Below are 140,127 nucleotides of genomic sequence, written 5' to 3' on the forward strand. Positions count from 1 at the left end.
CGCTATCAATTTGCAGATTACTTTGTTATATCCGCGAGCAATGTAAATAGGGGAGGTGCATTACAATAATCTTCTGTATAGTATTCTCAGACACATAAACCGTTTTCTCACATATGTAATCAGCAATAGCGTCTAAATCTTGATATTATGCAGAATTTATATTTTATTTATTGCCTTAAAGGGATGCTGGAGTGACGGTCGACTTGATCGATATGGATATTACAGATTTTTTTAACTTCAAATAAACGGAGTCAATAATAGTGACATCTTTAGTTCATTTCTTATATTATCGCTCTGTCTCGTTCAAACGCATACACCTGTCCTCGTTTAACATATTGCAACGCCATCTCTTGCAAGAGCGAGCAATTACTGCAAGACACAATTACCGCTTTGTTTACCATTCCGAGTCTTTGCTCAGTATTTGTATATACCTATATTTGCAGAAATATAAATTTTTTTTTTTATTGTCGAGCCTTCTCTCAATATTATTAATTTTAATCTTAATTTCATAAATTCAGTATTGCTTGTGCACATAAAACACTGGATGCTGAACCGTACGAACTATAAAACTTTTGTATTAAGAAATCATCTAAGTCGGGTGACAACTCTGCGAGTTGAAAAAAATGTAAGTTTTTAACTTTTTTCCAATTTTAGTATAAAGTCCACTGCAGTACTTTTCAATTTTGCGTCTACCTTAATTCTGTAAAAGAATTTTTGATTCCGTTCAGTAAATTTGAAGAATTTTATCGATCCGCAATTTGGTCACTCCAGCATCCCCTTAACTCGCGACCTCCAGACACGTTTGTATCGCCACTATTCACTATTTACAACGTATGAGTAAACCATTAAGTTCCATGTGTATCGTAAAATATTTGGCAAATTCGTTAATCACGGCGAAAAGTATTTAAGAGAAATTTTGCGAGAATGGGATTTCGGACTGACTTTTTGAATTTGGAATGTCAATACGTCGCGATATACATACACGTTTGTATTGTACATACATAATGAGAATAAATGCGGTGAGAACGGGAACGAGAACGACGCGCGATCGCGTCGAGGCATGCGGAGATGTATAGCAAAGTGTGTTTATAAATGGTTTCGTTTCCTTCCACGCGAGTAAGAAGACGCGACGGACCAACACGTGCCTGATGCGCTGTATATTCAATTGCTCGATACGCTCGACCAGTCGATTCGTTCAAACCACGCGGACAGGCTCGAGTGTGCATTCATCATAAAATTCCTACGAGCGGGAATCGAAATCAATATAATCTCGGTTCAGTTTTTCGATACCGATGTCAGAAGAAGAGGGAAAAATGTCGGATGTTTCGGATATTCCTCCAATTAAATTGATCTCACGGAGATTATATGGGTTTTAATCCCCGGCCACAGACATTAAAGCGAAGAAAACTCGTTTCGAGTTGGCTACTACTCTTATATGCCTTAAAAATCGTCGATTGACCGGCAGTATTAACCGGATTTCAAATCTTTGCTACGTTTGCGAGTACCGTGATTCATCAAATAAAATCCGTCATTTTGGCGCAAAACTAGAGAGAGGGAGAGAGAGAGAGAAAGAAGGCGAAATTACTGCACGGATTTCGTTTGATAATTACGACGAGATAATTTCGACGAGATAACGATAATTCCATTTATGTCGTAATCCCTCTGAATTTTTCGCGAAGCGAAAGGCGTAGAAGCTAAACGGGCGTAGTTGTTTGTAGAGACCTGTATATTACCTCCCGATAAATAGTCAGTGCTAATCAAAGATAGTCTAATGGAAGGTATAGCGTAAGGTAGCGATTAACTGTGTAGTCAGAACTGTGGTAGCGATAATAAACTTGTTCTCTCATGTGATGAATCCTGGTGTGTATAAATCATTCATTCGCATAAATTATCTTGCAACTGTTCCCTCATATATACGCGGCTTCCCTCATATATCGCGCAAGTATTCGAATTTAGTTATCCCGCATTTCGTTCCACCGTCCGATTTTCCCGTCCCAAAAATTCCGATTCCGTAACTTTATTTTACTCGTGGCGGCACGTTACCGTGAGATTGCATATCGCCGGATATCGCCCCGCGATTCGATCTCGGTGCAATAAGTTCTCCATCCTCGTGTCCGCATCAAGGAACGCTCCTTCGATCCCATATAGACAAAATAATTGTGCCATAACTGAGAACAAGCGAGGATCGACTCGCCGAGTAGAACCCGCGGTATAAAAACACAGGAGGAGCTAGTATAGGAGAAATAATGCAAGAGAGAGAGAAGAAGAGAGAAAAGACGCGGTCTCACGCGCGGAAGTAGAATCGCAGTAGAAGAGCGAGAGAAAGTAAAGGGTCGCGAGTCGGCGAAGGCAAGGGCCGAAGGGAGGAGGACGTGGGAGGGGGGGTGGCAGGATCAACCCTCCTCGAGGGTACACGCCGAGTCTTCTCGCGCGGGGTAAAAAGAAAGGAGAGAAAGAGCACGCACGGAGGGGTAGGCGTATAGAAGAAGGTGGAGGATGAGGAAGGACGAGAGAGGGTGGCGGCGCGCGGGAGGGCGAAACGGAGAAGCGAGCGAGGGGGTTGTTCCCGGCTCGACCAACCAGCGGCAAGACGCCATTGATCGGCACGTGGCTCCCGGTTGGTGCAACGAATTTCGTCGGGGGTGGAAGGGAGGCAGAGCTCCTCTGCCTCCGTCGGCAGCGGTGGCGGCGGCGGCGGCGGCTGCGGCGGCGGCGGCGGTGGTGGTGGCGAAGGAGACGGAGGTGGTGGATAGAAAGAGGAAAGCCGGCCCTGGTGGAAGACGGCAGAGAGGAGGACGGGGGTGGGGGTAGAAGGGTGGCGGACGCGCGTGTTCTGCACACTCCGTTACACTTACTGGTAAACCGTATTAATCAACGACATCATGGTTTATCCCCCATTCCTCTCCGCCTCCGCGCATCTACCTTCCTTAACCTCCTCTTCCCACTTCCTCCCGCTCTCCCTTCTCTCGCTTCATCCTCACTTCCACCCCCTTCCTTATCCACCTTCACCACCATCTCCGCGGACTCCATCGCGATCTATAGCCAACGCGCACCGACATAGTCTTACAGCACCCTCTTGCCCAGTGTAGCGGGAGATAGAAAGACGGCGGATGAGAGAGGAAGGGCGAGGGAGGACGAGGGAGAGGGTGAATCAAGGCGCCGGGCCACTTTGGGAGAGGCGATCGACGCTTAACGATGTCTCTCGATACCCATTACGCGGCTAGCCGGGATTCAACGAGTCGGTACCGCGTCGTTCTCGCGTCATTGTGTGCATCAGCGAACGGACTGGCGTTCGCAGAAAAATCCGATTGATCCTTCATATCCTACCCTCGATACGAGTTCCTTCCTCGTAACTCGTCGGAACGGGATGGGCGGATTTTGCGGATACTCTGTCTTTCCATCCCCCGCATCGCCGCTTAGTGGTCCTTTACAATTCAGACAACGCGCGCGGAGTATCTCTTTTACGGCGAACACGATCTTCGCGGCCATGCGAATAAAATAGCTGTTGACACGAGAGACGGTTCCTACAAAGATTCGATGTGATACTTTATCGAGGAAGGAAAGCGAATAAAATTGAATTCTTACGTGTGCAAGGATATATCAACCAAACGGTTATACGTATCATTTAAAAAATATTTGAAAAAAAAAACGGATTTAATACAGAAACAAGAAAGGAGAAAGAGCTTCTATTTACATAAACATCAAAAATTATGAAATTGTTAATTAGGAAGATCGACATCGTAAATAAGATTCCGTTACTTCGCGTAATCTTAAAATTGAATTTGCACACATAATTTCTCAGACCTCAATATAAAATGAGACTATACAGTTAAGCATTCAATGCAACATGTTAAAAATAAGTAAATATTAATATGACTCATAACATGACGAACAAAATGAAATTCTAGATGTTGCAAGATGTCGAATAATTTATTAATATGTCAATTTTTAACTAACAAAGATGGTAAGAGTAACGGAAACAGTAACTCTTTTGTTAATCAAAAATGTTTTATTAATAAATTACTCGAAAGATTGGATTACCTTCTGTTAGGAGAAGTAATCCCTACAGTGGAGGTAATCCAATCTCTTGAGTTAAATAACATTTTCTTATTTCTCATTTTCTTCACTTCATGTGTATCGAAATGAAAATTAATCCATTTCTGTGGTTAGTTTTTCAAAGTAAGCAATGCATTTAATAAATAATACATTAAATTTGAATAAAATTCGATACATTTTCTTAAGTTAAACTGTTTAACTATTGTTTCAGTTAAATTAACGACATATTGAGTAATAACAATGTAACATTTTGAATTTTATTTAATGTCGATCTTATTTTTCCATATTACTTTACACATTACGAGCCATATTAATTACTTACTTTTAATGTTTTCAATATTTTTCTTAATAATAATTGTCATCTTAATAAACAATAACATCTTGAATTGTTGGCTTTATTTCTACATGCAACAAATTGAGATTATTCTTATCCGTTCATTCTTCCTACGATCGATAATTAAGCGTCATTTCGCTGCGCGATCCCGGGATCTCAATTTCAATACAAACTCGTGGGGAAGGGCTCGTTTTAATCGGGCACAAGTAACTGATTTTCGAGCATCACGAGATTCACGCTTAACAGAGAGAAGATGGTTGAGGCTGCCTGACGCCGGTAGACAGTGATTAATACCGCGACGTCGTCTGGCGTCTCTCTCCCATACCATCTCTCTTTCCTCCCCTTCGCCCTCCGATGTATGCGTAGGGTCGTGCGCAAGAGGGCGTGCTCCGTTTCACCTCTCTCTCTCTCTCTCTCTCTCTCGTCCCGTCACCCCCGCGCTACCCCCGAAGCGCGCACTCCGCGGTAAAAGGTTTTACGAAATTCATTGTCAGGCAATTTGCATGTCAAAGCCGCTGAGAAACGCGGCGTTCCAGGACTCGGCAACAACAGCAGTAACAGCAGCAGCAGCAGCAACAGCAGCAGCAGCAGCTTTACTATGCTACCGTCGAGAGTATCTGTCTCGACTCTTCTTGGGCTTCGCTGCCGCCGCGTCGCCACTTTCAGCCTGATAGAATTAGGAAAAAAATAAGGCCACTTTGCGCGCGATGCCGCGAATGAAGGCAATCGTTTGTTACACGGCTCGATCCTCTTCTCGATCACTCTGGACTGTTGCATGCCTGACATTAAAATCCGCGCCTAACGATATTCCTCGATATCTTTAATTATCGAAAAGTGCTCCGTGTAATAACATATATACCGATTGAAATAATAAAATCGTAATAATAATGCGTAATTACGTCGATGGATCTCCCTTACTTCTGTTATACTGAACAGCTTAACCACATACTTCTATTATTTTTTAACAGAAGGAGAAGAATATTAAAAAATTGATGCTCCAATTTTCATCTTAAAAGCTCTCCAGTATCTTTCTTAACTTTTCCGCAGACTCTCTTATTTCCTCTCAAAAGAAAACGTTTTAACGTGATTAAAGCTCCAAAATGAAAAAAAGGGAGAAAACTTTCTTGCACAAGCTTTCAATGGATAACAAATATATTTTCCTTCTATTATTTTATTCATCGATGCTCCGACCTTTTTAGCTTAGCATTCTCTATCCTAATGTATGGTTCTATCATTTATCTTGGTAGGAAGTAAAAAAAATGAAGCGATACAACCACTCTTATCGATAAAATTTGAATGACATAAGTTATAATGAACGTTTACACAATTTGTAACGTATACACACGTTAAGATGAGAGATGCAAAAGCTCCGCCGGACAAAGAGGAGGACGCGGGTGGAAAAAGCCAAAGGAAGGGAGAGACCTTTCTCTCGGGTCCTCCCCCGATATAACGCCTTATAAAGAATAAAGCCACGGGCGGCGAGGGCGAGCGGAGAATTTATTGAGGTTGTCTGGCGAAACTAAGGGGATCAGAAGCCGCAATGATTTTCAATTTTCGAATCCACTTCGCGGTCGTTCCTTCGTTCTCTTTTCGACTCCGGCGGGGAGATCGGATCGACATATCTGGTTCACGTGTAACGTATACAGGATAGACGTAATCCCGCCCGCGGGAAAAACTCGTTCTCTCGCTCTGCCCCTGTTTCATCCCCCGACGCCGGATTGTGTCCGCGTACTTGTTAGGAACGGTATCGATATCGATTCGACTACCATCGATCTCATTTATCCCGTCGGACTAATTTGTTTCCCATAATCTCCTTTTGCATCCCGATTGCGGGAACGAAGAGTTTATTTTCAAACTGTATAAAAAAAAACGTGTCATTGAAAAACTTGACGTATTGCAGCGTGTTACGATGAAGCTTCTGACATCGAGATGGTTTTAGAAATAGTTGCTTCAATTAAAGTCAATTATATAAATACGATCCAAATAATAAATATAAAGAATATCAGAAAATAATTATTTTACGGAAATCAGACTTAATGCAGAGACGTCTTTAATGGAAGGATGAATAAGAAACGAAGTAAAGAAACCATTTAATTGACGTAATCTTTTAAAAAAAATATGATTATAAAAGATAGAAATAAAAAAACATTTGTATCTGTATTAAAATCGATCCTCGTTAAATTTTTGTGTTGAATTTTTAACATATTCAAGTGTTAATTTAACATATGATTGTTATTTAAAAATATTGTATTAAGTTATTTATTATTCAACGTTCCTTTCAGTACTAAAATAACATAATTTTTATAAGCAGAAAAATTATATAAAAATTATATAAAAATTATATAAAAACAATATATTTTAAAACGTAATTCTAAGGTAAATAAGTAAAACCTTAATTTTTTCCATAATATTTGTGTTACTTCCTAATATATTCATCTTATTATAGGCGTTTCGTGTATTATTATTATAACACATATTTGACTATATTAATAATAATAACCTTATATATATATATATATATATTTAGTTCAAACATGAAAATATTGTGTTATAAATCATGATAATTTTATATGTCAATATAATGAAACGTCATAAGATAAATGGTAAACAAAATAGACATGTTTATTCAATAAGAAGTGAAATCGCAATTACAGAACATATAACTGTTTTCTCAAATTCATTTACTATTTATGTAGTAATAATAACTAAAAAATATATTTAAAAAAGATTTGCAAGTAATATATCACTATTAATATTTGCATTAATTAGTTAAAAACAATTCCGAATACAGTGACTACAAATTAGGGGGGTTAAATTACGGTGAACGCTGGCATTTATTCTCTCAGCGAAGGATGGCATCGGAGAAGATCGTCAAGGGTGGGAATTTTCGAATTCCACTTGCGCAGCGATGTCGAAAATAGTGCGAAATGCTAAACGACCGCACCGGCTCGATCGGCGCGGGCGGCGGCACGGCACGTGGCGGTCGGTGCCACGAAAGGCGAAGACGCGAAAATGATCGGGGAGCGGCGCGGTCCCTAATGGAATTATAAATTCAATACCGGCCGGCACAGCGCACCTGAGTCTGTTTCCTGGTATCCGGGTAGATTTTCTCGCTCTGGATGCACCCGGTGTATATATACGGGACGTGTGCGCGCCGTGTGTGTGTGTTACGTGGCCGTGTGCGAAGCGTGGATATAGCTGTATCACGCGTATGTATCGCCGCCGCTACCGTAATTGCCATCCTAATAATTGTCACGGTGTACGGGCGCGTACCGCAGCCGCGCACTCCTGCCGCGCCGCGCGTCCTGCACCGTGTGTTTCCGGGTAAATGATGGCCCGCTATCCAATCTACGTTCATCGGACGAAACCGCGTAACCGGCCGAAGATTAGCCGCGTACGTGTGAGAGCGTTACGCGCGTGTCTGTGTCTACGGTCGCATGAATCACTCGCGTGACGTTTCTAATTGCGGATATTATTACAGCGCGAGAGGTCTATCTCGACGATGAGAATCGATGAGAGACGTAAAGAGATGGTTTCTGGCTTTTGGTGAAACTAATTTCGCTCAGATTTTCACTTTTACGCAGTAAAAAAGCATTTTGTACCTGTTACAATTTTTGGGTTGAATTTTTAATAGATTCATGCGTTAATTTAACATAATGTGGTTGTGGTACTTGAATATTGTTTGTGTTAGGTTAATATTTAACATTTCTTACGATTAAAATATAATACTATTGATACTATTATTTATTTGTGTAATATTATTTATGAGGAAAACTGAAAATAAATAAAGTTGGAGCGTCCCATGAATGTATATTAATTTGAACAGTAATGAAGTTAATCCTAATTGTCATCTTAATTTTGGCTCGTTCAATCTTGACCTTGGAATACCTTTCATTTAATTTTATTTACTGTGCATGTTATACGAGCAAGAAATTGAGATATACATTTTTAAATGTAATACTATTCAAAAAGTATATTCTTAGGTAAATTTAAAAAATATATTATTTTAACATTTTATAATCGTTAATTTTACAGAAGAAATATATGCTTCCACAATTTGCTTACAAATTGATCAAAGTTATACTTTGTGTTAATTTTTACCATATTCAATTTTACATAAATTTTGACATAATATTTTATATAATAATTGTGTTACTTTTTAATGTATTTATCTTGTGTTAAATTAAGTTACATATTTTTCAATTGTATACAAGTAAATAGATACTGTCTTTCTTAGGTTGAAACTTTCGAAAAAATGTGCGTTTCAAGCACGTTGAAAATAAGCGAGAGAAAAGAAGGTTCATTCTAAACTTTTGTTAGGCGAAAAATTCACGTTGATGAGATATTAGATAATTGAATACCTAATTAGATACGTAATTATGTGGCGATGTGAGTAAAGAAGAAAATTAGCGAACTTGTTAATTCACTATTACACTGCATATTCATTACTATTACATATTATTATATAAAATTATGTGAATTATTAGATACTTGATAAACTCGTTGGATGTAACGAATATGGGAATGTGAATATTATTAGAGTTAGTAGAGCAAATAACCGTCGCGGTGTGCGTGCGCGCGCGCGCGCGCGCGGTAAACCCCTAAAATAATCGAGTCTCATTATGTCAATTAAAAATGTAAGAAAAATTGAGCGTAATTCCATGTACGTGATAAAGTTTGTAAACTTAACCAAGCAATGAAGGATCACTTTTAAAAGCTTTATAAAATCTATCTTCTCCTATTTAGGGCTCGCTATTTTACAATCCTTAACAATGTTATTGAATGATTGTCATTAGTATAGAATTTTTCTTATTCTATAACAAAAAAAGAGCGATAAAATTAGAAACAATTAGAAACATTGTTATTAAGTTACAATTTTGTTACCGTGTTGTTAAATAAATAACGTCATCATTTATAGGTAAGTATTTATTAATGACAATGACACTGATATCGTTTGATACTAATATCGTCAAGGATTACAGAATAGTGCAAAAATCTTATAATCGTGCGAACGATAGAATTAATCCAAGATTATACATATCCGTTTCGATTATACGATACACTTTATCGTATTCATCGAGCCAAATTCGAGTGTATTGGCTTCCTTGAAAATTGATAATCGCTATCTTGTTGCTCGCGGCAAATCAATCTCGAATGATACACCCCTATCTTCAAGTATCTCGCACGCGTCGGGTTGTATCCTTCACTACGGTCGTATTATCGAGATTGAGCTCACCTCCTTCTGCCCCCCAGGCATCATCCTCTTTCTCTCTGTCTCTCTCTCTCCCCCCCCCTTCCTCTCTACGGTTCTGTAGCCCCAATCACACCGGCAGCCGCTAAGTGCGATCCATTACGCGTAATGGAATGCGCCAATTATAACATTTGCTGAATAATTGGCGGACGCTCGGCTGCGCCTGCCGATGGTGCAGGCCGGCACATAGAGTATATACGCAGAGGTGGCTGAAAGGGATAGCCGGGGGTGAGAGAGGATGGCTGATGTATGGGTGGTTGTGTGGCACCCGCTCGATACGCGCGCGCACATACACACGCGCGCACACATGTGCGTAACACGCGCGCGACATGGCAAACATCAAATAAATCATTTAATAAATTTTGCGGAAGTGTGGTGGTGGTGGTGATGGTGGCGGCGGTGATGGTAGTGGTAAACTCTAAAAGGCTAGTCCGCGTTATTTTGCAGTGACGTTCACGAACGCCGCCAACGACGGCTAGTATATTTCTCGTCGTTCTTACGCCTTTCTTAAACTGGTCGACATACATATGCCACGTATAGAAAAGTAAAATGGTATCAATTAAATATATTGATATCTTCGTTCATATTAAAAGCGATCCGAGAGCGAAACATTCCGATTCTACTCCTACACTTTTCGAGAGAGAGAGAGAGAGAGAGAGAGAGAGAGAGAGAGAGAGAGAGAGAGAGGGAGTACGTATTGGCACGTTGCGGGAGGCAGAAAAGAAAAAGGAGCAAGAGTAACGAAACTTGAAGTAGAACAAGGAAATTTCGAGATGAGATCAATATCGCGACATCAACACCGTTAAGATAATTTAATGGAAAATGTAATATAGTGCGACACGACGGAAAAAGTGTGAGCAATGTGTTGTTAAGTAAAACAAAGAATAATATAAAGATAAAATGAAGATGCGACGAAAAGAGAGAAAGAGAGAGATTAAGGCTGAGTTTTGTTCCATCCTTCGGTAAACTTCAGCTCACTGTCTTACTCTGTTACTCTTTTATGCTCTTGTTCTTTCACTCTTGTGTTTATCCAGCAGGTAAATATAACCACACAGGTTTATCCGAAGATGAAACAATTTGCCTTATTAAAAGGGATGCTGTTACATTCATATATAATAATATCAATCAATTATTCCCAATTCGAGTTTATTTTTAATTATTCCTTCAGAGTCGCTACTACTCCTACTCAATATGTCACTAATTAAAAATAATAGAATTAAACAATTTAACTCAAGAAACTCACATAAAATTTAACTCAAATGTATAATAATACGTTGTTCACTTTTTTTAAGTTTGTACATTAATATGAACATTGTTTACTCTTTGAAGCTAAACAATTCAACCAAAGAAAAGGATTGATTTTAACACTCATAGAAGTAATAATATAATATTATTTAATTCAAGGATTATTATTGCCTCTTTGATATCTAACAGTTTACTAATGATAAAAATTGTCGCGAAACTCGTAAACTATGCATTGAAGATTGTGAAGTTCAAATTGCGAAGTTAAAATTCAATTAAACACGTAATTTTTATTTTAAACGGTCGAATTTTAATCTCCAATTTACAATCCTTAATTTTCAGTGCGTAATCTGATACAGGCTTAGTAGTTTTTTCAAATTGCGAACAACTTATTACTTAAAAAATGTCCATAAAATATGCCAGTATACAGCATAGAGAGAGGAAAGATAAGCGAAAAGTGATAGCCGATATTACGTTTCATTAAAAAAAAAAAAAAAAATGGAAACTTGAAAATCTATGTTGAAACTACGATATTTCTGCCATATTTTCTGCAATATTGAATTAAAAATATATTTTTTATACACGAGACGGGGTCCTATAATAAATACTTTTATAGAATGCGCGTATCGTTCAATTTCCCGCTGACTCTGAAAATATTACGCGTGTTTTAAAACATATACGCTCCACTAGTAACGCAATTTTTCAATTATATCAATTAACTCTTCAAACATTTACATCGCTCGAGACTCGAACTTCCGCACGCTTTTTTCGTTCCCCTTCCTCCCCCCTCCTTCCCTACTGGTATCCAGGGTTTCCACGGATTTCACATCGACAGCGCGCAGATAAATTTGACGCGGAGCTGTATAAATATATATATATATATATATACGTATGTATAAACTGTGAATAAAGAGAGAAGATCAGATCGTTGTAACAAATCCGGCCTCAAAAGCGTCAAAGAGCGTCGGCGGTGGCCGATTAAGATCCTCATGCGAAATTGATGCTAATTGATTTAATCCGGCCGGTATTTACGGCGGGCAAATGAAACGAGTGTTTTTAGCGTGACGTCAGATACCGGTAACGGTATAATATTCGTGTCCCCTTTCCGCCCCCCCCCCCCCCCCCACGCCGCACACCGACACCGTCGTCGGGGATGCGTAAAAACGCCGTTCGCGTACACACGTCGACGTGTGTGCAGTCTATAATCGAGTTAAGCACGCCGCATTTTTCCATCAGCTCTCTGCCTCCTCTCTCTCCCGTCGATCAAAGAGCGCGCGGCCGCCCGCGTGCGGGGCGGCCGGGGGTAGCGGAGGGTGCACATAAAACGTTAGTAATGCATTCCGGGTATATAAAATGCCGCTCGTTCGCGCAATGCGCGATATACACACATCAAACGGTTTATAAATCAAAACTTATAAAAAATTTTTGCGTATACGATATTACCGCCGCCGGCCGCGTTTTCCCAGCCCGTTACTATGCCGGGAGCGCATTAACGCTCCCGATAACCCCCTTCCCGTTTTGCCCAATCCCCAATTCGCGTTACCCCCTCCTCCCCCCTTCGGCTCTTCCGCCCCACGAAACGTTTTCCGATGGAAAGTAATCGGGCAGATCACTCGCTTCATTTGGTCGCTCAGCCACGCACGATAAAATGCCGAAAGTTGTGACGAAAGTGTCATAATGAGTACATCGTTACGCGCATTTCCGGGTTATCGCGGGAAAACGCCGGAGAGATTCCGACGTGATCGAGGAATTAATTGATTCGATCGACTTTCGATTTCGCCCGATCGATTCTGCGAAATGCGGAGTGGCGCACAGAAAATGTTTGTTCCCCAGGAAACCGTTATTATTACACGATTGAAGAAGCTGATTGAAAATTCGATCTTAATTATCAGCTATCGGCGCGCGTTTAATTAAATCTTACTTGGATTGCGAGGAAACTCTATTCCTCTACTTTCCTTGTACCTTTCACCCAAATAGCGTACAATATTTATAAGATTTATTTTAAATATTTGGTACATATTTTTGTGATCTTATAGATTGCACAGATCATAAATATTTGTTATAAATATTATGAAATATTTGTTGTAAATATTGTAGTGAACGTTATAAAAATACTTAATAAACCATTATAATCCAAGTAGAAAATTCTTCTTAAAAATCTATATTTTTTAATATTTCAAGTAAAGCTTTATATGTATTATATAAAATTTGTATAATATAAAATATTTATATAACAAGATCAAACCTTATAGAACCGTGAATATTTAAACCAATAAAGAACCGATGAGAACAGGCCTGTTCAAAGGCTGTGAAGCTATCGCCCGCACTGCGGTTTTCTGAGGATATCTGGATCAGCATCAGAAATCATAGTTATTAATGAATGAATGGATTAGGATGACTCATCATGACAAAGAAACAATTGTAAGTAGATGACAAATGTCCCAAGTAGCCCTTTTTTAATACTAAATAAATTATTAAAATAAATTAATAAATGCTGGATTTGTTACTGATTACAATAATATAGATTATTAACGCTAAGCTATGTTTAAAGGTGGACTGTCAAAACGTTTATTATTTGTCCCATATTGATTTTATTCTAGGTGGTATATCAAATTACATGTATTTCTAAAAAAAAGAAATACGAATTTTATATACATAATTATAAAATTTTAAATCTAAGTTTTTAAACAACGAAACATGTAGACATTTTCGCAAAAATAAAATCAGAACACCTTTTACTTATCTACTTTTTATTAAAAAATAATCGGAATATTAGACAATAGTTTAAAATCACGACTACAATTGAGGGTCGCTCACTTTTATCTCAACGATGGATTTGCTGCATCGTTCCTGAAATAAAACCGTCGTCAAACCGTATTCTGATACTTCCATAACGCAGGATATAAACATGTAGATATGTAATATATACATACACTACCATGTCTTCAGATACAGTGTGAACTTAAAATTTCTTCGGTTCATATCTTAACGTTTTGCGTGAAAAGTGAATATGTCACTTTCTTTTGTGCGTTACAATTGGTAATGCATCTTCCATGGTAAAACGTTGGGACACGAACCGATTTACGTGTTGAGTATTAAGGCTGTTGTTAGTCACGGTCATTTAACTGACTGAATAGAAAAGAAAAAGAGGCAATCGACGAGGCGTGTACGTTCGGCAACAGCACTCCCTTTTTGACTTATCATCGGCTTATAAAAATTGGAGACGTAAATAAAACTTTAACGTGATTGTGATGTATAATAGTATTATATATAGATTTTGTTGTTGTTCATGTTATTTTGCATAAAAGGTGCTAAAAGAGTATGTGCTAAAAATAAAAAAACTTACCTATTTAAAAAAGGTAGAAGAGGCACCAAGAGTATGTAAAAAACTATATACGATTAAAAAATGCAAGTAGTACTATTTTTATTATTTACTTAATTTTAATAATACATTTTATTTGTATAAAAAGATTTGATTTCAACAGCTGACGCTAAGTTAAATTCTAAAAACCTATGTAGGGTACAATCTTTATCAATAAATTCTACCAAATTAAAAAGTAAAAGTGGTATACTATCTTTATCTTCATATACAATGAAAACTTAAGTATAATATGTCTTTGTATTCCCCTATTGAAGAGTCTTCCAATTCAAATGGTTTAATTCTTTAAAAAAAAAAAATTATTATATCACAATTAATTCAAACAAATTTATTCTTTCAATCAAAGTCGTAGAATTAGTTATATAATCTTCCTTCGAAATATTATTATATTGCAAAATTGCATTACTTTATTCAATTCATGTGTTATCACAAAAAATTAAAGAAGTAACGGTACGAAATAAAAAAAATTAATTTAAATAGAAAAATGTTTTATGTGAAAACACTTGACACTGCTAGATCGAGTAAGAAAAATTATGAAAACTATCTAAAAGTTATAATAATTAATAAAAATAGATGTAAAGGTAATATATAATAGTATAATTTTTATACGATTTTTTTCGATACTTTGATTTTTAGAAGATTCACTATAATATTTTAATTCTCAAGTTTCGGGAAACTGTATTTGTAGATATTATATACAATAAGAGTTATATAAAATAAAAGTTTTCCGAAATTTGTGTATTAAAATATTATAGCAAGTATGTTCTCTAAAAATTTTGTGTGAGTGTATACAATTATTCATAAATTTTTATTTTAACTTTTCAAACATCATGTCAATTACAGATTACATTAAAATGATCACTTGTAACTGTGCTGAAGTGAGCGCTCACTAATATTTATTAACATATACCACGTGTGAAATGGTTGGTCATTTAAACGTAATCTGTAATTGTTCATACTTAAACTTTTACATCTCAAAAATTACTACTTGAAGTAAAAATTTACAAATTTTTTAAATTAAATACTTTTTTACTTAATTTATTTTTTTTACTATGATATTTTGATCTGTGAATTTCGGAATACCCTGTATAGGTATGTTGATTAAGTTATATACTTCATTATATTACAGGAGTTACATATTGTATAAATATTAAAAATATATATTAGGTGTACAAATTAATTCTCGGTCCCTGTCTTTCAGCGACCTTAGAACCCGTTTAAGTTGAACTCTCACCTCTGTCATTTTGAAGTGCCATCTTTTAGCTTTAAAATGAGATACAATACTTGATCCTCCTGACCATAAACTGAAAAATCAGCAATAAACACGATGTCGTTCGAAAAGCAACATTTGAGGCACTGCCTTCTTTTCGCGTTTCAACTTAAAAAAAAAATAGTTTAGGCAAAAAAAATGATTTGTTCAGTTTTGCTGTATCGTATAGTACGTGTAAAAAATGGTCCCAACAGTTTCGAGAAGGAAATTTCAATCTTGAAGATCGTGAACGCCCTGGTCAATCAAAAAAAAGTGAAAGACGTGGAGTTGGAGAAAATTTTGAACGAGAATTCTTGCCAAACGCAATTAGAACTTGCAAATACGCTTGAAGTAATCCAGCAAGACGTTTCCTATCGCCTAAAACAGCTGGGAAGGATTAATAAATGTCAAAATTGGTTAAAAAGGCTGAAAATTAATTTGTACACCTAATATATGATGAATCGATGGACAAAATAAATAATAGAGCTCGTAGTCTCTTCTGTGTGCGTTACGAAAACATATAAAACTATTATCATACAAAAATATAAAACTGTTATCATTAAAATTACATTACGCAAACTTTAGATCTAATTATTGTAAAATGCTATGTGAAAAGTGCATAAATTACATCTATGAGTACATGTTAATTTAATATACATATGTTAATTTAATATATATACTAAATCGATAATATTGTAATTCACATTACTGCAGGTTCTTGTAGATCATTTAAGGAATTTAAGGAAAGCCGCAATTTATTTCTAATTTCCTGTATTTCCTCCTTGATTTCCTTTTCAAATACAGAAACCGAACTATATTCTTCATGATCTGATTCTTCTTCTTCAATTTTGTTAGTCATCTCGCTCTATACCAAATTATTACATAAGACATAATTTATACATTGATATTAATGATGTAATTATACCAAAGAGAAACTCAAGCAACCAATAAAACAAAATTAGTCTTATACATTTACATATTACTTTCCTTTCACATATTTTTAAATTACAGACATTTGATGTGTTCAGCAAAAAAAAACAGCTTTGCTATTGATTCTTTCATATATAATCGGTTTATACATTTATATAACAGATTCATCAAGGAACCAAGAGCAAGGCTAATCACATCAAAGAATTTTACGATAGTTATAAAGCTACTTTTTCTGTTGAACACACTCATTGATTGCTCGTGTTCCAAGAAAACTGTCTTAGATTGGTATTCATAGTCCATTCTATGTACAAAACCATCTTAAGTAATGTTATGGTTTTCGGTAAATATTTAGAATGTGGGAGTCGGCTCCGATGATCTTGACCTTAACATACGTTATCAACGTCATGATCCTGAGTCAACAGATTATAGCTGTTACTCGTTATTTATTAAAAATTTATTAACTAGACAATTTTTATAACCCTAACATATGTCTAACCCTAAAATGTATATAAAAAATTTAGACATTCTATGGTAACTCGATTTACTGAAATTTGCTACATAATGCTTTAAATAAAAAATAATTTTGTCCAACTATCCCTTAGAGATGGCCCAGATTAAATGCACATTGAACTCATAACAAAAGATAACTAAATGGTCAATGACCATTCTGGAAAGATATTTATTGCATGAACTTGCATATAAATTTAACCTCGAAGAGTAAACATAATTTCGTCTTGTTTTTATTCGATCAAAATGCAGCTTAATTTACTATCGCATATATTTCAACTTAAGAGTTATATTAAATTGTCTACATAAAGAAGGCGTCAATAACACTGTACTGTAATAATTATACAATAATATTGATCGTCTAAGAACCACTTAATACTAATTGTGTCTGCTGCTTCCACAAAAAAATCAAAATATTATATATTTAATATTATCTAACATATTTGATGTCTTTTATTTACGAATTATATATTTGCATACCTCGCCTTCTTTTATACCCAGCATAGCCATCTTCAGTTGCTTAATTTCAGGTATTAGCTTGCTAATCTGTAAGAACAATGTGCATTTGTGAAAATACGTTCATATTTATAATTGTACTCTTAATGTACTCTAATAATAACTAAAATATGACAAGTACTTTATTATTGTATAATAGTTGTTCTAATCGCTTTTTACAAATATTATGAAAGACATTTTTGTTACGCACTTGCAGCTCCAACGCCTGAATCTTTCTATTCTTCGATATCATTTCCATTCGCAACTTCGATATCTCTTTTTTTAATGCCGAGCAAATACATTCGTTATCGTAAGACTTTCCAGAGCAATCAGGAGACGATGTAGTCGCCTTCTGTACAGACAAATGATTTTGATTTCTATTGAGAACTTCGATGGCTCGTAACTCGTTAACTTCGACGCAATACAAGGGGAACAGATGTTCAAGCTCCGCTTGAAACTTAGCGTTATGTTCACGAATAATGTATGCCAATTCGTCCATTGCTTGAGCGAGCTTCACGATTGTTTCCATCGATACTTTTATTTCGCTGATATAAACGTCCCTGTTCTTTTGATCCAACTGAACTTTCGTCAGAGCACCACAAACAACTCGCCGAGCTTTAGTTCGGCGATTCGCTGTACGAACAATAGCGCGATGACCTTACGTAAATAAACATCACGTGCTACGTCAAACACCGCAAGCAACGTGCGGCGTAGTTAATTTTCTACGAATAAGACCTTTTTTATAAAAGTTTTCCTTATAATTAATACTTTTTGCACTGTACATATATTTCATATGTGCTAAATATTTCGTAAAGATTGTCGAAACAATCTTTAAATTAGTAAAAAGTTTTATATATGTATATCACGGAATTGTCAAGTCGTTCAATCTGTCGATTCGTGCTCTCTTATCAAGAAATGAGATCTTAATTCTCTTCTTTCGAATCAATTAAATTTTCCTGATTTATGTAAGTGACATTGCTTTCAATATATTTATTTTCTATTTCTTTGGAAATGTGTGTGTGTGTGTGTGTGTGTGTGTGTGTGTATAAAGTATTAGAAAAATAGAAATGTAAAAAAACTTTTTTAAATAATAAATGCAATATATCTACTATATTACATATTTTCCGGTTCAAAATAAAGAAATCCTTTAACCAAATAATTATTAAATTCAATGATTTTGGAAAGAGAAAGTTAATTAATTATTTTCATTAAACATAAATAATTCATGTGTCAGTAAAACCTATTAATTAACGTTATTAATTAATTTATTATTAATCAGTTAATTATTATCTCAGTTATGTTAGGCTCATAAATATAATTCATTAAGTATACAATCATATATTTTTTTATAATTTTTGGTGTGTATATGGCATAAATGCCTAAATATGTAGTGGTTTTTTGCAAATAACGCAGTCGCGCGCGTTATCTCGAGAAAGTGAATCGGATAAAAAGAGCTGCGGTATCGTCGGCTCAAAGAATAACAAGGTTTCCCTCGGTTGGTTAATCCGCCGCGGATTGGATCGCGCGAAAACACGTGCACTAACGCGATTTTCGGCGGGCTCTCGCCCTCCGCCCTCTCGGCCTCACGCTGCCGGAAGTAGTGGAACCGTGGCAGCGTCGGTGACACTCCGCATCGTGCATCGTTTCACTTTCGATAGAAAAAACGCGAACCGCGTAGAGCTGTTGCAACCAACATTTTGGGACTGTGAATCCGATGCCATCCGGAATTCACGGTTCTGTTCAACTCAGTTTAGGTGTCCAGCTGTACAATATATTGCAATATTCAATTCAGAGCCTTTTATAGAATTAATGATAGTTGACGTATATTAATCCTATGAAGCCGATACTAAAATCTGTAACACAATTAGGTACTAACATTCTGATTATCCATCTATGAGATCCATTTAACATATACAGTAAGTGCATTAGATATTCATACGAAATTTTAGAAAATGTGTTCTAAAAAACCTTATTTTTAGAAAATTAAAAATCTAGCAATTTATTACCGAAGCAATTTATTAAAAAGAATAAAACAGATTGTGATTTCTCAAAATCTAAAAAGTTTTATCTAAAATAAAAAGAGAGAGATGTGTAAAATAATTAAAAGATATTATCTTAAAAATGAGATAAAGTGAAAAATTCTAGATGTTATTTGAACACGTAAAAATTTTCTCGTCGAGAAAACTTTTAGCTTAAATATAATAAAACACGTGAAACTGTACATGTAATTGATTGAAAGGCATTAATTAATCTTAAGAAACAAAATGACATAACTCGTACGAAGAAAATAAATACTAAATTTATTTTAATAAGAATTCTTTAAAGCAGATATTACTTGCATAAAGAAAATTGTAATGAATTGTCTGACGTTTTTGTGTAAAACGACAATGGTTATGACAATAGCTGCAAGAATTAAGATAATAATAAATGATTAATAACAAATTCACATATAATAATATATTTTTTTGCTACATTAATTTACAAAAAAGATTATTTTTACCTATGAAAATCTTTATTATCTCACAATGATTCTATATAATGAGTCCAAAAAACCCCTACGTCAGTTTCGAAAAGTTTAAATTTTAATGTATATAAATTAAAATTTGTATTATTTAATGAAATAATCTATTATTTATTGTACATTATAATATACAGTTTGCGTGATTCATAATGAATAGATTATCTGTTTTATAGTGTTATAATGGCGTATATAGCTCTTGTATGCAAATGAGATAGGACGATTGTACGCTTAGTATTGCATTACGAGTGCGACGGATCGTCAACGGCAATCGGAAATATTTACAGGACACCCTTCAAGGATGGGCACTGCCCTATCATTATCGGCCTCTTTGCCTGATTTATCGAAAGCGATCCGGCACGTGCCAAGTGATCATTACGCCCCGATCATTAAGGGCCAGCACAGACTCGTGTTTACCATATATCGTAACGCATTTCCGCATCACTTTCGTAACTTTGAGGGGTAATATCTAGAATTTTTATTTTTGTCGTGTTGAGTACAAATTTCAAAACCAAGTTTCTCTTAAACTGCATTTTTGAGGCTTCGTCAGTATACTATTGCAACATAAAAATTAAATCTTTTTTTCGTAAAAACCACACAAAGTCTAAAAGGTTAAATTTTTAGGTTACAAAAAACTTTTCATCTTTAAATCGTTTATTGTATAAATATGATAATTTTTTTCCGACATATAAAGTATAAAACAAATGTTTTGGGGTTTAATTAATATTTTAAAAAACCATTTAAATATTATAAAAGAAATCTCTGAAAATGTTTTGTTCTTGTAAAAATTTTATACATATATTTACTATCTACTTATCCTGCAATATTTTATATTTACTTTTTTAATAATACTAATAATAAAAATGAAGGAGTTTACTATTGTCTATTTAATTACTATTTAAAGAAAGCAATAATTTTTCACTTTTTATTCACAAAATTTTACAAATTCTTCTTAATAAAAACATTCTTTGCAAATATCAAACTCTATATTTTCTAATTGTAACACTTGTCGGATCAAAATTGATCTATTGGATTAGCGAGTACCGAAAGATCATTCAGTGTGCTATGAAGACTTAAAAATTATTTAAGAAATACCAAGGCACGAAAAAGAATATCCGATTTAGCTTTATTATCGATTGAGAAAGATGATCTTAACTGATTTAAATTCGAACGATATTGTTAAGAAATTTATAACAATTAAGCATTGAAAAGATGTTCGGTGGAGAGTTACTAAAAAAGTAACTCGTAACTGTAACTTCGTTACAAATAACGGGTTACTTCTAATCCTAGATTTTTTGTCCGCTGGAATAAGTGATTTTGATTTTAGATAGATCTGTCCGAGACTCAGCACGAGCAACCCAAAATTCTTCTATCGACAGGCGGGGGTCCACGTATATGTACCGACGAATGGCCTGTGCCAGCTGATGAGGCGGAAGGCACGTAAAGAGATAAAGCAGCGAAACGGAGGGACGAGACACAGAAGAATGCTTGTGATGGGAAGAGTGAAGCGAGCAGGAGGACGGTAAGAAACGCGCGGGTGGTAGAAGGGACGTAAACGGGACGGGGAAAGAGAGAAATCAACTTTTATTTGCCCGGAACGTCGTTAGGGGTAAGTGGAGGGCCGAAGGGTGGCCGGACGTAATGGCATCCCTCAACCCAACCTCGGCTCTTGCCTTCCGGTATCCAAAGCGTATCTATCGTGCCTCTTCATCCCGCGCTCCCCGTCATCCCACTTTCCCCCTTTTTATCTCTCGATCTGAGAAGCTCTCCCGCGTGTCTCTGTTCGCCTATTGGCGAGTGTTCGCCCGTTATCAAATTGGCGATGTCTCGACTGGGAGTTTCGCCGGAAGTGAAGTATCACCGGACTTCGACATGGATGAAATTGTAGGATCACTAAAGATTTGATAAATTTTGAATATCTTGCCAAATAGTACAGTGTTAAGTATTACCAGATTGAATTTAAATGAATTCTTTCTGAGTTAAATAACATTTTGTTATTTTTAACTATCAAGTGTGTCAAAAACTATTATTTTAATACGAAACATAAGGATAACCATGTTTAATTTATTTCTGTGGTTAAATTGCTCAATTTCAACAGAAACAGTTGTTATATTAACGTATTCACTTAATAAATAATAAAATTAATCAGAGTTAAATTTAATTTATTTCTTGGGTTGAATTGTTTAATTTGTTTTAATTAAATTAACGACATATATTGACAAGTAGGAGCAGTGATGACTTATATAGGAATGATTAAAAATAATCCAAATTGATATAATTTTTCAGTATAAGACATCAACTAACAATAACGTTAATGTTGTTATTAATATTATAATTTCTTATTTAACAATGTAACTGTTACATACATACAAAATATATATGTTATATTACATTTATATTGTTAAGTGGAAAATTATAATATTAGTATTGAGTAACATTAACAGTAACTAGTTACTTTACAAAAAGTAGATAATGTTAACGCTTTATTTTTATAAAGTAACGTTTCCAATCCTAGTGTTTACTGATATTATAAAACCGATATCGAACGACGTCTTTTCATACGAGGAATGCGCATAATTCAGTCTGACCTCTTATCTGCTTAAAGTAATTAAAAGTATCTTTATTTTTAAATGAACCATCAATTTCGTTTACATATCGGCGACGTTCATTGCTACTAAGTGTATCCTAATGTAAGTCTCACCGAAGAAGTGACGGCGCGCGCCTGCGGTCGCAATTTAATAGACCGTGGAAGAAGCGATTAATTCTCGAATGACATAGAGCTCCGACCCTGATTCCCGACCAGACATATTACCATCACAATGGCGCACGTCGAGTGGCACGAAAAGAAGGGTGGGCGGGACGACGAGATTGCGACGTCCGGCGTCCCGACGCCCTGAAATGCCACCACTCTCTTCCGCTTCTCTCGTCCGCGACGCCCAGTCGATTACGCGTACCCCATATATACATTTGACTTAACCGTATCTATTGGTGAAATAGATTTCGTACGTTTGTTTGAGGCGTCATATAATTCATCAAAATTCACGAAAATAACTTAATTTTCTTAAATCTGTGGATTAATAAGCTTATATGACAATTTAATCTCTTTAGTAATAAAAAAAGGAATAAATTAATCTAAACTGCTTATATAAATAATACAAATAAATAGAGAAACGCCAAATACGATCGAGGTTGACTCTTAATAATATTTCTATATATGAATTATTAAATACGTTTTCTCCTCAGTTCCTAAAACTGCGCGCTGAATATAACTGGTTTTGAAGTATAGTCCCAAACTAGAATAGAGCTAGAATATTAATTTTAGAAATTAAATATAATAGATTGATAACAACGTTAATAATCCTAAATTTTTAAACATTGCAGAAAGAAAAATTTATCATTACTTTTAGCTTTATTCAAATACTACTCTTCATTATCACATTTCAAAAAAATCACACGATGGTTACTCTGATTAAAATAACCCGAACCATTTTTGAAATATTATCGAATTATGATAGTATTAGTTCCAATGACTTCAAAAGGATTATATAGTAATATAATTTCATCCTTTAAGGAAATAGAATAACGGTGTTGTAGTGAAAAAATTTAATTTTAACACTAAAAAAAAAGAACAGCAAACGTATTACTTTTGGAAAATAAATTTTTTACTTAAAAAATTATAGTTTTGTAAATTTTAGTTTTAGCCTAATACTCTTGAGATGATTTACGTCATCTCTCGCAGGTATGCTCGGGTCAGTTTAGCCCCCCCATGTGAGGAGTTAAATACTTAAACTAATATTTTTAAAGAAAGAATTTTGTTTATATATATTATTGTAAAATAAAATTGGCGAACAAGTACACTTTTATTCAAGTTTTTTTTAGATAGTTTCGTGATGTTTCTTTTGCGAGCAATAATGGATTAATTGTGACCCCTCTCCTCGATGTCCTCTACAATCTTACAATCCGTAAGCTTAACACGGTAAATTTAGCGCATTAGACACACTCGGTAAAAGCTACCGGGGTGACCAAGCAGCGACTTCTACCCGTCATACGTATGGTCACGTGCCGTCTGCTTCGCGTGCGTATATATATACACATTTAATAGCTGTCGGAGCATTATGTCGAAAACCCTCCAACGCCGGCGCTACGTCGGGGGCGCCTTTGTGTATAAAATAAGACATTCTCCCATCCGCGGCGAATAAGTGTGGGAGGAGCGCGGAGGGGTGGCAGAGAGGAGGAAGACGGAACTCGCGTTCGGGGGACGAGAGAGGGATAGCTCGGCAGATATTACGACAAGTAGTTCCAACCCCAGACTTCCGTCGTGATAAATTAACAGGAGCTTACGACGCTTCTATCTCTTTCTCCTTCTCTCGTCTCTTTGTCGAAGAGCGAGGCGTCGCGGTCGCGGAGACGAGACGTTCAATCGGCACTGATAATAATCAACTATTGTCCTTTTTCCCCCCAAGTGATTTACATCGCGGATCCTCTTTAGTGGAGAGTTCGTAGAAATTAATTATGCCGTTATATAATATTTCCCAATTAATCCTAGTTTTCCTTTCTTTTTCTTTTAAATCTGTTTTTGTCAATGTATCGATTAACTTCAATCCTGGTTTAACTTACTCCTAACTTTCTTCTAGTTCTGAAAATTAAAAAAGGATAAGGATTAAAGTCAATCTGTACAGGTAGAAATAAGTATTTAGTTTTCACTTCCAGCCTTAGCTTATTATATTTATATACAAGAAGTACACATTAAGAAAAAAGTTACAATTACCATAATTCAAATATAATTTGTAATCTTCGGTATCAATTATACATTTCTTTGATAAAACTATAAATATAATTAGATATTATATAAAAATAGAATTATTAGAATTATATAATTAATAATATCATAATCCTAATATAATTATTTTACCATGCAATTATAATCACAAATATTTTCCCTTATTTGAGATCTAAGTAAGTAGACTATGCAAAAAATATATGTAGAAATTTTAAAAGTATTATAGAGTAACGAGAGGTATTTCGAAAGTATTACAGAAAGTTTCTATACACAGCTAAAAATACACTTAGAAGGAATTGTATATAAAAATATTTTCTATAACGTACAATCGTTCCTTTCTTTTTTAGCCGAAGGGATTAGTCTCTCCGGACGGTCTGACCGCACGGAAGCGGCGCAAAGTAAACGAGATTTCACCCGAGGGATGCGAAAAACACAGTGAGTCGAGTCCCGTAGCGAGTAGCGTAAGTAAGCGGCGTGTAGAGCTTCAGTATGTAACAAGCGATTACTTATTTAACGTGGGGTAAGACGCGGGGCCCGTACGCGCCGCGTGTGTGTGATACGAAATTTCAATAAACCACACGTGAGAATTCGCGGTAATATAACCTCATCAGAAAATGTAACGGGGGCGAAGCAGCCGCGCGAATAGATAATAATAAACGAGCGTTAATAATAAACGGGGTTAGGGGAACGAGGGACCCAGCCCGAATATATACGTGCTTGAACGTACGTGGCACCCCCTCGTTCCCTCCCTCTTATTAACAAGATTCTAATTCTAGCCATTATCAAGGACATCGAATTTCTCGATTCGGGTCTTATTACAAAAGTTTTGATCGACATTTATATCTCCAACGAGTTAATGGATGTTTCTTACGGAACTTTTACACTGAGAGAAAGAATGTATGTATAGATATATCATACTTCTCAAAAAAAAATTTTCTTTTGCAATATCTTTTATAAAAATAAATCCTCTGTAACTGAAGAGAAAAAATAAAAAGAGTATGATAAAATAATTTTTTCAATTTATATAAATATTAATTCTATATAAAAAAATTACTTTCCTTAAAACAGGCAGTATCTTTCTATGTATCATATCTTTACTTTTTCTTAATGGCACGTAATATCTGTATTTACTCGCGCATATATAATAATCCGTTTCAAAAGAGAAGGGCATAAACGATTACATTGTGCTACTTCTGTAAGAGCATCTACTACCGTACTGTCAACGATCAGCGGTATATGGCCGCGTGTCGTATACAGTAGCAGTAGCGGCAGCAGCAACGAGGGTAACAAGAGAGACGGAGGGGAGGGGACGAAATAGCGCAACCCCGGAGGTCGGGCTATCATAATATAGATTAGCTCATATGGCTCCTCCCTTGTGTTAGCTCGGATCTGGCTCATAGCCTCGAGTGCTCCGGGATTCACTATTCATACACGCGACAATTAGATAGGCATTACTCCGTACACACAACTCCCCCGATGCGCGCGTACGCGCCGTACGTGTGTGGGGTGGCAACTGCCGGAGCCCCCGGAGTTGGCTGAAACCAAGGACCGACTGGCGGACGGGGCGTGCGCGGGGGACCGCGGGGGTGCGCGCGGCCTGAGTCAACCCCTAAGCCAGTGTAAACACGTTTTAATAGAGATTCGCTCGAGCGGTTATAATAGCTTCGCGGATGTAGCGGCCCGGCCGCCTCTTTCATTCCCCCTCCCCCAGCTATTCCCTATCCCTATGAGGTGTCCCTCTCTGAATCCCGTCGTCCTGGCTCTTTTCCTCGAGCGCTCAGCGTCTCGTGATTGTGCTTCCTTAGCCGTGTAGCGTTCTATCGGTTATGCGGCTTGGCTCCCTCTTCGATTACGCACTTTCCGTTTCAAGGGTAGGAGGGACGTTTCCTGTCGGATTCTGAAACGGGGCAATCTCACATTAAATAGATACTTATGCTTGGAAAACAATTGGGAATTATATGTTTGAAAATTGCATAATTATAATAATTGAAGAAGATACACTCCATAATAGCGTACAACTATAATAGATAATAAAGATTATTGCAAAATAAAATTAGAAACTTTGAGCAACAATCATTTCCATTTCGACCTTGATAATTTTTTTACTTAAATATGTATTTTCTTCGATTTGAATGAATTCAATTTTTGCGTTCATTTAAAAGGTTCAAAGATAGCCATAAGCAATGGCAGCGTTTAGCAGAAAAAGCAGCTTTACAACTGTTGTAAAATTCTTTGATGTGATTGACCTTTTCCTTTCGTTTCGTAAATACGATAAAATTATAATTAAAAAATTCGGAGGCCGAGAAAGCGTAAGGAAAGATTGGGAATCTCCAGGAGATTCGCCAACTCGTTTTACATACGCCTTCTTATATAGACGTCGCCTGGATATTTTCTTCTTACGAGAAGCGCATCCATCTCATGGCGGATTTACCTCTTAAATTGTAATGTTTCAGCAATATATTATAATGTGTCCTACAAAGTATTAAAATTACAATATTTTACAATATTGATGTGCAATATATTTCCGCGATAATATTTAAATTTCAATATTGTAGCAATATTGTTGCAATTTTTGTAATATTGCGCACTATTAAAATATTGCTGCAATATTTCGTGCTGTAAGGGATGTAAAATGAATTTTTTTTTTCTTAATCAATCGAAAATGCCGATCTATCATGTCGTACCATTTCCATCTGGTTGTACGGTGTATGCGAAAATCTTGAAAGTGAGTGGTTGGCGGAATTTTATCGACTTAGAAAGTTTCTAGGAGACGCCACGCCGCAACGGTAAATGTAAAGATAAGCCATCAGGCCGTGTAAAGGAACACAATAAAAGCTGCTGTCGTCCTCTCAGGGCGGCTTCTGCAAGGACGTGAAAAAAAAAAAGAAAGGATGAGCCACAGCGATATCACAGTGCAATTATCTCGGTGAGGAAATGAGCTTTGCGCATAGAGACGCCATGAATGCGGATGTCGTCGCGGGAAGGAGGTCGGCCGGTAAAAGCTTGTATTTAGACGTTTCGCTGAGGACCGAAACGACATCCCGGGGGCGTTCAAGCGGATGTAATATACGCTCCACTTTTGAAAACAACTCAGAAGTAGTTAATCACGAAAGTTTAGCCGGGTGCTATAAAATTCTTAAGAAATTGGCCGACAGCGCTCTCGCCGGCAGCCGTTAGTCCGTTACTCGGAAGTGGCTCTTAAACGGGTGGTTGCCACCGGAATTTCAGCTCCAGGCCGCGTCCTGATTCGCACGATCGCGCAAATCAGTTATTAATACCGTTATTATTAATCTGGGAACAATCACCTAGTTTTTTTTTGCGCAAATGATTACCTGAAATGATTTTCAATTAAAAGTCACTGTTATTAAGTACATACTGTATATTACTGTTTTGTTCTACAATTTATTAGTATTGGTGATTGTGTTGGACGGGAAGATTTTGTGTTAAAGTATTTAAAAATTTAGCTGGATATAAATTTGAAAATAAATTTTGTTGGACCATTAAAATATAATAATTACGTACGAATCTCAAACATAATGAGTAATACTGTAAAAAGTTTTGACGTTCTAGCAACCATGTATGTATAAGCTCAGTTTGAGCGTTATACATATAATTATACTGATAATATATCATAATATCTACATAAATATCATTTTAATAGTTCTACATAAATATCATTTTAATGGTCCGACAAAATTATTTTCAGATCTCTATCTAGTTAAATTTTTAAGTGCTTCAGCAAAATCGTTATTTTCGTATATAGATTTATTCAATATTTTCTAAAATACATAGGATGAAATTTAAAAAAAATATAGGATTTTCGATCAATAATAAAGAAAACTGTATATTGTTACCTGAATTTATAATTTATACGTGTCTCGAAAAATAATCTCTCTCTTTTATTTGAGAAAGTCTCACACAATTATAAAAAGAAATTCTAAAATTAAGGTTTAAATACCTACTAACTATAATATAAGAATTGATACATACGTGATCTCCAGTGTCCATTAAGCTGATTTAGCTGCTTAGACCGAAATATAATACCTTGACGGTATTTATATGATTATTAACGCTTATTAATGCACTTCACAGAGAAATTCCATCACGTTATTTTGATATCATATTTTCATTTGATTGCGTTTAATGTTTTGCCACCGAACCGCGCCGACCGGTACAAACGTACGAAATATTCGCCATTAAAAACGATATTTGTACATTTCAGCGTATAACGGGTAAATTTAAATGGAATGAAGGAGTGTGAGAGCCGCGTAAAAGTTATGCATATGAATATTATGCCACCAGATCGGTAACACTACGCGCGTTTGAGAGTTAAAAATATATTCTGATAGATTTCGCGCGCGAATTCATGTACATGTTAATTGTAATTGAAGCGCCGCCTTCCATGAAAAATTCAATATTATGACAACGAGACAGGGAGAATAAATTTGAAGAGACTCAGATTTTCAATAGTTACAAAAATATATTTTTTAATCTTGCAATATATTATATTTAACATTGCAATTATTATCTTTATATCGTTTATTTGCTATTACAGTAACACAACTAAAAAAGCAACGAAATTTTCTAGAAAATTAATTTCAATGCTTTGAATCATTAACATTTTTTAATATTATTTTTGAAATGCAATTTTGATGTTATAAAACTGATTATAGAGGAATAAAAACATTTACTTATTTTTCTATAAGTTTTCGTCCTTTTTACTAAATACAAAAAAATGACAATTTTTGTAAATAATAATTGTAAGTAAATAAATAATCTGTTATCATGCATTATTATAATAATTTTTATCACAATTAAATGGTATCATCTGTCTTAATTATTGTATTTACATAACGACCCACATAGCACATAATATTACAGTAATATCGTAATAATATCGCAATATACTAGAAATATTATGTAAAAATAATTTTACAAGTGATATTTTGTTCATTATAACTTTTTAAATTTGCTAAATTATAATATTATATAATAGTTATTGTATTGACAATCAGGATCATTTTTTAATTAATATCAGATAGAATAATTTTTAAAATAACACTAAAAATATCAAAAATTCAATAAATTTTTTAAAAAATTCTTCAAAATAATTTAATTTTTCCCAATAAATGTTACATAAATATAAACATTACATAAATATTAAAAATATTACAACGTTTTTGTGACATATCTCAATAACATTCCTGTGATTCATTTTGAATCAACCCTGTAATATTACTGTGACATCTTAGTAATATTTTAACGATATTTCCATTAGATTCTATTATAATTTGCGATAAAAACATAATATTACTATAATATAAAAAAATATTACGTGTTATGTGAGGGAATGCACTATTTAGGCGCCGCTTAGGTTCGAATTTGATTTTCTACGGGCGCAGCGATCGTTTTCAAGTTTGTCGCTAACCAGAAGAAGAGGCTCATTAATGGTCGCGTGTGTATGTACAGAAATGAAGGATTTTTAAGAATCGCGAGCACAAGTGAGCCCCATACGAGGGTCGCGATGGGCGCTCACCTCGGCGAGGAGGAAGGGAATCGACGTTAGGGGTAACCGGGAAAAGACGGGAAAGGCGAGTCTCTATCTGAATAATTCAAGCTCTCATTAGGGCGACAAAAGCAGCCTGATGGATAGCTGCTCGACTCCGCTGACTGTTGCGAGTCCGCATGGACTTCTCACTCTTTCTCTTTTCGCATACAACGCGCGCTCCAGTCCGCCGAAACGCGCGGATGCCTCCCAGAATCGTGCCCCATCCTCGTGTTCTTTCGACCGCGCAAATGTTCCGATTTAGGAGAACACGCGGATTATTTTTTAAGCATTAGAAAGAAGATCGACAGTTATTTAATATTGCAAGTTAATTCCAAAGGGAATTGTACGCTGGAGTTTTATCTCTGCGCGCGAGAAAGATCTTCCTTCCTCCCTTTGTAATTCTTGAAATAACAAACGGCTTAGTTCACCCTCTCGTAGTAGCAAAGATTTTGTAATGATTATTTTAATTTGCGCGAAAAAAAGGATTAAGAATATAAAAATAAAATTTTCTGTAAATTAGGAGCTAATTTTACATGGCTCAAAATAAACGAATAATTAACTCTTATTTAATTTGCAATATAACTAATGTGAAGTTCAGTCGGATTTGTGTTTCAAGTCTGAAAAATTAATTCAATACACAATTTCAATGACTTATACAGTCTTAATAAATTCTTTGTTCCAATATGTATATAATTTTATTTTCAAATTAAATTCACAAGTAGTATTATTTAAGAATGTCGGTAGACATTCTTATTGAAATTTAAAATATTAAATGACCAACATTCTACCTATTACATTGAAAATTTTTAATAGAATTTCTGATTAAAACGTTTTGATGGTACCAAGTCGCCCTGTACAAACACTCGCAGTTGTCACGAGGAACCCTCTCCTTTTCATTCTTCCTCCTCCACTCCCTTTTCGGTCCGTTTTCTTCTACTCTCACACTCTCCTCCTGGCCTTCTTCACCGCTACCGACTTGTCCACCCCTCGCCCTCCCCCTCGTTTTCACGGCGCCCTGTTTTATTTCGAATGTTCTTTCATTTCTTAAAAGGTTCTCTCGCTGATAATTAGCACAATGCGCGGCCGCATTAATTATTACTCGTGCTAATTACCCGAGGATAAATCGCTCGGCAAGAGGTGGCCAGCGAGGCGCGCGCGAGAGAGAGAGAGAGGGGGGGGGGAAGAGAGAGAGAGAGAGAGGCGACCAGGTCGGGGCAGAGGTGGAGACGCCAGGAGGGAGTGCGAGAAGCCGGAGGCGGGGGAGGCCCATTACCGTTATTGCTGCAACAAACCGTCCAACAACAGCGATAAATACGAGCGAGAGGCTGGCGTTACAAATGTCTCTCTGAGTTATGATTATTTAGCTTGCTCGCGCTCGCTCATTCGCCCGTTCGTTGGTTCATTCGTTCGTTGTGGCTTCCGAACGGTTACTTCCGCAGGTTTGTACGGGATGTTTAGGAAGGGGGACACGCAATCATGCGGTAGAAATAATATAGATGTTTAAGTCTGACATGACGAAGTGAAAAGTGATCTATTATGTTTTCAGTTTTAGTAGAGTCGATTGAGATCATGGTTGCCACCTTTCAACTAATGTCCTACCGAGCTCAGATTCCACTGTCCTGCCAGAAATCAACAGCCAGAAGTCTAGAGCCGAATTCTTGAAAAGCGTAAGTGTATCAAATACGAAAAATTAGGAAAATCTATAATATACGTAATGTATACTGTGATATAATATTTTCGTACGCAATACATTTTTGTATGCAATGTTTTTCAAGAATCCAGGCCTAGGGGCTGTATTCTCTAAATAATATCGCGTGCAAAGTGTATCAGAATACTGTCTATAGTGTACTTGAAAAAAATATTGGACATGTATCTTATTAACCATTGTTTAAAGTTTTAGTTCAAAATTTTATTTCTGGCATTTACTGTAGATTATCCTTTTAAGGAACTTTTATATGCATAAAGTAAGTAACAATCCAGGTAAAAGTATTTTAAATAAATTTAAAAAATATACTTAATATGATGTGTCTAATATTTTTGGGCTATATATTATAACAGTATATTGTACGTTAAATGTGTGTATATATTATAGAATTCCCTAATGTTTTTATATACAATATTTTTTGGAAATCGCAACTTTAATATTGTTGGCAATTTTTTTTTTTAATTGAAGAGTTATTAGATATTTGTCCTTTAGACGGGAGACTATCATCATTCTACCGGAAATCGATTGTAATATTATCGGATGTTTTACTTTCCTGCCGTAGATTTCGTTTCGGAACAGGAAAAAGGTAGACGCCGTTTTTTTTTGTCATCAAAATTTAGAACAATTATCCAAACATTTTGTTTCCTACCGAATTGAGAGATGGACAATGTTTCTTGATAAATCAAAAACACTGATAGCTTTTTTCCTAATTTCTCGACAGTTTATTAAGCTATCTGTATTACCGACTAATGTCTATTACACAGTGGATGTGATGAGCGATATCTATTGAGAGCTGTGCTTTGCATCGTCATTTGAGAAAAAAGAAAGTTTTTGTTGGATATCGCTCATCGCTTAATGCTTGTCACATCCAGTAACTCTAATCACGTCTAGTGTGCAATAGGCATAAACCATTCTTTATCGAATATTTTTTTCATATTTGACTGTGATTGATCAATTCTTACAACAACAATCACTTATAATTACGCTTATATAGATACAATTGTATATATAATATGCTATAATAACACAATTGTAGAATGGGCGTTATTAATTATAAAATAAGTTTTAAAAGGGAAAATTGATCATCGATGAATTGAAAGAAACATTAAGAAGATGAGACGATTAATCGTATAACAATGTCGGTAGGACTTATGCGTCATCTATAATAAATACACGAAGTAAGAAGTAAGGATAAGAAATTGACCAATCGCAGTCAAATATGAGAATAATTTTTGATTGTGATTGATCGATTCGTATAGCTACAATCATTTACACTAAGCTTACACAATTGTAAAATGGGTTTAACATCATCAAACTGTCACTCACATGTACATTGCTTACAGCAAAGTTTGCGCCATACCCGCGTGTTTTCTATGGTGTTCCTGCTAGATTATTTGTCTTTTAATAAGTTACTAGGAATTTTGTGTTTTGTGTAGTGCAATTTTAGTAATTTATTAAAACACAAGCAATCAGAGGGTCAATCGTGTAACTTTTTCTCTAATTTGTATGTGTGTGTACATGTAGAGTCAGGAACTAAAAGGTTCAACACTTTTTTTTCGATAGGTTTTGGAATACAGCTTACTCACTGAGTGATTGGTTCTTATTTATAGATCCATGAGATAGAACAACCAATTTCTCGGTGAATATAGGTAGATTCTGAATTTGATTTCTATCGAAAAAAAAGTATTCCTTTTAGTTCTTGACTGTACATACCTACGCACATATATCTACATCGAAATTTTCACTTTTTACGTTTTCGCTCTAAACATCTCAAGAGGAAAAGCGCTTGAAGTGCCATTGGCTTTAAAGTTTTTTCCACTAAATTAAGTAATTAAAAAAATCTCATTGGTTCAACGGCCTAATGTTATGTTCCTTTTATACAATTTATATTAGTTTATCTTTGATAGGCTTAAAATCAGTACTTAAGTAATGTTAACGTTTCATGATCTGCCTTAGTGAACTGGAAATCTATAAAGGGGAAAAAAGAAGAACTAACGTTACACGATGGATGTTCTTGTGGGGTATTCACATAAAACAAAAATAATAAAAGGATTAATCAAATCTTCAACGGCTTTTTCTCCATATAGTCGATATCTTTTTTAAGGGAAGAGAGAGATATTAAATTTTTAAGTATCTCTTCGCCTCAAAGATATACGTTTAAAAAACTGGTATCTTATAGTTGTTTCTTAAATAATTATGTTGATAAGTTTGACTAACACTTCGATTGTCACACAAATTTTTATAATCGAGTTCCTGTGACACTCTTATTTCTAACTTTTCTAACAAAAAAGTATAAATTAATAAAATTAATTAAAATTTTATGTGTTTTAAAAATATTTATAAAATATATGTATTCAAATTTTTTTTTGATACATGTGGCGCCTTAGATCTATGTAAAATATATATTTAATTGAATACGAATGACAGGCAGTATTAAATAAAATGACTGCGTTTAGCAGAAAAAACAGCTTTACAATTGTTGTAAAATTCTGTAATATGATTGGTCCTATCCTTAGTTTCTCACTAGATCTAAATATACAAACCAATCATATTCAAAAATTTTACAACAATTGCAAAGTTGCTTATTCTGCTAAACATATAGCCAATGTTAGGTATTAATCACAAATTGCTTTTATAGCAATTATAATAAAGATTTTATTTTTGCCCATATCTGTGGTTGCCTTATCTGTTTTCTATACATCTTCTTCCTAATGATATTTTCGTAATTACATCACTCTTAAGATATCGACCATTCTCTTCTGAAATCGCTTGTATAAAAACGCAGATATTTTCCAAGATTTCACTTTTCTTTTCAATCTTTCACTTTCATTTACCTGCAAGAATATCATTCGCTGGTTCGAAGAATAACGCATGAAAAGAGCAGATTATCCGATGTTATCGATATTTCCGCTCTTTCCGATCGTTTATGTATATTTAAGTAGCTAATTAATACATTCATTTATTTATATGCGTATTATAACATGCAATAACAAATAGAATAATAGCATACATTGGATTCGCAAAATTACTTATGACAAAATTGCAATGTATAATGGAAATGTAAAGCTTCGTGTATTTCCGATGGAATCATGTAAATGATAATTACAAATAGATGCGGCTTGAAAAGCATGATTATATGATATCAAATTTTAGTGGAATTTACATAGTTGTAGTTTTAAAAGTTATAATTGTGTTTTTGATCAAATTTTTATGTTAACAACAGTTTCTGTAACTTTTATTTTAATCAGCACTTATTAAATGAAACGATGAAAGTTATCTATTAATTTACAATTTTATTGAAATTTTCACGAAATGATTAATAAAATTGATAATAATTATAATTAGTAATAACTATAGAAATCAGTATTAAATGGCTCAAATTATTAAAATAAAAAATTATCGGTGGAATTCATCGAATGCGTTAACATCGCTTAATTTTAAGTATATATATATTTCAAATTTATGTTTATCATTGCAAATGACTCGATCGAAGTCGAAACGTCTGATCGATGTTGTATTGTTTATTTTGTACTAGAGATTTCTTTATTATACTTTGACCGAAACTACAAAAATATTTAAGTCGATTATTGGCAAAGAAATTTTAAACAAACAATATAATTACTTTCTATTATAATTAATTTTAGATTTTAGTTATACTATTATTGTTGTAACATATGTTTTAAATTTTTTGTAATTGTGAAAGTGACTTAAACACGATGGATAACTGCAGTTGCCGACGAATGTTACTTTATCGATTCAAAGAGGTAGCTCGCAATTTTAACACTAGTTAGCGTCTTCTTCCAGCGTCATTCACACAATGTATCTGTAATCTTTAAACATAAAATATTATTTTTGTAAAATTTTTCAAGAAGATTAAATCAATTTTCGGGCTTGATTATAAAAAAACATATTTTTGTCGAAATAAAGTATTATACTTTGATAGATAATTCAGTTTATTGGCCAGTAATAGTTATATGAACAGCCTTTTACATTCATTCACAGCCTTATTGGTAGATGGCGTACTAACTAGAGAAGTATGAGGAGTAAATCTACAACCTGAGAAGTTTATGACGCGCATAATAAATTTAAAATCATACAGATACCTTGGCTCACCGAAATGATTTTGTACATAACTAAAATTGCACATTGCGTCGTATACCAAAAGTTAAAAATAACATAGTAAAATTCGGAACAAATATATAAATATGAACATATAGTAATAAACATGAAAGGTTCAAAATACCGCGATATTATACGTCTATCTTACACTTACATATAAATTCAGTTATTATCTCTATTTCAGCCTCTTTCAATTGCTTTAAAATTTCCCTGATGTTGATAGGAGTTTTAGTTTTTAACTTGTGGAGTTTTAATATCTGATTAATAAATAGTATGTAATTAATAAATACAGTATTTGAGATATATAAGTTAAACAATAAAACTAAGAAATTAACAAATCGTTTTTAATTACTTTACGTCAATCTTTTTCCCATTTGTGCAAGAAATTAATGAAAGATTAGACGAGTTTTTACATTACAGCGATTAAATTTTACATTAAAAAATCTGCGTTTATTCATTTAATTAATTGCACGCTTTGTAGACTTAACAGTTATTTAATTTGCATACATAAACGAAATTGTCATGTTAACAGCTGTATAATCGCTTCATGAGCGAAACAGCGAGGAACTGGGTATCAGAATTGAAGGATCAACAGAACAACGGGGTCAAAGAGGTCGTCTAAAGTTCAAAGGCCATGGCTAATTGATAAACACACTTTCAAGAGCATTCGTAATTCGCTTCAAACAGAATGGCGACGTTTCGTTTGATATCATTTTTGACCTGGCAGACAGTCGCCTCGTAGATCTATAACACGTATTATCTCGTTTTCTCGTGCGTGCCGTTTCATCCAACAATTGCGCGAGGTTTCTAGTTTGCTCCAATCAGCACGTCTCCTCCGATCCGATTGGTCCGCGTGTTAATAAAATATTATTAGTTGTATCTTTGCTTAGCCTTTGAGTAAAGATGCGGGGACTCGTTGCGAGTTCCATCACATTGTCGTTCTGATGTGTGTTCTGTGATCTTAATGAGCCTCTACGTTTGTCAATCTGGAGAGAATTTTTCACCAAACTAACTAATCTTGGAAATAGAACGTATTAAAATCGAGATTAAAATACTGTTAAGATCCACGACTGTACACGGAAAGAACAGTTTTGCTCACAAGTATTTAAAAATTTTACTTTCATAGATTGTACTCTTACGAGGATTAATTAAAGTCGGCGTTTTATTTTAAATCATTTACGAACCATTAACTGCATTTTGACTGCATACGACTCTATTCTTGGTTGTTAATTGTTACTTTAATTTCTTCCAAAATTTAACTAATTATAGATCTGAACATTTTAATTTGGACTATTATATTTCACTTTCCTACATAATTATTTTAATATCCAACTAAACTATTGTATTTTCAGATTCATACCTAAATTTTTGAATACCTTTAGAGTATTTGTAATTTTGAATACCTTTAGTACAGTAAAATCGTATCTGTCTGCGTATTTTTAAGTAAGTAAATTTCGCTTTCTATTTTTATTCTTTCGTGTCATAGATAAGACGTAATATTTAAAAACAGTGCATGCCAATGAAAAGGTCAACATATCCGATAAATTGAAGTATTTAAAAATTATACTATACATATATATATATATATCATATATATACAGTTCTAAAACCATTTTTATTCAATATCCAATAAAGCCGCAAATATTTATGCAGGACGCTGAAGCTAATTATTAGAATATTGAAACTTTTTGGATTGTTTATTATGCTCTCGCGCTTCCTAGAAAATTATTTTAACGATTCAACAAAATTATTTTCAGATTTCTGTATCTAACTGAATTTGTAAATAGAACAAAACCGTTCTTTTCTTATAAAACGCCAGGGACTCGGTACACTCGGTATAGCGCGCACTCGTCAGTCCGGATCGGACAAATTGGCCGGCTTCCGCAATCGTAATGGCCCTTTTCTCCACGCACATCTCGTATCTTTGCAACGACGACGACGCGGCGGTCATCGTGCTGCAATGTATTATCACGATATTACACGTTCCACGCGCAGCGCATGTTGTGATTTACAACCCACAGTGACGCAGACTAGAGTCCGAGTCCGGTGTATATCGGAGCACCGAATACTAGTTTTCTTCCGCGACTGTTAACGGATGCGTGCGTATACATGTGTGTTGCGTGCGTGCGTGCGAGGAGGGGACCACAAGGAAAGGACTCTGTCAGTCCCCCCCCCCAGGAGTAGGCTCTCGCTGGAAAGGGGGATGGCAGGGGGGTTCTGAACCGGGGAACTACGATAACGCAGGCCTGCCCCGTCTAATTATTTTTGTGTTTACTCGCAGAGGTTGCGAAGAAGAAGCGCGCGGTCAGAAGCGGAGCGGAGCGGAACGGAGCGGACGTCACGTCGGGGCAGCGCAGGACGACATCGGGAGCGAGGGAAGGATGGTTGGTCGTCTTCAGGGCACGGCCAGGATGCTCGCCGTTTGCCTGGTCTACCTTTGGACGCTCCTTGGTGAGTTACCGCCGGTTCCCTACGCGATTGTCTCTCCCTCCGCCTTTCCTGTCCGCGCTCCCACCCTGTGAGCTGCCCCTCTTTTTCTGATCCCGGACTTGACCGTTCCTCCTGGTGACTCCTCGTTCCCCGATCTCCCCAAAGTCATTCATTGAAAAATGCGCCGTACGAGCCGGCCGGAGCATGGCGGTCCATTGATATACGCCGTTGCTGCTCTGGTCAATTTTAGTAAAAACGACGCCACCGAATTCCTTCATGGGGAGATAAGATAAAAAATACTCAGAAGAAAAAAAAATTTCCACTTGAAAATGATCGAACCAAAAAATTCTGATCATATAAACAAATTTCTCGGTTATCATATAATTCGACATCTGTGGTTACAGTTCTGATCAATGTAACCAAAATCTTCGTCCATTTTCTATCTTTTCTCAATTTAGAATTTTATATTTGTTTAACTTAAAAATCTATATAAAAATAAAGCGCGTCTATTTGACTGTACATTAAATCCACTTTGAATACAATTCTTTGTTAAAAAATAGAATCTCGTGCATAAAAATGTATATTTATGAAAAACTACACTGTGTACTTCAAGAGAGAGATACGATAAGTAAAACTAACAACAATTATCAGTAATCTTATGTAAAGGACTTGTAAAGCTATACCTAGATATATGTCTCGATAGACACAAATGGCCTATAAATAATCTCTCGAAGAAACATTGTTCACACTAACTAAAAAGTTCACACTGCAAAATATATTTTATATTTTTTCTCTCGTTTCTCTTTTATTTTGTCTTTATATCATTTGTTCTTTCCTTCCTCGCGAGAGATTATTATCCCTAACACTATATTTTATTGAACACCCTATATAACAATCTACAATACGTTTCTGAACACCCTATACACTAATCTACATTTCTCGATGGGAGATGCAAGATGGATTATGTTTTTGTTCTTTTTTTTTTTTACAGGTTCGTACTGTCAAATGGCACCAGGTAATTATTCTCATCGTCGAATTGATAACAGTTTATAGTTTGTATAAAAAAAGAGTACGCGTGCATAAGCCAGTGAAGATTCGTTCAATTGTTTTACGCAGCAATCGGTCGAAATGTTGTATGAAGAAAAAAAAATAAATAAAAAGTAAAAAAAAAAAGAGAACACATGCGACGCCCATTCTCGTCGTGTAACAGGGACTCCGCACAAATTAACGGTACTCCGTTTAACATATACGCGCGTACGAACACACACTCACACGTACATACACATACACATTTACATACACGTACGATACGTATCGTGTGTCTCCTCTCGGATCGTCTCGAGAGAGGAGCGATCCTCGTCGTCTAGCGTTACCGTAGTCAGTCGACGCGCGACTCGCGACAGTCGGTGACGTCGTCGAGCATTCAGTCCATATGCACACATTTGCACGTGCACGCATATAACGTACCTACCTCAAAAAGCCCACGATGAATTTTCACGCGACAACGAGTAATTACTGGAAATTATGCGTCATACTTGCAGCCGTGGCTGGTGGCACCAAGGGCTGGCAAGTAGGGAACGGTCAGAGATACAAACTGACGAACACGCTGATCTTTAGAGAGACCGAATCGAAATCGACGGGAGACGTCGGCTTCAGACTGACCGGCGAGATGGACATCACTGCCCTATGGCAGGATTTTAACGATCACAATATCTTTTTACTTAAATTCGAGGTACGATATATTTCATCATTATTTAGTTATTTGCAAATATCGCGAATCTCTTATTCCATGATGTTACTTCGGTTACTTGTCACAGATACGGAGGAAATGTTACGTAAATTGAATCATGATTTAAATCGTTCTTTGTTTATTTCAATTTTGATTTTAAAGACGGATAAAAAAAATTAATCTATCCTTTCCTGTACTACTCCACAAAATTTAATTATAAATCATTTTTTAGAATGATTCAAATATTATTTTTTTAGAAGTAGATGTAATATAACTTATTAAATCGTGTTTAAATGTTTCAACTTATGCATCAAACTGTGTTATTAAAGAAATTTGTCTTTTAATTACTAAACTTATGTTATTGTATGTAATTTTATTTAATGAGATACTTATATCTGTATTTAATTTTAGACCTGAAGTAAAAAAACAACTTTCTGTAAAAAATGTAAATGTAAAAATGGCTAATATATTTTATTAAAATTATATAATTTAATTACATAGGCAGATTTATTTTCAAAATTTTATTAATTGTAAAATTATCCTAATTTTATCAAGATATATTACATTTATTTTAACCAGCTTGATATGTTGATAAATAACAAAATTTTGCGATACTATAATAATATATTATCAAATCAATTTTTTATTAAGTTATTTGTATCAAAGAGATTTACAAAGGAATTATTTAAAATAATATATACACTCGTATAGATATACCTGTATTATATTACACCCATATGAACATATTTTTTCTTTATTCTGCACGTGTTTTAATTGGAATTTCATAATCAATTAATAAAGGAATTCAAAACCAGTGATTAACGATTCAGCATACATATTCATTTTTAAGAAATAAAACATCTTTATAACTTCCGACAAAATTTTGATGCCGTAAAAAACACGCTCATTGATATTGAGAAAGGTCGTGAGTTTACATTGAATGTTGATAATTCTTTATCCGAGAGAGATAAAATATTTCTTCGACTTACAACATCTTGAAGATAAAAGTATTAAAAATACGAATAATTTATAATAATATGTGTAAAATATTGCACATATAATATTATTTATAATATTTATATAATATAATATAATATTATTTATAATATTATATGATATTATATAAATTAAATATTAATATTTAATTAATTAAATAAATCAGTGATAAACTTTCAGCTAATATACAACATTCCAAAGAACTTAGAAAAACTAAAGCTTATTTACCGATAATATTATTAGATCAAAAAACTTTTTCTTGGCAAATTAAACAAAATAAAAAATAATAATATATACGTAGATATATAACTATAATCAATCCAAAATAAAAGTTAAATGATTTTTATGATTAATTTTATAAAATTTTCAAATGCAACCAGACTCTATTTTGAATAAAATTTAACAAATAACAAATCAAGAGCTAATAAACCGAGCTAGACGCAATTTTCGCCAATAATATTTGATCTTCAATATAAAGTTTAAAATAAAAAAAGGAACTTTTATAATAAAATAGGTCATCCTCTGTCATTAATTTAAAAATTAAGTAGAAAGCGTAACGCATAACTACAATTATAAATTAAAACTTTTTAACCTATTTATGCGTATGCAATAGATCGAAAACTTTTGCTTTTCATTGTTATCTTCGTGATTTTGATGGCAGTCGCATTCGCATAAATTGATATAATAATTAACTTCACATACGTTCTTAGATTGTTATATTTTAAAATTAAATAGTCTTAAGTAGAGGAGGAACGCAACGATTTTTTTTTAAAAAAACTTCATATTCTCTAGTAATATTAATAATCGGTTGAATGAAATCATAATGTCATCGTAACTAAATGTGTCGAGATCATCGGTTGTATGTATCGGTTTTATTTAATAAATAAAAGAAAGGCAATACTATGTATCAACTTCATTAAATCTGGTAATTTGATGGACTGATGCGTAACAAAGGAGATAAATCAGACGGCTTTTACACATGACACTTAGACATCGACATACACAGCAATACAAGACACGCGCTTTTTATAAGAATCGTTTACATTATTATTTAATACACATTGATTAATTTTCATTATACTGAAGAGGACTCAAAACAGAGGTCGGAATGTTTCTCGAACTTAAAAAAAAAGAAAAAATTGGACACCAATAATCTGTGTTGGCTTGTAAAAGAAAGACCGATTATTGGTATCGATTAATAGTTGTATTAATAAAAAAAACAAGAATTGTATTGTTGCGCGCGTATCTGTTATAATCAATTACTTATCCAATAACACTCCATTGTAACAATCCGTTTTAAATAAGTATAAAAATATCCCGTTCTGCAAACATAGTGTATCGAAATGCTTTGCCGTTAGTTATAGCAATTATTGTATTCGCGATAGTAAAAATCCCGCCTGACTAATATAATATGCAGAAATTGAATCAGGTCGCTAACAGGTACTTAATCCCTAGTATGATATTTTCTCTTGCAGTTACTGTCACCGCAGTTATGGATCAAGTCTCGGCGAGCTCCCGAGCCGGAGGGCTTCGTGGAACACTCGTCCAAGGTAGATCAGGTCGCCGAGAAGCCCTTTTTCGCACTCTGGCGACACGGTGACGTCGAGGCCGTGTATATGGACCCGACTGAGAGCGCGTCGTCCGCGAATCTGAAGCGCGGCCTAGTGAGTCTCTTCCAGTACCGAACGCTTGACGACGAAGTGCGTCAACGAGACGCTTCCGGCCTCTGCGACGTGATCTACCTCACCTCCGGAGATAACGTTATCGAGAAACGAAAGACTGCCTGCACGCATGGCACCCTGCCACCACTGAAGCAACACCCGAATCCGATATTTGCCGTTAGACTCGAGAGTTCTCGCAATTCCAAGTACGTGCTAACGCAGTCGCTGTTGCCAAAACGCGTGACTGATTACGAGGGTCACAAAATGATTTTGGCATCTAAACCTGACGTCGGTACGAGTGTCGTATCGGAGAGGACGCTGGAACAGACAGTCGAGGCTATCAGTGCAACGGCGATTCAGGCGAATTCTGCGAAGCAGGCGGTGATGCTGCTCAAGCCTGGATACAAAGAGACCGACATCGAGCTTCAACCGATGCCCGCCATATGTCCTGATGCCGGATGTCCCACAGTAAATCTTTCTGCCTCTTCTATTTTATCGTCTATTCTCATTATTCTGGAACAACGGGAATAGATAATGAACTAGTAAACTTGTGGAGAACGCTTTGATGCATAAAGTTGCCAGGGCTGGACATGTATTTGAAATATTTTTATTTGAAAAACATTCATGAGACAATTATATTTTGTATTTCAACAGGACGCATGAAAATATTTTGTATTTTATATTTCATGGGAATATATAAAAGTATCTTGCATTTTGAATACTAAAATTGACAAACTTATTATTTGAATTACAAAAACTTTTAATCTTCCAATTTTAGGTACAGAATATGTGATATCTTTATGCGCTCCGCTAAAATACAAAATATAAAATATACTTGTATCACAAATATGTATTTCAAATACATGTCTTTGAAAGTTGCAAAAGTATAGATAAATAAAAAACAATGCAGGCGATCTTGCAGCGTTGTCTTCTATTTGTATCAAACACAAAAATTTCAAAATTACTGTTGTTGAGATTAAAATAATTAGAGAAATCGAATGTTCTTTTATGAATGCTGTCTACAGTTTTAATATAAATTAAAAATAAGTAACTATAATATATAACATTCGCGATTAATACAATTAGTTTATATTAATTTTTATGATCATGATAAACAATTTCAAGAATCGAACGTTTTTTGTAAATATCCTGTAAAGCTTGAATATAAATTAAGAATAATTGACAGGCTACACGACATTCGCACTTAATGTATTAGTTTTCACGTTGATACTGATGAATGTTAACGACTCTAGATAAAAATATGACACAATGAAAACCGCACTGCGTTCAGTCTTTTAAATAAATGTATATAAATGAATATATGAATACTTTTAATAATATATGTAAATAACACAATAATATATAAACAATATTTTAGTACCTATATTTCGTATTAAAATCTTAAATCTATCTCTCATTGCAGATTGATCAGGCGATCGAAGAATATTCCAAAACGCTCGTCGCTTCCGAGCTGGGCACGGCGAAATCCGCGTCGGCTTTCCTCAAGCTTTTACCTCTAGTCAGGAACGCCTCGCCCGAGGATCTGCACAAGGTCCTGAAGACGCCGCGCAATCAACGGATAAAGATGCAGCTGCTGGATGTATTCGGCGCCGCGTCTACGTTATCCGCTCATCAGGCTGCCATGAAGATACTCCGGCATGATGAGACCGGCGACGAGACCGAGAGGTATCTGTGGGCACTATCACTCTCACTGACGCCACACGTCGACGTCGCGAGAGATATTCTGCGACGCTCCGAGGAAACGATGCAGAACGACAAAGTGTCGGAGACTTATGCGCTCACGGCGGGCGCGATGGCGCAACATTACGGATCCGCCGCGGTGATAGAGAAGGCGCGAGTCAGTCTGGAGCTAGGCTTGGAGACTTGCACCGGCGAGGAGTGCAGGCTCAAGTTCTTGCGAGCTCTGCGAAACCTGAGGTGCCCGGCGGCGATACCTACGTTGCTGGTGCACGCGTTAAGCGACAGCAAGCCCATCAGCGTCGCCGCTTGGCGCGCTTTGAAGGCCCTTCCACGTGAAGCTGTGACCGACGAGTTGAAGAGCGCGGCACACAGGGTTTTCTATCAGATCGGCGGGCCGCGAAGGGACAGTAGCGTGCGAACGATCGCGCTGGACGTTATCCTAGAGAACGAGCCTTCCGAAGAGGCTCTACACGACTTCGTGAAATATTTGAGCAGCAATGACCCGGCCTACGAAGTCCGCAAGTATCTGAGTCAACGTCTGAAGCTGCTCGCCGAGAGGGACGCGCGATTCGCCGAATATCTGAGGAATATATACGTCAATGGCAACGTGACGCTCAACAATTATCACGTGCAAGCGCAGCGGGGTCTCAGCACCGCTTTTGCGAGGCACTTCCTGCGCTCACCTGACAGTAACGGTTCATTGGTCACCGTTCAGGAAGTGAATTCCGGTCTTTTAAAACGCGGCATCGTGGACGTCGTATTGGAGAGCAACGAGCAACGACAGGCGATGTTCTCGCTAGGATTATTCGCCGGCGGTCTTGGCAGTTTCGTGTCGAATCAGGATGAAGTGACGGAAGCCGACGACACCGAGATAGCCACCGCTGGAATGGAGATCGATATCCTCGACGTCGGGATACGACCGTTCGTCTTTTTCACCGGACAGGGTGAACTGATGGGCCACGTCTGGTCGGGCACTGCGGACACGAGGACCCCCGCCTTTCAAGCTATCGCTTCACTCTACAGTCATAGTGAATATGTGCCATTGGGATCCGGTTTCGTCGCCGAGCTCGACGTTCAAGGCGCCGTGAGCTTCGAACTGGCTGGTGAGATCCAGCTTAGTCTGTGGTCGAGAAATGCAAACTCCCTCGTGGAGATGAACGCCGGCGTGACGGTACACGGCGGCACCAGAGTCCACACGAGTTTCGTACAGAGCAAGACGGAATTCACGATGGCGATGGAGCCGAAGCTCCAACTGTCTACCACCGTGGATTTCAGTGGACCTTCGGCGTTGTGCATGAGACTGAGCCAGCCGATTACTACAGTGAAGTATCAGATCTACAAAATCGAGAGGATACCCGGCAGCCGGCATAGACTAAGAAAAACGCGCCGGATTAAAGTTCACTCACCCGGTAGGTCCTATAGGCTTAATCAAAAAAACAATGAGATGTGCGCGAAGTTCACGAATTTAAATTAACGCATACCGAAGATTACTCACAATCAGTAATTCTTTTGATAATCGATAAAGGACTACGAAACTGTTGTTTTTATTATTGTGACTTTAAGAGTGAAATTTATGATAACATGATAGCGTCTGTGTTCAAATTGATGGATAGTGCTATATTTCAATTTCGATATGACAGTGCATTTATTACTCCAATTTATTTTAGATTAATATTGTTTTAGCATTTTAGACAAAGAAGGTAAAGTCCGAAATTTAAATCTTGACATCTTTTTATATTTTTGCTTAATTATTCTAAAAATGAATTGCAATTTCAATTGGCTGATTTTGTTAATAATTCTAAAAACACGATTGAAAGGTTTTTCACAAAAATAAGTTTAAAAAGTTAAATTCTCAGGAAATGAAAATCTGTACTGCGCACCATTCATTTAAAAATTAATGATGCCACATGTAATCTTCTAACTCAACTTAAATGATATGTATTCTCTATTTTTAAAAGTACATGAAAATAAGAGTATTTAATTGAAATAAAAAATTTTTAATATAAAAAAATTATATATTAATTTATATATTTAATTAATTTAATCTATCAATTAATTAATTATATATATTTAAGAATATATTAATAATATATTTACTAATATTTATATATTTTTTTTATAATAAAGAGAATACATCTCATTAAAGCTGATTTAGAAGTAACCTTACAGAAATACAGAATAGAATATAAAGTTCAGCATTATAAAATTTGCCTCTGTGTTTTAATGAAATCATTTAATGAACATTTTAAGAAGTAATTTAAGAAAATAAAAACCTCTTGGACTTGTTTTTTACAAAAATTTTATGTTTACTACTTATTTATTTCACATAACATATTGCATTTTTATCTGCTTTTATAACATTAATAGTGACATGTTGAAGAAAAAAATATTATTTAAAGTATAATAAGTATAACAACTTTTTCATTTTTTATTTACAAAATGCTCTATGTCTTTTACAAATGTTAAATATTAAGTTTATTTTTCTAAAAATAAGTTTTTGAATCTTGATTCCTGTGGAAAACCTTTCAGTTAATTTCGAATTTGTTTCTCGTTTTATATTATACTTCCATTTTACTTTTGATATTATATATTATGCGATAATGATACAATGCATCTTTTTCTTCTTCGAAGATCGTTACGCATCCGGATTCAAATGTATTATATTTATATTCTGTATTTTGTACACTCGTTTTTACACAATATCACGTTAATTCTGTTAATAAAAAAGCGAAAGAAACATATATTCTTTATTCAGTATTCACGACATTTAATTACAAATTAATCCCTCTATTACTTCAAAAGTGATACAAGAAATTAACCTTTTACTGGCAATTGAAGTCTTTAAAAGTACCATCGATATTCTGATCATGAATTTTGATAGATAAATTTAAATCTGTAAAAAATAAGTATAATCTGACTTCTCTAATGATGGTAAAAAATCGTTGACTTTTATTGTATATGATCTGAAATAATAAAAGCTGTATTTCTCAAAGATCGATTATTGCTGACCGAAAAATTAAAATTCATGCCGGCGGAGGATGAAATTTTCTAAAAAAGGAAAAACTATTTTCAATTTCACAGTAAATTATCGACTAATCAACTAAATAAATAATATCAAACAATTAAAAAAAAATATTTTTAACATAATAAAAAAGTGAATTTTATTATTTTTGTCTCACACAATACTTTACAAATCATAAAAAAACCTTTTGGAATTTAAGGATTTTATCTATTCTTTCTTAAAATCTGCCTTTTTAGTTGCACCTTTTAGATTAGGGATGGGCGATACATTAAAAGATATCGATATTCTGTATCGTTATGTATCATAAATAAAAATATCGATATATCAAAAATATCAGACGAATTGTATCGATTATTATTATACCAAAAATATCACGAAACTCCTGGTGAAAATTTATCAGAATTTTTATATGAAACGCTTTTAAAAGTATTGAGAAAAGAATACATTTTTTCTTAGAATTTTTTATTATATGTGAATTCGTATAAACATTCGTATAAACAAATCTAGATTTTAAATTCTTTATTAAAAATTTTGAAAAAATCATATGAAAAATTTTCACCAAGAGCACTGACAATTTCATCGAGTAATACTATTGTACAATTCCACCTTATTTATTTATGTATAATATTTATTTATGCTGAAACAATAGAGGATAATAATAAGGGCAACTCTGAGAGTCAACGAAACATTACAATTTAAATTTTCCTGTATATAAAAAATTTTGAATTTAATCAAATTTCGTATGCATACATGACATGTTTCGGCTCCTTGATTGAGCCTTCTTCGAATGTAATGATGTTCCTAGTATCGCTGTTACAAAAAATTACTTCGCTTTCTTGTAGTGTGTTTTTCGATGAGTAACTCTCCGAGAGAACGAATATGCTGACAATGGATTGACGGATCGAGTGTTTGCAGATTCGATATTCATGAACATTCCGTCATTTGAGATCTCAGTCGAGATCGAAGCAGCGATTCACACAACATCGAACAATCGGTAATAATAGTTAGTAACAGATTCTAAAATCACCTTCCTTTATATAAATTTTTTCACAATTTATATAATGGAAGATGATTTCTTTTTTATTTTTTGAAATTATTCGTGATACGTATTAGAATAAATTATTTGAATTTAGCGGCGAGAAATCACGTTTCTAAAGTCAATCTTATTAGAAAATACTGTGGCTGCGTTCCGTTTCACGCATATGCGCGCATTGCCTTAGTATACGTGACGCTCATTATATAAAATGCGTGCATATGCCTGAAACGGAACGCAGCCTGTAATTCAATACTATATGTAGAAGTACTAAGCAAATGCATTTTGAATTTGCCGCTTAATGTGACGTAAACTGATTGTGAATGACATTTCTGATTGGTTGTCTGAAACTATCATGCGCGTGAGCATACCCTTGTCTTTATACCATGGACGACACGTCTGAAGTTGGTTACTGACAGTCCAATCGAAAGTTCAATATGCCTATTAAACTGTCGATACATGTTAATCGAAAGATAAAAAATCGATACAAAATATCGAAAATCAAACTTAAAAGTATCGATATTTTAAGATATCGATACTGTATCGCCCATCCCTATTTTAGATAAGTTTTTAATAAAGTTAGTTCACTTTTGGTGATAGACAGAGCACAATGTTTACCTACAATTTATGATAATAACTAAAAGACTAAAAACTAAAAAAAAACTCGCCCTGATGAAGTGAAGGGTTGACATTAACAATGAAAACACGGCGATAATCCACAAACCTTTTGGTCTTCGAACTCAAGAATCACGTGTTGTGTCACTTTTGAAGCAATGGGAGTGATTTATCAACTAGCGACAACCGCACTCGGTGACGACCATGTCCTCGTAGCCGTATTCGTAGGTCAAAGTTCCTCTGGCGTCCAGGTAGAGCAGACTCGTAGGCGCTAATCTGGTGGGTACGCAGCAGGCTCTACTGACAAACTTGTTGCCACGGAGATCTTCGCTGGCCTGAACTGCGCCATGCATCAACGTCTGCACTATCGCGTGCTTGGTCGGACTGAGATGATCGCCCATCGGAAAGAAGCACTTACCGGTGCATTGATAAGCTTCGTACCCTGGCGGTGCGACCACCCAGTCGTCGTACGCGATCAGGGCGAAGTCCACGTACATAGGACGCCGGCGGCAACTGTTCCGGCGTCTTCTTCGTGGCGGTTCGTCCTCCCAACGATCCTGATCCTCTTGATCCTCCGCGGATCGCCGATGGCGCCGGACGCCTCTGACCTTCTTGTAATTCAGCAGAAGAATCGGCCCGTCACCGTAAGGATGGTAGGTCAGCCTACCGTGAACGTAAAGCTTCACCGTGTCGCCATTCCTGCCGGCGACGATAGACGTGACGTCGAAGGCCCGCCACGTGTCGTCCTTCCTGAGCTTTCGGACCTCCTCGCTCCCGTTCTTCATCTTAGACAGATGGTTCAATGATTGTACTCTGATTATCGCGCCGGCTATCCCGACCAATTCTGCAGACTCCAGCGTCTCATCAACGCCGGCGGATGGGATCGCGTATTCCAGAATCCTGCCGCCGTCGCTGAGCAAGCCGGAGGTGTGCACTGATTGAATCGCGCGGATAACATCGGCGTTCGGGCGCCGATGGTACAGCTGCAGCATATACTTGGACAGAGTACCGCGACGTTTTCTGCGCACGGCGTCGCGCGAGAGTCTCAATGCGCTAGTCCTATCAAGGGGAGGTTCACGTGACATCGATAATGACGATGACGATGACGACGGGATTGACAGGTCGAAGTGAATTAACCCCTTAGCGTGCATGCTGGAGTCCCATCGATTGATCGATCCGATCTTCCATAAACAGCAGACAAAGTACGCACCCGCGACCAACAGCAGCAAATATCCTGAAGCTCGTATGGCAAATCCTCGTGTCTTAAACGAAGACAAAAGGGATACAGATTTTATCAGGGAAATCCCCATAATATTGTATAATATTTTGCTTTTCAACTGGGAATTGTAAAATTCACGCAAGAATATTATTAAACCACAAGATCTGTTTTGAATATGGTCCTCTTTGCTTATCTGTGTTGAACATTCTTTAGTCAATTTTTCACTTATTATTGTATAAACATTTTATGTTTCTGGTATTGGATTTTAGATGGTAGATTGATCGCGATATATTTTTCTCTCATTAAACTTGAATAAAATCTCTGAAAATCGCGCTCCTTTTAAAGATCTATTTTGCTACGCTCGTTTATTCACTTCGTATTTATCTGTTATCTTTTATCTTCTTTTTGTAATAAAATACAAGGCGTTTTTTACGTATCTTTTTCTTCAATTAATTTCTAACACGTGCGTGATTCCCGGAGAATGAACGATGTCGATGCCCGTCTACTTTGGACTGTGAACGTCATATCCTTCGAAGATGAGAGCTCTGGTTGAAGATTCGCTCTCTCCAAATAGCCGCCAATCGAGGCGTCCATAGTTACCGCCTGGAATATTCTTATCAACCGCAGACCACCACTCGACTAAGCGACCCTACATGCCTACGAATGCCTATGGCCTACCCAGCCGGTTAAGGTGCTCATCGGTATCTTTAGCTGAAGAATGCTGCTTTGAATAGTAAAAATTGATGGTATTTCTTTTTATGTCAGTAACAGTTAATTTTCCTTACTTTTATTGCATGCAAGCAAGATAAAAAAATTGATAAAAAAATTACAATTATACAAAGTTCAACGTAACGATAAATTGTTAAACACTTCCGATAGTTAAAAAGGAAGATTGAAAAATAAATATTCAACCGTTTTATGTGGGCTACGACATGCAATAAAAAAATTAAAACAATTTTTAAGTAAAAAAAGTAAAGGTTATTTTAAATTTTTTAGCACATGTTGTAGCCTACATGAAACAGATGAATATTTACCTTTCAATCTTTCTTTTTAACTATTGGAAGTGTTTAAAAATCATGCAAACCGTTACGCTGAACATCTTGTATAAATATAATAATAATTTTTCAGTTACATATTAAACAAGGATAAATGATAGGTACTTACAATGCTTTAGCTGTGAGCGCCAAAATAAACGCACTTTTAATATTTCATAAAGGCAGTGGCTTGTTCTTTTTATAAAACTAGAAATGGAATGGCTCTTAGAAACTAGCTATCTATATTTCTTATATTTGAGTCTTAATCATTTTCGTTCTACATCTAATACATCTAATACAATATTTTAAAAGAATATATATGAATATATTCTGAACGCTTAAATTCATATTGTAATTTCAAAACCCTGTTTTCGCAGTTAAATTCACTTTTTAAACCTACGCTCTTTTATTCCAGCACAAAACTGGAGTAATCAAAGTACTTCCCAATTCAACGCGAAGAAAAAATTGCATCTATGAGGTGCAAATAGAATCGAACCAGAAAATCCGGAGTCAATCGCGCAAAGCGTAGAACCAGTCGACACCCCAGTGGCTTGTTTAAATGGGTATTGTAAGCAACTGTCATCTGTCGGCAGCAAAGAGATACTAACATCATCTAATTTCCCAGTACATGGCAGTGTCCGATACTAAGCGCACTTCCCCTAAACGCCTTTCACATACAAAGAAGATTATACGTATTATTGATATTATTTAGTTTATAAAAGACCTCTCTCTTCTATCTGAAAGCTTCGTTCATTACTGTTGTCATTTTCAGTTGTAAAAAAATTTATTTTATTTATTGTTTGTTTTATTTGGTTATAGCTTTTTAATAAACAATGAGCAGTCCTAAAATGTTTTAAAATGCAACTTAAAACTGAAAATTATATAAATATATAACATTATAATAATTTCTTATACTTAATATAAAATTGAATTAATTATATTAGAATTACTAAAACAAAAAAGTATAGTTAAAATTACAAAAGAAATGTTTTTTATTCTTTTTTAAGATATTTCTTTGTATTTTTTTTTTTACTTTTATTTGTATTATACTTCAACTGCATCGATCGAGAAACAAGTGCTTTAGTATTTGTGTGGCTTTAACAGCACAACAAACTAATGATTAAAAACTCCATTTTTAATGATTACTGTTGTAATTAATTAATAATTTAATAATAATCAGTTCTATATAAAAAAAAAAATATTATTTGTATCATATACAGCTGACTCCAAAAACAACTGTATTTTCTTATTATAAATATATAGAACGCTAAATATTATAATATCGTTTCTAATCTATAACAAATAACAACTCTAAAAATGGAACTCCTAATCATAATTACTTTACAACGTGATTACACGCAGTCACAAATACCAAACACACATTTTTCAATAATGTGTCACGAATTGTCGTGCCTTATAGTACTCAGCATATCCAACGAACGGCAATATCTTTTCAACCGTCGTCGGTCTTTGTCGGAGCAATATACCGTTATACGTATGACAACTTTATAGGTATATCTCGTACGTACGCTCTATTCGCGGACTGTCCTCATTTTTCAAGGTATCGAACAAAAGGTAGCGATAATGTCAATATGGTAATACAGTTGGGGTCTCGCAAATTTCATCGGCCGGCATTCCGCCACGGCGGCGCGGCGGCGGGCGGCGGCGCGCCGCGGTGGATCGCGCATGCGCCGCACGCCGGTGGTGAATTATATCGCTTTCATCGGGGTGGCCACCGTCGCGGTGACGACGATAAAGGGTGGCCGTCGTCGCAGCGCCCGTCCGGCCGCCCGGCCCGGCATCGATTCGCGCCGTCCTCGCCGTGCGCCGCGGTGCGCGAGGTGACGTCATGGCGCCGCGTTTACGGCAGTGAGGGCGAACCGCATTCCGCGTCGCATCCGTGCGTGCGAGCGATCCACGGTGGTGAAAAGGAAAAGGCAGCTGTCATGCCGTGGCCCTGACCTAAGCCACCACTTCCGGCCATCCCCTTTGGTGCGTGCCATATCCTTCGCGCGGAATCCGCGCCGCCCCGCCGTCGTAATACATCCTCTACGGGACACGCTCGGCCGACGAGGAGCGAGGATCCCGCCGCGCGCCGCGCCGTCTCCTCGCGTGGAAAATCTCAGCGGGCCTGATTCTGCCTCTCCCCACGCCAGTGAGTACTGAGTACACGCTCTATCGCTTATCGACTCTTCGCTCTGAGCGAGCACGCGGCCGTGCGCGCCGCGCCGCCGGTATCTCCCCACGCTCGCCCATTTATCTCACGCGTGCTCTGTCTCTCTCTCTCTCTCTCCCTCTCTCTCTCTCTCTCTCTCTCGCTTCCTGTATATCGTGTGTATACGAGATTATACTTAATATTTTCGTCGTTATTACGAAAGATACGGCCGGAGCAACTCCGTCGCTGCAGGTCCGCCTTATGCCGCGCGGCGCATTCGAGAACGCTCCCGCGAGACCGTGCGGCCTGCATCAGTTGGTTGCAGTTAGCGTGATAACGGGGCCTACTGTAAGATAGTGGAACGGAGAGAGACCCGCGCGGATAATCAGGACCATGGGGACTGAACTTTGGATACAGTCAAGTCACTTCGTTATGAGCCCGCGCTCGAGTCGCTCGTGGTGAGCGGAATCTCGTCGAACGCTCGGGCGGCTTGGGGGCAAAGTCGTCGGACGACTCGCGTGCAGTAGAGCGCATCCCGTACCTGTGTGTAGATACCCGCCGTTATGCAGGTAGTACCCGTCGCGTTCTCACGCGGTTATACGTAAGTCTGGCAGTTCATCTCGAACGGTTCAAACGATTTTAAACGAAGTGTTACAGTCCCAGTTCGAGGACTACCTGCCGTATCTGGGTGGCGCGGCAGGTGCTCTCTTCGTCACCGGGGTGGCTTACTGGGCTTCCAGACCGACGGCCGAGAAACCGCTCTTTCCGCTCGACGCTCAGGCGTTGCTGCTACCGGTAAGGAACATATATAAACATCATCGCACCGCGTTCCTCCAATGTCGAAAATTATTTCTTACACTGTGCGTTGCCAGGTTGAGGGATTTTCCTCCAAATTTCTCAAACGACACTAAGTCTAAAATTGTGACATAAGACGTCGATAAAGTCTTTTAGATGCAAAACATGTCTCATGACACGATTTTGGACAACACTTTGTTTTTTGAAGACTTTTTTTTTCTATCCAGAGACTTTCTGGAGGTACAAAGAGTTCGGAAGAATTTTTGGGAGGAAAATACAAAGAAATGTCCAATTACGATTAAAATATTGGGAAAATTGCTATATACAGGGATAAGTAATTTTGAACAGACCCCTGGCAACACTAGATAGAAACCCTCTAATTGTAGGGACTCTTTCATCAACTCCCATTAACGTTAATCGATGGTTAACTCAATTATCACGATTGCCAATGTGAGAACTAAATAGTTTGTCTCAAAAGAGGGAGAGAGAGGAGACGCTTCTACATTATGTGATCGTCGATTAATTTGGTGAAAGTTGGTGAAAGAGATTCATAGTCTGACCGTGACAGCATCCTATGATTGGATCGACATTTTTCATCAATTTCTCTTTAGTCAAAGCGAGATAGTATATATTTTCGAATGTATCATATCTTTATCTCGCATCATCGCAGAACGAAATAAGATATATCCTATTCTTTTTGGCATCGCTGTAGAGTGAGATAAAATATCTTTGCTCATCTTAACGCAATTTTGAAGAAAAATATTGGATCTTCTGTTATGATCAGACTTTAGTCTCTAAGTCGAAAGCTGAAATATCGATACACTAATAGAGGATAGATCCTTCCCTTTACATTACTTGTTAGAGACGAATTTACATTTCGATACATATAAATTAAAGTATAACAAAATGTTATTTAATTCACAAAATATTAATTAATTCAAAAGAGCAATATAAGAAAGTTCTATAAGATTATAGCGGGGTCCTTTCTTGAATTAAATAATATTTTTAAGAAAACAATACAAAAAACGAAAACGAACAAAAACAGGCAATAAAGAATTATCTTTGTAATCGGTGCGTAATAAAATGAAGTTGTTATTAATAATTAAATTTCTGATAAGATGATTTAACTCATCGTATACAAATTTTCCGAACGTTTCGATAATATATTTGAATCATTCTTAGAACATTCATAAACACAGTGATGTCTTTCTTAATGGGCATTCTTTCTGTGATTGAATTATTTAATTTCAAAAAGAGAGTAAACAACGTCTATATTAACGTGCACTTAATAAATAATTAATTAAATTTAGATGAAATTTAATAAATTTCTTAAAAGTTAAATTGTTTAATTCCATTGTTTTAATAAAATAAGTTAAACCTCGAAATATTATAGTTAATCTATTATACATTGGTAGAAATAAACGTTAATCGACTAAATATTTGACGTGATCACAAAACGCGATTTTACCAGAAACTTATAAAAATTGCTTTATCCGTAGTTAGCGACTTCTGATGAAACTTAGTCTCAAAATCGATCTCTCTCATCAGTTATTCTTCGTGCAGTAACTACCGTCTTTCTTTTTTGTCTTTTCTACCTACGACGTTCGAACATATTGTTTCGAACATGAAGCTTACTATAACGAAATTAAAAAGAATAGATGAAGTTTTGTGTCCCATTTAAGAGATTTAAAATCGTGTTGAATGTGTGCTATCGATTGATGCGTTAGTTTGTAGCCGATTTTTCAGAAAGTCTCAATATCTAAACAAGAGATTTTTATTGAAACAAAAAATATTTTTACTAACAACGAGAATATTTTGATTCAAGCGATGTGGCCTTCAGAAGTTCAATAGAGTGGTATCGATTTGTGTGTTATGTATTTAGCGAGAGGTATCATTTATAGGAATCACAGAATGACGATACACGCGATATTCATTATATGTTAATATTAAACCTTTGGACAATTTATAATTCTCATCAAATTGCGAGACAAAATTCTTGATTATATACTTTATAAGTATGTAACTTCTATAATTCTTTCACTAATATTTCTCGCTGCGCTAAGATTATGAATAGAATGTAACACATCATGTTGATTTATGACAAATAGATAATCTGGAATGGACTTTGATGTGGTTACAAAGTATAGTAATAAAAACTTACGAATGAGAATCCATGCTGTATAAACAACTTGCGCAGATAGATGGAAAAGAGTTAGAAAAACAACTTGATTAATTTAATTCTTTGATTCTGTATCACTGCAGCGCATTTCATATTATTCTCTTCTGGCTGATGGAAAATTACGAATGGACTTTTCATTGATTGCATCATTTAAATTGTACAACAATATAGATAATTTAACAACAACACGGACAAATCAGGATTGGAAAGTAATACGTTAACGTAACGTCATTATTGTTGCTTTTTCAATAACGATCATTACTTTTTTTTCTATTTGAAACAGTAACGTCGTAACATTTTAATAATAACCATTTTAATGATAACGAATTCAGTCGTTGCTTTTATAGTTATTTTAGTAGTCTATTGTTTTTATATTTATTCAATAAGTCGCGTTATATTTAATCGAATAAAAATATTTTATTTAAAGAAGTTTAAACGTTGAAACATATTTTGTATCTTATATTTTATTGTATAGTAAATTCGATTGGACGCACTCAATACACACTGATACAGATTAAAGCCGTCGTACACAAATTGACGTATAAAGATCTGTATATTTAATATAAATATAGAATCCAGTTCAATAAAATCATCAATATTTATTATACTTACTGTTAGGTATATCTCACTTTTATCTCTGAAATTTTATAATAGTATAACGTAAACTATAACATGTTAGGACGCTAACATTGTTGTAAACGCGTTCTGAATATTGGCCATTGCCTTTTTATTCTGTACTAAAAAAAAAGAAATGGTTGTAGTTATCATAATTTGTAGTAATTTTCAGTATTAATTCTGTATTTAGATCTTATATATGCATGCATATGTACATTATATACACACGATTATCACGTAGAACGATATTCAAGCAACTATATATCGTGAAAATAATTATTTCTTATTTTTTTACATTATTGGATAATTTTTTAGTTGCGTTATATTTTATAAACATGAGTATTAAATGCAAATGAAGTATTATATGCAAATGAAAAAATACATTCGCTATAATCGCACTTATTACATAAAAATGTTTATTATCTTGCTTGTTTGAACTTCATGTTAATTTACCTGGTCAAATAATGACAATACGCCGTTATCACGAAGAAACACGTGATCATCTGTCGTGTGCTAAATAAGCAAATATCGTCGAATTTTTCCCGAAGTACGTAATAAATATAAATGGATTTTAAAACCTAACCGAACAGAGAATATAAGAAATAAGTATATTAAAATAAGATATAATCATAATTTAGTAAAATTTTTCATTGTTTATAAAATTATAAATATATAAGATTATTTATATAGGATGTTTCATAATTTAACGGACAAAATGTGGGAATATTCTACAAGCGAAAATAAAAAAAGATGTTACATGAAGTTTGACTAGAAATGCTTTATTACAAAGTTATAAACAAATATTGAAACAAAACATGAAATAGAAAACAACGGATTTTGCATCGCGCGAAAAGTAAAAGTGTACATTTCGTGTACGGAAAGATCGAACGTGTTTATTTCATATGTGTATTCATATCATATTTACTAGCTTACCGAAATATTGACTAATTGAATATCTTCTTTATCCGTTTAAATAGAAATTCTACTGTTATTAAAATATTATCGATGATGGCATAAAAGTTATTTATAAATCACGTTGTACAACTCGTAAACATTAAGTAAATTAATTCTTTTACTTTTTGTTATCTATTTAGTCGTAAATTAGCCACGGTTATCTTTTTCCGAAAGCAGTAAACATTAATTTAAATACATGATTATTCATCATATATAGACGATGATACAAGGGTTACTGTTATTATCACACAGTGAGAAGCTATCGCAAGTATTATAAAAAAGCAAGTAACTAGTATCGATACATTGCATTATATACTACCACTAAACTAGTTGAGAGCACTTAACTTGGTATCCCCTCTGAACAATTTCTATTGATTAAATATTTACAGCGGTTAACAATGTCTTCTTCACGTGTTTAACGCAATATATCGCGGAGTCTCGAGTGGAGCTGATACTAAAGTTAGATGAGACATCGCACATAAACTAATTGAAATCTTAAAAATAAAACACATGATATTTTCTCCAGTCATAGACATAAAAAAAGACATTGATTTATCTACAATATTATCTACTAATTTCTTATCTTTTATATTAAATTCTTTCTGTTCATGTAAAACTAATTTTTATTCGTATATTTTTTATATAAAATATTTTATAAATGATAGCCTTTATTCGTTTTTTAAAACTGCTTCCTTTAATTTTTTTTATTTATTACGCTGTACATTTTTTTAACTTTGTCTTTCTTCTGATCCAAAGACTGCTTGTTTTATATGTTTCTTAAATATTTTATGCGATAATAAATTAGTACAAGAAATTTTGCGAGGAGAATATAACCACTATCTGAAATATTGTCTCACAGATTACATGATTTCATTTAATTTTATATAATTTTATTTGATAACAAATAATTTTTCCTCACTATAATGCGGTCATTTGGTAAGATAAACGATTTTGTCTAATATTACACAATTATTTCTTGTAATTGTCGGATTATATATCAAAATTTTATATAAATTTTATAATGATTTTAGGAAACACGTCCGTCCCACGATTACATTGAATGATTACCCCCTCGAAATTTTGTATTTAAAATTGAGAACGAAATATTGCAGCTTTAAAGGTACTTTTGTTAATCTGAAAATATCCACTATTTACCGTTGACTGTTTTTCTGTTTTGACAGAAATTGTCGGGTATCCATTTTTTAAAAAGTCCCGGATTTTTTTTTTATTTGAAAGCGGCAGGAAACCTTTCGCAGCAATCTGCTCGATTGAAGTAGCGCGTACGGACAAGATGTAAAAATACATACGCGCATATTCCGAAGCCGTACAATTTGTCAAAAGGTAAAGCGATACCTAGTTTGTCAGATGCTTTTTTTTCTTTTCTTTCACGTGCTCATTGAATTAGTCCATAACGTGTTGCGTCCACGAGCCATTCATTGGGAGAAGAATGGGTGGGTACACAAACGCGTGCTACACAACAGCAATACGGCGTAAAGGAATCTCTGACAACATATCGTACGTCAAAAATGTCTTACCCAAAGTTATGGTATTTTCGAAGCCAGACTACAGATATAACGAGCTTTGCAGATTAACTTTACCAATCGGCTCGCAACTAACCTCGTCTCGACTATCAGTTTACATAACCTTCCCTCTAGGCGCTCGTTGAGTGATATTGATTCCAGCGAACTCAATATGACCTTTTTTTTTCCAATCAATAGGGATGTTGATATTTACGAGCCTTTTAGACAATGACTCTTTAATTGTATAAATTATAAAATTTGTGGTATAAAGTTCAAAAAGTTATGCAATTTTACTATAATAATCGTGATAAGTTTGATTGATTTCTTGTTTTAACAGCGATCCTATTATTTCTTTAGAATAAAAAAATAATTCCTTTTTTATTTAAAAATAATCACATATCTTAAAGAAAGTATTTTCCAGTACCGAACATATAAAAAAATAGTATATATTTCTATAAAAACGTATAAAATATATAAATGTGTAAAACCATATACAAAAAAATCACTCGTGAGATTATTTTTCTTACCATAAGATTTGTTTTTAATTTATCTGACTAGACCTACAAACAAAAACTAAATACTAATATAAAAATTTTGAATATTAAGGTTTTTCCTTTGCGTCCGGTACTGGGAAAATTGCTATTGTCGAGTGCCGAGCAAGTCACATTTCATCATAATGTACAAAGTCAGTCTATCATCCCATGCTTTTTAATGTTTTATTTTATTATTGTAAATGTGTATATTTATCGAGTATATCACTCGATAAATGACAGTAAAACAAAAAGTAAAACAAATAAATATTAAATAACTCACCAGGCAGAACACCAGATAAGGTAGAAAGATATCAAGAGCACTGGACCAACAGTCAGTGTACCTTCACTCATAGCTTTTAATTGGCTGAACAAAGAAGCGAGAGAACTTGTTATGTTTTACAAAGACAATAGCTTGTTTAAATGAGCATTATAAACAACTGCCATCTATTAGCAGTAAAGAGACATTAACATGGTTCGATATTGAGCGTACTTCTCCTATCGTTCCAACAACATTGCAACGTTACAAAAATATTGCTGCGAGTTTTTGTCCTGTATAAGTAATATAATCAACATCTCTTCTTCTTTAATCATTTAAGAACAGCGATATAACATGATTTCAGTAATCATCTTTTATCTAAAAATTCATCGATAATCGAGCTAAAATTTGAATTAGTTACTATTTAAAAAATATTTCTCCTATCTTAAAAAATATATTATTTCAACAATCTATGAAATTAAACTAGCAATTTTTAATTATTAATCAAGTTGTTTTAAAATACTTGCCTAACAATAGTATCTATACATATATATCTACTTAAGAATTTACTACCCGCTCTATACTCCTGCGGCAAAATTTTTGTTTCACGTTACGTCGACATTAATTAGTGACCTACAAAGCACTTGATAAGAATCTTAGATGCGACCCATATATCGCCGTGTCTCGTAAAACTTGCCGTAATAACAGACGATCGCGAAGTTTCTAGAGTTCTAGACTGTTCTAGATGATACCTGCTCACGACGAGAATTGATAAAACGATAAGAATACGTGAAAAGAAAAGTGGCTCTACGCGAACGAGCGTAGATGCGTGGCGTCGACCGACTATCCGCGTTGGCGAACATCCAAAACTCTTGGACGATGAGAACCGAGGGCGACGACGCTCGGCTGGCGCACTATATTTAAGTTGAAGATCTTCCCACAAAGCATGGCCGCCGATCTCGTGTTAATACTGTCAATATAAACTAGACACACCGGCGTGATTTACGCAGTTCTATTTTAATTATAAATCTTTTGAGTAAAAGCATATACGACAGAGAATTTGTCGGATTGCATTTGATCAATCTCAATTTTTAAAAGAGATAAATAAATATTTATAATCTTTCGAAAACAAACACGTACATTTATGCTGTTTACAGTCAAAATCATATACAGTTTGATTTATAGGCAAAATTTGAATTCAGATATACGAAATATAAGTAGTATATGCAAACGAAAATGTGAGAAATGGGGTTATTTTTGTACGATTTATGCCACAGAATCTCTTTGCAAAATTACATGTACCTCGAAAGATGTAATTTTTATTTATAAAAAATTTTTTCGATTTTATTATAATAGTAGAGAAATATTACAGAATAGTAAAACAAAGCAGTAGATTAAAATGGTTTTAATAGATGCAAAATGTTGATACTTTAGGTACGAGCTTCCTTGTAGAAATTTGAAAGATCTATCAGAGCAATATTTAGCTTCCATTATACTTAATAAAAAAAATAGTGATAAAAAAAATTAAAATTTATTCCATCTAACAATATAATATATTCAAAAATGAAGAAAATTGATATTTTATGTTGATATTTTAGATATGAGCCTCTTAGAGCAATATTTAGTTTCTATTATAATAAAAAATACACTGTTACAAGAAAACTCTATTCAATTTAACAATTATATTTAGAAACGAAGAAAATTTTCAGTAATATAAAATAAATTGAGCTCTCAAGATTTAAAATAATTATTTAGAAACGAAAGAAAATTTTCTGTATAAGTATGATGAAAATATTACCTGAATGTTTGAATTTAATTTACACTGTTAAACTAATTGACACTGTCAAATTGAAACCACTACTTTAAGTTAAGTATACCATATATTATTATTTTTAACTTTCAAGTGTGTCAGTGTATTATTTTAACACAAAATGTATGTTTAAGAACAACCACATTTAATCAACCCATTTTTCTGATAGAATTGCTTAATTTCACAGTAAACAGCGTTCGCACATACACATTGACGCATTTAGTAAAGAGTAAACTAAATTTGAGTCAAATTTAATACATTCCTTGATTTAAATTGTTCAGGTCCACTCTGTTTTACGTAAATTAATAACATACCGAGTAAAAACAGTGGCGATCTATAGGACTGATTAAAAATAACTCAAATTAGGTATGTGTGTGTGTGTGTGTGTGTGTGTGTGTGTGTGTGTAATTTGGTATCATGAATTTAACAGTATACGCATCAGAAATTTTCAACAATTACCCATGCAGGTTAGCAGTAATTTCCAGAGTTGAATTATTACCCCTACATTATCCAGATAGATGCTCGAGGTGGTCGGTGATACTGACAGTATACGACGGCATGCATCTCTTGCACGCGGCGAGCAGCATCATCCGCGTAACATTCGCGCTGCGGGCCAAAAGCTCGGTCACAAGCTCGATTTGAATTCAGTGGCCGCGGGAACGTTGGTCCGGTTGGTCCGATCTATTTTGTATCCCGTGTAAGAGCAGTCGATCTCGAGAGTAGCCCGCGTGACTCGGCGGCGGGTGCGCGCCCGTTAAAAGTGCGTGTTACGTGCTGCACGTGCCAGGATGTCGTCGAGCTGTTTTCTTCACGAGCCGATCCACCCGCCGATAGACCTCGGCAATCAGTCCGATATGTTCAAGGTGGAGTGGCCTCCTTGGAAAGGGAGCTTTCTCGCAGTCGCGTAATTACGTGCGGCGGTTTGTCCTCTTATTTATTTAGAGGTCGATTGTGTATCGTCATCTATGAAACAAAGTAAAAACTGTAGAAATGAGTACATTAGATATTGACCAGTAAAATTGTATACTGAAAAAACGATTTTGCTGAAGTATATAAACTTTAACGTAACTTAATATACAAATTTGAAAATAAAAATTTTGTTGGACTATTAAAATAATTATAGGACGTCCAAATTGGTTCCTAGAATGTTCAAATATTTTGCAGCATTGTTTATCATGCTTAAATTTTTTACGTAATTATTTTGATAATCCAACAAAATTATCGTCAGATGTGTATTTAGCTAAATTTTCTGTTACTTCGACAAAATTATGTTTTTTCCATATAAATATTCTAATGAATTTGCTCATTTTTGTAATTTTCATCAAGTTGGATGATACATAATCGAATCTTTGATGTAAAAACTCAATAGAACACTGTGTTTTTCGCAAATTATAAATTTCTTCGTAAAATAAAGGAATCTCCACGGAGATTTTCGTTTATCTCTTGAAGTTCGCGGAAATTGCATTTCGATATTTGGTAACAGCGACTATTTCTCTCGTGAAATTATAAGTGGGTCGTCCAAGTGCGTTTCGTGACAAGAATTGCAGAAACCAAATCAGCAATGCGCTATGATTGGACGCATTTTATTGTTTTTTGAAGGAGACAAACGATCGTTGTTAAGCTCCGTTTTTTACATATTACACCCGTTTATCATTTCAATCCCAATGCGTACTCATAAGAAACGATTTTACGTCACTTAAAGAAATCTATTCCTAGTTTAAATATAAATATATATATATACGAGGGTGGATCGAATATAAACGAGAATTTCGCTCTGGAGTCTAGAGCAGATAAAGTAGCACGATACAACGTTAAGGATGTGATGGGGATGTTAGGAGGAGATTTTTAGCCTGAGAGCGTTCTCGGATCGGTACGGCAATCCGTAAAAAGTTGAGCGGGAAAGAGGTTCATCCGTCCGTTACGCAACGGATCATAATTAAATTTCTAATGAAAGAGGGGATTCGGTCTGCTAAAATTCACCGTAGATTACGCTAATAATTCAGAGAATCAACCCTCTCACAGCCCGTGTGTTCTTTTGGCCCAAGACTTTCTCTGGAGGACGAGAGAGAGTCGGAAATCAGAGTCACGATCGCAGTCCCAGGAATCTAACGGAAGACAATGTTCATGCGATTCGTGACCTTCTGGAGACCGACCGACGCATTACAATTGCTGAAATTGTTGCTCATCTTGAACATAATTATGGCAGTATCCAAAGAATCATCTCTGATGAGCTGGGATACAGAAAAGTGTTATTGGCTCCCGCGTCTTTTCACAGAGCAGCAGAAAAATATTTGTCTTGACAACTGCCTACGGCTTCTGAATCGATACAAGATAGAAGGGGACTCTTTTTTGGACCGCATACTTGAGTCCATGTGACTTTCACATGTTTGGACCCCCGAAAGAGGCGTTGGGAGGGAAGCGTTTTGCAGACGACGCAGGAGTGGAGGCCTTCGTGCGCAATTGGCTCACAACACGTTCACCTTCTTTTTATAATGACAGCATAAAAAGGCTTTCAGTCAGACGGGGAAAATTCGTTTCCAAATCAGGAGATTATGTAGAAAAATAAAAAAAATGTTTTGTATTTTTTATTTCATATGAAAAAAACTTTTTAAAGAAATTCTCGTTTATATTTGATTCACTCTTGTATATTAAACAATTAATTAAATATAATTGAACGCAATTTTGTTCGGAAGTATAATTTACAATGATCAATATAAGAATTAGATGCAATTTACAGTAGAGGAATGCAAATTATTCGTATCATTTAAAGTCTTAATGTTCGTATCATTTAATGTTTTAGTGTAAATATAGTTTAACTTATGATATATTTTTTTTTTAGATAATTTACAATATTAAATTTAACACACAGTATATAAAATGTTACGTTTCATATCGCACTTAATACTAACTGCTATTTAAATAGATAATAAATGACTACGGAGCTCGTTTACAATTATATGTATACTAGTTATGCCATAATTATTGAATGTGACGTAAGAATACAGTCATTAAGAACATTTGATAATGAAAGTGTAAAATGTAGCACATCACAATATACAGACATTACACTTTATGCAATAATTATATATACATATACATATATGTGTGTGTATTATATATGTACATATATATATAATAAAGATAATATTTATTTATTTACATATATTACATATAATATATTCCGCTTATTTTTTGTTAAATATTTTATATCACGAATAAATCAGAAGCTGAACCATTAAAAAACATAAATTTCAATCCTGCATTTGCATAACACACAAACAAGATATTATATTCATTAAATTGAGAAAAATAAGGTGCTTGTTATTTCTAATCTGTCGTTCGAAAATATGATTTTAAATAGCAATTTGTCGAAAATATTTTCTCGCAATAACGTTGCTTTCTTTAAAATCCAAATACTCGCATTTCGTGAATCTAGTTCCTACTCTTTAAAATCCTGGAATAGAATCTAACTCTAAAGAGTGAAATCAATCTTACTCTTAAAATTGACAATTGAGCTTTAATTGATCATTCACAATTGAGCTTTAAATTATCATTCTTTATCACTCTTCAGAATTAGATTTCACTCCAAAAATTTTATAGAGAGTAAGAAGTGATCCACTTCTCGTCACTTCTGACTGAAGAAATGGATATTTCAACGCAAAGAGAAGCTGCGATAAACGCTGCAAGGATACATGCGCTACTCGTAATTCTATGACTCCTTGTATACGGGACGTTTCGCGAACGGTGTGTGCGTCGGGAATGTGGGTGGTTCGACGTCGTCGTTGCAGAAGCACGTCGATGAAACCCACGTCCGCGTCGGTCGGTGGCGGAGAGATCGATATATAGGAAACATGCATATGTATAACGCCGCGGCCGTCCCTTTACCTGCGCCCTTTCATCCCGCCGCGTGATCAGCTGCTCCGCACGCGACACATCGATATACGCGTGTGCGTGTGCCCGATTTAAATTTAGTCCCGCACTTGCCGCACATTCGGGATTACGTAACAAGCGTGCGCCGGATGTGTTTTCACGCGACTTTTCGTCTCTTCGCAGGGCAATGAGCACATCCGGATGTCCAAATTCTGCAAGGAGGGCAAGTTCGTCACGTTTCTTTACGAGGATGTCCGTACCCTGTACGAAGGCTTTCGTCGCGGTGCCAAGGAGTCCAGTAAGTTCTTATCTTTCAGAGCTGGAAAAAAACCCATCAGGTTTTTTCTTTTTAAAAGCCCAGCCTAATGGATATTTTGGGAGTTTTATTGAATTTTATTGAAATTTTTTTAAATAAAGTTGATTATTTGATATTTTTTATTTAATATATTTAGTTTACGTTGTATTTACTATTATTTAATTGTATACTTAAATAAAATTAATTATACGTGTATATTTTATAAAAATATTAATAATGAGTTTTTTAGATATAAGAAATTTATATAAGAGGCAAAGAAAGAAATGATGACATTATATGCTATGAATTATATGTTAATATTTATTTGGATATTAAACAGAAAAATATTCAAATAGTTCGGTATACATATATATTTATTAAATATTTATAAATACTTTTTTGTTTTCGATAAAAAAAAATTAATTTTTCTATAATTCCAATAAAATCCAATAAATCTCAAAAAACCCACATTTTGGATTTTTTAAATGAGCAAAACTCTCGAAAAACTTAAAAGATTTTTTAGGTTAGGTAAAATCATGACAGCCTTATTATCTTCAGATCTTATACCAAAAGGACAATTGTTGAAGTATCTGAAAATTTAGCTATTATGTAAATACAGATTTGAAAATAATTTTATTGCTCAAAATAATTATACTATAGGATGCTCAAACTAATTCCTAGGATATCAAACTTTTAACAGTATTACTTATTATACGCTTGAAATTTTTGCTTAATTATAATATTTTAATAGACCAACAAAATTTATTTTCAGATCTGTACATATCTAAATTTTTAGATATTTTCGCAAAAACGTTCTTTCCATATATGGTGAATAAAATTCTGATATTATCTCTTGTAATATTCTTTTTAATTTGTAAAATTTTTCGAATTTTGTAAGTTTCCTTTAAAAATTATATAGAAATGAGAAATATTAGAAATGTTGTAGTATTCATCATTTATTCAAATGAGAGTCTAATTAATATTTCACACGCCTATTCAATGTGTTAAGGTATTTAATGTTGATCGAAAAAACTAATATTCAATACGTGGCTGCAGGGAACATCTTGCAAATCCGCCAGTCGCGCGTAAAGTCCTGTGTCCACAATGCTAGACCTCGGTCCGATTTTTTGGACCCAGGAATGTGTAGCCAATTAACATGTAATTTTTACAGAAAAGATCTGCGGAAGCAATCTTGGCGTTGACGCGAATGTCCGTACACCCGCGACATTCGCAATTGCGTGTGTCGATTTAGCGGCTAGTTTGGCAAGCGACGCGGCACGGTTGCGCTATAAAGCGAAATAAACAAGCGCGCGCGTGTATAGCTTTCTAACGAGCGCACCAACTTACGGTGCGAATTATCGACGCGGAATATAGCGGCGATTTACCTTTTCGTCTCCGTTGGCGATTCGACGACCTTTCCGACGAAGGTTGACAGTCTCTATTTTAGTCCCGTGTGTATCTCTTATTTTTGCCACGCTGCGTAACTCACGCCCGCGTAACCGACACCTGTCGTTGCAAGCTCTCTACGGGATCTATAACGACGGCGGCGATAACGAATAATAACGATAGATGTGTCCGAAGATTGATAATTTTACTGAAAATGGACCGCTTACCTGGTGGTCACGAGGAAATTTTGTGGATATTTGTCCGGTATACGCGCTATTGCTAATTCTTCACTGTCCTAGATCAACTTGGACGCGTCTTTGGTTGTTCCGAGAATAGCGGAAGTGACACGGGACGCATTATAAAAATTGTTATATTATTTGATGAAAGACATTTTCTTACAGTTTGTATTTATGTTTTTAAAGTTTTATTGTCAGCTTGTTTTAAAGAAATATTATTCTAAAGTGAAATGATACCTTGGTGACCTTTTTCTGTAAAAAAATTTTACAATTCTAGCAACTAAATGAAAATGTGAAAAGGTGGCTCAATGATAAATAAACATAAATAAAAATGAGCATACAGTATGTATGTATAAACTGTATGCTCATTTTTATTTATGTTTATTTTTCTAGCGACTAATTTAAACATTCTAATTTGATGGACTAACAAATTTGTTTAGGAGGTTCATACATTTTGACTCCGTTTTGAGTCTTCATCAGTGAATGAGTATTTACAAATTAATTAAGAAATAAAAACTCTTCTCCAATATATAAGAAATAAGACCACTCAAGAATTGATAGATGTAAAGATATCCTTCAATAGATTATGAATTTAAATTTTTGAAATTTTTAAAACGTAGATGTGAGTTTAGAAACTGAGCAGGTTGATCAGTATCAAATTTTTTAAGTGTAAACCGAAAGACGTGGTTTACCGTGAGGGAGGGAAGAGCATTTTACAAATAATGAAAAAAACTTAGTCATGAGAATTTGATGTATAAGAAATTGAATCACACCTATGTGATTCGTTCGACACTTTTCTTATTGTTAATTAATGCAGTCTAAAGTAATTATTCTTCTTGATGAATATATAAACATTCTTCTAATTCGCAGATAACGGTCCCTGTCTGGGGTGGAAAGACGGGCCGAACAAACCATACCAATGGCTTCATTACAACGAGACGTTGCTCAGGGCGAAGAATTTTGGTTCCGGCCTAGTGTCCCTGGGGCTGACCCCTGGTCAGCAAACCTTAGTAGGCCTGTACAGTCAGAACTGTCCCGAGTGGATTCTCACCGAGCAGGCATGCTATTCGTACTCGCTCGTAGTGGTGCCATTGTACGATACCTTGGGTCCCGACGCTTGCGCGTTCATCATAAATCAGGCTGACATTAATCTGGTGGTATGTGAAGATGACCAAAAGTGCAATTTGCTCCTCGACAAAGCGCCGAGGTACGTGGTGACGTTAATCTCCTTGGAAACACATGGAGAAAACGTCTTTTGACCACTACATCAAATTAATTGCTTTATTATTCTTAATAATCATTAATATCGTTGATAATAATCATTAATATATCATTCATAATTCTTAATATCATTCATGATCATTAATTTAAAAGTATCCTGCGCTTATCGCTACGAGATACTCTCTTTCTCTCTCTCTCTCTTAGCTTAGCTCCTTAAAATCACAAAAATTATCGAACGCACTTTAAACATTATAGAACATAAAAACACCGAAAAAAAAAATTTGCAAGCGACATACAAATATTCTTTATTTTATCTGATCTATCTTACGTTATCGATTATTGACGAAGTCACGCGCTTAAGAATTAAATACCGCTTAATTTAGCATGTCGATAAAAAGGACTTGTAATGTAGTGCATAATTTAATATGCCAAAATATTGATTTTACGATAACGTCGAATAATTTATGTGTAAAACACACATGTTCTAAATTAATACATAAGGTTCTCTCTTAAGTGATTAGAAAATCATTACAAAGAACTATTATAATCTAACATTCGTGTGTGTAATATCCGTAAAAGAAAACTTATATGTCGCAAATTCATTTATTTAAAAAAAATACATATATTTCTGTCATTACCAAATTAACAATGACATTTTAAATATTATAAGAGGGAAGAAAACCATATATTCGGTCAAAATGGATCTTGATGATTAGTATAACATTCATATATGTGAATATACAAATACAATTATCACTTCTATAGATTGTGTGTCGATTTAATTTATCAGACTTAAAACACAATCATAAATTAAAATATCACAATCTCACAATTAAATTAATTAATCGTCGATTTAATAATAATACGCTACTATAATACTTTAAACTTTAATGGAATCCTAAATATTGGTTATATTAGAAATAGCGCTTACACAGACGATTACATTCATTGACACATCACTACATCAATATGTCACTCACGCACGCTACACAGACATAAATCTTTTTGTCGTAATTACGCTTCAATTAGACATCTGAATCCAATTTTAAGAACTCCACGCTATTTCTTCACGCAAACTACTTGCTTGTGGACTACTATTTCATAAGTACAGATCGCATAATTTTTATATGAAGTAAATGTTGTCACGATGTGCAACGACTCTGGAGTCCCATATTGGACTAAGAAATGGTAAAGGAGAACTCAATTTCGACATTTTTTGTCGTCTTCAGTATATAGATTCTACTTCACAGGCACGTAATAATGCGACTTTAATCCTGGAAAAGGATTTTCGAATCTGTGATTGACAAGAAAGTATTTGCGATACAAAAATGATATGATTTAGTCGGTAATACAGACGACTTTAGGATTAAAAACCTGTAAATATATAACTTATTGCAAAAAACATTACTTCAGTCGGGATTCGCGAATCAGTCTCTCAATTTCTGTACGGGCGTTCTTCCAATTCGACCGTCGAAGCATGTGCGATGATATTAATCACAATAACCAGTATATAGAAATGAGGAAGGTCTTTTTTAGGCAATGTGCGATAAACAATATTAAGTGAAATAGAATTGAGAACTGAATACATTACATGTTTTTGACAAATATATAGGCTCCGTTGTTTTTTAACAATTTTTTTCACACGACGCAATGCGGAAGCCATATATACATATGTAGCCCACACGTTCCGAGCGTCGATTTCCTCGAAGAGAAAACCACTCTCAAGGCCGCCCTCGAAAAAAGCTTTAAAAAAGCGCGTGATGTTGAAAGTATCAATCTGTAATACTGCCAAGAATTTAAGCGATATGAAGCGGAGCGTTTCCGGCTGAGGAATCACGAGCGGCGTTCTCTCTTTCTCACCGTCTGAAAGATTCTTCAATCCCGACAGATGTTTGCGGAAGCTGGTGGTGGTGAAGGAGACGCGGCCGGCGACGAATCAACGGGCGAAAAACCGCGGCATCGAGCTGTACAAGTTCGACGACATTGAACGCCTCGGCGCGCAGAGGAACCATCCGGAGCTGCCGCCGAAGCCGTCCGATCTCTGCACGATATGCTACACTTCCGGCACCACTGGCAACCCGAAGGGCGTAATGCTGTCACACCAGAACGTCATGGCGTCTAATTGCGCGGTGATAATGCAGCTGGGTGACCACGGGATCACGTCCAAGGACATAATGATCAGCTTCCTCCCGTTGGCGCACATGCTGGAACGTTGCTGCGAGAACAGCATGTACATGATGGGTGGTTCCGTCGGATTCTACAGCGGTGACATTAAGAAGCTGCCCGACGACATGAAAGCCCTCCGGCCTACCGTCATGCCGGCTGTGCCCAGGCTGCTGAATCGTATATACGACAAGGTGAGTCATGGAGATTCTTATCGGCAGCACCTCAGTAAACACTAACAGTAACATAACATCAATGTTATAATACTATACAACAATGTAATTCTTACTTAAAAAAAAATCACGTAACACAGATTGTTTCAAGTCAGTACGTGTTTTTTTTTTTTTAAACAACGTAATTTGAAATGTTCAAATAACATTATATTAAGATTCGGATACCTTAAAAATGGAACGCAAACATTTTAATACGCAAACGGTTTTTAATATACAAATAGAAAACGTTTTTCATTATATTTCATTTATTTACGCGTTAACTTTTAAACTCTCTTACTACTCACAAATAAAAAGAAACCAAAAAACGCGAAAAAAAAAACGGTCTTCCGCAAAAATCAAGAAAAATACGGATGAATAAATAATGTTTCAATGACTTTTTACGAAAAGAACATCCGTTTGTCGTGAAGTACGTATAATATTTTCCGCGTCTGTCGATTAAATCCGGAAATCGCCTCGTATTTGAATCGTACAATTGCGTTGCTGTTTATCATCGCGGTTTATTTCAAGTGGTTTATTGCTGTTGTCCGCGTGCGTTTTGTGTCGATCTGTAATATTTTATTTTTAGTTTACACTTGCTCGACTGGATTACGTGATGAATGTGTTCACAGTCCATCTCGCACTATAACATCTTAAAAATGTTAACGAGTCCATCTGTCGTTGCTTAAATCGCGGTAATAGGATTCCTTAAAATGTTATTTACATAATGTAACATTATGTAAGTTTTCACCTCATATAAGCGGTAAATGTCGTAAGTTACATTCTAAATTCATCGTATATATTGATTTTCCCGATTAGATAATCCATCGCGCTTTCGATGACTGCGTATTTCGCCTATTTTTAAAACCGGAGAATTGTCGTAGGGTGTTATTACGTCAATCGTACTAAGTCGTCAATCGTTTTTTCTCGACTTAAAATGGCTGCGAGCAATTGTTCTCTTATATTACATGGCTTATATTCATAGACGATATTGTAAGCGTTATCTTTTTCCAAGTATTTGTCTGTGAGCATCGGAGTGATTTATTAAAATCGTAAATGATTTCGAATAGTTCGTATACTTTTTTCTGTTTACATAATTGAAATTATTTCTACGTAATGTAAATTGATATCAAGACTTATAACGAATAAATTATAACGGTTCAATTATAAATCAATTCGTTTTAATACATTAATTGAATTTCGGACATTTCGACTTACAAAGTCTTTATCAGTGATTAATATATATCTCCTACTATATATATAATCTTTAAAACAGTCTATTCCAAATTCTTTGCAACTAATAATCATTTCACAAATGGAGAAGCAATCATGATTATTCTGTATAAATTAACAATACAATAGTTGGGTGAAGAAATAATCTAATTGATTATTGATTTTTACGACATCTTAACAAAGCTTGATTCTCGACAACAATCGAAGAATTTAATTAAACATAATTTTATATCTGAGCTTCTATCAATTTAGACTGGATATATAATTCCATCTATTGTAATTCAACACGCCAACATGTATGTAAAATTAGTTTATAGCGACAATTTTTGTAGCATTTATTACATGTACGTTTACAGGATATTGAATTGTTATATTATTTATAAATATGTACGTTTTAAATGTATATAAATTTGAAAATAATTTTGCTTGGACCATTAAAATAATTATCTAGGATGTTCAAATTAATTGCTAAAATGTTAAAACTTTTTGCAGCATTTTCATCAACGCTAAATGTTATTTAATTCATAATGTCAAATTATCTTCAATTTGAGTTATTTTTAATTATTCTTATAGATCGTCACTGCTAAATTGTATGTGGTTCATTTAATTTTAGAAGTTAAATAATTTAACTCAAAAGTTAATTTAACTCAAGTATCTATAATTTATTATTTATTAAATACATTAATATAGTTGGCGTTTTTACTTTAAAATTAAATATAATAATTCAACCATAAAAATAAGTTGACGTGATTGTCTTTAATCATATGTTTTGTATTAAAATAACACACTTGGAAATTAAAAATAACAAAAGTTATTTAACTTAAGAAGTTAAATTCGATTCTTTAATATTTAACAGTGCATAATTATGTTGTCCAACAAAATTATTTTTAAAACTATATGTATATAGCTAAATTTTTAGATATTTCTTAAAGCTTTTTTAAAACTGTTTTTCCGTACATGAGAAATAGTTTTGAGAAAACGTAATGTAGTGATTTTTTCTTAACTTCAACTTTTTTTAATTTGCATTATTAATTTTTGTGAAAAATAGGGGTATGTTAAGTTAGCACCCCAACTATAGTACTCAGGAGTTCTGATTAGAGTTCCCACTTCCTTTTGACGAGACGAAGAGTTCCCTATAGTTAATAACAAGAGTTCCGCTCAATAAACTTTTTTTTTACATTTTTTAAAAATGGGGTGCTAACTTTTTATCGAATTTCGAGGTGGAATAGTTCTGAGCGGCTTAATAGCTTCAATTTGCGATTGCCTAGAGTTCCTGATATGTAAAAAAAATTTTCGAATAATAAAAAAAAAATTAAAAATTTTTGAAAAATTAATTTTTAGATACAATAGTTCTGATGATAATTTCTGCTTCTTTTTGACGATACGAAGAGTTCTCTATGATTTTTAATGACATATGCGCTTAATAATCATTTTTTAATAATTTTTTTAGAATGGGGTGATAATTTTTTAACGAAATTCAAGGTCGCATAGTTCTGATCAGCTTAACAGAAGTATTTTGCGAATACCTAGAGTTCTTGATACATAAAAAACATTTTTGAAGAATAATAAAGTTTAAAAAAAATAGTAGAAATCTTTGAAAATTTTTTTGAGAGTACCGAGTAGTTCTGAGTTACGTTTCTTATAGTACTCGACGAGTTCTATCGAAAACTGTAAGGTGGAAAAGCGATTGGACCAACGGTTTGCAAGATACAGCGACATTTGTCAGAAGATCAACAATTTTTAGAGTATATCTCGGAAACCATTGGTCCAATCGCTTTGAGCCCTGATACTTTTCGACAGAACTCACCGAGATCTGTCCAGAACTTCGAACAGAACTACTCGGTACTCCCAAAAAATTTTTGACCAAAAATTTTTTTTAAGTTCCACGTCGGAAAATTTTTTGGGAGTACCGAGTAATTCTGTTCTAACTCTAGACAATCGCAAATTGAAACTATTAAGTCGCTCAGAACTATTCCACCTCGAAATTCGATAAAAAGTTAGCACCCCATTTTTAAAAAATGTAAAAAAAATGTTTATTGAGCGGAACTCTTGTTATTAACTATAGGGAACTCTTCGTCTCGTCAAAAGGAAGTGGGAACTCTAATCAGAACTCCTGAGTACTATAGTTGGGATGCTAACTTAACATACCCGAAAAATAGAAAGATTTTGTATCTTTTTTTCCCGAGAATTCAAATACTACGGAATACGGATGTTCGCTGAGAGTTAGGCATTGTATTCATCACGAAAACGGAGGAAATAGATTTGAAATTGATTCCGAACAATGTAAAACTCTCTCTGTTTGAATGAAGCACGCGCTCCATCACGCGCGAAAAGTCGCAAACGTGGTATTGAATTATGTTTTCGTGTCGCGCAATACAGCTCTCTCGTTAAATTCTAAGCTTTAAAAAGCGTCTGAAATTTGGGGACGAAGCCAAGAAGCGCGGTCACACGTTTTCGGCGCGCACGTGCGCGATGACGCGCGTAACAGGTGCGGCGGATAAGCACCGGTCGCTTATATGCTGACTTTGCATAAAATTTGATAGACAAGTCACGTAGAGAGTAGAGACCCGTCATCGTGTTTCACTTTGACAAAAGACAACGGAAGGATGGATAATTCGTCCCATTTGACTCTCTTTCTTTCTGCTGACTTTGAAAATCTGTGACGTAAATCTATTTATCGTCACTCGCCGGTAATTTGTTGACAGGATCCATTGATATCAAACTGGATCATTACTGTTCAGACTTTTCTTTGCCTTATAATAACCCGCTTATATTAAGAAAAATATTTAATGAGACCCGTCTAAATATAATATCAAAAGATGCTGCAACGATTTTAACACGGAAGAAGTCATTACGCTCGTTAATGTGAAGGAATATATCAAACATCACTTAGCACATTTCATATATTTAAATTTAGATTTTAATGAAGTAGTAGTGTGACAGTAGCTAGAAGCTACTAATATAATAATAAGATATCTAATAGAAATCATATAAAATATGATTTCTAGTATTATGCATATATGTTGTTAGTTTTATATTTACTCATAGATTATATTATTTTAATTTGATAAAAAATTTCGCTAAAATTTAAATTATTCCACGTTTCGGAACACTTTTCCACGAAATTTCCGTATTTTAGAAAAAAATTCAGTTTTATTTCAACGATTTTTAGTTGAAAACTTTTTTTTCAGCAAAATTTTAACAAAATTTCAAAGAAATTTTTGTTCAATTTCAGCAATTTCACTGAAATGTTCCGAAATGTGAAATAATTTCAGCGAAACTTTTTTTTACCAGGGTATGTTATTTTCTTTGTTATTTCTTATTATAACATATTTGAAAATATTTCATATTATATTTTATATTACATATTTTATATTACACATATTTTATATGTAGCATTGCATATTTTAAATATTATTTTATAACATGGATCTTGCATAGCGTCACTTAACGGTGAGTTTCATCCTCGTTCACTCGACGTTTGCAGGTGCAAGCTGAACTGCAAAACTCGTTTCTGAAGAGGATGATCTTCAATATGGGTATGCGAGCAAAGGAGACGGAGATTAAGAAGAGCATTGTGAGAATGAACAGCATATGGGACAAGATTGTATTCAAGAAGATCCAGGAATCGATGGGTGGCAGGCTGAGGCTAATGCTTGTAGGTTCCGCGCCGCTGGCGGGAAACGTCCTCACGTTCACCAGGTGCGCCCTTGGCTGCGTCGTAGTCGAAGGCTACGGTCAGACAGAGTGCACCGCGCCAATAACGCTTACCATACAGGTTTGTATATTACTATATTAGTAATCAATCTTTAATCCTCGGAACTGCTCGCATTTTTAATCCCTAAAATTATTGAAGTGGAATCTGATTTTAAAGAATGTTAAAGAGTGACAATTGAACTAGTGTTGAAAAAGAGTGATTTAATAGTCAATCTTTAAGAGTGAGATTTCACCTTTTCAAGTTGGAGTTCACTCCAAAGATTTTAGAAAGTACATAAATATTAATTTCCACGTATTAACGTTTGCGAAGTCTACAATAGAAGTCGTATAACTGTAGCGTCTTGTAGAAAATTAACCAATCACAGTTGAATATAAAAAGAATAATCGACTATGACTGGTCAATATTCTACGACCTAAACTTGTACGACCATCACGACTTCTGTAGACCCCGTACTATGTCACTTGCGCAAGCATTACTTTCTGAAAGCTTGACAGACGCTGTTGTGTTATACGAAATTTATAGAATGAAATATGTAAATACAAAGAGACGAGCGCGAGAAATACACAAAACATTCATGTAAGATGAAAAGGCAAGATATATAAAGATCTAAAGTACACAAAGATTCATGTTGCAATACGGAACCTCGTACTGTTCAATTAATCGATTGAAAAGCTTCGTGGAATCGAGCATTAGAACCCACGTAGCACAGCCTGTAAAGCGCTCAGAAGCGTTTATGGCATAGCTTTGCAGCTGTGTTACGTGGGTTTCATTACTCGATTTTGCACTCTAAAAACTATCGATGTCGATTTAACACCATGCAATGTTTGCACACAATTCTCACTGCATTAATATTACCTATCTCTTTGCAAACGCATATTAGCAAGTAGCCGCTCTGTGCCTAGTGTGCCCGATAAATACACATAATATTCAAATAAATGAATAAAAATAAATGTAAATATCTATTCGAATACACTTCTTTTTTATTCATCAAGAAACAAATAAATACCTTTTCATTCCATTTAATTTTTTATAATTACAATATTTTTTAAATATAATTACGAATATTTTTGTTTCCTTCTACTCTGTATTGTTTGTACATAGCTTGCAAACCTGTAAGAGAACAGAAATCTATAATAGCATTAAAAGCGACAGAGTGATCCTTCATTAGTGATGCCAGCTGGCAGATTAATGACATGACACGGTATATAGCTAAACAAATTGAAGATAAAAGTAATACGTTATTTCAAATAAAAAAAACTATATGTTATCTCAAATCTTTATTTGAGACTTATGTAAAATTATATGTCATATCAATTAGATACTTATAAATAAAAAATGTATTGCTTTCAAAAATATTTTTCAAAATTTCTAAGTTTTTCTCTCTCATCAAATCTGAATATTACAACAACAATAAATAAAATTCATTTATTTTTACTTAAAATCATCAAAGTTCCGATTATAGTTAAAGGATAATAATTGCTTATCGGAGCTTTCTTTATTAGTTTATATTTTGCTTGAATATTTTGAATAAATATGAATAATCGTTAAATAATCATAGTTTGTTGTGAATAAATATTTTTGGAAACTTAAAATTTTGAATAAATATATGATTATATTTTTTTAACGTGAACATTTTGAATAAATATACAATTTGTAACCTAGTTACAAATTTTTTTATTCATCGGACATACTATCCAAGCCAATTGACCGCCAGACGACTTCATCTACAGAGAGTTAACATCAACATGATGTGGATTTAACATCATGAATTTTAAATTGATATCATATAGTGATGTTGATATAACATAATCAGAAATTATAAACCACGTCATATTGATTTTAATATTAATGTAGACACCACACAGTGTTAAATCTACACTGATATTTTTTAGAGTGCACAAAACTTTCAAGTCAATTAATTGGATAGTCTGGAATCGTGAGATCGCAACGCAAGCTTTGTGTACTTTAGACCTTATATATCCTATTCTTTCGTCATCTTACATAAGTGTCCTATATTCTTCTTTCCTACATTCTACTTTTCTCTCCGTTTTACATATACAGGATGTCCCAGATTTCGCGTGACATCCGTTAATATCAAATTCCTGAGATTATTTTAAGATGAAAATCCTAATACCAAAAATATTATATAAAACTTATTAAATAAGTAAAGTTTAAAATTAGCCTTTAAACACTAATTTAAAATTACACACGTTCAAGCATATAGCATAATAGTGAAGGTGTTTTTGGTCATCAATTCAATTTTTTGTTCTATTCTTCTAAACACCTCCACTACTATACATATAATATGCCATGCCTGAACGTGCGATTTCGAACAGTTTAATTGGTTAATTTTTAAACTTTTTTATTCAAAAACTATTACATTGTATGTTGTAATAGCCTCAAATTTTGATATTAGAATCTTTGTCTTGAAATTATTTCAGGAATCTATTATTACGAATGTCAAGCAAAGTCTGGAATACTTTGTGTATATATTTTCTTTTATAAATCTGTTTATTATAATTGGTACGTCGTCTTTCAAACAAACTACATTTTCTGATCTATTTTATTTAGTCTATTTGTTTTCTTTGATATTCCTTTTTGGATCTAAAAGAAATCTTCTCAAAACTGAGATACAATTGTAAATTTTCTTCATAACATATGCTTCGAAGAAAAAGAACAAGGGACATTTGGTGATTGACGTACGTCTATAAGACCGTTTACATCCTATGCAACAATGTTTAAAGACGATACGTAAATGTAGATACGAGTACGTGTAGAGACCTTTCGATCGCGTATAAAAGACGTTAAAGCGCTGCTTATACAAACTACAGTCAGTAGATACGCTTGGCGAATACATTTTTTATGAAACCGCGTCAAGCTCTCGATCAAGTTTTAAATTAAACGCTACATGTTCTTAGAACTTTTACACAAAGGTTTGCAGATGCCGTATCTAATTTCACTTAATTTCTGACTTTAGAGTGATTTTTTAGTAAAGTGCTAAAAATTTGGGGTGTCTTACCAGGCACCCTCGAAAATTGCGCTATAAATTGCTGCCGCATTCACCGAAAACTTGAAAAAATGGTTCGATGGAAAGATATTCATTGGACCAATTTTCATTAATTCAACGAATACCTTATTGTATTTACGTACAGTTTTTTGGTTCAGTGTAAATTCGTCCAGCATTCGCTCGATCATTAACGACCACTCTCAATGCTGCGACTTCAAAATTTTAGATGCTAGCGAATAAAAACCAAACGCGTTAGAAGAAGCTTTCGTCGACGAATTTACTGACGAATTAAGAAAATTGCTTCAAATGAATAAAACGTCGAGTGAATTCGCTAGCAAATTAATGATGTCACTAGACGCTGCTTGAAGTGAATAAAGTCGCCCCGTGTAAATCGTTTTTAATAGACTTGTAAGAATGTGAATGCGTAAATTCTTAACTACCTATAGGAAATTACACAATAAAGTATTTGCACCTGCTGTACATCGTACAAACTCCGTCTAAACTTTGAAATAATTTCTTTCTTATATAATAAATATATAATACAGTAGCTGTTACAGTTATAGACATTATTTGTTTTTCTTATTTATATCGTAAAGTACTACTATCACCGATAAATAACGCACAACAAGCCGGGTAATACTACTAGATAGATAGAGAAGGAGCAAGAAGAGGAGATAAATATAGATAAATCGTCATTTATTGTGCGATAGTATCGCCTCAAGCGCTTAAATCATACAATATATATATATATATATATATATATGTATATACAACTATATATATATATATATTATTCTATTTATATACTTATATGTGTATTTAGGTATATATGTATATAAGTATATAAATAGAATAAGAAAGAATATCGTAAACAAATCAGCATTACCATGTGATAACAATATAACAACTAGAAAGTAAAAACGAAAGAGAAAGTGATTCAAATTTGAGCTGAACAAGTGATTAAACAGAAGAGGGAGAGAGAGTGTTTAGAGTATATGAAAAATTCTTATTGATTCTACTACTAAAGTCATAAACGAGAACACACAAGTATCGCAACAAGCATGGGAGCCGCATTTTATCGAACGCCGCTTTGGCACTGCGACAAAATCAGCACTATGTAGAAACAAACATAATGCACATAGATCTCCGTTAAAATTCCGCAAATTCCTCACGTACGATGCTTTTCCCCTGAATATTGTATTTATTCTGCATCAACCAATTTACGTCGTCATTGGATTCGTCAATAAACAATTCATATCTTTCGAATATAGTTTCTCAACTGTTATATACAGAGTGTCCAGAATTTAAATGTCAAAATGTCGAGAGCGCGTAGGCGATCGATAAACTGAGAAAAAAAGTCGAAAAGATATGTAGATATGCTTGTTTTTGCTTCGTTTTAGAGAAAATCGCAAAAAAGGCAAAACGTAGTTGTTTTATTGTTCCCGTACTGCTACTGAAATATTATTGAGTCGCTGAAATTGTGTCCAGCTCATTTATGGCAGAGCTACTCGAGCTTGACATAGACAAACATTATCCACGACGATGGATTGGACGTGGAGGAGTAGTGTCTTGGCTATCCCGATCATCTGATCTGACACTATTGGATTTCTTCGTGTGAGGGTCTTAAAGTAGGAAGTTTATTCGCCGTCAATCACTCAAGAGAATAATCGAGAAATCAAATCGAGGCTACTGTATACTAAATAATAAAAATAGTAATAAAAAAAGTACAAAAATGAAAATTACGTTTTTGCGATTTTCTCCAAAACGAGCATATCTGTACATCACTTTACGGGACTTCTCTTCTTAATTATCGATTCCCTACACACTCCCGAAGTTTTGACAATTAAATTTTGGACACTTTGTATATTTCATTGTCATTAAATTGTATAATTCAATTGTAGTATCTTGAAATTATAGATAATTCCGACTATGTCTGAACGCTTTGATTTCAAAATCATCTCGCAGGATTTTTTCTTACAGAAATTCTATTTAATATTGACCAATTTAATGCTGAATGATATATATTAATTATTTATTTTGAATATTAAAAGCGCTGAATAAGTGTGTTTTTAATATTCAAAATAAGTAATTATAATCACTTCCTTGCAATATTTAATTTCTATAAAGTAATATTTATGCGCTGTCACCAATCGACATTAACCGCGTGAAAAAATTATGTTTGCCCAACAGATAAATTTATGACACGGCTTATTTTGTTTTTATTACAAACCCATGGAAGCTTGAAAGCATCGTGCAGTTTGAGAAACCCTGCTCCATAACCCTAATCATCCAAGCGTAAATCTCCGGTAATTAATATCGCTTTACCCTTCATTATGCTTGTGAGAACGCGAATGCGCAGATTCTTAACAATCTGCGAGAAATTACACAACAAAAAAAAGCATTCGCATCTCTTATGTAACTTAATTTTCAAATTATCCGCAAATGAGTTTACTTTCTAAAGTTCAACGATTTACTCCGCTTCGATTTACCTGTTTGTTAATTAGAGCTAACGAAATCATTCTTTGCTCATTGATAGTTAAAATTAAAAAAAAAAGTATTCGTCTCCCCCCCCTCTCTATCTCTCTCTCTCTCTCATTCTCACTTATTATGACGGAGGTGTTTACTGCTGACAGATTGGCGGAATTAAAATAATGTTTTTATTGAATGCTGACTAATAACCAAGTGATGCGCGTGCTCTCTATTCTTGGCGCGAGTATCGACATAAATATATAGATGGTAAAAGCCGTCGCAGTCTAGATATTTCTGTCAGCTCATCGAATCAAAGCTTTGGAGCCATGTGCCAAGGGCACGTGGTGTGCCATCTCACAAGACCATTAGCTATTAAATTATTGTATTCAGAACATCCGCATCGATCCATTATAATTATACCTGAATATTTTATAAAACATAGCGCATATGTATTTATACTCAGCAAATGCTAATACAATAACATAACTGTTAGTATTATAATTTTCCAACTCAACAATATAACAATTACGTATTGTATTATATATTACCGTTATATTATTGAGAAATTATACACACGTTATAACAATTATGTTATTATTAGTATTTGGTAAGAGCTCCTACAGAGGAAAGGAAGCGGTTATAGAATAAGTGCAGGGTTGTAGTATATTACAATTATGATATACCTATAAATTTACGCATAACACACCCCTAATAATAGAGGTCAATTCTAAGCAGAATCGTAAGACTTGTGACTTGTTCTCGGTAAAATTTGTAAGAATTTATTCTAGTATTCTAACTTTATGTGTACGTATTGTAAGATGTATGATTGTTTGTAAATATCCACGATTTCTTGTAAATCTTTTATGAGTAGTAACAAATTGTCTGTAATTTAGATTATATAATTGATCGTAAATTGAGACTATATTTTGCATGCGTATATAAAGAAATTCCAAAATTATATATAAGTACATAGTTTGTTGAAAATATAAATATTAACACACACACCCATTTGTAAAAATGTGTTAATATAAGTGCAATATATTTTTAAAGTAAAATACTTAAAATAAATATGTTATATTTATTATGAGATATTCGCGTTTAGTTAACAGATATATTCTCTGTTGAAAATAGGAATATCTTTTTTGTTAATTTGTTCTTCGAATTTCTAATTTCTGATTTTCATCTGAATGCAGGGCGATCACGTGCCAGAACACGTGGGACCACCAGTGGCTTGCTGTTGCGTCAAACTCGTTGATGTTCCGGAAATGGAGTACTACGCGACGAACAACCAAGGTGAGGTGTGCGTCAAGGGTACTAATGTCTTCATGGGATATTACAAGGATCCGGAAAAAACTGCCGAGGTGATCGATGATCAGGGATGGCATCACACAGGAGACATCGGCATGTGGCAGCCTGTAATTATATTCATTACATTTTATAACGATTATTATTAACAATATATCTTTAGGTCTTTATAAATAAAATATATTATATATTTTAAAACGAAATCACAAAGATAGCTAAAATTGTTTTTTAAATAATAATTAAGATAGCGGGAAAATAAATAAATAAATAAATAATAGAAATTATAAATGATAATTAAGTTTAATAGTATAAATTAAAACAAATAACATTTTTTTCATATTTATGCATTGAATTGCTTTCAGAATGGAACGTTAAAGATAATCGACCGAAAGAAGCATATCTTCAAGCTATCGCAAGGGGAATATATCGTGCCGGAGAAAATCGAAAACATTTACATACGCAGCCAATATGTACAACAAGTATTCGTCCATGGAGAATCATTGAAATCTTGTATTATAGCAATAGTAGTACCAGACGTAGATGTAATTAAGTGTTGGGCGGTGGAGAATGGCATACCTGGTACACTGAGCGTTCTGTGCGTCAATCCAGAGGTAAAAAAGCTAATCCTCGATGACATGTTAGCGTGGGGAAAAGAAGCTGGTCTGAAATCCTTTGAACAGGTATATTATCGTTCCTTATTTCTTTTTTTTGTCCAAAAAATTCTGACATCAAATTTCGTTTGATCTCATCTACTTGGCTATAAATATAAAGCACCTTCACAAATTGACACAAGTATCCGTTTTATTGAAAAGTAATATTCATTTTTATAACAATTTCATTATTTTGTTAATTCTCCTTTGATTTTTATTATCTTCCAAGACAATGTAAGAAATTGAAGGTATTTTATACTTATGGTTAAGATTGTAGTTGAGTTTTGTTACAAATGAAAACAAAAATCTTAAATAGATATGAAATCTGGAAGAATCTGATAATTTGAAAAGCATGATTATTTGCCTCGCAGGTAAAGGATATTTATCTCCATCCAGACCCGTTCTCGGTACAAAATGGGCTCTTAACACCAACGTTGAAATCGAAACGGCCTCAACTGAAAGCGTACTTTAAACCACAGATAGAGGATCTCTATCAACAATTGGACTGACCAGACTGAGCGATTGTGCTATCGTTTGTCTGTACCAGCACTGAACGCAAAAGAAAGACGTTCGATGGTAGAAATGGAAGCAAAGCGCCTTTCCTCGCTGCTGTTCTCTCACCGAAGTCACTATTGTCATCGAATATTTGCGCGTTAACCCTCTCTCTCTATCCCTCTCCCCTTTTCTCTCTCGCGCGCGCGCGAGATACTTTTATTATATTCTTATTTTCACAGGTACATTAGGGACGCAGATAAAAAAAAAAGCACCATTTAAGCTAATTATTAAGGTAAATGATAACATAACAAGTAATAAAAGGAGTTATTATTAGGCGCGTTTAGTTTCTCTTTCTCTCAATTACAAGCGTCCTTGGATATTTTCGGTAATGTATGTATTTACAATTCAATCCTTACCCACGCATATTTCAATAATGTACACAGTGACTGTTATTTTTATGTAAGAGGCGAATTATAGAATGCATTTTTAACTGGTAGAGTCGCAGTGAACTCACCCGATTATGGCTCAGGTCAAAATTACAACAATTATAGTACGTAGTTGTTAACTTGAACAGGTAATATTTCCTCAAATATTACCCTGAAGTGGTAATATTTAAATGCGTGTGACCGATAATCGGTGCACGCAACGTCGAAAACTTTGAATATTACTTAATAAATACATTTCTTGTTGAATATATTTTGTGGTTCGGAATATCTTTAGAAACTTGAACGCGCGCTGTTAATCGCCGATCAAGATTCTCAGATAACAAATTCAAACGGTTTTACGATCCTTTCCAAAGTACTTGAAAATGATGCATTTGTAATAATTCAGTGTTTCAATATAATTTTTGTTAATTAATTTCAAAGTTAATTAACTTGGACGAAAATCGTAAAATCGTTTTATTATAATTTACCTTACGGGAATGGGTCAATATTTTTTTTATACAAGACTTTATATAACAATTAAACGGAGTCTTTTGTTCTTGTTTGATGACATTCTGCCAGTTTTGCTTGAGATCCTGACTTTGTTTAAGAAATCATGATTCAGTCATCTAATGTTTGTCAAGTTAATAAAAGAATAAACGTATAGCAAAGACTGATGTCCTAAGGCAAAATGTGACAAACAAGTACAAGAAGGTTGGATAGACGATATAATACAGAATTACCTCGCAATTTGATAGAAATAACATTTTGAAGTCTCTAATAATAAATACAACTTCCAAACCACATCTGGTGGATCTGGCCGAAGAAAAAAAAATGTCTGTTCTCTTTAACTCTTAAAACTATAATATATCACAATGCACGCAACGATTATAAGCACCAGCGCCACCCCTGCCAAGATAATTCTCTGTTGAAGGCTCCGAAAGATCATTCCCGATAATAACCGAGACCCTCGCCCCAACTCCGCATCTGTTTCACGTAACTGAAACAAAGGACAACATTACGATTTCGTACTTTTTTCTTTTTAAATATAATTTAAATAAAGGCTACGAGTTATAGCATACAAAAAAAGCGTAAGATAACAAGACGTAAGCGAATTGGCGAATCACAATGGAGAACGTAAAGAATTGATCAATCATAGTCGAATATTCTCCTCATTTTATGATACAATTACATAAGCGCAGTTGTAAGTGATTGTGGTTGCAATTGATCAATCATTACTGAACATTCTCCTTATATCCAACTATGATTAATCAATTCTTACAACTTTACGTTTATGCAATTGTAGAATGGTCTTTATTGTCTTATGTTTTAGTATGTGTCAGGACGGATTCAGATCTACACAGAAAAGCAGAAGACAGAAAAGCGACAGCCAATTAGAACTCGCATTGCTAATCGCTGGTTTCGACTTTCTGTCTACTTATTACCAGCACAAGTTTTGATTGGCTACTGCTTTTCTGCTTTCTGTTAAGATCTGAATCGCCTTCAGACTTTATTCCTTACATTATTACTTTATGCTATTGTGATTGACAGATTCACTTATTGTTTACTTTTTACCGCCTTACGGTTTTTCTGTGTATTGTGGGCTTTAATCTCTTATGATCATAAAGAACTTACTCTTCCTCTGCTCCGTTGTATCGTCTCTCGCTGTTCATGAAGCTCCTTCAGCACCTCAGAACCGATCTCCTCAGTCTCTAATGCCATACGATAACCATTTTGTAACGTTCGTCCTGATCGTTCTATTCTTTCAGAGGCATCCAATAGTCTTTTCCTTTGGTCTTCTGTTACATTATTGTCCCAGGATTCCTCCACTGTGATTTCCGTAATGTCCTCCTTTGGTTTCTTTGCTGTTTGAAATTCTTGCGTCAAGCGTTTCAATTCCGCTCTATGACTCTCTACGCGACCGCGTAGGCGGTCGCGTGCTATTCCGTTCATCCCACGAACCTCCAATTCCATTTGTTCCAGCTGCAAATTATAGATGATTTTTGATTTGAGATAAATATTACAAATTACCTTTATACAGTCAGCCCCAAATAACCTTCGAGTGACCTTGATCTTAATCCTCAAAAAGATCAAGGTCACCAACCGTTCTCGTCGCTCGATGTTTATTAGACAGTTATAAACAAAACAATTTTCATACATAGAATGTAATTTTCGGACATAATGTATATATATTTTTACTCCACCACCTCCTCCACCCCCCCTCCCCGTTTGAAATTGTACAACTTTCCACGCGAAGTGACTTTGGCTCAACTTCCGTGTACCAAGCAAAGATTTCAATGAAATTTTACAGGACTTCTTGAAGGTCAAGGACACTCGAAGATCATTTGGGGCTGATTATGTAAAGGTAAACAATTACCATATTATATATAATGGAGCATCCTAAATAAAGGCAAATGAAATAAAACATATCTCATAGCCATAATTGTTTCTAATTCTGTCAATCTTTTATTATTTAAAATTTATAAATTCTAAATGTTACTTTAATTTAATTAAAATCAAATTCTCAGTAAATTTCTTTTTATAATTTTTTAATATTTACATTGAATATTTTTATAAACAAATATAAAATAAATATTTTACCAAAAATCCATTTAAAATTAAACGAAAAGTGAACTTTTGTCTATCTCTGAAATTAAAAAGTTTCAAGATAATAGTAAACAATTACCTTATTTTAAGAAAAAAAGTATTATAAATTGATCAAATTCACATATAAAAATAAATGCAAAAAGAGAGAGTCTAAAATAATAAAATAGATTTTAATTAACAATGATAAATAAATTTAAAATTAATATATAATTATAAAAACTCCTTTTAATAAAAAATAAAAACAATGTATAAAATATAAATAAAGGCTATAGGAATCAGCGCTGGTTGTATATTAGCGATATTTAATATAAATTTATAGTATAAATCCTTGTGAACGTTTAAATTCTAATTCGAGTCTTAATCTACATTGATAGAAATTGGATTTAAATATTAGGTCTATTACTTAATTCTCGACCCATATATTCAACCGATTACAGAACTTATTCAAATTTGAACCTTTTTCTTACCATACAGTCATTTTGAAGCGTCATCCATATACTTTAAAATAGGGTATAATAGGTGTCGGTGTTGTGAATCTAATCTTAAAAAATAGTAGTGAAAACTATGTTATATTTTCGAAAAGCAGCATTTGAGGCACTGCCTCCCTTTCACGTTCCAGTTGAACAAAAATTGCCGCGGAAACTCAAGAAATAATTTGCTCGGCTTTAAGCTGAAATAGCGGTTTCTCTGGATAAATTTCTAACATTGTGAAATAGTAACTGCAATCAAAATGTCACCAAAATGTTCTGTCTTAATATTTGTTTATACTCTGCAATAGAACATAGCAAAGAACACTTTTCTTATTTCCACTTATAGAATTTGCTACCGCAGTTTGTCCGTTAGACTTTGAGACACCTTATATATTCTGTAAAGTACATCTTTACTATATCTTGATCTTTTCACAAGAAGAACTAAACGCAAAACACAAAATGATTCTTCTAAATCTACGTTACACGATCAATCGACAGTTGGTGGAATCGAGATATCTAGCGTCTCACTCACAATATCAATCAGCCCACCACTTTAATTAAGAGGGAATGCAAATTCAATTACCAGTTCCTGTGCCTCCTCGATTTGCCGGTCCACATCCTGGACGAAGGCTCTTTTCTCGCCTGCAAATTACGTCACATATCGATTATTGCTCTTTAACGTCAATTTCGAGCGACGGTTACGTGTCAGTCCGATTATCGCGCGAGACACACGACGTCCCTTTAATCACCGCCTTTCGACGACGTTTCTTACCGCCACTCTGAATCCTAATCCGGCCAATCTTCGCAGTGATGTCAGCTGTCAGAACGGCGTACTGCTGCTCGTAGTTGTCAACGAGCGACGCCATCTTGGACACATGGATATGCCATCGACCACTGACTCAAGCCAGATGGCAATTCCGACTGATGTGTACCGATAATCAAACTAGGTGACAAAGCGATATCGCAATTAGTCGCAATCGAGGAGAAAAAAGACTTCTCCTGTCCCCACTCTAGTCTTTTTTTGTACGAAAACGTCATAGAGCTCTTTAATTTGCAAACCTACTCCGATATAGTTCTGTTTTTTTTTTAAACCATTTGCGCAAACAAAACACTCTAGTAAATTACTCTACAAAAAATATAATTATATACTTAGAAGCCACACGCGTAATTAAATATGTTACATAAATACAGTATGTAGTTTTTTTTAAATATTTATCTCATAATAGGTAATGCAATTATTTTATAAATAGTCGGCAATTAATTTAATTAATTCGGCTTCTCTAAAATAAATAAAATTATCCAATGAAAAGTACAAACCTCTCATCACTTTGCAGTTTGTATGTATGTACTTCATATCCACATAAACCAGAAAATTTAGTGTTGAGATTGTTTATCTGCTTTGATCTGTCCACTAATTCATTTCTATCAATGTGTACACTGATTAACTTTGGGACAATATATTTATAGTCTTTATAGTTCTTTCTATTTTCAAAAACGTCTTAAATATAAAAGTCACGTCCATCGCCAGTTTTGATTGGGTCGATATAGGTATTGTCAATTTTCGTTTATATTTAAATTACAACTAGTTTCAGATGTCATAAATAGTATTTATACTTCAGTAACATAAATATGGAATGAGCTTTAAATGAAGAATTGTAAAATAATGCCGCATATTTTTTTAAATTTTTATGTATATTTTTTTAACAAAACTTATATGTGAACAAACAAAATTAAATTTACCTAATAATCTTGTAATTGTTATTTAAAGTAATCCCATTAAAAAAAAAATTAGAACATTCTAAAATAATTTTTTCATTTCTATTTTCAACACTCTCCGTGACAGTAATCGTAAGTCGTAAGACGTAGTGACCCTCTAATAAGAGTCTGGCCACCTTCTCCCCGGTTTGTGATTGGTCCGACATTTATCATCCATTCCCGCAAATTTCTTTAAATTTATAAATTGTAAAAATTAATAAATTCGTAAAAATTAAAGTAGAATCAATTACAATTTTTATTTTTATTATTATTTAACTTATATTAACATTATTAAATATTTTCTATAAAAACTTTTATGTAAAAAAAACGTTGCAATATGTCTTTCATAAAATAAAAACAACAATTAAGTAAGTATTATAAATAGATTGAAAATATAAAAATTAATATATTAAGAATATATAAAATTTATAAAAATATTACAAGATTAAGAAACTTTAATAAAAATTAAATTTAAATACAAATAATACAATTAATGCTTTAAAATTCTTAACAAAAAATACTTAGGTAGCACCAATAGGGAATAAATAAAGTAGTATATTTATGATTTCGACGAATAATGGCGGACTTCACGTGTCCAGACTCTTATTAGAGGGTCACTAGTAAGACGTACCGTAAGAATTAACCAATCATAATCAAGAATTTTCAAGAACTTTCAACTCTGATTGGCTAGCATTTTTTAATTTTTATAATACGATTTTTTGCTCTTACGTCTTAAGTTTTTCTATTGCCTGATTTATGCTTCGGTCTTAAGTCTTAATCCTAAAGGTTGGATTATACTGGCCGTAATCTATTAACTTATGCTGTAATCTGTAAAAATTGACCAATTATAATCGATTATTCCCCTCTCATTCGACTGTGATTGGTCAATTTTTACAGATTACGGCATAAGTTAACAGTTTACGACCAGTATAAATCAATCTTAAAATTCTGCCAATAGAGTTTAAATTTCGGTTAGAACTGGCAGCTTTATTGGTTGAATTGTAGGATCTTGGGATTAAGACCTGAAGCATAAACCAGGCATATATGTTTTTCTATTTACGTCTTAAGTTTTCCTACATGTTTTCTACGCGCGCGTATTCATAGACAGACCTTATATTTAAAAAATTCCTTAAATTTATCTTTAGATACTCAGTAGCCAATAAAATAACTCGTAGAGCATTTGAAGATAAACTTAAGGGCCTTTAAAAAGACTTGACTATATGAATATGGGTATATGAATGGGCCTATAAATACTGGCCGATCTGGCCACGAAGGCGACACGTCATTGATTGCGGACCAATTGCACGGCCGAAATTATGCGCGTCCTGCCAATGACCGCACGTGGGTTCGCGAGCAACTTCACAGCGTGCCACCGACCGGCTGTGTCGTGTTGTCACTGTCACTGACCGTCGCTACGATCGTCACTTGTTTTAGTCGAAATGAAGATGGCCGCCGAGGTAAGGTGGCTTTTCGTTTTCCTCGTGTGCTGCGGTGTGTCGTTGTGCCGCGGCGAGGCGCCGCATCGGAAATTCGAGTACAAGTACTCCTTCAAGCCACCGTACCTCGCGCAGAAGGACGGCAGTGTGCCGTTCTGGGAATACGGTGGAAGTAAGTACTCCCGCACCGTGTCAAAGAGATGTATAACCTAAATCGTGACACCTGTCACGCCGACACTCCGCAACCTTCCGTATGTTACTCCGACGGCGCCGATCTGGACAATGCAGCTGGATCATTCGCGGTTTTCTCGCGTTCTCGAGCGACTGCTGTGACTGCTGTCTCACTCTCGATCCCACTGACGCACTTGCATCATTTCCCGCTGCACTATCTTGAAAACGATCAAAACACTGATAACGTCTACATGTGTACGCACTTCTCGCTCGTACAGAAATGAAATAATGAATGGTTTATGGAACACGGAATTGCAATAATTCTGGGGTGCGTTCATGGAATTATGCTCAGATAACTCTTAGGTGCATTTTTGCTATAATATATGTGACGTAAATTATAATATGCAGAACATAAACTATAGCCTAGAGTTACCTAGGTGTAATTCCTGAACACAGCCCTGCAGTCGATGCACTTAATTAGAGGCTTCCGAGAGTTGCTAATAACATTCAGTAATTATTTTTTTCTACTAATAGTTCAGTTGGACGCTAGAATGAAGATTATAGAGTGAGAGAGATAAAGTTACATTTTAATGAAAGTGATAAAAAAAAAGTTTAATATTATTGAAATATGGAGAAAAATTCCTCTCTTGTGTAAAGAAGTATCTGATAATAACATTCTAAGGAAATATTTAATATTAGTAATGCTAAATATTGCTGTATTATGTTGATTTTAATTGAACATATGTTTCACTTGCCTCTTACAAAGATAGCAATTTTGACTCTAGCTATACATACTGGGGTTCTAGAAACCCTAGTGCAATTTGCTAAATCAAGATTTTTTCGTATCTCTGAACTTTTCTTTTTCTTTGAGCCTACAAATCTTGAAGCTTTAATTCTATCAACTTTTATGCATTTATAGGCTTGTTCCTTAATCAATTCTCCATTTTGATTGAAAAATAAATTAATTGAAATATGTCCTTTTAAAATATGTATTTTACGGAAGTTACAATAACAAATATGGATATTTCTATCTGGTTTCACAAATATATTTAATAATATAAATATTATGCACATAATATAAATGTAATAGAGAATTATTTTCTTCTAAAAACACATTTATTTTAAATATTTTAAGACAATAAAAATATTATTAATCCTTAGTTACCATACAGAGGTATGACATACCCAGAACATTTAAAAATTGCGCAGTATTTTAGAAACCAATAAATGAGATACTGGATGTAAGAAGGCAAAAAAGTTAAATGTTCAATGTGTACTTTCCTCTATCTAGAGTCGTCAGTTCATGTAAAAAAGCAGTAGCAATTATGCTCTTTCTATAAAAAAGATTGTGTAATTTTAATATTTAAATTAAATATGTTTAAATAATACTTGCACAAGAATATTTTGACATATGTTTTTAATTAATATACACCTTCAACAGTTCAATCCTTTAATTTTTTATTTTTAACTCTATTTTAAATACGATTATATAATTTTTGATAAAAGTATTTTTCATGATTTTTGTGATAGTTTAAAAAACTGACTTTTTTTGGTTCATTATTAAATACTTTTTATAATTTACAATTTTTAGCAATTCTCGTTTTTACATTCTCCGAAATGAAGGTTTTACATATTTATTGTAATCGGTTCAAATAATTTTATCCAAAATTATTTAAAGTCATTTGAACATTGATAGAGTATGCTATACTTTCGTATGGTAACAGAAGTAAAAATACATGATAATAAGGATAAAGTATAGATGAAGATTTTTCTTTATAAAGAAATATTTGATAGTAATGTTCTAAAGAAGTATTATATTTAATAGTAATGCTAAAAAACGTTGCTGTATTATATTGATCTTAATTGAACACATGTTTTACTTATTTCTTATAAAAAAGAACGATCTTAATATTATTTTATATCTGATTTAAAATATGTATGTATATATATATATATAATATAAATATTACACATATAATATGAACGTATAATAATATATTCATTTTCTTGTAAAAACACTTATGTTTTAAATTGCAGATGCCATTGCTAGTTCAGAAAATGTCAGAGTAGCACCGTCACTTAGAAGCCAAAAAGGTTTGTGTGCAAATGTCACATATAAACATATCAATATTTAAAGTTTTTAAAGAAATAAATAGTTAACAAAGGTTCTTGCATTTGATGAAATAAAAGACAAGTCAATGATATGCATGTGTAATACAAAAATTAATAATATCAATAATATCTAGAAAAAATTTCATTGACTTTTACCATACTATTTCAAACATATTTAATTTTAAATTTATAGAATTTTATATTACATGTTGAAAGTATAACCTTATTCTGTAGTTTTTTTTTTTTAAATTAAAACACTTGTATATAAAATAATTATTTAAAAATCATTATAATTATAAAATAAACACTTCAGTTTGTTCTCGTAAAATTTCATTTAAACTGACTGTATAGTTTGAAAGAAATTTATGTTCTTCAATGAAAAAAAGCGAGATTATATGTCAAATGAATGATGCATGTATATCAAATAAACATCTTATAACTTTTATTTTGTCATTTAAAAAATACTTAGTAACATATAAAATTAACAATATCTAATTATGTACAATATTATGGCATAAGATATCATTGGTAATTATTTTATTTTATTTTAATTGCGTTTTATACATTTTTATGAATAAACTGTCTATTGACTAATAGTATGAAAACCTCTTTAAAAGTAATTTTAATGAGATTCGCGTACTATTAGTTTTTATGTATGTGAATATAAAATATTGATTTTTCAAGTACATTATTAAATTAACGATTTGCGACGATTCTGCAAGAGATTTATGAAATATATTGTTTAGGTGCAATATGGGTGAAACAACCCACGACTTTCGACTGGTGGGAGGTAGAATTAGTATTCCGAATAAGCGGACGTGGAAGGATAGGAGCGGATGGTTTGGCATTCTGGTACACAAGCGATAAAGGATTCTACAATGGCTCCGTTTTCGGTAGTTCGGATTTTTGGACAGGCTTGGGAATTTTCTTTGATTCGTTCGATAATGACAATAAGCATAATAATCCATACATCATGGCGATTGTCAATGACGGCACGAAGGCTTTCGATCATATAAAGTAAATTATGTTTAATAACTTACATATAACTTGCGTGTTCGAGATAGTTTTATATGTATAGTTCATGTTTTATTTCATTTTAAATAGTGATGGTTCTACGCAGCAATTATCAGGCTGTTTGCGAGATTTCCGCAATAAACCATTTGCCACACGAGCGCGGATAGAGTATTATATGAATTCATTAACTGTGAGTATACTAGACATTTTTCTAGCTATTTTTATCTTAACATCTTATTTGATTGGCCTCTTTCTGTTCAAGCTATTGTTCCATAATGGTATGACGAATAATGAACAAGATTATGATATATGTTTCCGAGCTGACAATGTTGTATTACCGAAAAGTGGATATTTTGGAATTTCTGCCGCTACTGGTATGCATAAAAAAGTACTAATGTGCAGAGCTGGACATGTATGTGAAATACTTTTATTTGAAAAACAATATTTATAAGATTATTGTATTTTGTATTTTAGTAATAATAACAAAAGATTAAAAGTATTTGTATTTGGCATTTCAAATATTATGATTGACAATTAATCTTATTATTTGAATTATAAAATACAAAAAACTTTTAATCTTTTGTGTTTAAATACACAAAATATATAATACTCTCCTATGTACTTCGCTAAAATACAAAATACAAAAATATCTGTATATTGCACTGAAATGAAAGTATTTTAAATACATGCCCAGCCCTGTAAATATGATATATCGACGTAATTGCATATCGCATGTTTTTATGCATTTCTGATTGCCTAGGTGGCCTGGCTGATGACCATGACATCTTATATTTTCTTACTACCTCTCTGCATCCTGTCGGACAGCTTCCAGTGGACGGAAATAAAGTTTCTACAGAGGAACAAGCCAAACTGCAGCAGGAATACTTAGACTACCAAAAAAAATTAGAAGAACAAAAAGAGGAATACCAAAAGTAAGCAAATGTGATAACACTGTGTTTTTACAATACTAGTTTCAATATCAATATGTCATTCTAACAGGGAGCATCCAGAAAGTCAAAAGATGGAATATGATGAGTATTTTGAAACGGAGAATCAAAGAGAATTACGGCAAATATTCCATGGACAAAGTCAGATGTATGAAGTTCTGCGTGATCTTCACAGGAAATTAGATGAGATTGTTGGAAGACAAGAGAGAGTTTTAGGTTTAGTATCTCAAATTGGACAAGGAGGTAAATCGCCAATTACAGACTTAATCTGAGATTACAAGTGTTACAAAAATTATTTAAAAAGATTCTTTATGTGTAAAAGTTTTATTGTTCTAAACTTTTACATTATTATTTTATAAACAAAAGATTCTAGTTTATTAAGGTAATATTATATCATTTAATTTGATCTAAATACATAATTAGGTGTGCAAGTTCCGGGTCAACCAGGACAGCAACCTGTGCTGATTGACACAATACGTCGGCAGGAAGTCGAGGCCGTGTTGAATAATCAAAATATCATATTGAATACAGCTAGAGAAATTAAATCATTCATGGGAGAAGTTCATTCCAAGACTGAATCTATTCTTAATAATCAAGCACATGCTCCGACAGCGCAGGTTTTATATATTATTTGTAATATCTAAAAATAGTCAAGTTTCACAAAACTGTTCTAACATCAATAAATTTCGTAGGTGCAACCAATGGGATATGATTATCAGTCATTTATGACAGAAATACGAGACGGACTTAACACGTTAAAAAAAAATGTTAAAACCCAGGAAAACACAGATTGTCCTAATTGTTTAACGACTACTGTGTTCTTATTGTTCATTGCGATACAGATGATAATATTATTGGTATACAGTCTTTATCGGTAATTATACATAATTGCAATACTTAACAATTATTTACATACAAAAAGAATGATACGTAATATTTTTTTCATTTTATAGGGAAAATAAAGAAGCACAGATGAAAAAACTCTACTAATGTACACACATTGTCCACATCGGCAAATGCATTCTCGTTTGCATTACGATTCGATATTTTTATTACTCGTTCGTATCCGCGAAGTATGTGTGTTTCGACATTTGTAAAATAAATTCCTCATCTAAATCGATGTGAAATTGTACAGCATCCGTCGATATTGCCTCACGAGGACACAAGGACATGTCGCGGTGATGTGACTTGCCATTTTAAGTATCTCCATTTAAATATCCATAAAAACAATCAGAAACCATCTCCATCGCAGTGTAATATGTGTTTAACGCTGTGCAATCTATATTACACTTGTCATATATTGACAAAATGCGCACATGGGGTTTGGAAGAGATGATTAAGTTGAAGGTTACTTACGGATGTGTTAATCTGGGAGTTATTAAAGATGTCTCACGATCTTTTTTTGTATCGTTATATAAATATATATATATATATATATAATATATAGTTTTTTTACTTGTCAATCGTCGCAAAACATTCATCGTTACACACACATCGTTTTTATGAATTCTTCATTTTACTCTATCACTATATTATTGAAATCTCGTTGCAACGCAGCTTTCTGTATAAATATTTGTACGATAGTTTGTATCACAGATTTAGTACATGAATATACGGATTACTCTTTATTCTTAAGAATTGTCACTTCTTCGTCACGTTTGAGGTCGTCGATATTCCACTACGAACTGCGCCATTTGGAGCAAAAAGAGATTTATCACATGGCGTTTCTTGTAACGTGTTATGTCGCCAATCAGTTATTCGGAGACTACTGTTGTGGAAAGAATAAGCGTTTAGATGTTTTACAATCTCTACCCTGTCGTGTAAAAATGATTGTGTACAGTGAGACTGCGTTTTTAAACGCCACACGATAAAAGACCTTTGAGTAGTGTATGTACGTGTGTAAGGTGCATGAGTAGAGTTACGACATAGCGTATGGGAGCGAAATAGAGAGATCTCTAAATTCGTCATTCCCCTGCGTCATTGCATTTGTAAAAGTTTATTGAATATTGTAGTTGTACGAGGAAATATATCTGAGAGATAAAGAATATAAGAAGAATGGAATAAAAAATGAATAATTAATATTTATGTTACATGGATTTTATCTTTTTATACACGTTAAATTTAATCCTTTATCATACATCCGAAGAAAAAGACATAGTAATAGATAACTACAAGGTTTATGATGGATATTATTTTATTTGTTACTGAATAGCCGTTATTAAGAAATAACTTTAGTAATCTTTATCAAATTTGAAAAATAATAGTTAACGAAATTAAACGGTTATTTCTATCAAGTCTTAAATTTTATTTTATAAGTAAATAAAAAGTAAATAGTAATGTTTAAGTAGTTATTATTTATCTTTTTTGCCAGTAGAAGCGTCTGCGATGCTGCTTAGAGACCTTTCAAGAGTCTTTATCTTGCTATATTACTAAAATGTAACTATTACAGTTACAGAATTTAACAATTGTTTTTATATTTGTGTTTCCTTATTATTTTTATATTATTAGTTATTCTTTTTTTTCTTCTTTATATATAAATATTTATGTTGTACAACTACTCACCTATATAACTGATAACTGTTTTAATTGTTAATAAAAAATGATCATTTAGCCCACACATCATTACTGAGTATATAAAGGTAATATCATTTTTAAAATTTATGATAACATTATTACGATAATTTAGTAATTGCAATGATTATATTTTGCGAGAAATTTGAAAATGTGATTATTTTTATTGATTTGGAATGTATTTTATTATCGATATATCTCGCTCTACATCGATACTTATATCGATCATAGTTCACATTTGTTCTAATAGGTGTAGTGGTTAGCGTGTTCTTTTGGTTCTTTTGGCTGTTTGCTTTACGGTAAGATATTTATATGATGATTAATTAAATGTAATCAAAGGAATCTGATTGTTATAAGAAGAATATATTGTAATTTGTACTTAAATATCATATAATTTGGATCTAATCTCTACGAACAACGCTATATTTTCGCGATGTTAAGAGTTAATTTTGTTTTTCCGACAAGTATACATATGCTTTCTTTATGTTTGATATTTTAAATTATAAATAAATAGTAATATGTTTTACTCTTTTTGAATTTATATATAGAGATCAGTTGTAATGTCAACTATTTATGAATTACTGCTAATAAGTTTGTTTCTTTTCGTATATATTCTGCACATGAAACATGGTAGCATAACCTTATATAACCTCTAAACCACAGTGATGCTGTGTATACAACAATAAAATAATTATTCCTGTTCTTTCTAATTAAAGTTTATGTACGGTTTATCTTTCTTCTTTTTCTCTTCACATTAAAGAAAAAAATAAACGGGTCAAAAAGTTCATTTAAAAAAAAACACTTATTGTATCTAATTTCAAGATATATTTAATTGCCTATATAGAAAGACTTGTTTCTTTATTAATTAAACGTAATTTACCTTTTTTTTTATAGATGGTGGACACAAAAGTCCAAACTCCTCAGAAGAAGGCTGCAGCTACTCCAGCTGTAGCTGCTTCAGCTGCAGCTGCTCCAGCTACAGCCAAACAAGGTGCAAAGAGCAAGGGAAAGCCTGCAAGAGGAAAGCCAAGGAATTATGACTTAGGAAATGGTGTTTACAGATTTAGTCGTACTCGCATGTTCCACAAAAAGGCTATCTATAAATTTCTTGAGAAGAAAACTCCAAAAAAGGTAAGCAATTACTTATTAATTAAAAAGTATATTAATATAAAAAGTATATTAGATAATTAATATTTTTTTTTAATTATAAAGTAAACATTAGATTAGAAGCATACAATCTTCATTTATTTACCTAAAAAATTAATCTTTTTTGCTCTAAAAAAATCTTTTTTTTTTTTTTAAGTAAGTTTTCTAAAATTTAATTTTGAGGCAGATTAATTTATTTAAGAAGAGATCAATCTTCAATTTCTTCAATAAGAGTTCCGTATATTTTTACAAGCCACAACTGTTAAAATATGTTTTCAATGTCTCTTGAAACATGCTTATTGTAGTAATTATTAATTAAATATGAATTATATATAATGTTGAACATTATGCATGTTTTAAATTTTTATAGTATTGTATCAACATTGGTGTCTTGTTTTCTGAGTAATTTAGAATTATGGTTATTAGTAATAATCATAATAACTTATTACAGGAGTGTGTGTTCAAAAATTCAGGGTATATTATTTAACCGTGTTGCTAAAAATTTGAAATAAGAAAAAATGATAATTTAAAATAAAATATTGTCTATATCTTTATTCCGTAATTCTTAATGGCAGTTTGGTATTATTGCATTGTGGTTACATGATTTGTGTACTATTTGTGCAATGATAACAATACCGATATTGTTGTTAAAGCTGGAGATTTTACCTGAGTGTATTCAGTATTCCTTTTCTATAACTCTTAAGCTGGAAACATATCATAAATAATTAAGCAATAATATTTTGTATGTCAATATTTCCAAATTATCAAATATAAATTTGATATTATTGATGCATTACCACAGGTCAAGCCCAAGAAACCATTGACTGTCGAAAAGCAAATTGGTGGCGACAAGAATGGAGAGAAGCGTATTGTACTTTTGAAGAAAAGACGCGCAAATTATCCTACTGCTGATCGAGTTACTGTGCATCACGCTAAAAAGTGTTTCCATGAACATCGGCGTTATTTGAGACCTACTCTGACACCAGGAACAATCTGTATTCTTTTGGCTGGTCCTCATAAAGGAAAGAGAGTGGTCTTCTTGAAACAATTAAAGAGTGGCTTGCTTTTGATTACTGGTATATTATGTTTATTACTAAATTTTACATTTTGTGTAATATATAGATACTCTATTGAAATTAGACACTTTATGAAATTAAAACAAGATTTATAATCTATAATAATTATTAACAAATTATTGTAGGACCATTCCTGATCAATGCCTGTCCTTTGCGAAGAGTTAGTCAAAATTACGTGATCGCTACCTCTACGAAATTGAGTGTCAAAGGCGTCAAATTACCTGATCACATTAATGATGATTATTTCAAAAGAAAACGTGACAAGCGCGCCAAGAAAGAAGAAGGTGACATCTTCAGTAAAAAGAAGGAAGAATATAAAGCGAGCGATCAGAGAAAGACTGACCAGAAAATAGTTGACAAAATGGTGATTGATGCTATTAAGAAACATTCAGATAAGAAGTTGCTGTTCACATATCTGTCGGCAATGTTTGGATTACGAAGCAGTCAGTATCCACACAGAATGAAATTTTAATTCTCTGTGCTTATAATTCGAATTTTCCAAGGAAATAAATACAAAATTATAAATCTATCTTTTATATATTACTCTCTTTCTCTCTTTTGTCCTTTATTACTTAAAATTATATGTTGAAATAAGGACAATGAGCCAATTTTCGTTAAAATCTTTAAATCAATCTAATATATTGCGAAGAATATCACGTAATTATGGCGTTTCGTCCCAACTTCCACTACTGGACTCATCAATAAGGCATTGTAGTGGAAGTCTACCTTAGACGCCTGTTTTAGTTATTAAATCGAGATTCTATATATACGCGTATCAAAGCACTTGCGAGAATCTTAGCGAATATCTATAGACCTCTGATGGCGGGGTCGACGTAGTAATATTCTTCGCAATATACTATTCAAAGTAATATATGTATTCCCCACCCCCCCCTTACAACTTGCGCGCCGAACAATCTTCGGTCTTGAAACGCAACTTTATCTGAAAATTCCCTTCAAAATTGCGCGCCAAACTATCTTCGGTCTTGAAACGCAACTCTAATAATCTGAAATAACGTCCCCTTAATTTACTTGAAATTTAAACGCATTGATTTCGCCCGCGTGAATTAAATATTTATGATAAAGCTCAATAAGTATTAAACAACTAATATAATGAAATAAGGGCAATTATTTCATTACATTAGTTGTTTAATACTTATTGAGCTTTATCATAAATATTTTATATGTTGAATATCTGAGAATGTAGGTTATCAGCAGGGCTGGATATTTGAAATACTTTTAATTGAAAAATAGTATAGTAACAAAAATTTTTATTTGTGTAAGAGAACTAGCGTTTATACAGTAATTAATCTGTCAATTAACTATTGTCATATAACACCTTGCTACTAGATAGGTCTCTAATTTTTCCGTAAATTTACACCTTTGCGGTAACACGACCATACTACAAGCTCTATGCGTTTATAATGCATGAGAATTATATCTTGTTAGGATTCACATATATTTATATATATTTTAGTAATTACGTTATTTATATTAAGGTAAATGTATAATATACCAATTAGTAAATACATGAACCAATTATTAGACAACATGATAAAACATTTCAAATATTAAGCTTTTATGTACAATTCTAAATAAATTTATTACAAAAACAAATAAGATGAAAATAAACAAGGACTCTCAATATAAAAATAATCAATATAAATCAGAAAGGGCGATATAAGAGTCAAACAATAAAATTTCATTTAAAAATAATACTAAACTGTCAGTACATTTAATTAAAATTTGAAAAGTAAAAAAATATATAAATATAAAAATTACTTAAAATTAAATACATATCGCTACAAGTTTTTTAATGTCTGAGGAGGGCTCAAACCTAGAGCTGAAACTTGTAGCGATATGTATTTAATTTTAAGTAATTTTTATATTTATATATTTTTTTACTTTTAACATTTTAATTAAATGTACTAACAGTTTAGTATTATTTTTAAATGAAATTTTATTGTTTGATTCTTATATCGCCCTTTCTGATTTATATTGATTATTTTTATTACTAAATTTTTATAACTCAAAGTTGTACATATTAAAAGCTTTATATTTAAAATATTTTATCGTTTCCTCTAACAATTGATTCATGTCTACTAACTGGACATTATGAATTAGAAACAGCCCAATGTTATCTTCGCTCATATAGCATTGAATAAGACTGAAAATATTGGTCGAAATGTCTGCACATTAGTTTTTCAAAATAATTTTTATACAGCGGCTCTTAATTGGTTTCTTACCTCTTTTTATTAGATTTATTCTTAAAGCCGTTAATATATCTTTGATTATAATGTTAAATAAAAAAATCTTTCAGTTTTGCGATTTTTGTAGTAATTAATGAGAATTTTATTAACAAAAATTTGTGAATATTTGTATTGATTTTTTTGAAAATCTTAATTTTCGTGATTTCTCAAATTTCGCAATTTCAATTCCCACAAATTTTTACATTTTATGTAATGTATAATAACATTACGTTTTGCTTATCGATTTCACACAAGCCTGCAACACGTAAAAATGAGGGAGGAGGGATCAAATTGTTTTTTAGTGGTTTCTTATACATTTTTGCGTGTTGAATCCAAATGTAGTCGTAGAATTTGCGTAGCACGTCGAATTCTTTTCAAAATAAATTGGATTTTATGTCGAAAAAATAACGCGTTTCGACTATTTTTATTACTTTATTAAACATTTACCGAAACTTCATCAAAATTTTAACCAATATTATTGTAAAGTACTATTCTTTCTATTCAAAATCCATTTTAAGTCGATCCTGCTGTTAATAATTATACAAAATTATACAAGCAAATAAAAATGAAATTGTAATTTATCACCGAATCAAGATTCGGTATTTGTCCCAAAATTTCTTTAAGAGAAGTCTGAAGTCATCTGTGTTTTACCGGTTATTTTTCAAATAATAAATAAATAAATATTTAAAAAAAAGATTCCAGCAATTGAATAAAGATGATACGAAAGGAAATGATAGTGAGTTATCAGTGGAAAACGGTAAAAAACAATTTTTTACCATATCATATGTTCCGTCGATCACTGAAAGATTAAAAAAATTTTTTTTAAATAATCGAGCGATTAGATTGGTATACGTGGGTATGAACAAATTAAACTCTTTTATAATCACAATCTAATGTAGTCTATAAAATAAACAAGATTGCAGTGCATCACACATTGGTCAGATGAAACGCCTGTTAAAAACTAGAATTAATAAACATCGTAGTCACATTAATAAAAATACGGAGCAAAACTCAATCGTGGAACACAGATTAGATTATAACCACGATTTTAATTGGGAAGAAATAGAAATATTAGATGAAGAAAAAGTTCTCAATAGACGATTGATCTCAGAAGCCATTTTTATTAAAAAACAAAGTAACGGTTTAAATATACAAAGCGACATCGATTTAGATCCCTTATATCATGACATTCTTTGTATATAAATATATGTCTCTCCCATTCTTTACACTTTTATATTTTTATCTTATTATGTTTTCATTTTTATTTTGACTTTATTTTTATTATATACTTCTCGATTATCTTTGATCTCTCACTTACATATGAATTCTCAACATGGATAGACCGTTCTTGATTCTAATTGTTAAGGAGCATCGTAAAATTGTTCTTAAGTAAGTCTTAAATTTATTATTTTGACAAGTTTAAAGAATTAATTTTGAACTATTGCTCATTTTTCAACTTTATTATAGTGACTTCCATTATAGTTTGAGTATCTAACTAGATACTACAGATGGAAAGAACAATTTTAGTTAACAATGACTTTATTTTTGACGAAAATTATTTTATTGTAACTTGACACTCATTAATTCATATAATTTCTGTATTAATACAATTTATACTTGAAGAGGACATAATTTGATGTTGAAACGTCTGTATTTTTATTTGGATTGAACAATATAATCTTTGTACACAAAAAACAACTTGTGACGGCTCAGATAGGCTAATTTTTTCCTTTTTATGTTTTAAATAATAAGTGTTATTCCAATAGCCTTTATACAGATTAAAAAATTTTAAAACTTATAATAAATTAATAACAAAAACTCCTGTATAAATCAAATATAAACTCTGAGAGAAAGGGCACTATAAAGAGTCAGGCGCAGATAACTTTATATATACGCAATTGCTAATGTATAACAAATATTCTTTATTATAAAAGATAAGCAAATATCTTATCTTTTATAATAAAGAATATTTGTTATACATTAGCAATTGCGTAAAGTTATCTCCGAGTTTATATTAAAAAATTTTTCTACACAAAGTAAATATAAGCGACAATGTGTGGTCCAAATCAGTCGACTTTGTGTTATAAATGAAAGATGCATAAAGAGCATAAAGAATTGTTAAATTGTTAGTCACATTAACTCATGATACTACTGCGGTAGTTTAGTAGAATTTGCGTTTCGAATCTGAGAAAAAAATTCGGCGCTTAATTAAAAATCTACATACGTGTAGTAATTAATTCACACGCAATTATATAGAAACACCCAAGATCCAAGAAAATTAAGTAACACGCTACTTAACACTTTGCTAAGCTAATTTCAGAAAAATGAATTTAATAAATCTAACTGATACATCATTTAAAAATTTCTTTCTTTATTTCTTAATATAATTTATATTGTTTTTTTTAACTCTTAAATATTTAATAAAAACAATATTCTTGATCAAATAAATAAAATCATCCAAATAAAAGTGACGACTCAAGTTTCTCGTAAATTTTATGCCTCATTCAGATATAAATGACATGATAATTAAAGTATTAATTAAAGTATTAATTAAGGATAATAATAAACAATATTTTCCTAGCAAAGATTCTAGCAAGAATTCTAGATTTCACTTAATAGAAGAAAAACGGCACTTTTATTTCTTTCTTTTATTTTATCTATCCATCGTTGACCTTATTTCACTCTACTCTTTTATGCAAGTGTTCTCATTTTCTGCTTCTTGCATTTTCCGACGAACAGACGCGCATTCAAAATGCGCCATTGAATAAATGTTCGCGGTATCGCTTTAGCTGTCGCAGACTTGGAGTGACTTTTTTCGTAACCTATATATATCAATTAAAAAAAGTACACGACCAGAATTTTCTCGATGTTCGGGAAAGCTCCATTGTATGTACGTCGTGGTAAAATATATATCGCTAAAAAGAACACGACAAAAGTCGCCGTCATCTTTTTTTTTATTTTATTTGGTGCAAGAGTTCCTGCTACTTGGAGCATTTATATCTAGTAAAGTTGCATCCTGATAAAATGTTACAACCCCCTTGATCGCGGCGGAACCAATGGAATCGCCGATTCCAGGGCGCAGAATCCGCAAAATCCATCCCCTCGGACACTGCGACTAATCCCGATTGGCGAAGCCCGGTCCAATCAGCTTTCATCCGTTATTGATCCCGACGGAGGAATTGTTGAATTGTTTTTTTATTGAACCGAGTTGTAAAGTGCTTTACGACGGGCATAAAACGACCGGCCCCACATTATACGACGGCTGTGGTGAGTTATTAAAATTGCCTGGGACGCCTCGATGCATTCGCGAATTAATGGACGCGATTCTTCGAGGCGATTGACTGAGATCGGTTTTCGGATTATCCTGTCTTCAGATATTATTATTATTATTTCTACACGGAGATGCTGCTGTAAAAATTCTGTCTTCAAAGAATATTTTAAATGTTGCGTATTTCGCTCTTTCGAGACGATCCCAAAGTCGGCTAATCATTTAAATTATTCTGTTTTCGTAACTGCTCGTATAAAAATTGATTTCTTGAAAAATATCCAAAAATTTATATATATAAGAATTTTTACAGAAGCTTCGAAAACATAGATTGTTCAATTTCACAATTCATATTTTTATACACAATATATCCTCAGAAAATATGATATATCAATTACATCGTCAGTATAACATTACTTCTCAACATTATAATTTTCTACTCAACTGTAATTGTTATATGGTTATATTACATTTATGTAGAATAGAAAGTTATAATATTACTGTTAATGTTTTTTCCAAAAAATAGAATTGTTTATCCAATCAAAAGTTTTTTGATAGAAGTCCAAGATAATATGTAAAAATACATATATTTTACTAAATTCTTCGGTTGTTGTCGAGAATCCAGCTTATAGTCGCAATTTTAAAACAAGTAGACAGTTTGCAGCACCAATCGTTACAGAAAATTTTCAGAAATGCCAATAACCTTTCACATTTTATGTAACAATTCTGAAAGGATTCTGCAATATATCATATGAAATGTTACAACAAAAACGTTTCTAAAATCTATTATATACAATAAATTAAAAAACACATCCAAACAGAACAAAAAATCATCATAACGTTAAAATGTTCTCTAAATAAGGTTACTTTAATAAATTTTAAGTACTTCAAAAGTTATATTTAAATATACGTTTAATTTAAAATACTTAAACACAATATTTAAATTTATTATGTCGACATAATAAATTTAAATATTATTAAAGAGAGAATATATCAATAAAAAATAAAAATTCAAAAATCATTTTTAAAGTACTAGAAGTAATTGAAATCTTTTTGATAATATTTGGTACATATTTTTAAAAAATTGTAGATTCTTTCTGTAATATTTCAACATTTTAGTAAGATTATTTTATGTCCAAGAATCGTGGACATAAAATTTGCTATTCCAGAGCTGTTTTAGAAATGTAGCAGATTTATTTCACAATTTTTATAAAATGTTTTACTTTTTAGTTAAAATATATTTCTGAGATATTTCTGAAAACATTTGGTATTATATGGAATTGTTAATTTATGTAAAAACCCATTGAATTCATCGTCAAACAACTGTATTCTAAGGTGTAATAAAACAATTATTAATTGTCTGACATTTAATTAGGAAAGTAATTGATCATTAATTCCTAAGTTCTGACACTAATTTTACATGATTAAAAGTTAATAAAATAATGTAATGTTATTTTGAATACATTTAATATAATACAATATTGTATAATATAAGACTGTAGTCTAACTTCCTTACGAAAAGCAACAGAGTTATGTTTGTGTACGATAATGGCTGTTATTGTAACGAAATGGATTTGCAAGGCAAAAATAGAAGATGGAGAAAGCGTCTTTCTTCCTTGGAATAACAGTTTATTTTTTACAGAAAAATTAGCGTCACTTTACTGTGCAAACAAGCGTCGAGTCCGCCGTATGAAACTAATAATGCTAGGTTCCCATCGACAAAAAATTATGTAAACACTTTTATAGCTAATATAAAAAAATATGATTTCTCTTTAACAGCTGCCAAACGCAGGTGAACGTTCGTGCGCTTGGATAAACACTTTATTTTCATTTCAAACGCAAATTATTATTTAGAAATCGATTTGTATTATTATATATCTTCTTTGGATTCAATTTTAAAACGGTTCTATAATAATTAAAAACAGACAAAAACTGGAGTAAAATAAAATAAAATAAAATTTAAGTATACCATATAAAATCTCAAACAGCACAGAATACTTATGACAAATATATTAATAAATACTTATTATTATCTTTTTTAAAAATATTATATAAATATTTTATATAAGTTTTATTCGAAAACGTTATAAAAATATAGACTAAATGTTTTTATATAATATTTATGATAAACATAGATAAATATTTTTAATATAAATACTTTATACTTAGATTATATTGTATATCTTATTAAGTATTTTCATAGAGCATTATTATAATACAATATGTATGATTTCATAATTTTTATAATAAGTATTTATAATCTGTGCAATGTAAGATCACAAAAATATTTTCAAAATGTAAAAAATAAATCTTACAAATATTTTGTAAACATTCTATAAATATTGCGAGCTGTTTGCTCAATTGTTATTAATAACTATATTTTTCGCGCGAAATTCTTTACATCTTAAGATGTTTATTAGCATTAGCTATATTATTAAATTGCTCAATTAGTATGATATTAAGTACACGTTCTTTAGTTTTGGTTTAGGACTGTGTTTCAAGACTGAAAAGTAATCGGCGCACAGTTAGCATGAATTGGAAATTGTAAATTCACGCAAAACAATATTATTAGACATCCGCTTGACAAAATAAGCTTTTGTTCGTTTATTTATACATATGTTTTATTTATGATATACAATGCTTATATTTTTATACCAAATAATGCTGTAGCTAATAAATATAATTTTATAGAAAGGGCTAGGCATGTATATGAAATACTTTTATTTAAAACAAAGTTAGTTTTCACAATAAAAGTATATTTTATATTTCAGCGATGCATATATGAAAGTATTATGTATTTTGTATTTAAAATTGAAAGGTTGAAAGTTTCATATATTTAATAATTTAAAAAATAAGATTAATTGTCAATCTTAATATTTGAAAGCCAAAATCCAAAATACCTTTATGTACTCCAATAAAATGTAAAATACAAAACACATTTTCGTGTGCTCCGCTGAAATGCAAAATACAAAATACAATTGTCTTACATATACCAGCCCTGAACTTATAAGTTCATCCAGCAATTCAATTCAAAAGCGATTATTGTTCGTGATTAAATTTAAGCATAATTTACAACAGACGTAAGATTTTCCGGAGCAGTCTAACGTCTCCCTGACAATTCCAATCCCAAGGACACGCGGGGTCCATACAAGTTTCTATATTTAGACTCTCACGTCCATTAGATCCACCCTTACGCATCGCAAGCATCCAATCGTCAATAGTGCGTGCTCATATAAACGCGCGTATCACCTACTGTGACAAATGAAAATATATCTCGACGTGCCCGCGAAGATGTGGGGTCCGCGATTATCTTCTAATAGATTCTTTCAGATACGCGCACACGCGCATATTCCGGTTACGCTGATGATTTATACAACGGGGGGCGCCTACCTCCCTTCGATGATTTACAGGACGGCGTAGTCCGGACAGGCGTAATTCTACGAACGATTTGCTTGATCGAATTGCCGCGTCGCATACACGTATCGTATATGTATCGATTCGATTGATTAAAAGCCCCAAAGCTCGATTGGAAGTCATGCACGCTCGACGGGGTTCGTTTTGCTCCTCTCCATCAGATTTATTATTCTACCAAACCCTAAATGCGCAACTCCCGTTAAGAGACGAGTAACTTCATTCGTATACAACTGGAATGGTTTTTGTAAACGGGGGCCCGGGAAATCATTAGATGTAATAAATGTAAGTAGCGGTGGGTGTGACGAATTTTTGCGTGTATACTCTTAAATTTGTTTCACTATAAAAACATGAATTGATTTAAAAAAAAACAGTTTTAAAAAACTCTTATCAAATCTCTTCTATATTCAAGTTCTTATATATGTTCAAGACTGTCTTAAGTTCAGTCTTGAGATGTCATAAACCAATCAGAAGGCCGCATTAGCGTCCTAAGACATTAAGATAGTCTTAAAATATATGAATACTGATCCGAAAATACTTGCATCATCCTTGTTTGTCATTCCTCAACAAACTGTAGCATCTCCCATTTCCCGTGCTTTTTAAATATTATGGATTCACCTTAAGTCTATTCTACAATGTGCTTTTTGTTTCCTGTTTCTTACTTTTTGTTATTTTTTATATCTTGTCTTTTTGCCTCTTATCTCGTTTTTCGTTTTCTATCGCCCGAAATAAAAGTTAATAAACTTCTGCAGAAACAAGAAATACGTGCAGGCAAAAATATAATCGTCAATAAAACGGTTGCAAAGAGAGAAGAGAGCAAGAGATAAAATAGCAAAAATAAAGAAGCAAAGAGCACGCTGTAGAATAGATTCGTTTTATTTATTTTTATTCGCATTTATTTTTCGAATAAAACTGAATAAATTTTGCAATAATAAATTGTTGAAATAAATCTCACAATCAGTCATAATTCGTTTTCTTTGCTCTTTTGACGCAAAATTTCGTAACGTAGAAACTGCACTTCCATAGATTCTTCGTAAAAACGTCTCATCATCGGATTCAAATGCAAATGCAAATACGAGTTCAATAATGGCTTCTTTGGATAATTGATGTTCCGGATGTTGTATCTTCCTCGATTTCCTCCTCGACGCGCAAAATTCTCCCTCCATAAGTTCCTCCGCATAATGCGCGCACGATGAGTCGGCGATGTCGATGACGCGACGAATTTTCTCGCGGATTAACGGACAGCCTTGTTCCTAATTGCAAGAACAAAAAGCTCGCAGAGAAAAAGGAAGCCGCGCGATGCTCTCTCACGTCAAGGTCCGCCGCGCGCATCCCAAGAACAAAAGTGATAATATATACCATGCGGAAGAAAGAGCTGCGCGGACGATGACATTTATAATCTTACGAGGGCGAGGGCATAGATCAACGATGTTTTTGCTTGGCTGAAAAGGGGGATCCTCTCTTGGAGATGTTGAATTCGAATTTAATTATTATTAATTGTCTCTCGTCGATAAAATTGCAGGGGCGGCGTTCTCTTTGGCAAGAAGCCTTCTTATCTCTGCAATCGGCCAAAGTAATAACTATAAAGCTCTTAGAAATTTTTTGTTATAGAATTTGCAAATACCAAACAGCATAGAAAATTTCAAAATATAAATTCTCTTCAAATCTCTTTAAATTATGAAATGTATATATTCTTCTTCCATTTTCGTTTCTGAGGAGTGAGCCGGTAGAATAACACTCTTTTTTTAATCAAATGGGGCCGTTTTTTCTTCAATTCAACATCGAATCGGCCAAATAAATCAGCATAGTAAACTCATTAAATCCTTGTGTATTCGTGATAATTTTTCCCTTCTTCAAATAATCGATGATAAGATCACGCCTTGCGCAAAAATTCCTTTCCGCGGATTGCGCTTAATCAGCTCCAAACATTGCGCATTGCTTCGAAATTGATATAGCTGCATCCGCTTGTAAGTCCACCGTGAGCAATCGCGGCACCCATCGAGCCGACAGCTTTTTCATCCCCAAGTTATCATACAAAATATTGAATGACGTTCCGTACGACACGCCTACGGCCTCCGCACTTTCATTCGGCGATCAACGAGAATCATGTCGTGAATCTTTTCAACGATTTCCCGAGTAACCATGTTTGCCGAGAGATTAATTTCTGAAAATTGTCGGATAAGGAACCCTGTATACACGCCAATTATTAGAGTAGATAATATTATCGCATGTTTATAAAACCTTTTCAACGATTTCCCGAGTAACCATGTTTGCCGAGAGATTAATTTCTGAAAATTGTCGAATAAACGGATAAGGAACCCTGTATACACGCCAATTATTAGAGTAGATAATATTATCGCATGTTTATAAAGTTTGAACAATATGTTACCAAAATTAATGCTTATCCCTCCGCGTATACCACTTTTCCTTACACCACGAATACACAAGGGTTTAATGAGCAGGGCAGCGCGATGTGGGTAAACACGCACACATGAGATTAAGCTATACCACTTAAGGGAAGAGTATCGAGCCACTTAAGCGGTAATCTGACGTGAACGGTGCTCCTTGGTCCGACGATAGGGGAGTAGTCTGTATACTCTCGCTACTACCCTCGGCTAGGCGTATATCTAGCATCGCTCTAGCTTCAGGGATAAAACAACTTTTGTCTAGGTCGATGTAGAGGGTCTCAGCAGGAGGGTTGTCTGCGAAAGGACGCGATGCGTCGCGAGCACTCACGATTGTCAGTTTATGTGGTTTCTAGATATTTATGGGATATGCGTGGTCAGTGAGTCTAGAGGGTAACCTCCCCCCTTCGGCCATATATTGTACAAATTAGACGCGGGCCTCGTGAAAATGCGAGGTAGCGATGTGATAGAATTTCCGTCATTTGTATGTGCGCTCGCACCATCGAGTCATTGAACATTTTGCAGCTGATTTAAGGAATTATACGGCCATCGCGCATGGAAAAAGACTTTCCCAGTAAAATATAGTTATTGTTAATTAAGAATTAAAGAGGTACAAAAAACTTTTTACAAATTTAATCTTTAAAGATTTTGTAAAAAAAAATAACGCATAAAGAGTTGCAATTTTATCAAGATTATAAATAATTTTTTAAAAAGTTTTGTTATTTTACCACGCACAATTTTGACGAAAATTAAATAAGATTTTTTAAAATTCCAACTAAACGCTTAAGAAGCTAAAATAATTTTAGTTATTACAGTCATAAAAAATTGCAACATTGTTACCACATTGTTAAAAAAAAATAACTGTAAAAGTAACTCTTCCATTCTCTGGTGTTTCATATAATTATATTTTAATGATCTAATAAAATTATTTTATTTATCTAATAAATTTGCTTTCAAAATTTGTATGTAAATAAATTTTTAGATATTTTATAGCAAAACCGATTCGTGTAGCTCAATGCTTCTTCTATACTTTTTTGCGTTTTAGAATGAGTCAACGAGATCGGAGACTTGCTGCAAACGCGATGACAACGTGCACGCACAAGTGCATGCAAGCGTTTGTAATTTAATATTCGCATCCCCCTCTGCGTCGACGTTGTTCATTACTTAAGACCGTACTCGGTAGATGTACGCGGATCCCTCCGATCATTGCATATATCCGTGATCGTTCTACCAAGACTAATGCACTGCGCGGCCAAATGTTCAGTGCGATTTAAATGTTAGAAGGGGGAACAGTTAAGTACCGCCGGTAGTTAACACACCGCCGCGTTGTAACTTTCGCGCCAACCGTTAACTCCTCCTTCAGGGTCTCGGGAGGCTTGTTAACGCTTTATTATCGTCATCGGTTAGCAATCACGGTTGAGCAACGTCGAGCACTATGCAAACGCATATAATGCACGTGCAGAGATATTTACATACACTTGGGCTATGTAATATAAATATGAATACAACACTTTAGGTGTTAAAAGATTTCTATATCACAAATTACCTATTATATAATTACCATAAATTTTTCACAAAAATTAAAGTAGTCTAAAAAGTTTAATTTAAAAAATATATTCTACTATTATATCATCAAACACTTTAATTGTATTTATTTATTGCATAAATATGGTAATTTTTCTTTAGACATAAAATATTGTAGACATTTATATAAGAATAACATTTTAAAGATTTTAATTAATATTTTTTGAAGCTCCATTAAAAAAAATAAAAATATAAAACTTGTGGACTTATATAAATATTAAATGATTTTGTACGACCGTATATTGTCAAACAAACAAAGAAAGAAGTACAGCCTATAACGTTCAAAGCTGGATCAAAGTGCTTATTATAATTATGCGTGATTTTTATATACTACATATGTAATCCCCCCATAATTGTGGATTTATATTTGATTCCCGCAGAAATTTTATATTTATTATCACACTTATTCCATAATATTTTACATTTATATTTTTTCATAACGTTAATAACACTGTACAACACCGGATTTTAGATCATGAATTGGATAAAATGATATTTTTAGGGACTTTTTATTATTACACACTTACAAAATTGTTGTAAAGTTTTATCTAATATAAAAAAATGTATAATTTTTAATATTTTGTTACATATAAATGCAAATAACTTTATTTATCGTGAAAGTAAAAAATTCCAAGCCTCTTATTTGATAACTCTATGAATACTTTTTTTTTATCGCAGGAAAGGGATTGAAACTGAAAGAATTATTACCTTAGAGTGATGATAACACTTAAACTAACAAGTTCTTTATATGTGTATTAGTTCAACAAGGCAAATTATGGGCGACACGTGTGCCAAATTATGACTGTAATTTTAATGGCATGGGACGAGTGGTTGCAGACCGATTACCGCTGATTTAATTAACCCCGGGGGCTCTATTTCACATTGCACCAAGCGAATAAAGCGTCGCGTATCTCTCATCGGCGATATAAATTACCATCAAGTTAATTCTCTAACTCTTTTTCTATTTGATATATTCTTTCGTTATAAGCGTTACAATTGCAATATTTACGGATAGAATATCTTTCAATACAAGACATTATATAAATCTTTGTATCGCTCTGAAATTTTTTTCCTCCAAAGAAGTCTATTAGGAAATAAAATTTAAAAACTAAGAACTAAAATAACGTATGAATAAAATATTTTATGTCTGATTGTGGGAGATTGCCCTAATGCGTTTCTTCCTATATTTACGAGTATACTGGAAAAAATTCAGTAATATAGATATTCATATTTTGTTTAGCGTATTGATGTAATATTTAGTAAATATTATCAAATAACACACACACACACGCAGAGGGTTGCGTAGTGCTAAGTTGAAACGTTAAAAGTTAAGTTAAAAAATTATAAAGTTAATTAATTTTAATTTAACTCTCTCTCTCTCTCTCTCTTGCAATTAGTAAGTTAAATTAAAATTACATTTTACGCTTTTAAATTTTAACTTAATTTACGGATCATTCTGCAGAATTGTAGGACTCGTAACTTGTTCTCGTAAAATTTGTAAAAACTTATGACTATAGTATTCTAATTTTATACGTACGTATCGTAAGATGTATGATTATTCGTAAATATCTTATACGATTTCTCGTAAATCTTATGACTAGTAAGAAGCTGCCTGTAAAGATATTGTATAAAAGTATAAGCACTTAAAAGTTCTTATAAGTCTTATAATTCTGCTTAGAATTTAGGCATTATAGTTACATTTTATCGGTAATATTTATAATTTAACTTTTTAAAGTCAAATATCAGATACAATATGCGAAGGGATAATGAGTATATAATTTAATAATTTTATGTCTTTTTTACATTGTATATCGTTAGTTGTGAACAAAAATAATAATCAATGATTCTTTAATGAGTATGCTGTGAGAATGTACATGTATATATTACTTTTTACAGTAATAGACCTTCAAAAACTTGCGATATCTGACGGAAATTTCTCAAATATCCCAGAAACTGCCAAGTTCTCAAGATGGCGATGCAAGCCTTGGATTTGCGTCGCCGCTTCTGTTCAGCAAACGACGAATTTCCGGGGAAATTTCATGCGAGCGTCACGTGCGCCCCCGTTGACAAATGACACCCCGTGATTCTCAGACCCGAGCGGATACGACGATGTATCGTTTCAGCGTAGACTCATCTCCTCGCTCACTTTCTCTCCTCGACCCTTCTTCCATATACAATACTGTTTTTCTTCCCTTTCTTCTGTTGTCGCGGGACGAACCCTCTTTCTGCGTGCCCGCTGTTTTCGCTCGACTGACTTTTCAGATTCCGTGGAATCATCGTTCACCTCTCTGTTCTATCCCTCCGTATAAAAATCGCAACCGGAACCGGATACCGGAAACGCTGACGGGAGTGTCATCGGGGCCGAGAAATGGGTCTTCGTGCACCCTCGAACATCCGTCGTTTGTCCCGGATTTGTCTTTCAGGCGGGATAAAATCGGATCGAGACTTAATTGATATCGTTCGATACTCCCCTCATCACGAGTGATTTTCCGAAATGGAATTGTTAAGTAGAATCGCAATATTAATTGAAATAAATTCAATTTAATGCATATCCTTTACGATAAATATAGACGCATATTTTTACGCAGATGGTAGAATATAAAAATATACACGAAATATGCGCAAATATACACAAATAAATATGTATTTTTAGTCTTTTTAATAAAACAAATTTCTGTTTTAATTTTACTTTCCAATCTGTTTTCTAAAAAATATGCATTTGCACAAGAATCCGATTTCTGGAGGTAATATATCTAAAAACACCTGAACTAATTATATAACTATAACCTCTGGTCATATTATTATATTATAGATGTATTTATATACATCGTCTACTTTTCTGCCGTCTGATTTTAGTTCCTAAAAACGTTTAGGAGAGAGGGAGACTTTTGTATTAAAAATTTGGCAATTCATATGCATCTAACATTCCCTCTTACGTCGTCAGAATCCAAAGATCGCGATCACGATACCACAGTTTAATTCCCTTCGAATACACAATCTATCGAATGCAGCTACTATCTGCGCGTTAGATACGCACAATTTTTTATGGTGATTTCGATGCTCGTATCCGACGCTATCACGTACCTTTCGTTATACAACCCCCCAGTTTCGTACACAATCGAGAGTTTGTCAAATCATCCTCGGCTATGCGCATAAGGGCTCATTCTATTGTCCTCTTTTTAGGGTTTCACGATATATCCGTGCCCCTTCTACTCCACGGGGGGGGACCAGCCATAAACTATATGAGGTAGAAACATCTAAACACGAGTAAAATTAATGTTGCACGAGCGCGAAGCATCATCGGCGATGCAGCTATTTGCATGAAGAGCACGAACCACGTTCGTCTTATGTTTAAGTTTCATAAATCGATATTATATGTACCTTATTTAATAAAGAAATGTTTTTTTCATTTCATCATTAGCCTTACCTCATTTACCTGGGTGTTTATGACACTCCAACATTATATACATCGCAAATTTTATTGTTTTCTCTCTCTCTCTCTTTCTCTCTGATGGTTTACAATTAAATAAAGATTGATAATGTGATACACATATCCTTTAGATAAAGACAAATGCTTTTTTTAATTATAAAATAATTTGCGCTAAATATAACGGATATAATAATGTAAAAAATAGCATTCATATATTTCTTATCCTTCATTACTCGCATGAATATCCTACATTGAAAAAAAAAAGATTGGCTGAATATAAAGTAGTATTTTTAATTGGTTGCAGCAGCCAATCTCTTTTTTAAGTGTACTAGACATCTTTCGCGGATAATAAAGGATTAATATTAGGCAATACTAAACTACAATGTCGAAACTAGATTACAATAATCTAATAGATTTAATCTAATCGACTCTGAATAGTCACAACAAAATTCCATGTACTCAAAATTATATGACAGTTTCTCTCCTTTCAATAGATAGAAAGATTAACATTTTATAAGGAAGATACGACAAAATTTATGGATAACACTCTCATACGGTCATACCTCCCGTAGTGATTTCTTGAAACAGAAATATTTGCTTTCTATTCTATTCGTAGCCTTTCGAGTAGTAAACGCCCTCGGACGACCGCAGCTTTTACTTGGAGGATCGAAACCTCTCACAGAAATGAATTTATTTCAGCGGATTTATTTCTTCGGGTTAGGTCATAAATCATCTCGGAGGATGATTCAGTTCCAAGGCAATTTTCGTTGACGAGTTTTCGACCATATACATACTCTCCTCGGCGTGAAATCGTAATTTGAATTCTCATTGAAGGCACTGCCATTATACGATGATATTTGCATTTCACAAGAGAAAATGACGTTTTATTTTGCGCAAAAATTATTGCTCTGTACAAAACATATTTATTAAATAAATATTGCAAGCGATAAGTAAATATAACGCATTGAAATAAATGCATTCATTTTTATTAAACAACTATTTTCCTTACATATTTCAATCGATTCCAACGATGATAAATAGTTGAATCCGAGTATAAATATGATTCAATATAACTTTCATACATACACTATGCGCAAAATTTATGATACAAAATATATTATTTAATGTAAATATGTAAAATGTATAGAAAACTGTTTTTGAACTGAACTATGAAAATAATTGAAAAGATGATTTTCACGCAAATAACAAAATTAACTTTATTTACTATAAATTATTTTCGTAGACATTTTTAGGTACCACCAAAAATTGTATAGAAGATTCTTTGAGTTTTAAACGATGCAGTACGAGAAGAAATATTACCCTCGAATTTATCGACAATGAATTATATTATATCCTCTCCAACGATCTTATTTACGCGTCGCAAAACATGACTAGAATAATTATTCGTCTAACGGATTAAAGATCAATTTATCCCCGTTCGCACACTCTGCAGATCTTTTGACAAAGTCCACGGTGCTCGTTTCGCTTAACTACGAACGACGTAATCGGCGTACGAGAACGATGGCGGCGGCGAAATGTTGGCGTTGGCGCGGTCGCTGGGAACGTTCGTGGCGGACAAGTTTTCGGGGCGAGTCGCGTATCCCGGGGGATGGGAAGTTGTCCGGAATTGACAGGAACCGGGGAATGGGAGAGAGAGAGAGAGAGAGATGGAGAGACGGGAAACAGAGAGAGGGCCAGGGACATTGGCTCCAGACCCCCTGGCGCCGTCGCGTCGCTTCCCAGCTTTTGGCAAAACACATCCTATCCCGGTCGCATCCCGGTCCCGCGGGCGCCTAGGTTCCTTTTTTTTTATGACTACTGCCGCTGGTTTCAGCACACCCGGGGATCTCCCATAAAATCTTGTCTCGCCAGATATCTTTGGATCCACCACCCCAAGACGTCGTCCCTCTTAGCCACTCCTCTACGGAGGCAACACTATTCGTCTTAAATAGTAGAGACGTAGCTTCCTCCGATACGGGAAAGTCTCATCGGATTTTATTTCTCCGTGATACGATCTCTCGTTACTAACGTACACTGTCGATTATTATATCCAAGGATTATTATAAAAGTTATGATAAGACGAAAAGTTTGTCCACAATCCACAATGCGGAACGAGTGTCATTTTAATAATGAATTTAATGATGAATAAAATTATATGTTCCTCGCAGGAGAGAGAAAGAGAGGGATTGCCATTTAATGTCCTGTAGAGACAAATCCCTTTAAAAAGCATTCTTAAAAATACGAAAAAGTGTAAGTAAAACTTTCTGTAAAATTATCAAATGCCCAAGAATAAAGACAAAAACAAAAAGTTACAATAGAAAGTAGAAGAGAGAGAAAATTAAATAAGATAATAGCAAAGGGATATTAAAAATATTATGCATTAATAAATGATTTATTAAGACCGTATAATGTGAATAATATCTACACAACAAGTAAAGAATAATGTCTATAAACATTAAATATCCATAAATAATACGCATATTATCTAATTGGACTAGAGTCATTCACAGTTACGCTTGGAGGGAGAAAGAGAGAGAGAGAAGATTAAAATTTATAAATTACTTTCGGTCAATTTCGGTAAATGGATGCTTCAAACGTTCCCACCAGTAATGTGTGACTCGCTTATTTCAAACAAAACGCTTAAATAAATTGAGAGGCACTGGTCGATGCAAGAACAACGGCAATAAATATGAAAGTAGATAGTCTCGACGATCTCGATCTTCCTTTTTAGATGAGTCTATCGTTCCTCTTACCCTATTCGCCATTTGTATTGCGTACTATCGCTACAAAAATATCTCGTTAATCATAGCAAAAATTTTTTATAATATGATACAAGACTTCTCTACTTAGTTTAAACCATTCTGCTGCTATGTAACAGTTTTTTTTATTAATTATAAGACATCTTGTATGCTGGTGAAAAAATTTCGCAGAAATTATTACGTTTTGGAACATTTCAGTGAAAAAGAACATAAATTTTAACGAAATTTTTTCATCAAAGTATATATGTATTATATATGCATATATTTATATACATACTATATTTGTAATTATTTAAACATTACGACTTTCCGCCGAAATTTTTTTGGATTTAAAAATGCAGCTAAACTACTGAAATAATATCACAATTAAATTTTGATGCTCAAATGGCATCTATTAAAGAGATTTTAACATGCTAGAAAATGTAAATAAAATTATTTTCTCTATGTAAATAATTTTTAAATAAAATTATTACTATTTAGTAAGTGCCTGTAACTGTTTGGAACGGATTCCAATCAGAATAATCGTTTTCCCTAAAAAATACAATAGAAATCTATGGAATAATTGATCAATTCCAATTGGAATCTATTCCGAACAATTTTGTAATACCTTATATATTTTCTAAAATTTTAAATTTTATAAAATATATAGGCCTAAAACACAGACTACGGTTCATTTGATACAAATGCTTCGAAGTACTTTTTCGATTGGTCAATCAAAAGCGTTAAGTGGACCTTATCCACAGTGCATTTAGAATTGTCTTTTATTTTACAAATTCACAAAATTGAATCTTTTCTGAATTTTTAAATCGATAGCGGTTCTATTTCTCATACTCCTGTGTAGATAGCACCACGTGAAAACCACCAGTGGAACTCGGTCGGTAAAGTAGAGCACAGCGCGACAGCGCGGCGCCGGAAGTCCTCATACGGTAAGAAACCCTGTAAACGAATGAAAATTGGATTATACAAAATGTGACTCTGGCGATCGTCCAACTTTATTTCTACCACTCGTAGCTCTTGGCAGCGAAATCTCGTGATAAAGGAAATTTATTGCACATCCTGCATGTAGATATATGTGTGTCATGCATATCGTTTTGTACGTGGGTGTTTTCATGTTCTATTTTATAGCAAGAGAAGCTTCCAGTGTTTTGACTCTTGGAGAATTAGAATGTCTAATATGCCTTGAAATATTCTAACTATGTTAAAACTAAGCTAATTAAGAGAAATCCTTTTTTCGAACAAAGCAGATCTTACTGTTAGTGTTTAAATATTTCAATATCAATTTATGTATACATATTATTCAATTCTGCAAAATGCGCGCAAAATTTTTGTTATATTGTACTAATAAATAATGAAAAATTATTCGCAATAATAATTAATCGATTCGTTTTCCTATCAAACAGTCCCTTTTTTTGTTCTTAAATAAATAAACTTATTCTTCTCAGTAAAATATTTGAAAACGTTTCATATTTTTTTAATGTTCAGAAATGTTTTCTCTTTTGAATCTGACCATCAGTTTACAATTTCGGATTCAACAAAGAATTAGAAGAAAACCACAAACTTTAGATTTAGGTCGTATTATAGGATCCGGTTTTTATTTCAAGTACCAAAAGCGTACACTATATAGTTCAGCTATAAAAAAAGAAACATGCCTATTTAAATGTTTTTTAGATGGTATTTAAAAGATGTCTTATTTTGTATGACGTCCCAATCTTACGGGGACGTCATAATAACCCAATTTGAACTTGCTTGCTGGTTGTACCCGCGACAAGTCAGTCAATGTTCTGGTCGGAGTCACATTTAGTAAAGACATTCCTTTCGAAAAATGTCTCCATTAAGGAAATGGCCAATGAATGCAAACGTGAACACGAAAGCGAAACGCCTATTATACACTCGCCCGTCAGGTGCATAATCGAAAGGGGCGCCTACGTGAAAGGGAAACGACATCGGGGAGAGGGCGAGCCAGCCTTGTTTCGACGCCGACGCGGCAGGTACGCGCGGAATGTGCGAGCGGGCGAATTACGTTAACGTGGGCCGAGAGTAGCGTAACGAGTTGCTGTTGCATTATTTCTTTTCGCCTTTTTTAGCGTCCGACTCTTCCGACGGCGATGCGTCACGTACCGTTGTCGCATCATTACGTCGTATACACGTCATCCGCGGCCGCTTTTATCACCGATGCGCGAATCCCGTTGCATGCCTCCTGTTCCGATCGCGTATACCTACTCATTTCGCGAAACAAGACATTCCCAGCGGATGCAAATAATGAAATCGCGGGTGTATGTTGAAGTGAACATGTATTTATTTTCGCTTTGATTCGTCTTAATTCTCGCGATAGAACCCAAACAACACGAAATCTAAAATTATGACGCAAGATGTCTTTGGCCGGTATTTGTAGTTGGTTCTTATTTTAAGACCGTCTCAAATATACCCATATATTAGAGTACGTAATATCATATATACAGTAAATAATATCATAATAATATTACAATATACCAGAAATATTTACTGATATATACAGTTCTGTATTGAAATTAGGTTCTAATTTTCAAAAGTTTCTACTTGGACAAACTGATTGTCAGACTTTAGAATTAATATTGTTAATTTTGTATTTTTATTTTGTTGCTCCTTTTCTTTTCTTTGGCATATTGTCATACATTTTATACAAAATTATTAAAATGGTTATATTATTAAACGGTTATGATAAATCGGTTACGTATGTATTCGCGATACACCATGTAATGGGAATGATAACAGCTGCCGAGGATTTTCTAGTCGCAAAATGAGAGAAGGAAATGCACAGCCACTTCCTTGAGATAACTCTCCCGATAATAACGCATCAGTTTGTCATCTTTTTGTGTAACAGTACTTTAAATAAAAAAATCGTAATAATCGTCCAGCGCCAGCTAATTTTTCGAATATGAATCATTCCCGAAATTATAAAAATGATTTCCTCGATATAAATCGCCCTGAGATTTTAATCTTTTAAAAACAAATGGCTACATCATCATACAAATAAAGATCATGGCCTATATATCCTAAATTTGACTTTTAACTATTTAGGCTCCTTGGTGTAAATAGTTGGAAGGTGATTTATTTTTTTTGTAGTTAGGCCTTATTTTCTCATGACTTGACCTAAAATATAAATTAGACCGCAAACTAGATTTCTTGATGTAAAAAAAGAGAGATAGATAAATAGATAGACAAATAGATAAATGGCGTTTATTAATATTTTAGAGCATGTCCATTAAGAGAGACGATATAGTATCGTCACGGCTTTAACGGGAATACAAAGATTCCGCGTAACAGAGAATTTAAAAAAATATAGATTTAATATACTTAATATGAGAAAGAGAGAGCAACAAACATTTGCATACAGCTGTCCACAAAAATTAAAGTATATATAAGGTAAAAGAATAAAAAGAATTGATTAATGTGAGAAAGTAATTAAACGAATAACAAAGCCGTAATTAAATCCAGCAAACACTTCTTAATTTTCGTAAGATTAAAGATTACAATAATAAACGTATCGAGACGTTCCCACAAAGTGTTATACGTGTCGAGTTCCATAATTAGACATCGGGAAGCAAGGCAATGAACCTACCGATGGGTTGCACCCACGACCATTCGAAATTCATTCATGAATTCCTTAGTAACCTTTGAGTCCATTCTACAATTGCGCAAATGCAGTAGTAAAAGTTGTAAAGCTTATTCTACAATTGCGTAAGCGTAGATATAAGTAGTTGTGTGCGTGTATTTATAAGAATTCACCAATCACGATCGAATATTCTCCTCATATTTGGTTGTGATTGACAAGTTTTCACAACTTACAATCACTACATTTATAACTACGCTCTCGCAATTATAAAGTAAGCTAAAATGGTTTTGCATCTGTAAGAATTGAGCAATCATAATCTAATATTCTACATATTCCGAAGAATTTAACTTTATTTATCTATCACCACCACTCCACAGTCTACCAGCTGATCTAAAACCCCGAAATAACAAAAAAGATAATATACAAATGAAACATAAAAAGTCAGAACTATACCAGATTGAAAAAGTAAAGGAAACGAAATACAGAAGATTACATAAGAAAGCGGGAGGAAAAAAAGGAAATCGTCGATATGCGCCGATAAATGTGAACGTGACGTTTGACGTCTTGTCGAGCAGCTTTCCGCGGAAGAATTCCTTCCTCAGCTGCGCGCTTTCATCTTTCTTTTTTTTTTTTTTCCTTTCCTTTTGTATCGCGTAAACTATCCGAGGAATTTATTTTCGTCGACCTAAGGATCGATGCACTGCGCGAACTGCAAATCGTAGAGCCGCTCGCTCGTACGTGCGCATTTTCCATCTAGCAGCCACCATAGGGAACGAAAATCGAACGTGTGTGTCTTGGGCCCGTGATAAGATACGCGAGAGCAGCAACCGTGTAGTAATACGATTACGCAGCGCACTACGTACTACGAGAGAGCCTACCTCTCTCTCTCTCTAGAAGTAGACTGGCATGACCAAATTTGGTGTGGCCTCGCTCTCCCGCTCTTCGGACTCTTGCTGGAGGAAGTTTGGCGTTTTTAACCCGCCGCACGTGCAGGACGGAGAGGCGCGCTCTCCGGATGGAGTGCATTCACTGGGATGCTGCTGACCGCATCTAATTGTAAGACGATCCGACGTTTCTTTTATTCGCGCGATATGCAACCGTATTAATAACGTACGAACATTACACCGCGCGATTAACGTTTTATTTGTCGAGGGAAAGATCGAAAAAGATAGATAGACAGACAGATAGAGACATTTACTGCTACTTTAGGAAAATTTCTCTAACGATAAGAGCATAGTTGAACAGAGTACAGAAAATGGAGTTGAATCAGATAAGTACATATTATATACATACATCTAAATTGATACAATATATATTACGCTAGTAGATTAAAGTTAGCAGAAATAGATATAAACTTTGACGGTTTTGAGAGAGAAACTAAGAGAATGGAATATATATGAGAATAGGATGAGAAAATACAACAAGAGAATGCGAGTAGCAAGTACAATTTTTATATAGTTACATATTAAAAGAAAAATTAAAATAAAATTAAGAGAAAAAGGTAAAGAAAGAGAGAGAGAGAGAGAGAGAGAGAGAGAGAGAGAAAATTTACATTCTGTATTCCATTTCCACCAATGTAGATAAACTTTAATTTAACTTTGATCTTTTTCTTAGTTCTATAAGCATTAGAAAAAGCTAAAAAATAAATTTAAGAAATTAAAGTTAATCTATATTGATAGAAATATATATATACATTTATATAAACATATGTAATTATTTCATAGTTATTCTCTTTTAAATCGAGACACTTGCGTATAAAACAGCAATTTAAAGAACGTTATAATACAATAATTATAAAATAAACATTTAAGTTTGCTTTAAAGTTTCATTTGAACTGAAAGTACAGTTTAAAGAAATTTATATTCTTTAATGAAATGTTGAATTGATGCGTGTAGTCCATCATACGAGTTCCTTATACAATTTTTATTTTGTTATTTTAACACAATAGGGTATTTAGTAACACATAAAATTAACAATGATAATATATACATTGTTGGTAATCCTTTTTATTCTATTATTTCAATCGTTTGATCCGTATGAATAAATTCTGTATTAACCGGGAAGTAGCGCGAGAGCACCTCGCTTAAATAATAGCCTGACGTATATATTTTCGTCTAATTCGGTCGGACTTCCAGCGAAAACGGGCGCCGCGGCTCCACCGCGTTTCCATCGAGAGAGTCGGCCCTGGCCGTCGTTGCCGCTGCCGCCGCCGCTGTCGTCGCAGGCCGTCGTCGCTCGCTGGACGCTAGGAACGGCGGAACCAGGAACGGCGGAGTCGCGAGAGTGTTGTCAGACGTGGTGCTCGTGTGGCCCGAAGTGATAAATTGATTCCGTTCAACGGGAGACGGCATCGGCGCGCATCCATGGATATTCCTCGCGGTGAGTAGAGGCGCGTCGCGCCCCCGGCCCTGAATTCGGCCGGCGGGCGATTAAAACGCGCGGACCATGCGGCCGCCGAATATTGATTTTTCCCGTTCGCGTTTTTCCGACGCACGGAATGGGTGTGCTGCTCGCCGCCGCCGCCGCAACCGCCGTCGCCGTCGTCTGTCCGTCTGGTCCCCGTCGACTTCCGCGTTCCCGCGTATTTTATCCAACGTCGCGAACGTCTGGCCGAACGATCCTCCCGTCCGCAACGTCCCCGTCTCGCCCGAATCTCGTGCCGCCCGCCCCTCGACGCGATTCCACCGTCGGCGTCGAGTAAATAATCGCCGAGCGGAGCTAACCTCAAAACAGCCTCCCGACGACGGTAGGGATATGCTCGGCAATCCAACGAGTGTCTCCCGAAATAGAGATGATTCACGAACGGGACGACGATTGACAGGAATGACAGGTCAGTCCGCCGCGACTCAACCATCCGCGGCGAGATGATTTGACAATTCGGGGAGATCCTCGGCATCTTTTCCTACCTTCTTAAGCGGCGTCTGTAACGAGATTTTAAAACTTGGCGCTTTCAGCCTTAAGTTGTAAGAAATTGATTAATCACTGTCGCAGTGTGGAGAACAAACGACTACGATTGGTCAGTTTTGTACGGTTTAAAGTTTAAAGCTCAAGTTTTACGCCTTAAAAATCTCAGTATAGATGCCGCTTTACACGGAGTCTATAATAGGAAGTCGTAAGCGGTCGTAGGATTTGAGTTGTAGAAAATTGACCAGTCGATTATTTTTTCTCTATTTCGACTGCGATTGGTTAATTCTATCGTGGATCCCGCGTTATACTCTGGAACGAAACATTTTTTTCACGATCCTTCAGTTGCTTTCCATTTCCTCCGATTCTCAGATAATTCTCAATTGTGACGTCATAACTCAGTTGAACGCGCGTTCCTTTTGCATTCTGAGAAGTGAGATTCAACTGAGGTTTTACCCACAAACTGCACAAGATCGAAACCGTGCACTTTATCGAGTCTCCGTAGACTCACTTTAAAAGTGAGGTTATAAACCTGTGTTGTTATTTGTCAATTTTACCAAAGTAAGCAAGTAGTGACGTCATTAATCTGAGTGTATTTTACACTCAGCCCGCTTCAGACTCAGTTTCATTTGTGTGCAAATGGAAAGCAACTTTTGTGACCTTCTGAGCCTTAATTGTCATAAGTCTCGTGTGTTACGCGGGGTTATAGGTTAGTTCCCGGACACCGCAATGTTTCACGCCATTGGATCGAGGAGAAAGTAAAGCGATGACAATTTGTGCGTGCGTGCGTGAGAGGAGGGAGGGAGGGGGAGGGGTTGTCTTATTGATATTTGCGCTCCGGCGGTTTTCGCGTTCGGTTATACGCGCGACGTTCCAAAACAATAGGCTCCCCGGAAAATCAATAGGTGGGCCGTGCGAGAGATTTAATAGGGAAACCCAACGTGTCTCTCATCCCGCTGACGTCTTCCTGCTGGAGGCGGAACACTGTCGCAGTGTCAGATCTCGCTTCGGAATCGAGAGAGCGTTTTACCGAATCTGCCCCGTGCGTCGCGCGACCTCGGTTGTATCTCGTTTGGCTTTTTTTCGGATTGCTCGATTTCACCGATCTCTCGCGAGACAGATAAGATTCTTTCGTCGTTAACGACCCACTTTCGGAACGACAATTGCCGGATAAAATGGGTTGGGGTATTAAGACCGACCTTCCATGGCATTTCGATTATAGGCATTAAATTATTGGCTACTTAACGATCTTGATGTTAATCTGAAATTTTTCGAAATAGAGTCTTGGATTTTCTATTTTGTTTTATTTTATGAGATTGTACTTTCCTTAATATTAATGTGCTTGAATAAACCATAAAGAAAATTGTCACAAATGAATACAATAAAAGTATTTTTTATTAAGTTAAATAATTAATGTGTATGATACCAAAAAGAGATAATGTTTTACTTCTTAAAACTGTTAAAGTATTTTAAACATTTTTCGAAAGATACTAGGAATTTATGTGATATACCAGTAATACATACTGCAAAATTTTAACCTCGTACCTATTAGTGGCTTGTATTGGAGCTGAGAACATTGTGTATGAGTGTGTACACTGAAATAAGTATAACTGAAATAATGGTAATTTGTATAATATTAAACAATTAGCTTACATTTATTATCTGTTTTAGTAACTATGTGTTAAAATGAGTTAAATGCGAATAAGCACGTAAATTGGGGGCACATTAATAGGGTCATTGCCACTTGGAAAACTCACTAATAGAGTCAAAAGTATATCTTTCATTTTTATCAAAAACATTATAAAGAGTATTAACATTTTTAGATCAAAGAAGTATTATAAGAAAAAGAAATGGTTGTAAAATCGATGTTGATTTTAAGCAGATAAAATTGGAACTACAAATATTTAATAATTACATTTCAATTATAAATAATTTATGAACACGATTGCTTTCTGCTTTCGTTTTATAATGTGAGTTATATATACATTTATTGTTTTTGTATTTATTTATATTCCGATAAGTGCTCTGTTGCCACGTTTCTATCAGAGATTAATAATTATTAAATAATTATTATAAACAATTTTTCTTTAGCGTTTTTTTACATAAATATATATTTTAGTCGATCGATTTCCAGAAATGAAGAGTCATTTGATTAGTTTGACAATTAGCGGTGAATCATCTTATACGTAATCTTTCATAGAGAAACCGATAAAGTTTCCTTCTGTGAAAAATAGAAAAAATCGGAATATTTTACAAATACGTTCTCTAAACATGAATCTCTTTTTATTACATTTTCGTCGATTTTGTTAAAAACCAGTATTTTGACATATCAATTTTGACACGACAATTATAAAGGGATTTTTTTTTTTTATCATGTTGATTAATTTTTTTTCTATTCTCACCGTATATCTTTTGGCGTTAATAGTTTTTTTCATTCTCGTGGCAACAATAGTTATTAATTATCATTATCGTTGTTGTCGTGACGACTTTTTCGAAGAGGGTAAAGATTTTTAATGATTGACGGTAAATGAATAATTTCATTTGTGCTCCCCGCTTTGACATGCGACATAATTGAAAGCGGAGCTCCAATTGAAATGATAGCAGTCGCAAACCCCAATTTACGAATTCATTATGTGTGACATACAAACACCCAATTATCCAAACATTGCTCCCGTCGAGTATGTTTTCGCGTCTTAATGGAATGAGGGCTAATCAAAATTATACCTCTCGCAATCAGAGAGCTAATCAATCTATGATCGCACCGAGAGAAGTATTTTTAATGAATACAAGAAGATCGTCCACAAAAGTATTTAAAAAAAAACAAATATAATTAAAACATTAAGGAAGTGCAGATATGTACGTTCAAAGTAAAAGCAAGTAATATCCCCGCGCGCGTTTATAAATTAACATTACTCACAGATATAAATATATTAAGATTTTTAATTTATGTGTAAAACTCTTAAATAATATATTAGAGAGCTATAACGTCCAATTTATTAGTCATCAAAGGAGTGTGCAAAGATTGGATCAAATTGTTAAACTAAATTTAGGTTTTCATGAAGCTTTTACCAAACGAATAATTTAGATTAAACGACCAAATTACGACAAAAAAATTATTAAGATACGTAAATATATTTTAGGAACATTGAAGTTTTGTCGTTACATTTTGAGTATACATTATTTTTCTATCACAAAATTCTTGTACCGGTATGATTTTATAGCCTAGTAATACGTAAATTTAGTAAAATCTGATTGAATAAGATTCGAGTGCGGAAATTAGTGCGTAAAATTAATATCCAATATACCCAAATTACAAGTATAATAATCGAAAAGTTACAATATTTTTTAAAAATACAAAATTAAACATTACATATAAAAATAATTATACACTTGAAAAATATATTAATACGCGCGACAAGTCTTCTTATCAACAACTTATGCAAAATTGTGTACGAAACTTTACGTTACATAAACTGCAAGCAAAGTATTATAAACCTTATAAACTTTTGTCTTTTTTTATATAGTCAAAGTTATACAGAGATTAAAATTGCCTCTTTAATATGCGATTGCTTAAATAATTACTAAACGTGATAACGATAAAGTTTATCATAAATTTTGTTTTTACAAACAGACGAATCTTGCCTCGATTTTATTTTAATCATCTTGAAAACTTGCAATTAATTACGAAATAACTTTCTTATTCTATTTACCCAACTCGATACTCTCTTAAATTTCTTAGAATGGAATTTCGCTCCATAAGAATGAAAATATTTGCACTCTCGAATGAAAGTGACAAATTTTTTTTCACTCTGTTTTGGAGTGAGATTTACTCTATAAGATTCTTCTTCGAATAACGCGAAATTGGATTTTCCTGGAAATAAAATGTCGTGATATTAATAGCTATAACTATCAATATCTCGATATTTTATTTTCAGGAAAATCCAATTAATAATTATAACAATATCTCAACGTTTTGATTCCGAAAAATTCGATCGCTCGAAGAATCTATATATAATGAAAATTGGAATCTGAAATTCTGGCGGACCTCTGGTATCTGTTTTTGAGCATTCGATGTCACAACAATCGTTTACGCGCGATGTAGTCATCGGCCTTTATTTGATATCAAAATAGTGATGGCAGATTTCCATCGGTCTGACGAGTGGCATGGCGGTGAAGTAAAGCGTGCCCGTCGCCCATGAATCCCACGACGCGACGCCTCAGATTACGTGTTGCCATTTACGACAAAGTCTGGTAAAAACGGAAGGTATAGTTCCGGTATATGAGCCCCGGTGTATATTAATAGCCGAAGAGCGCGTGTACGTCCGGTGCGTGTGTACGTCAGCGCTGGATGGCTGAAATTAGTAGCGGCCTCCGCACACGCGTGTATTGGTCGATGTGGCGTTTTCCTCGAAGGTCGTAATAGAGTGTAAAGAAGACGACCGACTTACGTACTCGCGACGGTGACGCACAGTCGCGCGAAAATCATGTCACTCTCGCTGGGAGTGAGACACTTCATGTATGAGGTCAACTAATTCGATGAAATTTTTTGGCGTCCCTCTTACACTCTTTATCATTCAATAATCGATAATACCGAGCACTAAATTACCGACTCGATTTACTTAATTACTTATCCTGTCCCGTTACCTGAACGGCGCCTATACTGATCAATTACGCTGATTCACCTATGTCACCTTCTCCGATCAATTTTTCCAAACTTTTACACCCAATCTTCACTCGTTACACCGCATGCTTGCAATATTTAACACTCACTCTATATTGGCATCGTATATTACATAGTTAAATTTGTTGAACAGATAACACAACTTTTCAAATTTGTAGTCTTGCAACTTGGCTTGAAACATCAAACCGTTAGGAAAAAGAGAAAAAGAGAGAGAGGGAGAGAGATTATGTGCGAGACACGCGGATGCTGCACTTTGCAGGCTTTGCAGCGCGCACGTTGACAGTAGCCAGTTCGAAGGCCGCACATGTGCATGAAGCGCATACGTAGATCCCGAATGGCTAGCGTTAGATCACAATTGTATCATTGATTAAAAGAACAGCTCGAGTCATTCCTTGTTGAAAATATGAGAGAAGCAATAAAACAGAAGATTTGCAGTTCGTAATTTACGTTAAAAGCTCTGCAAATTGAATTTTTTTTTTTGCGATTGACAATGTGATTTTTTAGTTCACGTAGAAATAATTTTTTTATACGGAAATAATGGTTTTACTGAAGCATCTAAATTAAACTGAAAAGAATTTTGTTGAACCATCCAAATAATTGTGTAGAATATTTAACTCTTCGTCTGCAATCATATTCCTATTCCCTCTGTCTGCAATTTGGATTTTGCGTCCAAGTTTTTTATTGTTCTAGACTATAAAACAAATTCAACTTTCCAACATCTTTATTACATTACCAAATAATATTTTAACTTATTATAAATGAAACCTTCATTTAATATACAATAAATTGAAACTTGAAACAAAAGTAACGATAAAATTTAAGAGTGTTGTTTATGTCAAAAATTGTAGATGAAGGGTTAAGTTGACTGCTAGAATGTCAAGATTTTGTCACAGCATTATCATTACAAGCGGTCTAAATAAGTTTTTTTTTGAGTTTGAAGATCTATCTGAATTATTTTTAGATCTCTATTCTAATTTTTTAAGTACTTCAATAAAACAGTTCTTCTCCGTATATGAAGTTATCTTCTGAATAATTAGAATTACACATGGAATCGTGCAGAATTTCTAGTTTAGTAACTGCAACGAAGTCTGCATATTATTTCACAATTTTTCGCTGATCCTCATCGATCCTGTCTTTTCCCGTAATTCCTGCTCGAATCCAGGTGTAGCATGGATTGACGGAAGACAAAGCTGCGGCGAGCATCGACTGCCTCCGAGTGGATTCTCTACAGGAAAGAGTATCTGCTATTTGTCCCTGCGTTAGAGTTGCACTCCTTCAGCACGTACACCACTACTGCCAAGTCACTCGACGATGTTATTGAATTTCTGGGATGGTATACAATGCCAAACGCGCGCGTTACTCTCGTTTTAGTTTTCCAGAATGGAAAACAACGTGATTGAAACTATTGAACTATATCAACAGTTTATTAAAAATACTTTATCAATAATAATGCGAACTTTTACGAAAGAAACTTCACAAGTATATATTTTGTATCTCGCTAAATTTCTTTGAGTGAAATCACATTCTAAGAGTGAAAATACTGTCACTATTTTGAAAAATAGTGAAAATATTTATACGTTCTTTTTTTTTTAGTGAGATTCACTCGAAAGGAAAGAAATCTTTCTTTTTTTTTTTTTTTTTTAAATTTACTCGAAAACAGTGGAAATCTGTCACTCTTATTCAAGAATGTAAATGTTTTCAATTATTACATTAGTAACAGTATTTTAACTCTTATAGAGTGAGATTTTACTCCAAGAAATTTAGAGAGTATAGATTATGTATTCGTGAAACGATCCTGAAAGTAGTCCCGTTTATCAATCAGTATTCACGAGTTCAGTTTTCCTGCACGGCGCTGTAACGATCGGGTCGAATTTTTAGTATGTCACCACCGTCCCGTAAATCTACCCGACGTTACACGCACGTTTAGTATCGTTATTACCACCTTCGATACATCTTATTCCCCGATTTTTCTCGGCGGATCGTTCATCGTGCCGAGACAGCCAGAGCCGCTCCTATCCCCGTCCGTTCATCCGTCACATTTAATCCAAGACCACCCTTGTTTGCGCGGTTTTCGGTTACAACGCGTCTAATGGATTATCCTTACATTCTGCCCTAAGACACCTTCCATCCTCGTGTCATCGGCTCGAATGGACGCGCACGCACGAAGCATAAAAATAACAGCGATTCCGATATTTACCGAACTTATTAGGAGATTTTACCGCGACCGGTCGGCGCGCGGAAGAATATCAACGGGGAAAAGGATATATTGTATAGTGTCCACCCATGTATGCCGACGGAGCCATATTCCGTCCTTTTATACGTGTCGACGTGTTTCCAGATGATATCCTAGATGAGACGAAGAATGTCGAAAATAATCTGATACTTCGAGACTTTAGTACAATATAACATATATTTATATTATACAAAAGTGCGAATTTAAACTCTAGCTCGAATCTGTTATCTACGTTCTACGTTGTTGCGTACTTCTGATCGAATTCGTTTGTTGTTTAAAGCGTGTTTAGACTTCTTTTAAAATCGTAATTAATTAAGGGGATGCTGGAGCGACCAAATTGCGGGGAGTTTGATAAACTGCAGTTTGATAAACATTTCCGAATTTACTGAACGGAAAATCCTTTTACAGGATTAAAGTAGACGCAAAATTGGATAGTGCTAAACTGGATTTTATACTAAAATTGAAAAAAAGTTAAAAACTTACATTTTTTCAGCTTGTGCTGTCATCTGACGTAAATGTTTTCTTAATACAAACGTTTTACAGCTCGTATGGATCGAACGACAGTTCAACACCCAGCGTATTACGGGAACAAACAGTACTGAGTTCACAGAACTGAGATTAAAAGCTCCAAAAAAGAAATTTTCATTGAACTGCAATTTACGTATATTATTTGTTTACTCAACGTGATAACAAACCAAAAATTATGTCTAACAGTAGTTGCTCGATTTTATGAGAGATAGCATTGCGATATGTTAGATAAGAACAGCTGAATGCGTTTGAGTGAGACACAATATATAACATAATATAGAAAATGAATGAAAAATATTATTATCGAATTTGAAACTAAAAAAGTCTGTATTGTCGACCTCGATCAAGTTCGGGAACCAATATGGCATCGCTTCAGCATCCCCTTAACACTCTAAATTTCTAGGAGTGAAATCTCATTTCAAAAAAGGATGGAAATCTGCCATTCTTATTTATAATAATGTAAATGAATTTTATTTTTATCAATAGTGACAATATTTTAACTCTTTTGAAGTGAGATTTCATTCTAAGAAATTTAAAGAGAACACTACACGGAAGAACGATGTCGCTGCAATCGAATATCTAAAAATTTAGTTACAGAGGGTATGTTAAGTTAGCACCCCAATTATAGTACTCAGGAGTTCTGATTATAGTTCCCACTTCCTTTTGACGAGACGAAGAGTTCCTAATAGTTAATAACAAGAGTTCCGCTCAATAAACATTTTTTTTACATTTTTTAAAAATAGGGTGCCAACTTATTATCGAATTTTGAGGTGGAATAGTTCTGAGCGGCTTAATAGCTTCAATTTGCGATTGCTTGGAGTTCCTGACATGTAAAAAAAATTTTCGAATAATAAAAAAAAATTAAAAATTTTTGAAAAATTAATTTTTAGATATAATAGTTCTGATGATAATTCCGGCTTCTTTTTGACGATACGAAGAATTCTCTATGATTTTTAATGACATATGCGCTTAATACTCATTTTTTTAAAATGGGGTGCTAACTTTTTAACGAAATTCAAGGTCGCACAGTTCTGATCAGCTTAACAGAACTATTTTGTGAATACCTAGAGTTCTTGATACATAAAAAACATTTTTGAAATATAATAAAGTTTAAAAAAAATAGTGGAAATCTTTGAAAATTTTTTTAAGAGTACCGAGTAGTTCTGAGTAGCGTTTCTTATAGTACTCGACGAGTTGTATCGAAAACTGTAAGGTGAAAAAGCGATTGGACCAACGGTTTGCAAGATACAGCGACATTTGTCGGAAGATCAATAATTTTTAGAGTACCTATATCTCGGAAACCGTTGGTCCAATCGCTTTGAGCCCTGATACTTTTCGACAGAACTAGCCGAGAACTGTCCAGAACTCCGATCAGAACTACTCGGTACTCTCAAAAAATTTTCCGACATGGGACTTGGAAAAAAATTTGAAGTCAAAATTTTTTGGGAGTACCGAGTAGTTCTGATCGGATTCCACCTTATAGTTTTCGATAGAACTCGTCGAGTACTATAAGAAACGCTACTCAGAACTACTCGGTACTCTCAAAAAAATTTTCAAAGATTTTTACCATTTTTTTAAAACTTTGTTATATTTCAAAAATGTTTTTTATCTATCAAGAACTCTAGGTATTCACAAAATAGTTCTGTTAAGCTGATCAGAACTGTGCGACCTTGAATTTCGTTAAAAAGTAAGCACTCCATTTTTTTAAAATTATTAAAAAATGATTATTAAGCGCATATGTCATTAAAAATCATAGAGAATTCTTCGTATCGTCAAAAAGAAGCAGAAATTATCATCAGAACTATTGTATCTAAAAATTAATTTTTCAAAAATTTTTAATTTTTTTTTATTATTCGAAAAGTTTTTTTACATATCAGGAACTCTAGGCAATCGCAAATTGAAGCTATTAAGCCGCTCAGAACTATTCCACCTCGAAATTCGATAAAAAGTTGGCACCCCTTTTTAAAAAAAAAAAAAAATGTTTATTGAGCGGAACTCTTGTTATTAACTATAGGGAAAACTCTTCGTCTCGTCAAAAGGAAGTGGGAACTCTAATCAGAACTCCTGAGTACTATAGTTGGAGTGCTAACTTAACATACCTAGTTACAGATGCAGGTCTGAATATAATTTTATTGCACTATCAAAATAATTATGTAGGAATTTCAAACATGATGAGCAATATAAAGTGAAAATATCTTTTTTGTTTAAGAGCGACAGATTTTCACTCTTTTGGAATGAGATTTACTCAAAAGGGGCGAAATCTCAATCCCTTTTTGGAGTGTAATACCAGGATAAATGAAGTCTCACTTCAAAAAAGAGATTGAGATTTCACTCCTTTAGAGTGAATCTCATTCCAAACGAATAAATCTCACTCTAGAAAGAGCTAAAATCTGCCATTCTTAAACAAAAGTGATAGTATTTTCACTCTTTTTCCAAGACTGACTCAATTTTTAATCTTTTTGAGTAATATTTTGTTTCATGAGATTTAGAAATATATATTATAATTAATTTGATACAGCAACAAATATTATTTTCAGATTTGTGTCTAATTATATTTCTAAGTACTTTACTAAAACTACTGTTCTTTTCATAAAGTATCAACTTTATACTTATTAAAAAAAGCGAGTGAATATATAAATTCCTATGAAAATAAAGAAAGTGAAGAAACAAATATTTCATTAATATCTATAAGTTTATTGTACATAAACAAATATAATATCTAGGTAAAAAAAGAAATGTGGTCAGTGATGACCGCTCGATATTTCTAGAGTTGTACGTCGAATCAAATTAATTTTGCGATAAATAAAGGTAAAAATCGCGCGAATACTGTTTGGTAAAGGGCATGCTGCCATTTAATAGATTCTTCTACGAGACTTTTGGTTACATGGTAATTCAGGTCGCCTTTTGCGCGACAAACCTTTCATCGCGGACGCCGAGTCATTAGAGCAAACGAGGATCTTTCATGAATCGATGCGCGTGGCGGGTACAGGACGATTCATTGGATTTACGACCGTTATGATCCTCGCATAACGTACGTGTGCAACAACCCCATTACAGGATTATACGTTATGACTGACACAATGCGCACTTTATTAGTTGTCTCTCGTACCATTTTTACGAGATATTTTATCACGCATTATTCGTGACGGTATATCGCGTTAAACCATTCGTTAGCTAACGAGCTAGCACACCGAAGGATATACTTCTCTCCTTAATCTTATATTTGAAAAAAGAAATTTAACATGCTTTTTATTATCTGCACTCTTTGTGGTTTGTTCGAAAAGTTACGTTTGCGTGAACTTTATACTATTTATGTTTGTACAACGGAATTTATACAGACTGTATTCATAAAATAATATTGCATATTTTGTTTCTTATAATTGATAAATATATATTATACTTAATTACTTAAATTAAATATTTATTTTGGCTGAAACTGTCGCACTAATCTAGTTGCAACAAAATATTGCGTCAAAGTGATAACGTTCTCTTTAAATCAGAATCCCCCAGGGAGGAAGGTGGGATGTACGGTTCATGAAAAGTTTACAAATAATGCTTACCAATTAGACGTAAAATGATGCAATAACATATAAAATGTGTTTATCAACTTTTATTAAATACGATAAATATGTATATGAAGTATAATATATTATATAATAAAATTACAATACTTTTTTTTATATATATATATTACGAGTGTTATGAGACATGAGGTACATATATAATATTTCATGCAATGCCTTTGTTGCATTTAATGCAATGAATCCGATCTGCTTACTTTGTATGCTTTGGATATAAATCCCGCCTGTTGAAAATACTGTGTATCCCAGATAAGTGGGATATACAAGACATGAAACTGAACAAAGAATTTAAGAGCTATGCACTTGCTTTGCCATACTCCATTCTTTACTATCCCTTTAGGTATACTTACGTATCACCAAATAACTGTTAAGCCTTTTGCCTTCCTTCTATTTTTTCTGATTTCTGAAAGTATTGGAACTGACGTGCAATACATTGGTATATTTTAATTATACATATATATGATGCTCAAACTTTACCTTTTCGGTGAATTTCATTGATTACCCAGTGTATAATCAGTGATTTAGAGAGTTGATTCTTTTGTAACATCTCCGAAACGTTTGCAACGCGCTTTACAGTTTTGTATTCGTAAAATTCGACTTGAATTTTGCTATGGCTATCGCGATTTTCATTGTATCGCGATGGGGTTAATGGATTAGCAGCGAGATGCGCGTAACTAAGAGAGTACAGTTGAGACAAGAAGTTTCCGGCGGACGAGATTAGGAGTGATAGAATAAATTCGTAACAAGCCACAACTCAATTTCTGCTTGCTGTCCTTGTTATATCTCGTTGTCGTAATGCGATACCCATTCCTTCGCCGTCGTTGTCGTCGTCGTTACCGACGTAGTCGTGTGTTCGTAATGCGTGTGTCATAATTTAAGACGACTACATAACAAGCGCTCACTTGTTTGCATATCGTTCTCTCTATATGCACGGTAATTGACGCAATGGTTAATTTCGAGCCACTGATCTTTCTCTTTCTTTTTCTTTTACCTGCTCGCTTTTTTTTTTCCTCTCATTCTCGCTCCTGTTCTCATTGTATTATATGCAGATGCAACTGCAAGAATTCCGGATCGGTGCAGCAAGAACAGACCGCGTATCCGCGCCTCGAATTTCATAATCTGCAAAGCAAAGAAAATTTGTTCGATGCGGCTTGATTAATTAGCAGCAGTCGTCGCCGTCGGTCTCAGTGTCCACGTCCACGCCCGTAAATGCAATCAACGCCGCCTAATCCCGGGTATGCGGCCGCAATCGAGCGGCATTATCGCCGTGGCGGTTCCGCCGCGCCACGCTGCTGCGAAATTATAGGGTACTGCCTGTATGCGGTTGGCTGGAGAACGCTATGTCATGTTTATTGACAGGTCGTTGGCTGTTTCGCAGTTTTGTCGCATTACAAAGGCGAAACGCTTACTAGCGGGGAAATGAACTATTCAACTTCGCGTTTAGATCATTCGTATTGGGATTACAGTAATTGGGCGTACACTAAGGAAAGTTTTTGATATATTTTGTAATTGCATGTAAATAGTTATGATTAGGAGTTTTATTTTTTGTTTTATTACTATTATAATATTAGTAATAATTATTATATTTACACTACTCAATAAAAAATAGGGAATACTTTCGAGCATGCTTAAAATTGAGAATTTGAAAAATCGAGAAAAATTGAGAGTATTCAGAACACAGTAACTCGTTGAAAAATCACCGCAGACAAAAAAAAACACTTTAAAAGTTGAAATTTTTACTTTCGAAATCAGTAATTAAAATTTTAATTTGATTGACCCTTTACACAGTTATACGAATATAAATGGATATCCGTCAATTTGAAAAGTTTGTACAAATTTTACAAAGGTCTACGGCGTGAAGTAAAAATCATACGAAAATGTTTACAGCAGTCGAAAGAGTGAATCTTTACCTTCAATTATTTCTTTTTTTAATGAGCATTATACGATTTTTTTTCACCGAGTTATTGAATGTTGAAGCTAAAAAAAAATGAGTGTTACTTATTCTATATATATTATATTACTGAAAAGATTATATGTTATTATAATTTTATAGTCGTTTTCTGGAATAAGGATAACTAGATGTTGTTTCCAGTATAGAACTATGAATATAATTATTATTATCTACTATTATAGCAGTAAATAAAAATGAAGCTCCTAATCACAATATTTTGTAATGCAATTTTGTCAGGTACAATATCAAAAACCTTTTTTTTTTCAGGTGTAGATTTCAAGGGATGCTTTTTAATGCAAAAAGGAACACGCATTTTAACGAGTGTCGCGTTGTCGAAATTAAACGGTAACATGCTGTGATGCATGGAGCAAATTTAGCACATGAGCGTCGAAGCAATTTATTCATTAAAAAAATTTATCATTAATCAATCGGTGAATCAATGAAAAAGTATGTTATGTTCTTTATTTCTCTTAATGAGCCATCTCTCTTTAAAAAGAATGTAATTTTTTGTCGGTGTCACCAGAGGATTTCTAAACAAGTGTAAAAGATTGTACGTCGATTTATCTTTACACGGGACCTTTTTAATTAAAGACGTAACGACTGAAAGCGTTGTTCAACGCGCTTAAGATGTCAACAACGATCCATCTTGCCCGCCTTGCTCGCGGGCATGTATATATATCTATTCCATTGACGAATATGGCCCAGATAGACGGCTCAGGCCCACTTGACGCATGCCACACCCTCCGAGGCACTCTCGAATCGTCGCCAGAAACGGGTGACCTCGCCTTTCCGCGCCCCGAAGTCAAGAACGGATTCTAGTTCCGCTTCTGATGCACACCTAAACATCCCTCCCGCGCTTTACTCCCGTTCTACCTATTCCTATTCACCCCCTTTCGTAATAGAATGACCGTATATACGCACGGCGGTTAGGGGTAGCCGGTGACGAGAGAGAGTCCAGGGGTGGCTTGTATGCATGTGTGAAATAGAATCTCGAACTCTCATTGCATGCGTACGTGTATTACGTGTACAGGAGGGTAACGTTGTAGAAAGGGTGCGAGATGAAGTGAGAGGGCGGAGGAGAGGGAGTCGGAACGATAGGGTGCACGTGGATGTGTGCGTGGGTACATGCAGCCAGCATCAGTGGAGCGTCTCGGCGCTGAAGGCGCCAAAGCGTCGCGGCGCCACCCTCGGCGCCCGCCATAA

The 140,127-nt window shown here is 34.0% G+C and overlaps 6 protein-coding genes across 9 annotated transcripts; 4 read left to right on the forward strand and 2 right to left on the reverse strand.

Moving 5' to 3' along the window:
* Positions 1–38,222: 38,222 nt before the first annotated feature.
* Positions 38,223–46,114, forward strand: Mtp (microsomal triacylglycerol transfer protein). Its single transcript, XM_018539136.1, is given in 6 exon segments — positions 38,223–38,291; positions 38,294–38,564; positions 39,535–39,558; positions 40,085–40,275; positions 42,744–43,397; positions 44,353–46,114. Coding segments are annotated over 6 exon segments (2,961 nt in total). The 3' UTR covers positions 46,105–46,114.
* Positions 46,115–49,476: 3,362 nt separating this feature from the next.
* LOC108773312 (protein 60A) lies at positions 49,477–50,610 on the reverse strand. The gene has a single exon (XM_018539073.1). The coding sequence runs from the start codon at positions 50,608–50,610 to the stop codon at positions 49,477–49,479; it is 1,134 nt and encodes a 377-aa protein (XP_018394575.1).
* A 2,714-nt stretch (positions 50,611–53,324) lies between these two features.
* Positions 53,325–84,960, forward strand: LOC108773398 (long-chain-fatty-acid--CoA ligase 1). 3 transcript variants are annotated; one of them, XM_018539185.1, is made up of 9 exons: positions 53,325–53,708; positions 54,358–54,503; positions 66,424–66,538; positions 69,028–69,364; positions 71,267–71,735; positions 76,471–76,761; positions 83,371–83,592; positions 83,845–84,162; positions 84,504–84,960. In XM_018539185.1, coding segments are annotated over exons 1-9 (2,037 nt in total). In that variant the 5' UTR covers positions 53,325–53,707; the 3' UTR covers positions 84,642–84,960. The 3 variants fall into 3 exon arrangements, with proteins under 3 accessions (XP_018394687.1, XP_018394689.1, XP_018394690.1); XM_018539187.1 differs by lacking the exon at positions 53,325–53,708 and adding an exon at positions 54,218–54,277 and having other exon boundaries at positions 54,366–54,503; positions 84,504–84,641; XM_018539188.1 differs by lacking the exons at positions 53,325–53,708; positions 54,358–54,503 and adding an exon at positions 63,069–63,233 and having other exon boundaries at positions 84,504–84,641.
* Positions 84,961–85,553: 593 nt separating this feature from the next.
* Vti1a (Vesicle transport through interaction with t-SNAREs 1a) lies at positions 85,554–89,069 on the reverse strand. Of its 2 annotated transcripts, XM_018539190.1 has the most exons (4): positions 88,899–89,069; positions 88,710–88,768; positions 86,685–87,032; positions 85,554–86,049 (listed from the first exon to the last, which is right to left on the reverse strand). In XM_018539190.1, the coding sequence occupies exons 1-4, from the start codon at positions 88,990–88,992 to the stop codon at positions 85,897–85,899; spliced, it is 654 nt and encodes a 217-aa protein (XP_018394692.1). In that variant the 5' UTR covers positions 88,993–89,069; the 3' UTR covers positions 85,554–85,896. The 2 variants fall into 2 exon arrangements, with proteins under 2 accessions (XP_018394692.1, XP_018394691.1); XM_018539189.1 differs by lacking the exons at positions 88,710–88,768; positions 88,899–89,069 and having other exon boundaries at positions 86,685–87,453.
* Positions 89,070–91,317: 2,248 nt separating this feature from the next.
* On the forward strand, positions 91,318–97,048 carry ergic53 (lectin, mannose binding protein ergic53). The gene is made up of 10 exons (XM_018539083.1): positions 91,318–91,489; positions 93,526–93,582; positions 94,347–94,617; positions 94,705–94,804; positions 94,877–94,988; positions 95,375–95,546; positions 95,614–95,804; positions 95,985–96,178; positions 96,254–96,435; positions 96,515–97,048. The coding sequence occupies exons 1-10, from the start codon at positions 91,321–91,323 to the stop codon at positions 96,549–96,551; spliced, it is 1,485 nt and encodes a 494-aa protein (XP_018394585.1). The 5' UTR covers positions 91,318–91,320; the 3' UTR covers positions 96,552–97,048.
* Positions 97,049–98,387: 1,339 nt separating this feature from the next.
* RpL6 (ribosomal protein L6) lies at positions 98,388–100,883 on the forward strand. Its single transcript, XM_018539084.1, has 4 exons — positions 98,388–98,431; positions 99,027–99,263; positions 100,081–100,354; positions 100,480–100,883. The coding sequence occupies exons 2-4, from the start codon at positions 99,027–99,029 to the stop codon at positions 100,824–100,826; spliced, it is 858 nt and encodes a 285-aa protein (XP_018394586.1). The 5' UTR covers positions 98,388–98,431; the 3' UTR covers positions 100,827–100,883.
* Positions 100,884–140,127: the final 39,244 nt, after the last annotated feature.

The sequence above is a fragment of the Cyphomyrmex costatus genome, unplaced genomic scaffold (assembly GCF_001594065.2).
Source record: "Cyphomyrmex costatus isolate MS0001 unplaced genomic scaffold, Ccosl1.0 scaffold205, whole genome shotgun sequence".
NCBI lineage: Eukaryota > Metazoa > Arthropoda > Insecta > Hymenoptera > Formicidae > Cyphomyrmex > Cyphomyrmex costatus.

Excerpts from the sequence above, each read along its gene's own strand:
- ergic53 (XM_018539083.1), top strand. The coding sequence starts at position 91,321 with ATGAAGATGGCCGCCGAGGTAAGGTGGCTTTTCGTTTTCCTCGTGTGC. Across the intron at positions 94,989-95,374 it reads TGGAATTTCTGCCGCTACTG|GTGGCCTGGCTGATGACCAT; the intron begins GTATGCATAAAA and ends CTGATTGCCTAG. Across the intron at positions 96,179-96,253 it reads CACATGCTCCGACAGCGCAG|GTGCAACCAATGGGATATGA; the intron begins GTTTTATATATT and ends TAAATTTCGTAG.
- RpL6 (XM_018539084.1), top strand. The coding sequence starts at position 99,027 with ATGGTGGACACAAAAGTCCAAACTCCTCAGAAGAAGGCTGCAGCTACT. Across the intron at positions 99,264-100,080 it reads AGAAGAAAACTCCAAAAAAG|GTCAAGCCCAAGAAACCATT; the intron begins GTAAGCAATTAC and ends GCATTACCACAG. Across the intron at positions 100,355-100,479 it reads TGGCTTGCTTTTGATTACTG|GACCATTCCTGATCAATGCC; the intron begins GTATATTATGTT and ends AAATTATTGTAG.
- LOC108773398 (XM_018539185.1), top strand. Across the intron at positions 66,539-69,027 it reads TCGCGGTGCCAAGGAGTCCA|ATAACGGTCCCTGTCTGGGG; the intron begins GTAAGTTCTTAT and ends TCTAATTCGCAG. Across the intron at positions 69,365-71,266 it reads CTCCTCGACAAAGCGCCGAG|ATGTTTGCGGAAGCTGGTGG; the intron begins GTACGTGGTGAC and ends CAATCCCGACAG.
- LOC108773312 (XM_018539073.1), bottom strand. The coding sequence starts at position 50,610 with ATGGGGATTTCCCTGATAAAATCTGTATCCCTTTTGTCTTCGTTTAAG.
- Vti1a (XM_018539189.1), bottom strand. The coding sequence starts at position 87,209 with ATGTATGAAAATTGTTTTGTTTATAACTGTCTAATAAACATCGAGCGA. Across the intron at positions 86,050-86,684 it reads TACAACGGAGCAGAGGAAGA|TTACGTGAAACAGATGCGGA; the intron begins GTAAGTTCTTTA and ends CCTTTGTTTCAG.